The following is a 144,179-nucleotide window of genomic DNA, read 5'->3' on the forward strand; positions in this document are numbered from 1 at the left end:
TAAAGCGGAAATACCCGTGTGAGACAGGCGGCTACTTTCAGTTACTGCTTCGTACTGCGTCGTCTCCGCGCCGTCTCCAACTGCTCGGGCCTGGTCACAATTAGTAGCAGCCGAGAAAAATACTTATCTCAGCTCTTGCAAGCGCGGGAAGTGACCTTCGCTTTCAATTACTGCGGTGGCCCATCTTACGGTGGTTATCTGCGGTGGCCCCCCTTTGGCAACGCCCGTCCCTGGGACTCTGAAGTTGAAGGCTGCATTCGATGAAACTAGTATACTTGCTTGTTTAGCTCAGCGCTCGAAATTAGCCTTCACCGGGTGAGGTGAAGGACACGCGAGAAACGTGGGCCCCTCGTCGCTCGAAACCACACGACGGCCACCGATGCCCGGGAAGGGCATTCGTCCGGTATCGAAAATCTCCTCCCTGTTCCTCAACTCTTGTAAGCACGGGAAGTGACCGTCGCTTTCAATTACTGCGGTGGGCGAAGGACAACTAAGCACACGCGAGAAACGCGGGCCCCTAGCCGCGCGAATTCCACACGAGCAGTGGTGTAGCCAGAAATTTTTTTCGAGGGGGGCACATGTTTTATTTATTTATTGGAAACGAAAATAATGGAAACGAAAATAAATGTGGAAACGAAATGTGGAAACGAAAATAAGAGTGCCCATTTATTCTTCACCGTCGCACGGCGTATGCACTCCTTTTAATTCTAGGCACAGTTCACCCCATTATTAACAGACCTTTTTACGTCAGTTTACTTTTTAATCCTTTGCATTCTCCTCAAATGAAGGTATCGCGAAAATAAAAAGTACTTTTTTTTTAAAGCACCTGCAGCCGAGCGCAGGTTTGCGTATGGGGTTGAAGTTTTGACAAATGTCATTTGTTTGCAGTTGATGACTTTGTTATAGAGCAGAAGCTTTTGTGTTGTTGTATATGATGTGAAGATATTGTAAATAGCCACGCTTTTTCGTGCGAGTTGTTTGTTTGTGAGAAAATAAATGTTTTTTACAAATGAAGTTCTCGGCATCCTGTGTGCATTCGTATCTTTATGTAGATATTGCAGTGAACAAAACTAACCCTTCGCCTTTATTAAAGAAAAAAAATCTCTAAGGTATTGTTTAAGCGCAGGGTCTCTTTCTTTTCATTTTTACCGGCGGCGTATAACAGGGGCGTGCGAGCATGCAAAGCGAGCGCAGCGGCTTCCTTTAAAATATCGCCCTCCACCGATGTCATGGGCCCCGCTGCTCACACAAGCGCAATCGCTAAAAACAAAAATAGTTACACTAACACCAGTGACGATCACTAGAGCGTTGCAAGAGCACGCCTAATAGCAACGAGGTTTCACTGCCGATGGGAACGGGAGCGCGAATGGCACACGCACACTGCACGCACAGGACGCGAAACGTCCGCGCAATACGCCGACGACCTCTCTAGCGCACGGCGTATTGAATCACTGGTAAACGAACAGCGCGAGTGCTCCTCAGTAAGCAGCGGCGGTCTCCCGACGGCTCCGAGCAGTTACGCAGTTGACGAAATGCCCGTGCGATCGTGGTCGAGCACGTTGAAATCAATGCACGCAACAACGAGAGTTTTGCAGCGAATTCCGCCTGAAATATGAGTGAACGGCGCCAACGTAAGCTTGTGAGCAAGATCAAAAACAAACTCGAGCAGTTGAGAAAAGTACGCCGCACCGCAACTGCTACGCCGCGGTCGTCTGCTACCGCCCGGCTTGCAAGCAGCAACTACGACGCCGTTGCTAAGCTGCCCGGACTAGGTGGCCTCCCGATCGCGAAAAAAACCACGTGATTTCCTCCACATTTTTCTCCCATGGTGTTGTGTGGAAAGGGCCTCTCCTCTCTTTTTCCTTCCTCCATGGCGCAGACTAAAAGGCAAAAGGATGCCTGACAAAGAGTCCACACCCTTCTTGCTCCCATTCGAGAGCACAAGACATTCAGCGAGTAAAACAGACACAAAAGCGAAATGGAAATACAGAAAAGGATTGGTTAACAGTGAACTGCAGTAATTTCATCTTAAACATTTATCTAGAGTTGGAGAAGTACTATGAGAGACAACAGAATAAAAAAAAAAGAAAAAAAAGTGGTTATGCCTGGAGTGACAACAGATACATGGTGATGCAATTTTTGAAAGCTTTCAATGATTTGCTTTCTTGAATAATGTTTACAGCAGGATGGTGATCGTTTAAAAAACTGGAAATTCTGTAGCTAAGTTTCTGGGCGCCGTAGTTAGTACGTATTTTTTCCTTATTATAACTTATGTGCCGTATGTTGTAGCTGTGTGGTTTCGTGAGATACTTATGACAAAAGGCGGCAGGATCAGAATGCATTTGTTGGTAAGTGGCTAACGCTATCTTTTTGTTTATAACATTCCATAGTGTAAGCAATTGGTGTTTCCTAAACAATGGGGCAGTGTGGCTAAGGTATGGTGCATTATCCATTAGTCGCAGAAATTTCTTTTGTAATAAGTATATGTTTTCTATGCTTGTTTTAGGTGCTGTGCCCCAAACAAGAAGACAATAGTGGAAACGCGAATGTACCAGTGTGTAGTATAGTTGTTTCTTTAGCCACATAGGCAAAAGCTCCTTTAATTTATACATGATACCAATGGACCTAGAGATACCTGTGCGAACTTTTTCAATGTGAGGGGACCAGTCGAGATGTTCGTGAAATATGACGCCAAGAAATTTATGAGATATTGCACGTTCAATAGATTCATCACAAAATTGAATCAGTATTTCTTGTTTAATGCACTTGTTACGTGCGCGGAATATAATGTACTTAGTTTTTTTAGTGTTTAACTGCAGTTCGTTAGTGCGGAGCCATGTGGATAAGTTTTGCAGCCATATATTGGTTTCTACTTAGAGGGCTTCCAGATCTTGTCCGCAGAAGAATACATTGGTATCGTCAGCGTACAGTACTATTTCTGGTGTAGAGGGCACGTTAATTACATAATTTATATAAAGAAGAAATAACAGCGGCCCAAGGATTGATCCTTGCGGAACTCCATAATGTATCAGACCTAAGCTGGACTTTGCATTCGGAATGTTCGTGTACTGTTGACGATTTGAGAGGTAATTCTTTATTAATGTGAGAGCCGTTCCTCTAATGCCATATTTATATAACTTGTATAACAATATCGGGTGCTTGATAGAATCGAATGCTTTCCTAAAGTCAAGAAAAACACCTATTGTATATATTTTCTGCTCAAAATTGTCTATTATCTTATCCTTAATTTTTATTAGCGCCATTTCAGTAGATTTCTCTTTCTGAAATCCATATTGCTGTTCTGCGATGATATCGTTTCGCTTGCAGAAGTTTAGTAGTCTGATGTTTATAACCTGTTCAACTACTTTCGAGAGGACTGGTAGTACCGAAATTGGCCTATAGTTATTTATATCATTTCTATCGCCTCCCTTGTGTATGACGGAGACTTTTGCAATTTTTAGTTTGTCTGGAAATATTCTGCTACTCAAAATAAGGTTGCATATATGCGTAAGTGGCTCACTAATCATGTGACTAACGGATTTTATAGGTTGAACTTTAATATCATCAGCACCACATGCACTGCTACTTTTTAAGTTTTTGATTACTGTGCAGATTTCCAATTCTGTAGTTGGAAACATGAACATTGAGCTTTCGATGTTGGATGTGAGATACGATGTAAAATCACAGTTACTTGCCTGAGATTTACTTGAAGCCCCTGATATGAGAAAATGCTCATTAAGTTTGTCAGCAAGCGACGCCCCTGTGTAAGGCACACCATTTATAACAAGTTCAGAGATGCCGTCCCTTTCATTTTTGGACATTAGCTTGTTTACGGTATTCCATACCTGTTTAGGGTTGTTGCAGATATCAGTAAACTTATGTTCGTAATAACTGGTCCTGGCTTTTTTAATATCAGAGCTTAACTTGTTACGAATTCGTTTATACTCAATCAAACTGTCTATATTTTTCATTCTGATAAAAGAGGCAAATAGTCTGTCACGATTTCTAATTCTTTTCAGAAGTTCAGCATTTATCCATGGTTTTCTGGCTTTTTTGCACTTTTTGAATTGCACTGTAGGAAAGGCTTGATTATAGAGCTCGGTAACTGTTTTAATAAAGACGTCATATGCTGTAACGGGGTCAGATAGTTGAAAAACCTCTGCCCAACTTGTTTCTGCTACTAAGTTTCTAAATATTGTGGTCTTTGCTTCATTAATGATTCTATATGTAATCGGTGCACTGATTTTGGAATGACTCTGTGTTGTAAAGTATGGTTTAAATGACAGGAAAATCGGCAAATGGTCACTAACATCAGCTATCAGTACACCTGCTTGCACATCATCCTTTTTGTAGCTTGTGAAGCACACATCTAGTAAAGTACGGCACATATCAGTCACTCTAGTTGGCATATGTATCAGATTTTCACAACCAAACGAGAAAAAAATATCAAGCATCATTTGCTGATTAGATTCAGGCAATAAGAGATCGATATTGAAATCACCACAAATAACTACAGGCGACTTAAACTGCATGCACTGTTCTAACATATTTTCAAGAAATACTAAAAACATTGCCTGTGATCCAGAAGGCGGCCTGTATATAACGGCAAATATGGTACCAACACATTTTAACATGACACACTCAAAGTGCTGATCTATGACACAGAAATCTTCAATGGTGACATAGTTTAGGTGGTTCATTACATAAATGGCCACACCTCCCCCTCTCTTATTACTCCGTGAAACTGATGCGCATTTGTATCCTGGAAATTGTATGACATCATAATCATTGGTAAACCAAGTTTCAGTGAAAGCTAAAAATTCAAATTTATGGTCTAGTGCATTTAGGAGGGTTTCTACAGAATCCTGTTTATTCCGAAGGCTTTGCGCATTGAGATGGAATAAGGAAAGTTGATTTTTTTCTCGTAGACGCTTGGAATGTTTAAACGAATCAGCATCATGATAAGAATATGCGAACGAGGCTGTCATTTTCAAGGGTGCTGCTATCAGTAACCGTGGTGTGCATACGGCCTGTTACTCAACGTATCTTATCCAGATCGTTAGTCGTCCTAATCCTGATAACTCGGCTGCGGGGGCCACGACGAACAAACATTTTTCCATTCTTCAACCAGGCAAACTCATACTCTTTTTCCTTGGCCGTTTTTTTTTCATTTTCCAAAAGAGCGCCTTGTTCTGTGCTGTCAGGTTTTCATTGAAGAAGATTTTAGATTTCGCTTCCTTTAGCTGTCCCTTTTTTGCAAGCCATGCGTCTCTGGTTGAACGGGATAGGAAGCGTACAAGAACAGGTGTAACCTTCTTAAAACTCTCCCCGACCTCACTGTCACTACTAGCACTCGCGTTGTTAGTGCTCTCCTTGATAGACCGTGAGGGCAATCGATGAACAGCCTCAACATCTGCCTCGGAAAGCAGCGGAAGTTCGAGATCAATGGCCAAGACATTAAGCTTTTCCAGTAGGTTTTCATTTTCATGATGGGGCAGCCCAAGTATTTCTAAATTTTGGCGTCTGCTGTACTGCTCTAGTTCGTTAACTTGTTGCCTTAATTCCTGGTTTTCTTGTTCTGCTACCAGAACCTCGAGTTTTTCCACTCGCTTTCCGAGGGCAGATATATCTGCATCCTGTTGCTTCATTTTCGACAAAACTTCGTCGTATTTTGTGGACATTTCCTGCATAAACTGCTCAATACCATCCACAGTGGCCTTTATCTCTCCTAGTGCGTCGATTTTCGATTTGATCTCAAGTACTTCTGTGAGCACGAGACGAACATCTGTAATTTCACTTCCAAGATTCATTTCCGGTTCCTCGCTTGTTTTCTTGCCACTATGGTTGCTTCGAGCCTTAGCTGTTTTGCATGTTGGGCATTTCCATGCTTTTTTTGCAGTTTCTGCCTTTTTATTGTATGTGGCTTCACTTACCCCAGAACATGTGCCAAGATGATACACATAACAACACTCTGAGCATGTCAGAAACGCTTCATCCTCAGAAAACTGTTCGTTGCATGCAAGACATGTGTCAGCCATTTTTCACTTGTCACGACAGACCGAGCAGTCAGCAGCAGCGGCTGTAAATTAAGGTGATGTTTTTAGGGCACGGATAGTAGGTCCTGCGGTGCCACTGCTGCTGAATGCTTGTGAAGCAGATCCCCGGTGGCAAGCTGCTTTTATAGCTGTTGGGCGGTGACGTCACGAGCTACGTCGATGTTAGCAGCCAGTTTCCCAGCCACGTTTCCGATCGCCAGTCATTCTGCGGTAGCTCATCCGGGGCAGATGTACGCAATCGGCTCCTATAAATTAAGGTGATGTTTTTAGGGCACGGATAGTAGGTCCTGCGGTGCCACTGCTGCTGAATGCTTGTGAAGCAGATCCCCGGTGGCAAGCTGCTTTTATAGCTGTTGGGCGGTGACGTCACGACCTACGTCGATGTTAGCAGCCAGTTTCCCAGCCACGTTTCCGATCGCCAGTCATTCTGCGGTAGCTCATCCGGGGCAGATGTACGCAATCGGCTCCTGTAAATTAAGGTGATGTTTTTAGGGCACGGATAGTAGGTCCTGCGGTGCCACTGCTGCTGAATGCTTGTCATGATCTATGATCTCATCATGTTCTATGATCTCATCACGCTTGTACTTGCGAGTTTGGCCTGTGGCGGCGATACCTGTATTTTGGTTCTTGCTCTTTTCTACGTTACAAGAGCTTTGTTGTCAGTATGAGTGGCGTTTTTGTAATCAGGAGCTGGTATTCTGTCGATACAAGCGAACTTAAATTTCTCCTCAGTGTCCCTTTAATACCCCTGCCACACGGCAAATTTAATGTCATTCTCATCGAATGACATTTGTTCGACTTAATGTCATCTTTTCTGCGCGCTGCTACACGGCAAAAACTAATGTCATTTGCAAATGATGGCGATTGCGATGGAAAGAGAGTACAGAATACAAAAATTTCGATCTATGCTTCAATACGTTGCAAAAAGTATTGCTTTGCTAATGGAAACCGATTTTAAAATCTTCATCCTCATTCAATAACGTGTTGATCACTGCTATCCACCACGAGTCAAAGCCAAACCTCAGCCAGCGGCGGCAGGCAAATTGCGGACGTCATTTTGTGGAATGCTCTCCATGGTGAAGTTAGACAGTATTAGCTGTGCGTCCGCAAAAGCTTTGCACATGCTACGGGCGCACCTTGCGCGCACTGCCGCCCGTCCTCACAACAGTTTTAGTTCGGAGCACGGTGGTTGGGAGTGACTCGCGTAGCGCGCGAGAAACATAACATACTGTGGCGCCATCTAGATGACAGCAAGTCAAACCTCCTGAACTGCGTGCCGAAGAAACGTTTCTCTCTTTTATTAACGGCAGTAATGAATACATTCGAAGGCTTTGTTTTTTTTTTAATGTAAATCAATTGGATGAAATGAAAAAGTAGATTCTAGCGCAAAGTTGGAGAAATACTTCGCTCAGGGTCGTTGCTATGACGACAGTGTAAGCCGTACGTAGTTAAGCCTAGCATCAAGAAATTCTGAAATTTATCTCAAAAACGACTAATATTTCAAACCTATATTGCTACGGAGGGATGAGAATGCACAAAATAAAAGCGAATACAACCGTTTAGAGCAAGCTATCGCGTCAAAAAATGCAGCGGCGACGCAGTATTCGGTCCGAAGCGGGCGAGCTGGGCGTCGCCATGTTGTGAATGTTAACCACGCAAGGCTGGTAGCGAGAGTGAGTTTCATTTTTTTTTTCAATTCTATTTGTCATTTTTATGTATATAAATCAACGACCGCACAATCATACGGACGCGAATATATTACAGTGCTTGTGACGTTTTTGTAATCGTGTTCTTCGGTGTATATTCTCACAGAGTCTCTGGTGTCGAGGGAACACATTAGCTCGGAGATCGCTGGCTAATGAGTTCTGTAAACTCATTCGGTACCTAATGTCGTTTCCATCGAATTACATTACATTTTCTCGTGTGGCAGCAAACTAATGTCATTTTGAACGAACGTCATTCGATGGGAATGACATTAAATTTGCCGTGTGGCAGGGGTATAAGACTGATGGGCCGACGCTTGTCGTAGCAACAGCCGCAGGCGGAGGGCGAGACCCCTCTCGCCTACACCCTCTGTACCCTCCTCTTCTGCTTTCCTGCTCACGCTTTCATCATGCGGCCTCTTCCGCTTTCCTCCTCCTGCCATACCCTCCTCTTTTACTGTCTCCTCCTCGCTCCTCGCCAGAGCCGTATATTCCTCTGCTCCTCGCGTTCTCATCTGATCGCCGCACTTTCATCTTCCGCTGTGCTCCTCGATTGTTCTGCCGGTTTCCAGGATGACGCCAGTGCTACTCAATGATCAGGCACTTAAGAGCCGAGCTGCTACGATTATGGTTAGGCGATGGCGAACTTAAGCTCTGACACGTTTAATACGCTTAAGAAAAGCACTTGAACGCGATCGCGTTAGGGCCCCGTGTCGCAGAAAAGCCACTGTCGTCGTCAGCAGTGCGGGCAGGGCACTTTTTTCTTATTTATTTTTAAGCCCGTTGTGCTCTAAGCGGTGCGGGCCGTGCGCTATTATTTTCCTTTCCTTTTTGACACGCCCACCCTAATTTTTGTCGTCGTCGGCATCGGCGGCGTTGGCCTTGAGGGAAAATCCCAGCAACATTATTAAATAAAACCGAGTAGGAATCGGTCGAGTTTGGGGAATCGAACCAAGGCCTCCAGAGTGTGAAACGAGCACGCTAAGCACTCAGCCACACCAGCTCGATGGTTTGGAATGAACGAAGGCGCGTCTAGAGAATCCGGTGTTTTCTTTGAAGGGTGGTTTAGAGTCATGTACTGTGGTGTATATTAGTGATTGTGAGCACGAGAATGACAGAAGTCGCAGTTAGGCGAGTAAGAAAGTACGTTTCCGCCAGTTTTCCTCTTCGCTTGGCGCGCACGTAGCGCCATCAGACGGCGCGCACTAAAACCTCCTCCTCGCGATGTTCGCCACTGCCTATAGTGAACTAGAATACTCATCGGATAGTATTCTAGTTCACTATACCACTGCCCCACAAGATAGCGCGCGACGGCAGCGCCTTCCGCTCATGGAGGAAAGAAAATTTAGAGTTTTCCTTGGAGGAAGGACATGGAGTTTTCCCTTCCTCCAAGCTTGCGCTCGTCTCGTTCGGGCGCAGTGGGGCCGTGCGGGGACGCAGGAATCACGCGGTGAGCGGCGAACAACGCAGCGCACATCCAAGGCGGGTTCACCACGAAGCTTGCGGCTTGCTGCCCGTTCGTTCGGCGCGGAAGCCATGGTGGCTGTTCGTGACATCGGGTTTGTTGAAAGGCCTCCTAGAGACTCCGAGCGATTTGTCCAACGGGCAAGGCGTCGCGACGAACGGGAGATGGCGTTCCGTGGACTCCCTGGCAGGCTGCGACACGCTGTCGCGTTCTACTCTTAAAGGCGAAGCATAAGCGTCCACCAACTTTTATTAGTCAAGGTATACTGAAATATGTGCGCTCTGTCAATCATGCTATTTGTGGCTTAAAAGCGTACGCTTAAATATATTCAGGCTCTAGGATTGCAATTACATCAACGAAATATATGAGTTCTCGCTCCCCTGTTGCTCTGGGCTTCTTCTGTATGTGCATGTCACTAAACTTCTATTAAATGCAAAGCGCCAACAATTAGTTCTGCGGAGTAAGCCTGAATCAAGGGTGCTTTCTATTTCGAATGAATGCATGCCTTTTGTTGAGAATTTTTGTTGAGCGAGGGTAATGTTCTCGCTGTCCACTAACACTGTTTTCGAAACAAAGTACCGCTCATGGCTATGACAAGTTTTACCGGCATTTTAGTCAACCTCAATTTCATAGCAATCATAGAAATTTAAATTATGACAGCGATATGCAACGTTTAATTAAATGTATCTGGTGATACGCTCTTGTTAAAAGTGCTGTTCTTCTAAGATTTCTGCTGTAATCTCAATTTCTATCTCCACTATCTCATCATACACATCTCTGCAATATTCACCACATCATCGAAACTCACAACCTTTAAAAACGTGGCATATAAAATGAATTTTCGCATGTAAATAAAATGATCTGAAGTTGTTCGTGAAAACGCCTGGGACAGCAGACGAACAGACTGAGGTGCCACTGGTCCGAGCTCATTCTTCGGCTGAGTTATGGCCGCAACGAAATGAACAAGTAGGCGTCGGTGAGAGTAGCAAACGTGCTCGGTGGTCGTCGAATGCCAGAAACACTGCGGCTCTGGTCCGCGCTAAAAAACAACTTTCGAGTTAAAGAATGGAATGCAACCACCGCAGCCTTGAATGACGGAGAAGTAGCTGCTCATGGCTGCGATCATTCTATATAAATTTGGGATCATGTTGCATTTCAAACAGAACGATAAAGTCGCGTGCCACCAGCTTCCAGCAGTAACAAACATTACACGCCTTCGCGGCAATATGTGAATAAAAGGAACCAGGAATAACAAGAACTAGCCTGCACATTCATACGCACCTTGCCTAGCTTTGCAGGCGGGGTGTGTTTGGCGGCGGCAAGGTATTCCTTGTGGCATGTTCGGATCGATTCGCCGAAAAGGGCTTTCGCATTCAGAAGACGAGGTCCGAAAGCTGCACGTACAAAATGAGTCACACACAAAAGAGAGAGTACAAGAGAAATACTTGAGGGACACTTAAGGTTACCATAAGAGTATGACGGGACAGCGGTAAAGGGTCCATCAATGGTCCGCAGCCATCATCCAAGCCAACAACCTTACGTAGGCCGAGAGTTCTACCGTACCGTGATTACCAGCAACCATTATCACACTAACCACATTCTTGAATCAGGACAAACGCTTGCCCAAGAAATAACACTCACGCGAGTTCCTGGGCATGCCTCTATCCCCGGTAATCAGCGCGTTCATGCGCTGGCTCGAGAACTATCCCACATTACAAAAGCAGCCGCTTCTCTCTCCCGCCACCTACCTGACGCTATAGATGCAAAATACAGTGCGGTCTGCCGGCAACTACCGACAAACTACTACATCTCACCTAGCCTCCTTCAGCGCTACTACCCCACCTTGACCCTCCCACTCTGCTTAAGCTGTGGGGCGGCCAAAGCCACTCTCATACGCTACTTGTGGTAATGTACCCAACCCATGGCAGTTCCCCATATACCCAAACCTAACCCTCCTCATGGGAGGCCACTCTGCGAGCTTCTCAACCAGCTGGCCAGATGTGGTCAGTGTGCAGAGGTCTCCGTGAAGCCCAGGCCCGTGGTCTTTTGCACTGGTAGAAGCCCGCTCTTGAGCATCTTTTGATTTTTTCGTAAAATAAAGTGGTTCCTCCTCCTTGTTGGGGGCCCCATGGTGCAGCCTTTCGCAGACATCGATACGCCTGTTGCCATTACACACTGCTTATTTACACATCCTAGCCCGTATTAGTCTATAAGGCTAATTTTTCACCACAATTAACTAAGTGCACATGTAGTGTAATTCGCCTACTGTGCGTTGTTAGGTGCAGAGGTTGCGTGTCCACTGTTCGATTGCTTTTGACCACCTTTTTTTTGTTTCAGTAAACTGCTTTTCTACTCCCTCGACCAGTCAGGGTTTTCACGTCATGCCCACGCGAATCCGTTCATATCGCGGCATCACGTTCTTGTTAGTGCTATAGCCTTAGGAAGGCGATGAGGGAGAAAACTGTCCGTCGGCGGCATCAGCGTCGACGTCTGTGTGAATGCCTCCACCTGATAGGTGGTGTTTAAGGGGGATTTGCCTCGGTCCATATGTCAATCGCCCACCTCCCCCTTCTTCACCTGTTGGGGAGAGGAGGAAACAGGCGGTCTAAGAGTTACTCAGCAAAAATGAAAAGACTGCTAAATAATGACTCGTAGAACCCCACGCCTACGTGCTAAGGATAGTCCCTAGACGAACAGTGAATGCAGAAATGAGGCGGGCGGTAGGTATTCCTTTTCGCATAGCTCCGAAAGAGCAATCTGGGTCTCACAACGCCCACCGGGGGCTGTGTTTGAAGCAGCCGCCTGCCAGTACAGTGGGGTATCGCTTAAGCGCTCTGCCACTCCGCTGAGATCTATCAATGTGACATTATTGCGTAGTAGCGCAATCGCAGTTGCAATACTTTACTATTTGACTTTCCTCCTAGGTACCGGGTATGGAGCAGTACATGAGGGATGGGCATGGCAGTTACAAGATGAAGGCCTCGATCTTTTCCTTCAATTGAATAGGATTGATAAGATGTACAGCATGTGGCAGTTCGCAATTTGTAGCGAGGTTGTAAAAGTGATAAGGGAATATGCCTACTTAGGGCAGGTAGTGACAGCTGATCCGGATCGTGAAAGGGAAATAACTAGAAGAATAAGAATGAGGTGGAGCGCATATGGCAGGTTCTCTCAGGTCATGAATGGCAGTTTACTAATATCCCTCAGGAGAAAAGTACACAAAAGCTGCACCTTACCGGTACTCACCTATGGGGCAGAAACGTGGAGGCTAACAAAGAGGGTTCAGCTTCAGTTAAAGACAACGCAGCGAGCTATGGAAAGGAAAATTTAAGAGATCGGAAGAGAGCGTAGTGGGTGAGGGAACAAACGCAGGTTAATGACATCCTAGTTGAAATCAAGAAGAGGAAATGGGCTTGGGCAGGGCCTATAATGCGAAGGCAAGATAACCGCTGGTCCTTAAGGGTAACGGAGTGGATTCCAAGAGAAAGCAAACGTAGCAGGGGGCGGCAGAAAGTTAGGTGGGCGGATGAGATTAAGAAGTTTGCAGAGATACAGCGGCCGCAACTGGCAAAGGACAGGGTTAATGGAGAGACATGGGAGAGGCCTTTGCCCTGCAGTAGGTGTAGTCAGGCTGATGATGACGATGATGATGATGATGTGGAGGCAGATTATTCCGGTCCGAAGATGATTTCAAAAAATAAGAACATCAGAAATGAGCCATATTTCTTGCAGGGTAAGACGGTCTTCTGGAGAGACGATTTTCTCGTGATATGATTGATGCTCCTAAAGAAAGGTGAAAATGAGGGAAAGGCATAATCGAAATATTCTTTTTCACGTTTCAAGATTATTTAACGGGATCTTATTTCAAAAAAGACATGGTAGTTCATTTAGTAATTGCAATAAATGAAGCGGATAGCGATTTAATTTTTTTTCTGCGGCTTAAGAGAGGTTAGACTGATGATGGTATCATACTGCTGAAGCGTGTGTTGATTCAGGTCGGACGAAAGCAAGGAATCGTAAGAATTTGATTGAACGGGAACAATAATTTCGAACTATAAAGCCAAGGGTGCCGTTAGCGTCATTAGGGATGCTCGTGATATGTAAAGACAATGTTAGCGTTTGCGTTAAAGTAATACTTACTCGCAGGAAGGAACGGAAGATAGTTCGAAACCCAAAAGGACATATTGAGAGGGATAGTGGGATTGTCTGAGATGAAAAGAAATTATACGTGTTTCAGTAGGATGAACCACGCCGGAAAATTGGAGAGCTCTATATTCATGGTTGCGTAGCTTCCTTTCCCCAGGTGGTCGAAATTTCCGGAGCCCTTCACTCCGGCGTCCCTCATAACCTGAGTCGCTTTGGGACGTTAAACCCCAACAAACCAATAAACTAACCAACCTTTGTTGTATAGGGCCAGCGGCAAAGGTCTCTCGCAGCTTGAGAGAACGGAAGCTTTACACTTTTAGTGGAGGCCACCACGAGCGCTATGAGCGAGTGCAACGTCATTGTTCGTCCTTGAGTAAGAGGAACGTAATGTTTCTATTGCTCTCGGGGGGCCTCTAGGAGGAGTGCGGAGTGATGCCGGGATCTGGATGGTGTAAAGAGCGGGCGCCATCGCGGGCCACTCTTAAGACTGAGCTAAATTGTCTCGTAAGTTGTTTTTTTTTCCCAGGCATGGCAGTTGGCAAGAAAGTGTGGTTTTGTATTATAGAGTGGGCGCTTAACCAAGGTAAATGAAGTGTACTGCTGTGGCACCACGAAGACAAGGTAAGAGACGGAGTGACGACGACACAAGTGCTCACTAAAAACTGACACAATTTGATTAACGCGGAAAATTGGGCGTGTTGGTACATGACTTGAATAAATAAATAGCAGCGCAAGGAGACAAGGACAAGAAGAGACAACAAGGACGGCGCTGATCAGCGCCGTCCTTGTTGTCTCTTCTTGTCCTTGTCTCCTTGCGCTGCTATTTATTTATTCATGACACAATTTATTAAAAGCACAAAATGTATAGAAAAAACAACGGTTTCATGCGCAGTCCAGAACAAGGTTGCAAAGGCGCCAGCCAATAAAACGTGTTGCAGCACCACGAATCTACCTGTTATCGCAGTTTAATGCTCTGTCAAGATAATCAACCTCAGCGTCAAGTAGCAGCAATGATGGCAAACTCACGCATTCATCGGGCGACTTCCTTATAAGGAAGGCCTCCGTAATCTCCCGGGGAGTCCTATCTTTATGTTTCCAGAGAACGCGTGTTTCTTTGAACAATGGGGCACATTTGTGGCTGCTACTTGACGCTGAGCACTTGTTGCGGTGGAACGTTATCCGTGTGTGAAGTTCGAACGAGATCGAAAATATTGGAAGAATGGTCACTTCGCATGGCAAGGTTTAACACTAGCTTATAGAAACCAAATCCCTTTCGGTGCTATTTTTGGGTGTAAATGAAATGAGATTGGGTCATATTACATTAGGAAAGTTAAAATCACCTTAAATAACAATAAAATTACGCTCATGTCAACTACTTAAAACGCGGACAGCTTCGCAGAAGTGGGCAACAAAATCAGAATGGGATTAGTCGGGCACTAAATGACGATGGACTCAGTAGCAGAAGATAAGCAGAAGTGGAACAGAGTTAGAATTGAAATAGACTGACGAGTAAACGAAGAATCATATCCCACTTCCTCCACTTCCGTCTATGTGATCGCGCATATTTTTGTTCTTTTTTTCTGTGTGAGGGCTCAATAAAAGCTCCGTCTGAATCAAATTTCGTTGGCCTGCCTATCAGTTATCGCATATTATGGCGCTGTTTACGTTTTACGGAAAAAAGTGCCGGCGCACTTTCAAGGCTATGCTAACGGTTGCGTCGACCGCACACTTCGGCAAGGTTAGTGCGCTAGCTTCTTCTTTTCAAAAAGCGTTAGGTTACTGCTGCAATTAGGCTGCGTAAGAGCGCAATCTCGTGTTCTTTTTTTATGCTTGGTGGGCTTTGTTTAAACGGTCGAAAAAGAAGCAAGACGAAGGAGACGCAGTGCCAAAGTTCCATATGCACCATTGTAAAGCAAATACAGACGCCAGCGCCAATATATCCCAAAGCGGCCGGAGGGAAGGCAACTAGAGCGTCGTATCGTCGTCACGACAACGATATCCAGCAGAAAAAAAACTTCATTCCCAAGCCGGGTTCTATCCACTGCCGTCGAAAAAAGAGAAGTTTCGTATCCCGGTCACTCAGATCACTCGGCCACGGCCGCAGCCCTATCGCGTGACGTGCATCGGCAAGGATTATTTAGCTTTTTAGTATGAGTTCACGTCCAGTCACCAGGTGCGCTGAAGTAGTGGCATCAAAACTAACCGCAGTTCTATACCCCTCACATTCCTACAAAAAAACTGAATCGGTTGGTCCTTAATTCATCAGCAATTAAACAAAACGCTCTCTGATCTAAAAAGAACCATACAGTTATACATAAATAATCTTACTTACTTAACTAAACAAGCGAATTTTAAAACTATTATCAGGAGCGACACATGCCGAAAAAAAACGTTGTTGGTTCAGCCGAGTGCAGAGCTGGATGAGTTGGTACGTATTTTGAACAATTGAAACAAGTGGAAGAACGCAAACACAGAGAGGCACAGAGGACGACGCTAGACTATCAACTGAATTTATATCAGTTTATATCACAGCTTATATCAGTATATACCCTTCAGCAATGAAACCAATCATGCGCACATGACCCATGAAAAAGGAAGAAAACATAACAGAGGAGAAGGTTCCCGTCTCACACCGCTGTCTATAGTTACGTATGGGTGCTTTAAGAGTTCAAGAACCTAATTTCCATATGGAACAAGGTCCCTCACATATCCCTGACACGTGTGCCTTCATTCTTGATGTTTTGATATGCCTCCATACTTTCACGCTGGCTTGGGTGGAATAAAACAAGGAGGCAACGTGAACTTTTTGTGGCATATCACATTATGAGCAATGAAGATACATCTGTCAGTGATATGAGAGCTTCCACAGCTTTTACACCCGGGAGGCTTTTCCACAAACACATTTCACGTTCATCTTCAGCCTAAAGAGAGCTTCGTAAACAATTTGCAGATTCTGCCTACGCAACCTAGCTGACTCGGGTAAAGAGGCAAAAACAGGCGGCAGTTGATTGTTCATGGTGCAGGAAACTCTGCTGTAGTGATTACGACGAGACAACAACGCACACAAGAGAACATATCAGAGAGATTAAGCTGCTACTTATAACTAATTTCACTGCGCATAAGAGAGATTGTTTTATTCAGCAACGTGGATACTATAATGAAACTTAATCTTCCAAAATTAAGCAAAAGCGTAGAAGCAAAAAAACATAAGAGCACCCTTCTCCTGCGACGAACACGATACTCTCACAACCATTTCTTTTTTTTCACTATTCAAAATATCCACGGATTCAGTGCTCACGCAATTCTTATTTTTGGGAGTCCTAATCTCGGAAGCTTTAACAAGTTCCTTATCAGTCCACGCCTTCGCACGAGCTTTGATGTTGCGAAGCCATCAGGAAACGAGCTGCAAAGCGTGATCAACTTTCACAGCAGAAAACAGGTCTAACATTAATATGCAGACAATCTAGTAAAGTTCAACCGTCTCGGAAGGAAACCGCAGTTTAGAATTCGTAGCGCGGGGCATGAAGTGGTAAAGGAATACGCCTTACTGCAGGTAGTGGCTGCAGACCCGCATGACGAGAGCAAAATAACCAGAAGAATAAGAATAGCACGGAACGCATTTGGCACGTTCTCTCAGATCATGAATGGAAGTTAACCAATATCCCTCAAGCAAAAGTACATAGCCGCTGTATCTTACCGCAGAGGCAGAAACGTGGACGATAGCGAAAAGGGTAAAGGGTTCAACTGAACTTATAAGCAACGCATCCAGCTATGGAAAGAAAAATGATAAGTGTAACGTTAAGAGACAGGAGGAGAGAAGAGTGGATCAGGGATCAAACGCGTGTTAATGACATCCTAGTCGAAATCAATTCGAAGAAATAAACTTGGGTAGGGCATGCAAAGCGAAGACAAGATAACCGCTGGTCCTTAAGGGTAACGGAGTGGATTCCAAGAGAAGGCAAGCGTAGCAGGGGGCGGAGAGACATTATATGGGCGTATAAGATAAGGAAGTCTGCGGCGATATGATGACTAGAACGGACAGGATAAGGTTATTTGGGGAGGTACGGGAGAGGCCTTTGTCCTGCAGCGGACGTAGCCAGACTGATGATGATGATGCTACCGCCACCATCCTAGCTAATGAAAAGGCTAAATTTGAAATCACGCTATTTGGATTATCCCTAGATTGATTGATTGATTGAAAACATCTTTATTTATTCAGTATTTTCAGAACATGTGGGTGGGCCGCCTAGTCCGGTAGTCCATTGGCTGCTGCTGCTGCGGTGGCCCTCCCCACCAGCCAGTGCTGACGGTCAGGATCATCGCTGAGCAGAATAGCCTCCCACTGCTCCTCCGAGGGGTTGGGAATGGGGTCAAGTAAGGGATTAAATTGGCATGCCCACACCATATGGTAGAGGTTAGCTACCTCTCCACAGTGTGGGCACTGTGGAGAGTATAGTGTAGGGTACCACAGGTGTAATTTAGCTGGTGTTGGGTGTGTGTTGGTTTGTAGTCTCCTAAGGGTGTTCTCTTCTAACTTATTGAGGGATTTGTGTGGTGTTGGGTACTCCTTTCTGGCTGTTCTGTATGGCGCGAGATTGTCAGCATACACTACTAGGTCACACTACTACTAGATTGTCAGCATACTAGGGAGGATTATCCCTAGAACTAGAACTACAAATATATAACAACAGCTAAAAAATAGCAGACGGTTTAACGGGGCTAAGCGCTATAACATTATTCACGGTGGGCACTTAAGGCTCTTACGTGGTAAAGGCATTTGACGTAAAGGTCTTTACCGTAAAAGATTTTGGGCAAAATTTTGCAGAAGGCATTTATCATTAAGGCCTTAACCCTAAAGGCATTTACCATATGGCCTTTACCCTATTAGTCTTTGGGTAAAGGCTTAAAGACGTGCAGCCAGGTGAAGGCGCGACAGGTGTACACACTTGGCAGGTTGCCCAGAACCCGGTGATCAGGTCGGCCGCCTGCCACAGAGCTGGCTTCAGGTGCGTAGGTACGCACGCACTAAATCGGCAAATAAGCTTAGTAGTGCTAACGCTCAAAAACAAAGGGGAATTTCCTTCTCTCCATTTTTCCACCTGTCAACCGTGGCAGGTAGCGCGTGTTTCGACAATCTACCACCCATGGCAGGGGAGAAGTGTTTGGTTTATTGGTTTATTCGGGTTTAACATCCCAAAGCGACTCAGGCTATGAGGGACGCCGTAGTGAAGGGCTCCGGAAATTTCGACCACCTGGGGCTCTCCAACGTGCACTGAATTGCACAGTACACGGGCCACTAGAATTTCGCCTCCATCGAAATTTGGCCGCCGCGGCCGGGATCGGGCCCGCGTCTTTCGGGCCAGGAGATGAGCGCCCTAACCACTAGGCCACCGCGGCGGGGCAGGGGCAAGTTTATAGAACAACACACCGCCGGACGAGACGCCGCACAATTTTCGTGAGCCAGCTCCCCACTCGCCGATTTCCGACGTTTCTCTGGCACCTTTGCGAGCTTCAAGAGCTTGGTGGCTGGGCGCCACCCGCCGGGGTAGCAGGTGAGGGCACCAAATTCATTGCTGACATTCACCTTAAAGGTGCACTAAACAGGATTCCAAGCTCGTGTTTTTAGCGCGGGAACTCATTCTGCACGCTGCGAACATTCTTAGAAACTTCGAATTACTGCTCTGTGCGGCTGATTTCCTTATCCAATCGAATTAAAAGTGGTGGAACAACTAGCCCAAATGTCTGCTCTGCTACAGTGAATTAAACGTCCCGGCTACCGCCATTTTTTTTTCTAACTCACTTTCGAAAACAGGAAGAGGTGTCGGGAGCCGGGAGCTTTACATCGATTTGTTAATGGAAATCGGCCGTACAGGACAACGATTCGAAGTTTCTCAGAATGCTCAGGGAGTGTATATCGAGTTCCCTCGTTAAAAACACGATTTCAGGGTCCTGTTTAGTGCACCCCTAAACTAAGTACAACAAATAATGATAGCGAATCTCTATATGCTGTATTTGGCCTAGCCAGGCTAAATAGGCGGTCATTGTCTTCTTTACAGCCGCCGCGGTGACTAAGTGGTTATACGCCACAGCTGCTGACCCAAAGGACGCGGGTTCGATCCCGGCCGCGGCGGCCGCATTTTGTTGGAGGCGAAGTGCTAGACGTCCGTGCACTGTGCACCTTAACGAACCCCAGGTCATCATCATCATCAGCCTGACTACGCCCAATGCACTGCAAAGGCCTCTTCCATATCTCTCCAATTAACCCGGTCCTTTGCCAGTTGCGGCCACCGTATCCCCGCAAACTTCTTAATCTCATCCACCCACCTAACTTTCCGGCGACCCCCGCTATGTTTGCCTTCTCTTGGAATCCACTCCGTTACCCATTTCTTCCTCTTGATTTCCACTAGGATGTCATTAAGCCAAGTTTGTTCCCTCATCCATTCCGCCCGCTTCCGATCTCTTAACATTACACCTATTAATTTTCTTTCTATAGCTCGCTATGTTGTCCTTAAGTTAAGCTGAACCTCTTTGTTAGCCTCCACGTTTCTGCCACAAAGGTGAGTACCGGTAATCTTACCGGTACTCACAGCTGTCGTATACTTTCCTCTTGAGGAACTGCTATTCATGATCTGAGAAAACATGCCACATGCGCTCCACCCCATTTCTATTTATTCTAATTATTCTCATTTCCTTCTCATCATCCCGATCAGCGGTCACTATCTGCCCTAAATAGACATATTCTCTTACTACTTCCAGCCCCTCGCTACCAATTGCGAACTGCTGTTTCCTTGCTAGACTGTTGAACATTGGTTTGTTTTCTGCATGTTAATTCTCAGCCCCACCGTTCTGCTCTGCCTGTCAAAGTCATTGATCCTGCGTTCCTGCTCATGTCCTGAGTGACTTAGCAAGGCAATGTCATCAGCGAATAGCAGTTCACTTAGGTATTCTCCATTATTTCTCACCCGCTACTGTATCCATTTCAAGCCCCGGAATATCGCCTGCAAACAGACAGCGGATAGCTTTGGCGAGATCGTGTCTCCGTGCCTGACATCATTTCTTATTTGAATTTTATTGCTGACTTTATGGAGGACTGTGGTAGCTGTGCAATCGCTATAGATATCTTCCAATATTTTCACATAACACTCCTCTGAACCCTGATTCCGCAATGCCCGCATCACAGCTGAGGTTTCCACTGAGTCAAATGCTTCCTCGTAATCAATGAAGGCTAGGTATAGGGGCTGGTTATATTCTGCAGGTTTTTCTATCACCTGATTGATAGCGTGAATATGGTCTATTGTCCGTTTAATCGCTAAAGCGATATTTAATCGCTAATAGAGTCAGTACAAACTTAGCCTTCGATCAATCCTATGATCAGAGGCTTTCGTAAAGGACACTCGGTGGTAGAAATGAGTCACTTTGTGACGTTAAGCCCCATAAAGCAAACTACTTTTTTCTTCATGGTGGGGCTTCTATCGCTATTGAATAAACAAATCCTCTGACGGCTTTGTCTGACCTCAGGCTGTCATCCTGGATAAAGTTTGGGAAGGTAAAGTCCCTTGTTCACAGAATGCATGCAGTCGTCAGAAAATGAAGTCAGCGTTTCTTCCGTTGATTTCATAATATTCCGTCATACTCTGTGCTGCTGATAGCAGAAGCTATAAGCCACCAACTATGAACCCGTGCCGACAGCGATCTTTCATTCTTTCTTGCCCTCTTTCCCTCTGGCTATATAATACCCCTTGATCCTAGAATAAAGCGTCATTCTCCGGCCTGGCTAAGCTGTCTGATGCATCGACCGGGAGCGGCTTGTCCACCGACAACGCCGTCCCAACACTCTGTATGCGGAGTATATTTCAGCCAACGACATCCTTCCTTAGAAAGAGATGATTAGGTGTGCACGAAACAGATTCGAGATCGTTAATACGCTCGTCAGTTCAATACAATGTGATCATTCTTTGCCTAAGGCGAATACTTCTCAGTTTCTGGAGCGCTTCTCTTTCATATACACTAAATACGCCGAGAGGAACACTTCGCCCAACCTTACCGAGTCACAAAGGTGGGACACTGTGGCCCAAAACATGTCTGGAGTAAGCATGTGGAGCAGTCCGTAGAACTCACCAGTTTTACTCCAAGACCTGACTAAGGACCCGTTTCTTATACGCGATGGCAGCGACAACTAGACATGTATTCGGGCCACCGTGTAATCGGTGTCACACGCACGGACTGGGTAGAACATTGCATGCTTTCTTATCTCTATGCGTACCTTTGCGAAGAAACGGGAAAGTCGCGGTCTCGAGTTTGCAGGCAATCAATGATACTGCAGTTATATCTATTCTGGTTTTTACATCCTCGTTATGGTGCTGGTAACCAAAGTAATGGTTTTCCAAAGGAATCCTAACCTTTAGAGGCTGAGGCATTGCAACATTACGTTTTTTGTTCAGAAGTGCAGCCAGCGAAGAAAATGAACTTCGGACTAGCCCTTGTACCTTCATTAATAAAGCATTCTGGATTTTTGTTTTTTTGCGTGTCAAAGCAACAAACTTGGTTTATAGATTGCTATAGGTTTATAGTAGACGTGAAATTTCTTAGGCGCTAAGGTTACATAGAAAAACATCTTCTCAGAATCATCTTCTCATTCTCAGCCTGGGCTGTTAATCAGCCCCGTAAATCTTCTGCGAGGCAAATATTCTAATTGAAAGACAAAGCTCCTTACGGGGTGGTTGCATATTGCACGAAGATCCTGGGTCCACCAGTACTGTCGTGAATACAAGCACGTTAGCCAGAAGAATGACCAGCAGTCGCCATTCGTATATTCCCATCTGAAACATACGGGGCATAAAAAGATCACAGGCCGAAATCACAAGCTATCCTTGAGTGTTTGATCATGACGCCACGTTCGGTGAGTATGTAGACAAATCTTTTTGTGTATTTAGTGAGGAAGCGGGTACAGTGGGTGAGGGAACAAACGCGGGTTAATGACATCCTAGCCGAAATCAACAAGAAGAAATGGGCTCAGGAAGAGCATGTAATGTGAAGGCAAGATAACCGCTGGTCCTTGAGGGTAACGGAGTGGATTCCAAGAGAAGGCAAGAGCAGCAGGGAGCGGGAGACAGTTGGGTGGGCGAATGAGATTAAGAAGTTTGTGGGGATACAGTGGCCGCAACTGGCAAAAGACAGGGCTAATAGAGAGACATGGGAGAGGCCTTTGCTCTGCAGTGGGCGCAGTCAGGGGAATGATGATGATAATGACTGAGCAAGAAAGTGAAAGAACGCTTACTGTTCTGGCCGGACGCCCAAAAGGAAACAACAACTTAGTGGTGGGCCACTGCTTTTCTCTACCTACAATCGAGAATTTTCTGCGGCCGAAAACGATATCTGCTATCCGAATATCAGCGAAATATACTGCTTACATGACATTACTTCTAAATTCGCTTCATTATGCGTCGACGCAAGAGTGCGTTCCCGCAGATGAGTGTCAGTACGCCAGATTATAGCATTCGATAGAATATGAGGACGGTCCTAATGAGCGGAAAAGAATGCTTACCCCTGGTCTTGTTGCAAGAGCTGCTGCAGAGAATTTTGTGCACGGGAAGTATGGCACTTACAGCGCTTCTTGGCTGGCAATTTATGCTAACACTGAGTAGACTCTGTCTAATAATAGCCGATGCTCAGTTTTACTCTGGGGAGCTTAAGGGGCGTAGTAGAAACAGACTTTGGTTCCTCGTCACTACGTTCGCACTTCGCCTGCTGCATAAACAAATGCGTTAATGATAAATGTTCTGTGCCTTCCATTCCGAGCGCTGACAAGCATTCGCTTGCGGAGCAGCATTCTGCGCTCTGCATGTGACACAATTAATCTTGATTCTTTAGGTTTTTGTTCTGGGACTGACCTTATTCAACAATATGGAGCGACCTTCGCGCCGCAGACCACGTTCTGGCTTCCAAAAGTAAACAGTCCTGCAGAAGTAGCTGCTTCTTTGTTTTCATATCCGCTTCAGTTCTCCTCTTCATAGTGCCATGACTGATGCTTTATTCGAGCGCGATGTTGATTTCAAGGATGTTTGGAGGTCAGCTTGCAGAAGTGAGGTGAGAGGGGGGAGGCATCCAGACATCTCTTTGATGGTTTGTCAGCACCTCCTGACTGAACGCTGAGACTTGGTGGTTCTTAAGCACCCCGTCTTTATCTTCGGTTAATACATCATCTACCCTTTAGAGCAGCCCTGAGGGTAACTGCATACAGTTTCGGTTTTAGTCAACACGAATTGTTCTGTCTCTCTTTGTCCGTATTGATATTTCTCAGGAAACAAAAAAAAATATTGAATACTAAAGTATTAGATTTTTAAATGAACAAAATGACAAATAGCGGTATTTTGTTTCCTCCGTTATTTCAGTATTCGTTTTCGAAGCATGCAGGTACCTTTGGTCGATACATATCAGTTGTAAAGCGCTAGGATTCCATTCAGAGATTAAAGATATTGTCACGTGGTGATATGACAGATGTTCTCTTAGACGAACAGAGACTGACGTGGCACTGAAAGTAACTCTTTATTGGCCCGACAGCCGACCACAAACAAGTGAACAACTTCACGACGGCTATAGCAACAAGCGTCCTCTGCGATCTTCGAATAACAGCATTACAGCCGCTGTTGATGACACGCCGTATCATGTTCACAAAGAACATTCGAGGGAAGGTGTAAAAGGCAACAAAAGCAGTTCCGAACAGTGGAGAAGCAGTGGTACGTGTCTCCGATAATAAATCTGATCGCATGTCCAGCCTCACAGTGATGAAGCCGTACGCCGGCTGCTAGGAGCATAAGCAAACAAACATTACAGAAAATCACGGCATTACTCCCTATAAAGAAGCATTGGTTCCATTGTCTACAGCGCAAAGAGGATAGGCAGAAATAAATCGAATGAAAACGACGTGTCCATTAGCCGACATAAAGGGTGAGCCAGCTACCTTTAAAGAGGGTTCAAAAATATCCCGCCGCACTCGCAGGCGACGCGACCAAATGCGTGTTAGCATATCGTATGAAACGAGTCGCACTAATTTCGTATTCTTATTCATTCCAAAATTAGTCGATATTATTTATCCAACTTCTCATGCAACCAATATGAGCGAGAAATTGCACGCAGAGAGCTGTAGAACGGCCCGCAAAACTTCCGATTGAACGGTTTCTAAATTCCCAGCTATTGCTGATTCGCTTTTTTTCGCTCCCTGCATATGCACGCGAAAAACAAACAAAAAATTATAACGCTCTCAGACGTTCCGCGTAAGAACAAAGCGATTAGTTAGCCTGATCTGCTGCCGCGTCCAAGGCGACAGGGCAGCGATGCAGCTGATGGCTGTGCGATTTACGGAAGCGGTCTGCATCCCTCGCGGCGGTTCATGATAGCGATAAGCTTTGCTCCGGCGGATGTCGCACAGCCAGCGCCTCCGCGGCAACCGTGTCACTTTTCCAGCGGCTGCACATCCGCTGGAATGAGCTGTTCGTTTGTAGGCAGAATGTTTCAGAGCACTGCAATCGGGGCGCACAAGTTGACGTGTCACCTGGTATTTTTTGTATTCCGCGGGCATCTGTAGTGTCATTATTGTTTGCACTATAAACCCTTCTTCTACTTTGCAATTTGCAGCATTTATATCAGCTTACTTTTGATTTACTTTGCTTGCAGATTAACATCGAACAAGAAGTTACCCTGGGCAAAAAGTTGTTTTAGCGACTGTGATGAACACGTAATGCCTGTTCTGGAAAGATTGCAAGGGATTTTCAAACTAGCAGCCAGTGACGTTGTGTTGAGGGGAAGTTCTCCTTTGAAACCAAAAAGCCTGTGCTGAAGATCATTCAGCAGTAGGCACCTTAAATAGTGTGTTTTCTTTTCCTCTATAGAATATTGATTATGCAGCAGCGTATTTGCATACAAAAATGGTATGGTGAATACATGGAAAACATGAATAAAACGCAACATAGGCATTGCAAGATCTCTTAAATCACTGAAAGCTGTACATATATTACATATATCAGCAGAGGTCCGCGGTGGCCGCTTCAGAGTCCTTACATTCGGTGAAGAAGGGATTCCATTCCCTTACGTAACGAGTAATGGCTAATGCAGTTCTCATGTATATATGTGGAAAGTCAATGGTATTTAGTTCACGGCGGTAAAATGGCTCTTCCCTTACCTGAAATAGTGGTCTGGTGGGTGATCTCTGCCATTGTGGTCTGCGCAGCATTGTCACGTATTCGTCACAGCATCCCGGAAAGCAGGAAGACAGCGAAAATGGCTTTAAAACAAAACTCTTTATTTGGGCTGCCTTGCGTCCACAATGGACTGAAACCACTCGGCGGCGGCGCAGCAACAAGCGGGCTCGGCGTCTTCGAACAAAATCCCCGCCGCTCTTGGCCGTGCTCAATTTAAAGATGATGGCGAACTTACCGAGATACCGCGTGCAAAGTTACGTGCAGCCCCACTTCATTACTCGCTGAAACGTAGTTGGTGCGGAACAAATTCCAAATCGCATCACCTTGAACTCGAAGACGCCATCCGGAGCGATGAATGAGGTCTTCTCACGATCTCATCATCGACGTCATTTTGCCAGTAGCCGCTCTTAGGGTCCATCCATGAGAAATACTTGGCGTTGCAGAGCCGGTTCAGTGCGTCGTCGATGTTGGGGAGGGGGTAGACGTCCTTTTTTGTTATGTTTTCACGCGGCGGTAATCAAAGCAGAACCGAAGTGCGCCTTCTTTCTTCCTCAACTGAACAACCGGTGCCGCTCAGGGGCTCTTTGAAGGATGGATGACGTCGTGGCGAATCATTTCTTCCACTTGGTCCCGTATGGCTTGTTGTTCTCGTGGCGACACACGGTAGCAGCTTTGGCGGAGAGGTCGGACATGGTGGTCGGTTATAACGCGATGCTTGGTGATCGGCGTTTGTTAGACCTTCGGCAGTGATGAGAAGCACTCGCTGTGGGTTCAAAGCAGATTGCGTATCTGGTCTTGCCTGTTTGGCGGTAGGGTGGGTTAATGCCAAAAGTGAGTGTGTTCTCTTGGTCAGGCGAATCTTTTGCGGATCGGTCGGAGAGGGTGGGGGATTGGGACGCTCATTTGTTCCTCCAGGGCACTCAGGGCAACGATGTTCTAGAGTTTTTATCGGAGGGATGGCCCAGTTCATCAAAAGCGTGATCAGCTTGGATCGCAGGTCGACGATTGCCTCATGCTTATTAAGAAAATCTATGCCGACGATCATTTCACTCGATCATTGCCTTAGCACAACGAAAGTTGCAGTATGGGTATGTCCCTTGACAGTCAGCCGCGCTATGCATCGTTCTGATGGCGTAATTAGGTGGCCCCTACGGTACGAATTTTCGGGCCGTCACAAGCGGTCATTACTTTCCTCAGCTGCGCAGCGAATGTTCCATTCATCACCAAGTAATGGGCTCCTGTGTTGACTAGAGCGGTACCTTCCCGGCCGTTGATAACCACTTATAAGTCAGATGTCCTGGCTCTTGCGTTGCACGTCGTATCCGGTGTCGACTCACGGCTTGTTCCATTATGTGAATCGTGGGTAAGGGGGCTGTGGCAGCTTTTCTTGGCGGCGTTGTTTTGAAGGCGCTGCGCGTCTTGGACGAGGTTGTCATTTTATGCGACGTCGGCGTCTCGGGGGCGGCGTCTTCAAGCGTCATGGTCGTTGGAGGATCTGTCTTAAGCTGTCTACAATAAATGTGGGGCTGCGCCTAGCGCTAACATTGCGGCGACTCTGGACCGCAGCTTCGACGCACATGACCCCGCACCCACCGGCTCTACGCTCCTGCCCGCGTTCCCCTTCGCTTTGTCTTGCCACTGCAAGCCCGCTATTCGTTCCCGGTTTTCGGCAGCTTCTTGTCGCCGGCAGACTATCCCTTCTTCCCTATCGGGGTTCCAGGATGGCGGGCTGGCAGGGCACGGACATCGACCGGCCGCTTCCAGCGTTCCGGTCACAGGGCGTTGGTGGGCGTGATAACTGACTGAATTATTTCAGCTGAAGGGCTAGGCATCACCGACTCCAAATAGGTGCTCGCTGAAATGGCATATCTAAACTATAGGAGAAAGTATGCGCGTGATGCTAAGTAGGTATTTCGCGCAGCCGTGGGGTCTTCTTTGCTGAACTATGTGACCTCAGTAACTTTGTATGGCTTATTCGTTACGCTTATACCTGTTACGTTCCTTTGGCAAAAATACGTGGCGCATTATAGTATCGTGTTACTGTGCGAGCTGGTTTACTGAAGGTTAACCTCCTTCAGCGAGCTCTTTTTTTATTTTTTGAAAATATTCAAAGAAATCACAGCGCGAACATCATGCAGACATCACAAACGTGACTGCACAGCAAAGAGGTGCAGAAACTACGCGAAACACGCATCTTTGTATTACAATTATAGTTGGGGATGCGGTAACTGTAGCGCAAGCTTATGCAGGTCGGTGGCAGTTTTACTGCGAAAGCAATACTGCTAGCACTTTTCTGCCGTCGGTGGAGGTCGTTCCTTCGCTCCGGCGCAGCTGCGGCGCACGACCACGTGAAAGCATGACGTCACGACCAGAGGAGAGCAGGGGCCCCAACTCGCCTCTTCGGCAGTAGTTGTTCCTTCGCTCGGCGCGGCGGCTACCACGTGACGGCCTCCTCGGCCCGCCGCGTGAGGGCGCCGCAGGCGCGCTCCGCTAGCTCCGCTTGGAATTACTGTATATGCTACCAAAGGTAGCAGAGTTGCGCGTCTGTTTGATAAACGCCGCTCACGACTCCATTGGTAGAGCGCCATCACGTGGTGTTCAAGCAACCGTGTACTGCGGAGAAGACGACGCTCGATGGGCAAAATCGTTCACTTTCGGTTCTGAACCGGTTTTACCGGTGTCGAGTGCTCCCCCGCTGCCTCTGTCCCCGATTCAAAACGCCCTGCAGCCTTTCTTCTCCCTGTGAGAGCCTCCTCGGTACGGTGCATGTTTTGCCCATCCGGCCAGAAACACGTGCGCTGATGACGTAGGCCGGCCGCCGCTGCAGCGAACTGGGTTGATAGCCGGCCAAGTTCGAAGCGGATCCACTATCCAACGGCTGTTTACGTTCGCTGCTGTGGGGTGTCTAGCGTGCGTAGCTCACGCCTTTTGTTTTCGTTTTTTTTTTGCTAAAAGTTGCATTGAGGTTTCTTTACCGAAAACAGGCTGGACTTGCGGCTCTGCGCTTTTTCGTGTACACTGTTGAAACGCTAAAATAGAGCTCTGCGTTGCGTATTTATCCCTGTTGGCATAAAACCTGAATGGCAAACCATTTTCAATCGAGCAAAACATGTTTAGGCATCTGATTGTTTACTTCAGATGGTAACGTTCATCCAGTTCCGAGTAAACTGTATTTTGGATTTTTATACTCTCCTTTCTACAGTTCCGGCTCATAACTTTTTGCAGGGTTTCGTATTTAGTAAAGGAGACTATAAACAGGTTTTTTTAACGCAGGTCCGGTGAATAAATGTTGCCGCAAAGATGAATGAATGCTGCATTTGCACGGCGTATTTCGAATACTGAGTCTGCCCTTAGGTTATCAGGTAATAGTTCGGGGAAGGTGACTGTGGGAATCGCCTGCTGCCGCAGCTCACGGCGCGCTAGAGCACCGTTTTTTCTTGGCTACATTTGTTTACTGGGTTACGCAGTCAGCTTTTTAGAGGCTTTTTGTTTGCGATCAGTCGAAAAAGTGCTTTAAAAACCTCGGAAAAGCGCCCACGGTCGATCGGTGATGCGCTAGGCATGTCGCCTGCAGAAACGGAGTGCGGCTTCGCCGCATAACTTCGGTTGCTTGGTAGGCAAGATGACGGACCTACGCGCAACTCTGCTACCTTTGGTAGCTTATACAGTAACTCTAGCTCCGCTTAGTCATGTCTGAGGAGTTGTACAAGGCGTCGCTGGAGCGACGTGCTGCGCGCAAACGCCGGCGCCGTGCCGAGGAAACAGATGAAGAAAGGCAAGAGCGGTTGGCTAAGCAACACGCCTATGCCGCAGAATGGCGAGCCCGGCGGCGTTCTACAAGTTCAGTGAGCGAGGGTAGTTTCAATGTAATTACCAGTGTTCAGACCAAGAGTCACTACTTTACGGACCACCAAAGCGTGTTCATTGGAATAAACAAACAGTAGAAACCATGTTGTGTCCAGAGTAAATCCTTTAGTTGCACAAAAGGCGAAGCCATGCCAAACCACCAGCAGAGCCAAGCGCAGCCAGGGAGCTATTGCTTTCGCAATCACTCAGGCTTAACCGGAGCTAAGCCACAGCTAATTTTTTTTTCGTAGGGAATGTTTAGCTTTCCTCCAAGATACCCCCCCCCCCCCCCACCACCACCACCACCACCAAAACAAAATAATGAACAGCGTCTTTTAAAGCCATCAAAGCCTATGAAACTCTTCTGTAAATCAGTTGAAAAATTCAGGGGGCACTTTGTTGACCTAAAGTGCGGTGAGGCGAAAGCCTTTAGCACGGTGTTGCTGCTTGTGTCACTGATGTGTGGTTAAGGTGTTTAGCTTCGGCTGAGAGTGGAACGCGACAGCATCTTACAACGCTGCCAGGGAGTCCACAGAACACCGTCGCCCGTTCGGCTCTACGCCTTGCTCGACGGTAAATTGGTTTTTGAGGAAAGGAAATGTATCTCGCCCTCGCATATTTCGCTGGACACCTGAACCTCGCCGTAAGGGAAGGGAGGAAGATGGGAGTGAACGAAGACACCGTGTTCACTAAACGCGCCTTTGTTCATTCCAAACCATCGAGCTGGCATAGCGCAGTGGTTAGCGTGCTAGTCTCGCACACCGGAGACCCTGGTTCGATTCCCCAACTCGATCAATTTCCTGCTCGGTGTTATTTATTTATTTGCTTTATTTCTTTGCTTGTAGCATCCCTATACCATCCCTTTAATTGGTTGCATGGTTACTAGCAAAAGTGCAATTGGCCCCGTTTTAAATTCGCGCACTGTGACGTCGCGACCATTTCGACCAATTGAAAAGCGTGAAACCTCTGTCGAAAACTCCTGCTTATACCGATGAGGCACCGCCTTCCGCCTTAAGGAGGGGGGAGGGGCGCTCATGGCGGTTCAAGCAAGCGGACGCGCGTCGCATCGGTTCCGCACATTTTGACCAAATTCGACCGGACCGAATCATTCTCGCCACCGGATTTTCTTCGGAACGGAAAGATATCAAGTGCTGGATCCCCAGGATAGAAATTTCAAGCGGTAGGACCAGTTTTCGGCTTTCTACCGGACTTGAAAGTTATAAAGCGGGCGCCGGCCCGCTAACCCTAACGGGCCACCCAGCTCGACATCGTGAGAGCATGGGCCGCTAACCTTCTCGACGACGCCGACGCCTAGCATCGACGCCGTTTCAACGACGGACCACACGGCGGGGCCCAGCCAAGAGAACGAGGTGCCACTACAATCACCAAACGTCCTTCTCAACGAATTCCAAGAGATGGATGAAGACGACTTCGGAGACGCCGACTTGGGAAGTGAGGACGAGATCCCGTCCTACTCCTCGTCGAAGCCAGCCGGGTACAACAACGATGCCAGCTGGGAGCTTGCACAATCCAAGCGCCAGAGAAAACTTCAAAGGCGAAAAGAACGCAAAGGCACGGGAACCGGCCGGGCCGCCAAACCTCACGATGGAAAATTACCAGGTGATGCGACCGGCTGCAACAACAATGGATCAAGGGAGCAGAGCAGCTAGGCCTAGGCGAAGAATGCCGCCACTCCCCAGAAGCGACTACAAGATTATTATTCGACCTAAGAAAGGACTCATGGTGAAGTCCCTCACCACCCACCAAGTAGCGCGCGCCATTGTCATGGCGTGCGGCCAGCAATGCAAGGACGAGGACCTACTTGTAAAGCTTCGCACCGGATCCAATATCATTATCGTTAGCACCCCGCACGAGCAAGCGGCTCAGCTAGTGCGGCACATTAGCCGTCTCAAATTCGACGGAAAGACTTATGATGTAAACGCTTACGTGGCAGCACCGGAAGACGTCCTGCGCGGCGTGATCCACGGTGTAGACCCAGGTACCCCTCCTGAAGAACTCAAAGCACACTTACGAGTCAGAACTCAAGGAGTGACCATACTTCAGGCAAGGATGCTCGGAAAATCCAAGACGGCAGTGCTCACGTTCGACGGTGCGGTCTTGCCGAAATTCGTCATATATTAAGGAGGAGAAGTACCATGCTACCAGTACCGCCCCACTAGGCAAGTGTGTTACGTCTGCTTCCAGCAAGGACACCGCTCCGACGTCTGCCCCACACCGAACATTATTGTGTGCGGACTGTGCGGAGTTTCAAACCCGCCCCACGACCACGAGTGCGCGCCCAAGTGCATAATCTGTGGCGAGGCACACCGGACCGGATCCAAGGAGTGCCGAGAGAGATTGAAAAAAGCGAGGCCAAAACCCACAGGAGGAAGAGGACGGAGCGACCAACGCGGGCGACCACCCAAGCAATGGCTCAGCTCAGAGGGAGAGACATCGAGGAGCCGATCGAGGTGCAACTCCTTCCCGCCTCTACCACCAGCCGGCCCACAGGAGGGGGAGAAGCAAGAGAAAAAGAAAAAGAAGAAGCTTTCCCAGACAAGCGGCGGCAAGGTGAGCTGGGCTTCTATCACTGCTTCGCACTCGGTAGGAAAGGGTAGTGACATAAACAGCACAAAGAACAAAGACAGTCGCGTCACAGAACCGAAGGACGCGAACAGCGATGCGCTCAGACGCGAGCTAGAACTCGCTCGAATCAAACAAAACGAGCTCGAACGCCAAGTTGAGGAACTCACAAAAACACTAAAGGAACAGCAGCGGGAACTCGACACGACTAGAGCCCTTCCAAAACGACAACCACAGGCATCGAACGAAGGAGACCTTGAAACACGAATGCAACAGATGATGCAGCAAATCCAATCGCAAATGCAACAGATGCAAGTACAATTCCAAGGGCAGATCTCAGAGATCAGAAGCGCTTTTCGAAAACAAAAACATACCGAAAACATTAGGGAAAGGGCGTACAACCGTCCAGCGCTAACAGCTTTCGCAAGCGAACAAGGCAACAGCACTAACGCGTAAACATGATCAGTACGTATCGGCAAGAACAAGAATACTTAGATATTTGGCAATGGAGCTGCAGAGGCTACCGCAAAAAGCAGGCCCTCTTAAAACAATATATAAACACACAACTCACACCTCCTGATGTAATTGCTCTCCAAGAGACTGGAATCAAGCCGACCTTACAAGGGTACGAGGTTTACGAGAGTCAAAACGAAGGTAAAGCGGCCGTCCTAGTCAGCAAAACCATTACCGCCATCAGGCATGATACCATCGCCGACACCGACATTGAACACGCGCTTGTTGAACTTATTCCGAAAAAGCGAAAGGGACGCAGCACGTTCTTACTGAACGTGTACAGCCCGCCGAGACAGAGAAAAGCCAAACTCTTCGAACTGTTTTATGGAGCGCACAAGCTGGCCAAAAAAAATGCACTCATCATCGTAGGAGATTTCAACGCCATGGACAGGAGTTGGGGATACCAGAAACAAGACAACAAGGGAAGAACTTTAGTGGAAGTAGCGGAATACTTTGGCTGCAGTCTAATCACAGATACTGCGACCCCCACGAGAATCGGGAATAGCGTGAGCACGGACACATGCCCGGACCTCACCTTCGTAAGGAAGAGCAGGGAATCACAGTGGGAAAACATGATGGAAAATCTAGGCAGCGATCACTTTATCCTCCGGACACGAATAGCATCCGACACCATAAGACGCCAGATTGGACCGGCGAAAATCACTGACTGGAACGCGTTTCGCGGGGCTTGCAACAAATCTGAAGGCGGTATCCAATCACTGGAGGAATGGAGCGGCATGCTGAGAGAAACGCGACAACGATACACAAAAAGTCTAAGGAGAACGACAGCAACGCCTGAAGTAGACGCCCACCTCCTCAGACTATGAGAAGCGAGACGCAGTCTCACCAAAAGATGGCGGAAGCAAAAACACAACAGGAAAAAGCATAGCGCTTGTCTGCGTCGTTTACTTTCCGTCCCGTGTGTTCCCTGTGCGCTATTTTTTACATCATGAACGTTATCCAACTTGCCCAACTTTCCGCTTTGCGGAAACTAAAACTAAAGATAGCAGAAATTACGGCAATGGCGGAAGAATACGCGACGCAACTCGCGAAACAAAATTGGGACCAACTCAGCGACTCACTTAGGGGAACGCTAGGCACGGCCAGAACCTGGAATCTCTTAAGAGCACTAATCGATCCGACCAAAATAAAATCAGAAAACAATAAAGCCATCCACAGGTTCATCCACTCCTTCGAGGGATCAGACATCGCCCTACTGGAGAAGGCACGAGAAAAATATTTGGGCGATTACAACCCCCCGCGATACCAAGGAACGTATCGAGGAGCCGAAAACGAGAAACTCGACCGCCCCATAACTGTGGAAGAGGTTTACGCGGCCATAAGAAACACCACCAGAAACACGGCAGCCGGAGCGGACAGAATCGACAACGCCCTAATCCGCAACCTGAGCGACGACCTCATGCAAGAGCTCGTCACCTTTATTAACAAACATTGGGAGGCGGAGACGGTTCCCGAAGATTGGAAACACGCCGAAGTAATAATGATACCTAAACCTGGTAAAAAGCTACAAATTGAAAACCTCAGGCCCATATCACTCACGCGTGCCTTGGCAAGCTTTAAGAACGGGAAATAAATAGCGCACAAGAGAAGACGGGACAAGCGAGGAGACACAGACAAGCGCTAACTTTCAACAGACGGTTTATTGCAAAATCGGGAGCATATATACACATGTCCAGATAGGCAACAAAGAACAGGATCGAAGATAACATCAACAAGACACACACCCCCTCGACAGCCATCTGCTTATCGTGCCAGATATGCAAGCTCTTTTTTCGACAAATTAACGGAAGGTTCGCTGACACAATCCGGTCCAAAGCGCACGATGTTCGACGCTTCAACAATCTCCCTGGTGAGTTGGTCGCGGTGATGATACAAGATCACAGTATCTTCAAAAATTGGACGGCAAGGAGGGTCGCAGTCACATGTCTTACAATGCAAAGCCAAATGCCCGTCAACACCACCTCTGACTTTCTTCGCGTGCTCTTTTAGGCGTACGTTGAGGCATCTGCCCGTTTGCCCGATGTAGAATCTACCGCAGGACAAGGGGATCTTGTAGACTACCCCCAGCCGACAATGGACGTAGGACTGCCTATGTCTGATATTACAGTCGGGTCTACGCATTTTGATCGGGCAACTCATTCTGCACAATCTCCCCAGCCTCTCAGGAGCCGTGAACACGACCTTCACATGAGACCGTTGACCCACCTTCTTGAGGTTGTGTGATACCTTATGCATGTAAGGTATCACCGCCAACTTTTCTTTCTCTCTTCTATCCTTTTTCGTTTTCCTGTCCTCTGCTCTTTGTTCATGACTCAGGCGAGAAGCTTCCTTCCTTTTGCGATGCAAGCTATCACGTGATAGCTTCGGTAGCTGAATGCTTGCATCGCAAAAGGAAGGAAGCTTCTCGCCTGAGTCATGAACAAAGAGCAGAGGACAGGAAAACGAAAAAGGATAGAAGAGAGAAAGAAAAGTTGGCGGTGATACCTTACATGCATAAGGTATCACACAACCTCAAGAAGGTGGGTCAACGGTCTCATGTGAAGGTCGTGTTCACGGCTCCTGAGAGGCTGGGGAGATTGTGCAGAATGAGTTGCCCGATCAAAATGCGTAGACCCGACTGTAATATCAGACATAGGCAGTCCTACGTCCATTGTCGGCTGGGGGTAGTCTACAAGATCCCCTTGTCCTGCGGTAGATTCTACATCGGGCAAACGGGCAGAAGCCTCAACGTACGCCTAAAAGAGCACGCGAAGAAAGTCAGAGGTGGTGTTGACGGGCATTTGGCTTTGCATTGTAAGACATGTGACTGCGACCCTCCTTGCCGTCCAATTTTTGAAGATACTGTGATCTTGTATCATCACCGCGACCAACTCACCAGGGAGATTGTTGAAGCGTCGAACATCGTGCGCTTTGGACCGGATTGTGTCAGCGAACCTTCCGTTAATTTGTCGAAAAAAGAGCTTGCATATCTGGCACGATAAGCAGATGGCTGTCGAGGGGGTGTGTGTCTTGTTGATGTTATCTTCGATCCTGTTCTTTGTTGCCTATCTGGACATGTGTATATATGCTCCCGATTTTGCAATAAACCGTCTGTTGAAAGTTAGCGCTTGTCTGTGTCTCCTCGCTTGTCCCGTCTTCTCTTGTGCGCTATTTATTTCCCTTAAGTATGTCATACCAACATGCCCAAGCCTCGTCTCTTCTTTAAGAACGGGTTGTAACTTTCAGACTGCAAAATTACATGGAAGACAACGACTGTGTACCACATGCCATGTTCCGCTTCAGAGCGAAGCTCTCGACGCAGGACGTTCTCCTCCAAATACAAGAAGATGTCCTACGAAACGTACCTCGGACGGGAGAAAATGTCATAATGGCCCTGGACATCAAGGGGGCATTCGATAACATCAGCCACGAAGCGATCCTTACGGGCCTAGACAACCTGGATTGCGGACGCAGAATCCACGGCTTCGTCAAAGCCTTCCTGTCCGATAGAACTGCCACCATCGGCATAGGAGACCTTCGATCGGACAAAATTCGCACTCCAAACAAGGGAACACCCCAAGGGTCAGTTATCTCACCCCTACTCTTCAACATAGCTATGATAGGCCTAGCTCGAAAACTAGAGAACATCGAAGGCATCAGGCATGCAATGTATGCTGACGATATAACAGTCTGGACAAACACGGGCTGTCTCGGAAAGAAGGAAGAAAGGCTACAGCAAGCGGCCTCTTGTGTAGAGCAATACCTCGCAGAAAGAGGTCTCGCATGCTCGACCGAGAAATCGGAACTTCTGAGAGTCTGGAGAGGCAAGCAAAACCGGACCGTCCCAACCAACGACGACCTAAAACTCAACGTCTACCTAGAAGGGACGCCCATACCCGAAAAGACAACAATAAGAATTTTGGGCATGTGGGTTCAATCCAACCAGCGCAGTACTCACACTTTTACCCTACTGAAAGCAACAACGCTACAAGTCGCACGCATGATCACCCGCATCACCAACAGGCGACATGGTATGCGTGAAGAGGACACACTAAAGCTAGTCAGAAGCCTAGTAGTTAGTCGAATCACGTACAGCCTACCCTACCAGTGCCTCAACAAAAATGAAATACAACAAGCGGATGCCCTGCTACGCAAAGCGTATAAGACAGCGCTCCGACTACCACGCTACACGTCTACAGAAAGACTCATGGCCCTGGGATTACATAACACCTTTGAGGAGCTACGAGAGGCGCAGCTTGAGTCGCAAAAACTCAGGCTGTTGCAAACAACGACAGGAAGAGCGCTCCTGCAGAGGCTCGGATACCGCGAGCAGATGCGAGAAATGTCGAGGACGGCAACGATCCCCGACGAGCTTCGCAAGACCCTCAAGGTAGCGCCAATACCAAAAAACATGGATCCCAACCTCCATCGAGGCAGAAGAGAAGCGAGGGCCGAATTCATCGAGAAAACATACGCTCCTCAAGCCGCGACCGTGTATACAGACCCGTCTTGGAGAGGAGGAGATACCAAAATCGCTGTAGCGGCGGTGGTCGATTCGTCTTTACGCGAAATGACCAGCGCGTCTCTCCGAGGCTGCACAGCTGCAGAGTCCGAGGAAGTAGCCGTTGCTCTAGCGGTGGCGGAGGGCTATAGAACCGGGCGGTCACTAACAATACTCACGGACTCTCAAACAGCCTGCCGAAATTACATGAATGGCAGGATAGGTCGTCACGCGCTCCGTATACTCCTCGCAGCGAGCGACAGAATTAAAAACCAGGAAGAACAAAACGACAAGATCCGACACAAAATTGTGTGGGTACCGGGGCACACGAGGGTGGCAGGGAACCGAGAGGCCGACAGGATAGCTCGAGGATACATTACTTTCCGAGCTTCCGACGAGACCGCGGAACTCGCGCCAGCGCCCAGGGAATACTCGGCCATACTACAAAACTATAGAGGCAGAAGAATGCGATATCCCCCACCGCACATATCTCTCAGCAGAGAGGAAGCTGTCACTTGGAGACAATTACAAACAGGCTCTTTCCCAAACCTACATATACTAAACAAAATGCACCCTACGATATACACGAACAAATGTCCCTGGTGCGACGAAAAACCTACTCTATACCACATCACATGGGCCTGCCAAAACATAGACGTGGTCCCCAAAATACAAAACCCGAGTGCGGAGCAGTGGGAGACTCTGCTGTCCAGCGACCGCTGTGACGACCAACAAGGTCTGGTACAGCGAGCTCAACGGGCGGCAGTGGCCAGCGGAGCCCTGGACTGAGGGCAACCGACCACTGATTAGAGGCGGACGACTTCGACAGAGAAGGCTCCTGGGGGTAGAACCAAGACGTCTCTGAAGATGCCCCCAAACCGCAGGAAAAACCATTAGTGTAAATAAAGTTTTCCCTTCCTTCCTTCCTTAAGGAGGGGTACAACTGCAACGGTCCAGCACTTACCATGGGTGTGACAAGCATACTTCCCACCCTTTTCGGAGGGTGAATTATGGACAAAATTTGCACCCTTAAGGGTGCAAATTTTCTTAGTGTAAGCGGCGCTCGGACGCGCCGAACGGCATAGGCAGAGGGACGGTATCTTCACACATGAGCGGCGTCTCGGGTCGGTGCGGTCGGTAGGTATGGCGACTACAATCGGTTCCAGTTCGTTGTGTCGGCCGGTCGGAATGGGGGATGGGGCGGGCAAGCAGCGGTGAGGTCAGCTCGGTCTTGCACGCTGGGCCACAGCTGAACGAAGCGGACCAGGAACCCGCAGCTGATGGACAGGGATTCGAAGCCCGATGACCAGGGCGATGAGAGTTTGTTTTAATCCAGCAGCTCCACCCAGTGTTATCTGGCATCCAGCCGAAGAATCGCGCGTAATTATCGATGGCAATTAGATGATTTTTAATGGCCGCCGGCATCGCATTATCCCGCGCCACTGCCAGCTTCGTCTCCTTCCTGACAAAATATTCATAGTGGTGTAGCCATGGGGTTCGAGTGTTGCCTGTACTGACCTCATTCATCGTTTTTTTCCTCGTTTGCACAGGCATACCAAAACTTACTGCTTAGCATGCTCTGGCAGGTCTGCAACTTCGGAGATAAACCCCGATCTTGTCTCGAACATAAAGCTGATCCATCAACTACTGGGCCACTGGTGTGATGGAGTGTCGGTTAGATAAAGAGTCTAATATAACTAAAATGTTTCCATTTCTAAGCAGTATTATGCCAGTCTTGGTTGGATTATCGGTATGAAGAATTCGTAGGCAGCACGCGATTCTCCTTTAACAAAGATGCATGAGTTCGTTGCACATGCGGCCCAGATTTAAGAAGTGAGGAAATATAGCATCCAGTAGCATTTCAGGCTGATACAAATAGTTGGTAGCACATGTTGACAGTACAGGGTGGATTTAAGCCATCATGTTCCACTGTGCAACAAAACACGATCATCAAGCGTGGACTTGTCGGGGACTAGCAAACCGCAGTGTGGACAGGACAGTGTTCATGGTGACGAAGCAGAGGCGAAGCACTGGGGAAGCATTCGCCACACGGCCGGCACGAGTGTACAGGACTGAATGCAGCTTTATTTGTGGCTGTGTCTTTCGCAGGCTGAGTGGCGCAGATCTTGCTGCAGAAACTGCCGCCTGCTTTGTGAGATTGTAGGTGCATCTTTAGTTCGGACCTGGAAAAGCGCAATAACAAAGTGGAAAAAAATGCCAGTGCCGGTTTTCGAACCGAAGCATTCATAACGGTGTCATTCACGGAAGTGGCAAGCTGCACTGTTTCTTTGTGATAACTCTGATAATTGTGTGGGGCTACACAAGAAAAAATTACGCCTCTCGAAAAATAAATTGGTTTATTTCAATTTGCCCTTTATCAAAAAACTGATATACTTTTAGCTGGCAATGACAGTTTGCAGCCGAGGGATTACATAGTACTTCCTTCCATCTGCTGTTCTTACTTCCTCTTGAACGCGTACCCTTCGCTATAATTTGTAAAGGCTAAGACCCCGGAATGCGCGCTGTTGTGTCGGGGTGAGAAGTTGTAAATGAGTATGAAATCGTTATATGAAAGCCCCAGCCCAACATTGTTCATACGATTAGTTACCATATTCTTTGAACGCTCAGATATCGGTTCAAATTTCAGCGAGGTTTTTTTATGACCCTCTTTACACATGCAGAACGCGCATTATTTCGTTCACAGCAACGTAGCGGAAAAATGACGCTAAAATTGTAGACGCAGAGGTTATCAAACAAAAATGGCGGAGTAAATGCTTCCTTCTGAATGGAAGCATTCAGAAGGCAGCATTCAGCAGCGCAGGAAGTGTATGAAAGTTAAAACATGGGAGATATACGCGCACAGTTAAACAGAGCTATTACGATTACGAAATGGAGCTATCACAAAAAAAAAATAGACTATTACGATTGGCGGCTTTCAGAGTAGGGGCAGGGAGCTTAACGCTTGCGGTACACACCACACGCAGGACATTTTCTTTAAAGAACACAATGGTACAGGTAACGCCGCAAACTTGGTGGTTCAGGTTAGGTTTTTATTTATTTATTTATTTATTTATTTATTTATTTATTTATTTATTTATTTATTTATTTATACTGCAGGCCAATAAACTGGCCCTAGCAGGAGGGGCAATACAGTAAAAAGTGTGACAATGCAAAACAACAATAAACACTAACGAAAAATAATGCTGGGTGTAGCAGTGTTACTCAATGAATACATTCTGGCACCAGCACAATAACTGGGTGTAGAAAGCTGTATAGCTTTCCTTTCTAGCCGTATGGCTGCGCTCGGGTGGATGCCAATGAGTAATTATTCCCTTATTACAATAACTAACAAAACATGAAAAGTGGCACATGTGAAATAACAAACAGGCGGGCAATTTTTACTCAAAACAACAGAACTGTTTCTGGGGGGAAAAAAGGCATCACAGAGTGAAGGAGTTAGGAAAACATAACAGATTGTGAACACTGGTTTTGTTTCAGTTAGTTTATGGAAGAAAGATGTTTTTCCAGCTCTTCTGCAAAGTTTTGTGACTGCAATACCTCGACAGGTATAGAATTCCATTCATGTATAGTACGCGGAAAGAAACTATTCATATGGGATTTTGTTTTAGAAAATATTGGCGTTAGTGAAAGGTTATGTCTGTGTCTTGTCAGGCGTGAACTTAGAAGTTTTACGCAATGAGGCCGCTGAAGTGCGCTTTCTCCATTTATAATGTTATGTAAAAATTGGAGACGTGTAAGACAGGCCTTCGGCTCCCGAACCTTGGGTGGCTAGCGTAAGAACGAAGAGGACGAAGACAGCGGCGCCGATGCTCGTGCGTGTGCGCTGATCGCTGCCGCTGAGACTGATCGCTGCCTTCGAACTGAACCGAGACGTACCGCTAGCCGTTCGCGACGCAGCGCCTTCGTAGACGTCCTACACTACACTTGGTGGAGGTGCTGTCTGCTCTCACTATCGAGATACGGCACCATGCCCAGACTTCCAGGCTCTACCACGGTGTCCGACCCCCCGGCCCAACCTGCCCAGCCTGCTGGCCCTGCTGTCATCTTTTCTGGTGCCGTCCGTCAGCGGGACCCCGCGATCTTCAGCGGCACGGATGACACCGACGTGGAGGATTGGTTGGCCACCTATGAACGCGTAAGCGCGTATAACAAGTGGGACGACAGCGTCAAGCTTACCAACATTATATTTTATTTAAGCGACGTTGCCAATCTATGGTTCCGCAACCACGAAGCGGACATCTCCAGCTGGGCGGATCTGAAAACCAATCTCACGGAGGTCTTCGGCCGTCCCGCTGTGCGTAAGCTTCGTGCCGAGCAACGCTTGCGCAGTCGGGCACAACAGAGCGGCGAAAACTTTACCAGCTACATCGAAGATGTAGTCGATCTCTGCAAACGCATCAACGCTTCCATGAGCGAGGCAGACAAGATCCGAAATATTCTGAAAGGCATTGATGATGACGCCTTTCAGATGCTCGTCGCGAAGAATCCCCAGTCTGTCTCCGACGTGATAAGCCACTGCCAAAGCTTCGATGAGCTGCGCAAACAGCGCCTTTCGACCCGCCGAGCCGGCTTTCAAGAGGCAAATATTTCCAGCTTGGCTCTTTCCCGGGACGGTGCTCTGGACCATCAGTCGCTCCTTCAGCACATTCAGAAGTTCGTCCGTGAGGAAGTCGCCCGCCAGCTGTGCTTGTCGACCAGCCCACCTACTCCTGCGCCGCCGCTCACTCCCAACATCCAGCGTGTCATACAGGAGCAGGTCGCCGAGGTACTGCCCTCTCCTCCTCCACCTCCTCAGCAGCCGCTGATCACGGCTCCGTTAACGTACGCGGATGCTGTGGCGCGACCGCGGCCTTCGCCTGCTGCTCCTGCCTACGGGCCGCCCCATCACCTGTTAGAGCCCCAGCGACCTGCACCAACCGCTTATCGTCCGGTTGCCCGCCCAAGACCACAGCCGCAGCCTCTCAACCCCTGGCGTACGCAAGACAACCGCCCAATTTGCTACGCCTGCGGAGTCCCTGGCCACGTGGCTCGCTTGTGCCGCAGTCGCGACTATCGTCGGTATACTTATAGGCGTGAGCCGATTTACGATCTATCCCCCGCCTCCTCGCCTGTGTCACATGAGCCGCCTCCCGATCCGTCTTCGTCTAGCTACCGTTTCCGCTCTCACCGCTCGCCGTCCCCTGGCCGACGTTCCCGCTCTCCGATGCTCCGCCGCCCACCCGCTCCGCAAGCGGAAAACTAACGGCCGCAGTTCCGGAGGCAAGAACTGCGCCGCCAGCGACTCGCTCAAGCCCTGTATCCGTGCCAGCCAACATTATCACCGTGTTCGTTGAGGGAGTCGCCGTCGAAGCACTTGTTGACACGGGCGCAGCCGTTTCTGTTCTTAGCCACACACTCTGTCGCAGGCTCAAAAAAGTGACGACGCCTCTTCCCGCCGTTTCTCTCCGAACCGCCAGCGCTCAGGACATTCGACCATTAGCCGCCTGCACCGCCCGCCTGCTTATCGAGAACGTCCCCTACACAATAGAGTTCATCGTCCTCGCCCGCTCATCTCACGACGTCATCCTTGGTTGGGACTTCCTTTCCACTCATCACGCTGTTATTGACTGCGCCCGTGCTCAGCTTGAGTTATCGCCCTTCAGTGCCGCTCCCTTGGACGTGCCCGACGCTGCTGCCGCTGCTGTGATCGTCTCACAGGACACTGACGTTCCGCCCTTTTCTTCAGTGCTCGTGCCTCTTTCTTGTGCTGCTCTCTCCGACGCAACTGTCGCATATACGCCCTCTTTACGATGCGCTGACCAGAAATCTGTTTTGCTGCCTCATGCCGTGCTGACAATTATTCGTGGCTCCAGCGCTATTTATGTGTCTAACCCGTTCTCCTGCCCTACCACTTTGCTCCGTGGCCAATCGCTTGGTAGTGTTGCCGTGCTAGATCCCTCCTCAGCATACCCCCTCGTCGACAGCTCGGCCGACCTTCACGTCAGCGCCATTACGCCTGTTTCCATCGCCAATCCGTCTCCTCTCGATGTTTTTCACCGCTCCATCGACGCCGCCCTGACGCATACCCCAAGGGCCCAACTTGCCGCCGTCCTGCACCGTTTTGCAGCTTCGTTTGATTACCAGCAAACATCATTGGGCCGCGCAACCACCGTCACCCACTGTATTGACACTGGCACACATGCCCCTTTGCACCAACGTCCGTACCGTGTGTCAGCCGCTGAGCGCCGCATCATTGACGAACAGGTTACCGACATGCTCAAGCGCCACGTGATACAGCCGTCGCAAAGCCCGTGGGCATCGCCGGTGGTCCTTGTCAAGAAAAAAGACGGTTCCATCCGGTTCTGCGTTGATTACCGTCGTCTGAACAAGATTACACGCAAGGACGTTTACCCTCTCCCTCGTATCGACGACGCCCTCGACTGCCTGCAGGGCGCTGAGTTCTTCTCTTCATTGGACTTGCGCTCTGGTTACTGGCAGGTGCCGATGGCAGAGGCCGATCGCCCAAAAACTGCATTCGTCACACCCGACGGGCTTTATGAATTTAATGTCATGCCCTTCGGCCTCTGCAATGCCCCTGCCACATTCGAGCGCATGATGGACAACCTACTCCGCGGGCTTAAGTGGCACATATGCCTTTGTTACTTAGATGACGTTGTGATATTTTCGCCAGATTTTTCGTCTCACCTCCAGCGCCTTGAGACTGTTCTTCGCTGCCTGGCCGACGCTGGCCTCCAACTCAATTTAAAAAAGTGCCGCTTCGGAGCTCGGCAGCTTACCATTCTCGGACATGTCGTGTCCAAGGATGGCGTTCTCCCTGACCCGGCAAAGTTACGAGCTGTAGCAGAATTTCCGAAACCGACTTCTGTAAAAGACCTCCGCAACTTCGTAGGCCTCTGCTCCTATTTTCGCCGCTTTGTCCGCAACTTCGCCACTATCATCGACCCTCTGACCAAGCTCCTTTCCGGCCACGACCTTTCAGCCTGGTCGCCAGCCTGTGATGAAGCCTTTACGACACTCCGTCGCCTCTTGACCACACCGCCAATTCTGCGCCATTTCGACCCTCGTTCTCCGACGGAACTCCACACCGATGCCAGCGGCGTCGGCCTCGGTGCAGTCCTCGCGCAGCGCAAGCCTGGCTTTGACGAATATGTTGTCGCTTACGCCAGCCGGACACTCACAAAAGCTGAGGCGAACTATTCTGTCACTGAGAAGGAGTGTTTAGCCATCCTGTGGGCGATAGTCAAATTCCGCCCTTACTTGTACGGGCGCCCTTTTGACGTTGTCACCGATCACCACGCCCTCTGCTGGTTGTCGTCTTTGAAAGATCCCTCTGGTCGACTGGCACGCTGGGCTCTGCGGCTTCAAGAGTACGACATCCGCGTGGTCTATCGTTCCGGCCGTAAACATGCGGATGCTGATGCCCTCTCACGTTCCCCTCTGCCGTCTGAGGCAGCGTCTTCTATCTGCGCCCTGTATTCTTTGACGTTTGAGCCCGCTGATATGGCTTCCGAGCAACGCAAAGACCCATGGATCGCTTGCCTCTTGGATTTCTTATCTGGCCAATCACCTCGACCTCCTTCCCGTGCTCTGCGCCGTCAGTCCCACCATTTCGCCATCAGAGACGAGCTGCTTTACCGTCGGAACTACCTTCCGGATGGTCGTAAGTGGCTGCTTGTCATTCCGACCCATCTGCGCTCCTTCATTTGCTCTTCCTACCACGATGATCCGCAGTGTGCTCATGCCGGCTTCTTGAAGACCTTCACCCGCCTTCGACATCGGTACTACTGGCGTGGGATGTACCGTTATGTGCGCAAGTTCGTTCAGTCGTGCCCCGCATGCCAGCGCCGAAAAAACCCACCTCGCCAACCCGCCGCTCCTTTGCAACCGCTGCCTTGCCCAGCGCAGCCCTTCGAACGTGTTGGCATCGACCTCTACGGCCCTCTTCCCAGCACATCAGCCGGCAACCGCTGGATCATCGTCGCCATCGATCATCTTACCCGGTACGCCGAAACATCACCTTTGCCATCTGGTACAGCCCACGACATTGCATCCTTCGTCCTCCATCGCCTCGTTCTTCGCCATGGTGCTCCCAAAGAGTTGCTGAGTGATAGAGGTCCAGCCTTTCTGTCTGAAGTTGTCGAAGCTCTCCTCCGGGAATGCAACATCGTTCACCGCACCACCTCTGCCTACCATCCGCAGACAAATGGCCTGGTTGAGCGTTTTAACCGCACTCTTGGCGACATGCTGGCCATGTATGTGGCTTCCGATCACTGCAACTGGGACCGCGTTCTACCTTTCGTCACCTATGCTTATAACTCCGCTACTCAAGCCACCACCGGATTCTCTCCATACTTTCTCCTCTACGGCCGTGAGCCTTCTTGCACAATGGACACCATTCTCCCTTACCGCCCTGATGCTTCTGAATTTAAGCCTCTTTCTCAAGCCGCCACTTATGCCGAAGAATGCCGCCAGCTTGCCCGGTCTTTCACTTCACACTCCCAGCAGCAGCAGAAAAGCACCCGTGATCCCTCTGCACTACTTCCCACCTATCTTCCTGACTCATTGGTCTGGCTCTGGGTTCCTTCCTCAAGTCCCGGCCTTTCCTCCAAACTTCTCAGCAAGTACCAGGGCCCCTACCGCATTCTTAAACAGACATCCCCCGTCAATTACCTCATCGAACCCCTTACACCGTCTACTGATCATCGTCGCCGAGGCCGTGAAATTGTCCACGCCGACCGCCTCAAACCATATTACGACCCCGCCGTCGTCACATCTCCCTAGACCGCCAGGATGGCGCCTTTTCGCCCGGGGGAAGTTGTAAGACAGGCCTTCGGCTCCCGAACCTTGGGTGGCTACCGTAAGAACGAAGAGGCCGAAGACAGCGGCGCCGATGCTCGTGCGTGTGCGCTGATCGCTGCCGCTGAGACTGATCGCTGCCTTCGAACTGAACCGAGACGTACCGCTAGCCGTTCGCGACGCAGCGCCTTCGTAGACGTCCTACACTACAGACGACTTATCTTTCGCCTGTTTTCCAGCGTACTGATTTTATTTGCAAGCATTGTTAAAGACGGAGAATCCTCTCTTTTATATTTACTAAAGATGAATCTGATAGCCTTCCTTTGAACACGCTCTAAATTCGTTATATTCTTTTTAGTATGAGGATCCGATACAACTGCTGCATACTCCAGTTTGGAACATACAAATGTGTTGTATGCTAACATTTTGGTATGTGCAGGTGCGTTTCTAAGTTTTCTTTTCAAGAACCACAACTTGCGCAATGCTGCTGAACATGTAATGGAAATATGGTTTGACCAAGAGAGTTTACTATTGAATGTGACACCCAAATACTTGTATTTTTCAACCTCAGACATTATTGTGTTGTTAAGTACATAAGAAAATACACTAGGTTCTTTTTTCCGTGTGACTCGCAGCAAAACTGTTTCGTTTACATTGATTTCCATGCACCAAAGTTCACACCAATCACGGATAGCATTAACTGATTCCTGTAATTGCTGTCGTTCCTGGAAACAATTTTTCTAAAAATGACACAGTCATTCGCAAATAAATTAACATGGACATCATCAGGAATTACGTCGACCATATCATTAATATAGATCAAAAATAAAAGTGGTCCTAATACGCTGCCTTGCGGTACACCAGAAGTTACCTGACGGATATTGGAAGTACATTTGTTTATTTCAACAAATTGCTGTCTATGACGGAGGTTTATCGGATTTAACGTCCCAAAGCAACTCAGGCTATGGGGGGCGCCGTAGTGGGGGCGCCGTAGAACCGCCACCTGGGGTTCTTTAACGTGCAAAGTTGGTGGGTATTCCAGTCACCTTTTATAGGCTCCCAAAAGTGCAAAAGTTTCGGATAGGTATTTCTGTTCAAAAATCAATTTTCTACTTACTTCTTTTTCGCACCCCAGTCATGTAAACTCTCACATAAAACTCGAGTCGGAGCCCGTGAGGTATTTGAATAAATAAATGTGCGTGCGTGCGTGCGTGTGTGTGTGTGTGTGTGTGTGTGTGTGTGTGTGTGTGTGTGTGTGTGTGTGTGTGTGTGTGTGTGTGTGTGTGTGTGTGTGTGTGTGTGTGTGTGTGTGTGTGTGTGTGTGTGTGTGTGTGTGTGTGTGTGTGTGTGTGTGTGTGTGTGTGTGTGTGTGTGTGTGTGTGTGTGTGTGTGTGTGTGTGTGTGTGTGTGTGTGTGTGTGTGTGTGTGTGTGTGTGTGTGTGTGTGTGTGTGTGTGTGTGTGTGTGTGTGTGTGTGTGTGTGTGTGTGTGTGTGTGTGTGTGTGTGTGTGTGTGTGTGTGTGTGTGTGTGTGTGTGTGTGTGTGTGTGTGTGTGTGTGTGTGTGTGTGTGTGTGTGTGTGTGTGTGTGTGTGTGTGTGTGTGTGTGTGTGTGTGTGTGTGTGTGTGTGTGTGTGTGTGTGTGTGTGTGTGTGTGTGTGTGTGTGTGTGTGTGTGTGTGTGTGTGTGTGTGTGTGTGTGTGTGTGTGTGTGTGTGTGTGTGTGTGTGTGTGTGTGTGTGTGTGTGTGTGTGTGTGTGTGTGTGTGTGTGTGTGTGTGTGTGTGTGTGTGTGTGTGTGTGTGTGTGTGTGTGTGTGTGTGTGTGTGTGTGTGTGTGTGTGTGTGTGTGTGTGTGTGTGTGTGTGTGTGTGTGTGTGTGTGTGTGTGTGTGTGTGTGTGTGTGTGTGTGTGTGTGTGTGTGTGTGTGTGTGTGTGTGTGTGTGTGTGTGTGTGTGTGTGTGTGTGTGTGTGTGTGTGTGTGTGTGTGTGTGTGTGTGTGTGTGTGTGTGTGTGTGTGTGTGTGTGTGTGTGTGTGTGTGTGTGTGTGTGTGTGTGTGTGTGTGTGTGTGTGTGTGTGTGTGTGTGTGTGTGTGTGTGTGTGTGTGTGTGTGTGTGTGTGTGTGTGTGTGTGTGTGTGTGTGTGTGTGTGTGTGTGTGTGTGTGTGTGTGTGTGTGTGTGTGTGTGTGTGTGTGTGTGTGTGTGTGTGTGTGTGTGTGTGTGTGTGTGTGTGTGTGTGTGTGTGTGTGTGTGTGTGTGTGTGTGTGTGTGTGTGTGTGTGTGTGTGTGTGTGTGTGTGTGTGTGTGTGTGTGTGTGTGTGTGTGTGTGTGTGTGTGTGTGTGTGTGTGTGTGTGTGTGTGTGTGTGTGTGTGTGTGTGTGTGTGTGTGTGTGTGTGTGTGTGTGTGTGTGTGTGTGTGTGTGTGTGTGTGTGTGTGTGTGTGTGTGTGTGTGTGTGTGTGTGTGTGTGTGTGTGTGTTTTGGGTCGCCATCTTCTTCGACATGGGAACTGGCAGATGCGCTTTCTTCATCGCCCTAGGAGGAAGCGTGGTTTTATCGAATTCGGACGCTAGTTTATGCGCCTCTTGGTTTGTTGCAACCGTGTCGTGCTGCCATGGTTCACTTTATCTGAGATGCAATGCCATAGCCCTAATACATATTTTGACGGTAGCTCCTCTCATTTGTAATGCGCAAGCGTTCGTTATAATTGAGGCCTTTATAAGTGGGCTCGACTGTATCTGTATTGCTTCCGTACGCCCATACCATGTGATACCATACGCTTAGCGCTGGTCAAGATGGCACTGCTGACGCGGCTTATGAAGACGAAGAAGATGACAACAAAATTTATTATTTATCTTGCAAGGTCACTGCCAACTGCTACTGAACAATCGTATTTAAAGAAAATAGCAGTCTTATAAAGGTTATCGTAGTTAAGTGCGTTTTAAATCTGGCGCAAGATATGTTAGTTATCAGATTTAGAGGCGATAATACATATTGCACATTAGCTTACGTCAGGGCTGTGAGAGCAACGCAATTCATGGACAGAGATAAGAGAAAATTGAACACTTTTTGCAACGTGTCACTATGGCCATAGGCAGCAAGTTGGCGGGAAAAGGTAAATGCCATAAAAGGGGCAAACGACTAAGACAATCAAGTATATTTCGTGATGAAAAAGAAGAGAACCGGCCGATTTCACGCGCGCATCTTCGTCTTCGGAATACTAACCGGAATACTAACAACAACAACAACAAAGCCTCGCGCTCGTGGATGGCGTTCTAAAAGAAGCTGTCGGTTTTCTCGTAGCCCTGTTTTTTAAATTCACTGATTTGGCACCATTCTTTGCTAGCGGAAAGCCTCAGACTTTCGGGATTCCATTCGTAAGCTTCGCAGTTTTTCCCGCTTCGAAGTTTCAAGACCTGAGCAAGAAAAGCTCGAAGATGTGGTTCCTGTTCAGGCGAGTGAGTCGCATTCATGATATTGCATTTTTTTTATATTTTTGATATTGCAGAGTGTCATTGCCTTGTTACGAGCTCACCATGGCTTGGCAAACTATACGCGTCCTGTAGAAGCATTAGTACTACGCAGGATTTTAGCATTGCTTTATTTCGTGACGGTTCACTATCGTAAGTTGATCGAAAACAGGCATTTCCACTTCAATCGTGAAAACGGCGAATATTTCTGAATACTCTTTTCTAACTCAATTTCCACCGAAATAGTAAAGCATTCATATTTTTTGTTGCGGAAGCAACTCTACGCTAGGTGTGAGCGATTTCGCGGAGCCCCCGAGAGCCCCAACTGCGCATGCGCGAGGAGCGAGTATGAGAGCGTAATTTCCTTTCTTCAAATACAATTTTAATCTTCTTCATTACGCCCCCGCTTTCTCTTCTTTCACTCCCACTTCCTCTCTTCCTCAGCAAACGGATGGCGGGTGTCCACAGAGATATGTGAGCGGGACACTGCGTAATTTCCTTTCCCCAAATACAATTTTCATTTTCTTCATTACGACCCCTCTTTCTTCTTTCACTCCCACTTCCTCCCTTCCTGTACGGTGCGGTTCGGGTGTCCTCCGAGATTACAGAGAATTACTGCGGCATTTCCTTTCCTCAAAAAGCGTTGCGTTCAAAGGGCAAGGCATCGCGACGAGCGGGTGGTGGCGATCCGTGGACTCCCTGGCAACGCTACAACACGCTGTCGCGTTCCACTCGAAAAGTCGAAGCTTAAGCGTCATTTATTATCAGTTAATTAGTATTTAGTCGCGAATCAGTAACTGAAAATTAATTAGTATTTTTTCATTACTTAGTAATTAGTACTTGATTATGCGTGACGTCATCCAGTGGTGACGTCACCAGTGCTACACAGGCAGTCAAAGTCGTGCGGAAACTGCTTTCGCCTCTACTTACTTTAGACAGACAAATTGCCCCCTGAGATGCCGCCGCCGCTGCGATTGCCGCGCCGTTGCTTCCGCAGTTCTACTCGGGATGGCCATTGGTAAAACCACAGCCAATTTTTAGAGCGCAGCTCTTTGGCGTCCGTTCCTGGGTTTCGCGTCGTCGTCGGCGTCGGCGTCGGCGTCGGCCTCGTAACCAGCTCCGCCCCCAATGTCACGCTTTTCAATTGGTCGAAATGCTCGTGACGTCACAGTGCGCGAATTTCAAATGGGGCCAATTGTACTTTGGCTAGTAACCATGCAACCAATCAAAGGGATCGTATAGTGATGCTGCAACTAAGTTGGACTGAGTTTAGTTAATTGATTAATTAATCAATTAGCCTAATTAATATAGAGGAGAATGAAGAGGTCAGAAGAAAAGAAAAGAAAGACGCGCGCCGCAGCGACAACAGCGTCCGCGGAAGGAGACGCTGCTGAAAAAAAGAGATAAGTACGAATCCGCGTTCCCTCCACCACCACGCACTTCCCCACTCAGTAAGACGTTGCTCGTTTCATATACGTTGTGTCGAACATCCTAGACAGTTCCAACAATTGACAGGTTAATGACAGAACACGATGGATAGAAATAGCCTAATTAACCTTTCTAGTTAGACCGCATAAATCAATAAAACCGAGGACGAAATTGGTCGAGTTGGGGAATCGAACCAGGGTCTCCGGAGTGCGATACGAGCACGCTAGCCACTCCGTAATGCCAGCTGAATGGTTTGGAATGAACAAAGGCGCGTCTAGCTAATACGGCGTCTTCGTTCACTCCCATCTTCCCCCTTTCCCTTACGGCGAGGTGCAGGTGTCCACCCAGATATGCGAGAGAGATACATTTCCTTTCCTCAAAAAATAAATTTACCGTCCAGCAAGGCGTACAGCCGAATTGGCGATGGCGTTCTGTGGACTCCCTGGCAGTGTTGCAAGACGCTGTCGCGTTCCACTTTTACAGGCGAAGCTTAACATGTTAACCACACATCAGTAACACACGCAGACAGCCAATGGACGCGTCATTCGCTGGCAGCACTTGATTCATCATTCACAACCACATTCTTAACGTACGCTCCCTTGCCGCACATGCCAAGGACGTACACCACGATCACATTCTGCGCCATTCCTCTGTACTTTGCTTTGCTGAAACCTGGATGGATCCCGAAGAGCCTCTCGAAATCATAGATTTCCTATACTGCTGTGGTGCTCGCAGAGACCACAACAGAGCGGCGGGAGTCGCTATCTACTTGCGCACAGGTCTCTCTGCAATACCAGTCGAATTGTTTGGCACGTCACATGAAGTTGGCGAACTGTGCGCCGCAAAGTTGCCCAACGGCTTGCTGGTAGTAGCTGCCTACTTCGCCCCTACCGCACTCACGAAAGACGTCGTGCACTTCCTGCAACTCGCATTAACCGTCCATCGATCCACACCGATGTTAGTAGTGGGGGACTTTAATGTTGACATAAAGACAAACAGCAATTTCCTAACACTTATGCGGGAGAACATCCCGTTCCGCTCGCTCGTAACGCGTCCCACGGCTGTGACAACCTCGCGAGGCACTTGTATAGATCTCGTCTTTGAGAATCAAGCATTGGTGTACCAAGTCGAACATATATCAGTCTATTTCTCCGACCACAAAGCTTCCTTCATGACTGTCAGGAACTGTTAGTGGAGTCTTTGTTAAAGGAATACGTGTGAAAAATTAAAAAAAAATTCTGTGATAGCGCATACATGTGTTGCTCGATTTCTTTGTCTCAATCTATCGAAAATGTGAAACAGCTTATTTGCTGCGCTCAAATTTCGCATTAGGAAGTAACGTAATCGTCGGTAATTTTTTAGTTCGCAATCATGACGGCAGCGATTGTTTCAGACCACCCACTTTTCAAGCATTTCTTCCCGAGCGGATAGCATCGCGTACATGCTTAAATTCAGAAAATATGTGTCTGCTGCTGCAGGCTGTAACTGATGTGAGGGGGCTAAGGCCTCGTCAGGCTTCCAAGCCTTTAGCCTTGCGCCACCCGCAGGGATTCATCTGTATTGTCTCCTGCAAATAAAAAGCCAATTCAATTCAATTCAATACTAGGTTTAGGGCATTTTTCTACGCTGTACTTTCGATCGCTGCTATTTTTTCAAACCACCTGCTTTTCTAAAGACTGTATCCAGCACAACATTCGCATTGCGCGTTGTTCCCACTGCGTCCGCTCTACTACGCAACCTGCATTCATCTGACTTCACTTTATGAACTTCAGGGTTCAACTCTTTTTTTTTCTGCGCCATTTCCAGTCTTCAATATCTTTATTTGCATTCTATAGGACTAATTTTAACACTTGCTATACTTATGGCTCTTATTACTTTGGATTCAGTTTATAATATCTAAACCGATGGTTCCGATATTAACATTTAACATTTATTAAAAGTCATTACATTTCGCACATTGTCTTCAGTCACCGCTTAGCTATCAAGGCCTAAGTACTGCTATTCTTCCGAACTTAGATTCCCTGAACTTCATCAGCTTGATGGCCTAGCAGACTACAGAGTAAACCTATCCGGCCTGCAGAGTAGTTGTGCTGAGAAATACCCATCCAAAAGTTTTGTACCTTTGGGAACCTATAAAAGGTGACTGGTATATAGAATACCCACCAAGTTTTCAAGTTTAAAAAACAGTAAGTGGCCGAAATTTCCGGAGCCCCTCACTACGGCGTCTCTCATAGCCTGAGTTGCTCTGGCACGTTAAACCCGATAAACCTAACCTAAGCCACCAAGTTTGCGGGGTTACCTGTAGCATTGTGTTCTTTAAAGAAAACATTAGCTGGGGTTTAGCTTTGGTTAAACCTGGTAGGTTGCGTAAGCCCGTCTAGCAGCTTCTTGAGCGCGCCACTTAGCAAGGCGCTGTTCGCGTTCTTCATCTGTCTCGGAAGCCCGTTGTCGTTTCGTGGCTTCGTCGAGCCGACGTAGCCTCTCTTTCTGTTTATCAGGTGGCATAACGACTGAGCCGGCAGGTTGGGTTGGTTGCGACTGAGAGATGGATGAAAAGGAAAGTGCACGGGCCTGCCGAGTGGCTCAAGCCGAGCCACCACCGCTGCCACGTGCAGACAGAATTGTGTTGAAAGATGAGGAAAGAGAAAAAGGGAGAGTAAAGATGCGCGTCGCAACAATCGCATCCGCCGGAGCGGACGCTGGCTGAAAAAACAGATACACGGTTGTTGTGTGTTTGTTGCGACTGAGAGAAGAATGAAAAGGAAATTGCACGGGCCTGCCTACTGGCTCGAGCCAAGCCACCACCGCTGCCACGTGCAGATAGAGCAGAGTTAAAAGATTAGAGGAAAGAGAAAAACGAAAGAAAAGACGCGCGTCGCAATAACAACCGCGACCGCCGAAGCGGATGCTGCTGAAAAAACAGAAGCGGCCAAAGCCGCGCTCGCTCCCCTAGATAAACGGCAAGCGAGCGAAGGCATTTTATACCTCTCCCTCCGTTCTCCAGCCACCTCTCCACACTCCACATCTGGTGAGAGCGCGGCGACGGCAGCGCCTCCACTCGGCAGCGGCGCGGCTGTAGCTGTAGTGTGCCGTGCCTCGCGCTGCCCTTACCCGACGGCTTGAAATGGGGGCCCATCTGCGGTCGCTCTAAAGGTCAACCGTGCCTCGCGCCGCTCCTACGCGAAAGGCTGAAACATGGCGTAGTATTGCTTACGCAGTACAAATGTCCTACGTGGGGTGTATCTATTTTACGGTGGGGTCTCGACTTGTGCGTGAGGCATCAAATGGCCCCGTGTCTGACCCGTCACTCGTTCCTCCACGCAAGCCTACGCAGGCGGCTTCCTCTCCGCCCAAGGCACCAGTTGGCAGCCCAGCTCGTGTGTCTCGCCTGAGGCGGATGTCACGTGCCCTGAGCAAGAGTGGACGCTCTCCCATGTTTATGCGCACCCTCCAAGTCACCGTGCTTTTGCTGGGGCTGACCAACCTCTACCTCTACATCGACTGGTATGAGAAGCGTTACCCCAAGCCTCCTCTGGGCATCCTGACGGGGGAGCTGTTGAAAGGATTCGAGCGCTACTCACCCGATGACAACCACAGCGAGGAAGTTTTGGTGAGCGCTCCGATACGATTGTTTTCTAACATAACTGGCTCATATTTCTAAGTATGGCTTTTCCAGTCCAACTCGCTTTGTGCCATAGTTATTCCTTTGCGTCTGAATGATCACAGACTGAAGGGTTATATATAAGCAAGTAGAAATTTATCTTTTCAACCTCTCTCTAGGCAAAATACAGGGTGATGACGATGCGATCCCCTCCCACCTTGCCCAACCCCCCCCCCCCCCCCAACCCTCTGCCCTTTCCCGAGATCACCCGTTTAGAACTGCACGTTCCCACTCGACCACACATGGCGTACTGAGAAGATATGCAACACTTTGTTTGATTTCAGTAATACTTGTCCTCTGACTAATTGATCTTCTACTTATCCGTTGTACTTTTTCGCTGGTTCATCAAAGATCACAGATCACTGGGTGATAAGTTCATGCACTCCGGCAGGAGGAGGAGAAGAAAAATATTGACCTAAATGTTGACCAGCATAGAGGCAGAGACTCCTCTGTCCAGGAGTCCAGTCGCCGTAGCTACTGCACAGGCCCGTTTAATCAGCTGGAGCTGGTCTTCCATTAGACAGAGTTTATTGCCGCTGCGCCAGAGTGGTATATGGGAAGTTAGGAACCACCAAGTTGTATAGGCAGCCCCAGGTTAGATGCTAAGGGAGGGGGGGGGGGGGGGGGGGTCGTTGCACCACGGGCAAGTGGAGGGATATAGAGTGGCACCTATTTTGTGGTATCGGGCCTACCTTGGCGACATTTTAATCATGCAGGGGCGCTGATTATGGATTTTATTGGTTTTCGATATGTTGTACTCTAAAACCTACAGAGTGCTACTAAAGAAACTCAGCCATAGAGATTTTTTTGCAATCTTGATCTCCCGGGCTTCTCAAGTCCCATTGACGAAATGAAGTTCCGATGGCTCAATTTATAATATATATTTAATATAGTATGTGTTACATGAACATTAGATTACTATATTTATATAATAATATGTTTATTTCATCTATTCAAAAAACTTTTACCAAATCGCCCAAACCAAGCTCCTGTTTCACCTCATCACACAATAAAAGAGATATAAAAACATACATGGGACTGATGTAGGTCTCTCATCTATGAAGGCTGTGGGCGCACCTTCGTCCTATATGCGTGTCAATAGTCTCACCCAATCAGAGCTTAAATAGTACACAGGCGGCGTGATCTGAAGAACATCGGCTGCCTTCCGCATGATGCATCACGAGCTTTATGGTTCAGGCCAGCCTTTTCCTATGGCAGTCGTTGATTATGCGTGTCTTCGCCTCCGACACGCTGCGACGCCGAAGAAAGCTATACATATACCATTACGCTGCAGAAAAGGCTGCTTGTCAAAAATTACAAAAGTAACGGCCAAATAAAATTCTAAAAGCTTTAAACAGTTGTCGAGAGATAGACCTGTTGAAGACTGAAACGAAAGCTCTCCCGAAACCTCGACAGATTCTTCCACGGCAGCTAGAAGTTCAGTTTTTGGGAATGGAATAAAATAAATCCTCAACATCGACAGAGAAGGCATATCCCACGTTGTGGCGATCCCGGAGGAACTCTAAAACATATTCAGACTTCTTTGGTTAAGAACGGATCAAACACATTTTCACACCTAAGCTTGTTCAACAGAAACCGGCTGACACATTGCTGCCACTAGTCATTCTCACTGACAGTCGTTCTGAAAGGAATGCTGGAAGGAATGCCGAAGGAAGCTTCAGTTATCGTGGAGAAATTGCCTCATATTATTACTGTCGTAAAAGTGCACCTGCTCCGTAGGCTAAGTCATTGGCTGTATGTCGGAAACCGCTCGCAGGCCGAAGTCTTTGGCCCTGAAGTCAAACCAGACGTACCGTGCGCCACAACCACCTGCGAATGGCTCAAAAAGCAGACGCACGGAGCTGCTGCTGCTGGGCCCAGAGCCGACGCCTGCGACGACTTCTACAGCCACGTGTGCGGTGGGCGCACAGGAGGCCGAGCCCTCCATCGACGCGCCGCCGAGGACCTGATGGTGGCTGTGGTGGACCACCTACTGTCGGCAGCCGTGCCTCTGGATGGCACGGCCCCCCAGCACCTGCGCATGCTGCAGAAATGCATCGACGGAGGAGCCATGGATTTGGCAGTCGCCTGGTCGGTAGAGCGGGTTTCACTACGTTCGTAAATCTTAATATGGTACTCAATTCAATTCAATTCACCTTTATTTTCAACATTTTTACAATGTTGTCGCTCTCCCAGGCAAAAAGCTGTAGTAACAGCTTGACGAGGCCTGGAAGCCGGCGGCAGACAGCAGTGACAGCGGTACAAAAAAAAATTATACACAAGATATCAATTGCTATTACACACGGTGACGCACATTTTATCATGGTCACATTTTATCACAGATTTACAAAAATAAGAGGTGAAGTAAATTAATCAAAAAAAGATACTGAGATGTTATATAAAAGCCAGGGTTAACATGCACATAAAACTGCAAAAAAGCGATAATTGCACATATGAGAGGTTAAACTACCATGTGTACGTTTTTATTGAGCACGTTACCATTTTAGGCCAGAAACAGCAAACACGGGTAACTCCAGAAACATTGAACGCAAAATCTTACGAGTTATTAAAGCTAGATAGACTGATCTGATTTAGTAACACTGGCACTGTATAGCTTAATGACTGGAGAAGGTAATTAGTTCGGTGGTGTGGAATCAACCATTTTTCAGGGGCGCGTGTTTTCGAAATATTACAGCGCAACGTTGCACCTGAGAGTGAGAGAAGGAATTCTTTATACATTTCGTTAGCAAAATAAAAGTGGTAGAGGAGGCGGTAACTATACAGAGACTCAATGTTAATGACATGATGCTGACGAAATAGCGCGGCTGAAGGATGTAAATATGGCACATTGTTTATGCAACGCATGGCTTTTTTTTCTAGACGAAGAAGTGTACCGATGTTTCTTTTTTTGTAGTCGTTCCCCATACTAGTGTGCAATAGTTAAGGTGTGAACGGAACAGTGCGTGGTAAACTTGTAGTCTAATGGATATCGGAAGGAGGTCACGGGTTCGAAATAAGGCACCTACAGCAGATGAGAGTTTTTTAGCCATTTGCTCAACATGACTGTCCCATGTCATCTGACTAGAGAATGTGACACCAAGTATTTGATGCTCTTTCACGATATCTATTGCATTAGGTCCCAATTTTAGCTCACGACTAGAGGTCAAGCGTTTGTTTTTAGGCGCAAATAAAATTCCTTTTGTTTTTTTTAATATCATCATCACCATCATATCATCATCATCACTAATATCATCATCATCATCAGCCTGACTACGCCCACTGCAGGGCAAAGGCCTCTCCCTTGTCTCTCCAATTAAGCCTGTCCTTTGCCAGTTGCGACCACCGTATCCCCGCAAACTTCTTAATCTCATCCGCCCATCTAACTTTCTGCCGCCCCCTGCTACGCGTGCCTTCTCTTGGAATCCACTCCGGAATCCCCTTCCTTTAGGACCAGAGGTTATCTTGCCTTCGCATTACTTGCCCTGCCCAAGCCCACTTCTTCCTCCTGATTTCAACTACGATGTCATTAACCCGCGTTTGTTCTCTCACCCACTCCGCCCTCTTCCGATCTCTTAACGTTACGCCTATCATTTTTCTTTCCATAGCTCGCTGCGCTGTCCTTAACTTTAGCTGAACCTTCTTTGTTAGCCTCTGCGTTTCTGCCCCATAGGTGAGTACCGGTAGGATACAGCTGTTGTATACTTTTCTCTTCAGGGATATTGGTAAGCAGCCATTCATGATCTGAGAGAATCTGTCGTATGCGCTCCACCCCATTCTTATTCCTCTAGTTATTTCCTTCTCATGATCCGGATCAGCGGTCACTACCTGCCCTAAGTTGACATATTCTCTTATACTTCCAGCACCTCCATACCAATTGCGAGCTGCTGTTCTCTTGCTAGGCTGTTGAACATTGCTTTGGTTTTCTGCATGTTATTTTTTAATATAATATAATACAACTTAATGCCTTCAGCATCACGCTTAAGATCAGCTGCAGTTTAGTACCTAAATTTAAATATTTCATAGAGACCGTACGACCATGTAACGCTTTCCTTGACATTGAATTTGTTTTTACCAAGTGCTCTCTTATAGTTTCACCTCGCTGCTGGTGTCTTTATGATCGGCTACGCGAGTCATATATTTTTTGTGCTGCCAACGTTACTTGGAGTACACCATGACATCAATACTACCACTAAATTTTACACTGTACCCCGCCGCGGTGGCTCAGTGGTTATGGCGTTAAATCCCAATAAACAAACAAACAAATTTCACAGTGTCTGCTGTGCAAGGCTTGTAAGATGATTGAATTAAGTGATGACGAATTACGTGCTGCGCGATGATACAATCACATTACCAGGGCTGCGACTCTTGTAGCCAGGGGTGCTTTTCGACACAGATATTGTTATATTTATATGGCGGGGAGTGCTGGAAGGAAGTCTGTTAAACCTACTCCTTTGTTGTTTCGCAGTGATCACAGCACATGGAGCAACGACCCAGATCTCCCCTGCCCAGACCACTATCCGGTCTTTCCTCGTACAGTGGCCGAGAATATGTTCAACAACGCAGACGATATCGAAAGGCAAGCACTACCGTGTTCTACTCTTCTAGAAGCGAGAGCTCATATTCTTCTGGCTGTGCTACATAACTAGGGGGTATGGTGAACTACGAGGAAATGTGCCTCGAGTTTCAGTGCCAAACCAAATCCGCAGCACATCCTTTTATAGGAATTAAAACATCAGCAGGGTACTCTGCAGCAGTAGCCCGCAGGTACTGCTGCAGGCGAAGCAGGCTGCCTGCGTTAACTGATTACGCGGGCATTGGGCGCAAGATGGTGACTTTTGCCCATTTTTTTATTGCTTAAGCAATACTGCGCAAGGTTTTGAGCCTTCAGCGTCGTCCTGGTGGACCACGTTAGACCTTTAGCTTGACCTCTGTTGTGACGTCACGCCAGACGGAGAGAAAACTGGGGCCCAACTCAGCTCGTCGCTGCTGTCCCAGCGGTTCCACGCCGCGCCGCGCAGCAGCTGCGCGCCGCTGCCGCGGATAACAAAAAATAAAAATAGAAAAACAAAAAGTAAAACAAAGATATTTTAAAAATAGAAAAAATAAACAATGGAAAATATAAAAAATATAAAAAATAAAAAATAACAAAAAGTAAAGAAATGAAAAAGAATGGAAATATATAAACAAAATAAAAAATAAAGAAAACGTGAGCATATTACCTTCCCGTTTCAAAGCGGGCGCTCCTATCCATCCATCCATCCATACATCCATGCAGCGGTTATCCGCAACCTCGGCCGCCGCCTTGGGCGCGTATCTCGGAGCTTCTAGACAATCATCCGCTAGCGTCAACCGCTCGTTTTGGCGACGAGGCACGCATAAATCTCCCAGCACGTGGGGGCCCTCGCGTGGTGAGTATAATGCCATGTGTAAAACAAATGGGCAAAACTTTGATCAACATAAGCTTTACTAAGAGCACTACCAAGACACCAACAGCCAAACCAGGCGCAGCCAGGGCTATTGCTTTCGCAACTTACCGGGCTTAACCAAGCTAAGCCTCTGCCAATTTTTTTGTGCTACGCATAACTAAAGAAAGTCGATTCTCTCCCCCCCCTCCCCTTTCGTTTCCGCTGTACGCTCTCATTTGTATGGTAGAGTCGAAAGATGTGGACATTGGACTCCTACAGATGTGCAGGCAACGGCCATACACAAGCGGAGACGGCCGTACCGGCGAGTATGCCGGCGTGCGGGCAGCCATGCATGCTAGTTTCTAAAGATTCATCGTGGGGGGTACAGCGCGGACAAGACGAAGGACGAAGCAAGAAGGCTGCACAGACGAGCGCTGACTTCTTGCTTCGTCCTTCGTCTTGTTCGCGCTGTACCCCCCACGATGAATTATTATAAACTCGCCCAGCTATCCATCCTTCTTTAGTTTCTATAGCTTCGCAACATGCATGCACCGCATCAGGGACCACTGCGCTTTCTCTGGCGTTTGAAGCCTTCCAGTCAAAGTGAGTCAGTAGCAGGCGTACACAGTTCTTTCATGGACTGCTGTACGTAAATTGACTGCGCTCATTTGTCGAGACAGTCAGCGCCGTTTTACATTCTCCACATCCGACTCTGTGTTGGTCTGAAAAAAGGGGTATCAGAAGCGCTCCACCTTCTAAGTGATCAGACCAACATGTACGCTCAGACCGCCCACATGCATATATATGGGCGATATACCGCACTGGTTGAGAGATGACAGCTTGGAATTCTTTACAGCTCATTCTGGACCAAGGAGCAGGATTAGAAAGTCTGTCCGCTGACAAACGTTTCGCGAAGATTTGCCTTGGCACTAGTTACTACTGGAAGTGAAGTGCTTTTCTGCAAACCTTGTTCAAAAGGTTCAAACTGGCCTCCTGTCCCAGAGTGAACTGACGCACCCTTCTCAGAAGGCAGCCTGTGCTTCTGTGCTTCTATTTAGCTCGAGTCTGCGAAAAACTTGCAGATTTTGTTTTTCAGCAGCTCTAAAACAGTACAACAGGCGCGATACATGTGTCGCCGTATAAGCAGGCACCTACAGACTTGCGCCGCTGGCTCTCTGGTGGTGGTGAAAACTTTTATTGCCAAAGATGTAAATCGTGGGGGCGAAGCCCCCTACATGGCACTTTGATGCCTCCTCAGTGTGGTGCCTCCTTACAACGCGAAGGATAGCGCCTGGAGCGCAATCCTTTTGTGAGCGCTGGAGATGATCCGGCGCTGGTCTTGAGCGGACGAGCTGGTCAGAAGAGACTCCCAGTAAGACTCCGCCGCGGTTGGTGATGGGGGATGAGGGAAGGTGGGGCATATGAGGAGTGTGTGTAAGAAGTCTCCTGGTTTGCCGCAAAGTTTGCAAGATGACGGGTATTGGTCTGGGTATCGGGCATGCAGCAGTACTGGGTATGGAGCAGTTCGGGTTTGTAGTTGTCGCCAATGTGCAGCCTGCGCTATGGTGAGGGATGGAGCTGGGGGTGCGTATTCCCTTCGTTTGTCTCGGTAGTACGAGAGAATATCACAGAAGGAGAGCAGGCGCTCCGAGGCTCGTAGAGGGGGCTCGACGCCTGCCCGGAATGTGAGACCTCGGGCTAGGGAATGAGCCTCCTCGTTGCCAGGCAGGCCAGCATGTGCTGGCGTCCAGATGAGGCTGATGAGGCGCCGGGGCTGCCAGAAACGTAGTAAACGAGCAGCGGTGCTGGATATATAGCCCTTGGCATAATTTAAAACTGGAGATTTGGAATCGGAAATAATTTTTGTGGCAGGTGTAGAAATGAGAGCAAGCGCGATGGCTGCCTCTTCTGCCTCTGTGGTCGAATTGGTAATGATTGAGCTGGAGGTTAGAAGCTTTGCATTATTGTCGGCTACCGCCAGGGCCATACGGGAGCCTGTCGTATATTCCGCTGCGTCCACGTAGACCACCTCATGGTCCTCGCTATACTGTTTGTGAAGGGCCCGAGCCCTTGCTACTGTGCGTTCCCTGTCTCGCTCAGGGTACATGTTCTTGGGGATGGGGGTTACGTTGAGGTTAGAGCGGAGGGTAGCATAAAGGGGGACCCCTTCGGTAGGCTCTATAATTGGGGTCAGGCTCAATTGGGACAATAAAGTACGACCAGCCTCTGAGCTGGATAGACGGGATAGTTGTGCCATAAAGGTAGCTTCTTTGAGCTCCTCAAAGGTGTTGTGCACACCGAGTTTGAGGAGTCGGTCGTTGGATGTGCTGGGGGAAGACGTAGAGCCGTTCTCGTGCAACTACGTAGGAGCGCATTAACCCGGTCTTTCTCCTTCTTTTTGAGGGGTAGGTATGGAAGGGCATATTGTCACGTTTTAGTGACGACAGTCCAGCGGTCAGGAAGACACCAGAAATAATTGCAAACGAAGCTCTTTATTAGGGCTGACTTGCGCCCGCAAAAGAACTGAATCACTCGGTGGCGGCGTAAGCAACAAGCGTGCTCGTCAATCGTCGATCTACGAATGTCCGTCGCTCGCGGCATCGCTCAATTTAAAGCCGGTAAGTAAACTTCCAGATAACAAGAGAAGATCATCTACAGTAATCTGGAAAAACCTAGATGCAGCCTTTCATGGCTGCGATCAATCGAGATTAGTGTGGTCGCTTCTCGCGTCACGAACAAAAGTGATAAAACCCTTTCCTGCAGCCTTGAGCGTGAACGAACAAACACTACAATGATACGTGGCAATATGTTGTGCGGCTTATGATGTAAGCCTGGATGAGGCGAGTCGTGTTTCGCTCGCGTAGGCCAGCCCTGCGGTTCGCTATGCGGCGAATCAGTCGAGTTGTGTGTTGAGCGTGTGTTTGAAGTGTCTTTATGATTTCTCCGTGCGCACCGTGGGAGTGGAGAACCAGTCCTAGCACGCGGATTTTGTGTACTAGTGGGATGGGATGGGTACTTAGGGCGAGGGAGATGGGTGCATTGACTGAATCGTGTTGCTGCGGCCGGTAGAGGAAAAGCTCCGATTTTGAAGGAGAGCAGGTCAGGCCACGCTCCCGTACATATGCGTCGATGGTGGTTAGTGCCAATTGTAGATGTTCTTCTATTTCGGCATCGCTGCCATGGTTTGCCCACACAGTGATGTCGTCGGTGTAGAGGCTGAAATGGATGTCGGGAATTTGAGCTAGCTGTTGTGGTAGGTGAAGAAGTGCTATGTTGAATAAAATAGGGGAGAGGACGGCTCCCTGGGGCGTACCTCGAGCTTCCAGCGTGATCCCTGGTAGGCTGTGATCGCCGAAGGTAAGCGTGGCTGTGCGGTGGCTGAGGAAGTCTCGGATGTAGTTGTACATCCTGGCGCCGACTCCCAGGGTCGTAAGGTTTTCCAGGATAGCTGAGTGTGTAACGTTATCAAATGCCTTAGTGAGATCCACCCCTAGGATAGCTTTAGGGTCGGAGGTCTGTGAGTCGAGAATGTGATGTTTTAGCTGCAAGAAGACGTCCTGTGTGGAAAGCCCTGGTCGAAATCCAAACATGCTAGTGGGCATGAGATTGTTGCTTTCTAGGTATTGGCAAAGACTGCGCTGGAGTACATGCTCTATGAGTTTGCCAACAGAAGATGTGAGGGAGATGGGTCTGAGGTTAGAAGTGAGCAGAGGTTTGCCAGGTATGGGTATGAAAATGACTCTCTCCTCTTTCCATTGTGGTGGGAGGGTGCCCAGTCGCCAGCACTCATTACAGTATTTTGTAAGTGCAGCAATGGATTGTGCGTCGAGATTCCTGAGAGCCTTGTTATGTACCCCGTCTGGTCCGGGAGCTCAGGACGTGTTAAGTGTGTGGATTTCAGCCTGGACCTCTGCTTCTGTAATGGGTTGGTCAAGCTGGTCGCTAGGGGGGCCTGCATAATCAGGGTGGTGTGCAGGAGGGTATGTGGGGAAGTACTGATTTCGAAGTTCTTGGAGGAGGTCTGGTGGAGGTATATCGGAAGTATGTGTAAGTTTGGTGAGGGCGTGTCTCTGGGTAGTCTTAGAGTGAGTGGAGTCTATTAAGTGCCGAAAAAGGTTCCAGGTCTGAGGCAGACTCATATTGCCATCGAGCTTGTTGCAGATAGATTCCCAGTTTTGACGTGAAAGATTCGCTGCGTGCGTTTCTATCTCTTTGTTAAGGCGGGCGAGGCGACGCTTAAGTGTCCGGTTCCATCGCTGCCTTTGCCAGCGGCGCTCTAGGCCTGTTTTAGCCTCCCATAAATGTAGGAGGCGGGAGTCAATTGTGTCGTTTGGGCAGTCTTCGGGTAGAGTACAAGTTACGGATCGGACATCGCTTTTTAGCTGCTCGGTCCATCATGAGCAAGAAAGTTTTTTAACACATAGTTCAGACGAATGGTTTGTAGAAACGACCTACATAGGCCGGAGAGGCACACAACTTAATTCGTTGAAATTCTTTCCGAAAACAGGTGAGCTATTCCCTCCTTCAGAGCTCCAGTCCGTGCTCAAAGCTCAATAATCTGCTTAAGGCCATCAGATCGTGTTCTAAAGGATTTATAAAGTGGTCATTTCGAGAAAATTCACAATGACACTGCAGCGAAGAACAGGAGCGAATTTGGGTGAGAAAATGTTTTTTTATGGTTTGCAATGCAGCTCTCTCCAGGGCCTGGACGCTCTCACTAACCTGGAGCAGGAAGATCGCAAGATTCCGCTCACGACAAGCAGGGTGCAATCCTTCTGCCGCTGGCTGGCGGATTCCGCACGCTGCCACTTGCGCCAACTGGCCGGGAACGTGTCCATCAACGACGAAGTTACCAGGCGTTACCAGAAATTCTGGAACGAACTATTTTTTTCATCAATCTACTTATCGCAGGTGACGAAGGCATCATCTCTGTGTTCTCCATTCATGTTCCATTATACCGTTAATCTTGGTGTTAGCAGGCTGCTGAATGCATTACATGGAATGCGCTGCTATCGAAATCGCATACATCTCCAAGCAGTTCTTGCACTGTTTCGTTGCGGCTGGGCAGAGATCGTTTGTGGAGGAGGTTCGCATGCGGCGACTTCCACTTGGGACGACCGGTGCAGGAAAGTTGTCCATGGGCACATAAGTCAGTACGTCCCCAGACCTCCAAGGCAAGGGGTCGACGGAGGCGCTGAGGCCGTCGGGTGGCGCCATACGTCGCGTATGGGAAGCAGCCGCGAAAAGTGCATGATCTCCTGGAATGTGACAATTACTGCCTTGGTTAGCTAAGAAATAGAAGCTTTAGCTTCGCACTGGGCGGATACCTTTAGTCGGGAGGAGCACAACAAAATATTCGGCGATATCAGTACATATACTATCGGGGACAAAAGTGGTACACCCCACGCGGGGGGACAATAGTGTTGCAACGCCACATACAGGCGACATCTGGGATCGAGACAGCCAAGGCGTGGCATTTGTTATCAGCAGGCATGACGCTTGGTCGTTTAAACGTTTCTTGCTTTAGCTCGCCAAAATACCGCAGTTTTTCGCTGCTTCGGGTACCCGCCCCGTGGAGTATACCACTTCTGTCCCCAACATTCGTGAGTGTCATCGTTTGTGCCAGCGCGAACATTTTGAACGTTCGGCGCAATGCTGCCCGTGTTGGACTTCTCGTGTACTAGAAATGCCATAATGTACGCTCCTTCCTGTTCGACGAAAACATAAACGACTGTGTCTCTTTTATAACATTATGAACGAAACTGTTGGGATTGATCAACAATGTTATATAAAGGAGTGCACATCTCGCATAACTTGTAATAAACACGCTCGATATGTCGAGGAAGTCCATGCTGTTAAAGATTGCTTTAAATATTCCTTCTTTCCGCTGACCGCACATGACTGGAATCGGCTACCTGATGACGTGGTGTCTGTGGAATCTCGTGATGAGTTTTCGTCTCTGCTTTATCATTTGTGTAGGACTTAGTAAGCATACTTTGTTCCGGGTTTGTTTGTTTGTTTGTTTGTTTGTTTGTTTGTTTGTCTGTTTGATTGTTTGTTTGTACCAGTTTCTCTTAGTATTTCTGTCACTATGCATGTATCGTTTCCACTCCTACCTTAGTCCTGGAAAGGACTGGTAGTATGTAATAAATAAATAAAACTGCTGCACATGTGTACGTGCCTTTAAGACATGACAAACCTTCTACAGGAAGACAACCCTTTGTATGAACTGGCGGGAGGCAGAGAGGCAGCTCGGAAGCGTGGCTGCGCCCAAATACACGAGGCCCTGTTCAGGGAGGAGAGCGCCAAGGCAGCCACGGCGGTGCTGGACCGGCTGACCGGCGGCGGCGTTCGGGAGACCATCTCGGAGCTCATGGAAAATGCGCAGTACATGCTGAGTCAGCGGGTGCCTTACTGGCTCTCCAGGTGAGCAGCCTCTCTGTGAAACGCGATATACTGCTATCCTGTCAAGACTGCTGTAGTTTCTGTTTACTTAAAAGCTGCAGAGATGAAGAACCGAAATTCGCTTTTTCTCTTCGTTTCAAATCAAATCAAATCAAATTTATTTCAACATCACAACGTACATTGCAATGCTGCGGGTGCAGGCAAAAAGCCCTCAGGAGGCTTGAGGAGGCCTACACCCCACTAACAAACACTTGGCAGAAACAGCTATGATGATCACTATGTTCGGAATGAGCATAAAACAATAGGAAAAATTCAGAAGAACACAAAAGAAACGAAAGACAAAACGAATTACATGCAATCTTCTTTCAGAGTGAGAAGATACATTCCAAGTTAAGAGTAGTTGGCAAACAGTATTTAAACATTTGACGCCCGTAATTTGTTCGGCTGCGAGGAACTACCCAGCGGTCAGTGCTACGTGTGTTGTACACATTGGTTCGCAATGCTAATGAAGCCAGATCTTTGAGGTATGTGTCATTTTCGGATATGCCGCGGTGGTAGTGTGAACTAAGCACCGAATTTTGCAATGTGGTGACGGGTAAAAGCTGCAATACATCAAAGATTGGTTTTGTGTGGGTGTTGAAGTTGGCATTTTTAATGATACGTGTTGCTTTTTTCTGTAACCTAAAAAGAATGTTAATATTAGTTTGTGTGGTAGTGCCCCAGATCAGAAAACAGATGCTCAGCGTGGAAAAAAACAATGAATTTTTTTTTCCCTTTCAAGCCTCTTTTGTCAATTCCGTAGTTCACATTCACTTTTTTTTACTGCTACCAGGCAACTATGAATTTTTTTTCACCCTATCGTGTGCTCAAAACGTATTTGCATGTATATTTTTGGGTTTTAACACAAAGTGAACGATGAATGAATGCCAGAAGGTGTTTTATTTGTGGTCTTCCCTACCTTCATACTTCTCGCACCGCGCCCTTGTACTACGCAGCATGTTTTTTTTTTTTTATATACTGGCATTATGTGACCCTTCCCGCATTTCTTCATCGCATCTGCACCCGACCTGCCTCCGTTCCCCATTTCCACCACTCCCTGTGATGGCCATATTAATCAGACGGTCACAAGATTACTTATTCCCGACTTCACACTCGCATTACCCACACATACAAATACCTTGGATCACACCTGTCACACCATCTTACGTTATGTAGCTAACGCACACTAACCACATCACTGCAGCATCCAGCCAATCCTTTGATTATCTCCAATGGACAACGAAGTTTGCCTCAGCGCATGCAAAATTACTAGCCTGCACCACATTAATACGCCCAAAATTAGAATATGCAGCCGCCATTTGGAACCCACATCAGGAATAGCTCTCTGAGAGCATAGACACTATTCAAAATCGCGCATTAGATTGTTCATTTGGATTATTCAACCTACACAAGTGTAACAGATCTGAAGAACCGATCCTGCTTGCCATTATCGAACACAGTCGAAAAGTAGCCAGTGCCTGCTCTCATTACATATTCCATTCGTCATGCCAGGTGATTTCAACATAAACATGCTTCCTTTAGACAATTCTTGCAATGATATCCTCGCGACGATGCATTCGATAGGACTTGTTAATGTGATTGGTATCCCAACACGCGTAACACCAGACAGCGAGACGTTAATTGATCTATGCCCTACAAACTGTTTAGAGGACACCGTGTGCTGTGGAGTGTTTTCAGTGAACATTAGTGACCACATGCCATTTTTTTTTGTTTTTTACCTATCATCCAAAGACATAGCGGACCCCAAACTGAAACATCGCGCAGATTTATCAGCGATAATAGCATTGCGCAATTCCGTAACCTTCTATCAGGAGCAACATGGTATGACGTCTTGAGCACCGACGACCCGAACGATGCGTATAACTCATTCATTCGTACAGTAAAAGAATTATATAATATTGCTTTCCCTCTCAAGCAAATAAAAAAAAATAAGAAAGGGAGAAAACCATGGATTACAGATGAATACATCAATAGACTGAACTATAGAAATAACCTGTTCCACTCATTTATTGCGACTAAAGATAGCTCTAAATTCCTAGAGTTCAAAAAGGTTAGGAATAAGTTAAACGCAGACTTAAAGAAAGCCCGTACATCGTACTACATGAACAAGTTTACAGCAGCTTATACCTGTCCGGAAGAAACATGGGCACTTATGCGCTCTCTTGTCTGTAAAAATCAAGATTTTGTTCCCCAGCAAATAGTCATTGATGGGAAAACCTATTGAGGTCCTTCACTGGCAGATAAATTTAATGGTCATTTTCTAGCATCTGGTGCGTCACAGAGCACGCAGAGCTGTTCATCTAGGAGTTACATAACTAAGATAGAAACTAGTTCCATATTCTTGTCTCCAACCACGCCAAGTGAAATCGAAACAGTCATCAAAAGCCTCAAAGATACTTGCGCATGTGGTCATGACGATATTGCAGTCCGTCCGGTGAAAGGATCATGCGAAATTTTGAGCGTACCACTTTGTCATATCTGCAACTGCATAATGCGTCATGCGTCATGCGTCATTCCCTGATGAAATGAAGATCGCCCGAGTGTGCACAATACATAAGAGCGGGGCAAAGAACAATTTTGGTGACTATCGCCCTATATGCGTGCTTCCAGTTTTCGCGAAGGTGGCGGAAAAAATAATCAGCGCTAGAGTCAGCAGTTTTTTGTCCTCTAAGGGTATAATTTCAAACCAACAGTATGGTTTCCAAAATGGAAAATCCGTTGAATCAGCACTACTGGATATTAAGGAAAAAATAATAACAAACATAGAGAGATAGCTATATACTCTTGGTGTATTCCTAGATTTCACGAAGGCATTTGACTCCAATAAACACGATATATTGTTTAGTAAACTTTACGACTATGGAATCCGCGGCAAAGCTCTCGATTTGATAAAAAGTTACTTATACAACCGCCTCCAGTTCGTTAGTATTCATAACAGCAGATCAACAGCACAGGTAATTAAATATGGCGTACCCCAAGGCTCCATCTTAGGTCCTCTCCTATTTCTCTTATATATTAATGACATTGTATCAATACCCCAAACCCCCGAAATAGTGTTGTATGCTGATGATACTAATGTGTTTTTCCATGGCAATTGTCTAATCACCTTAATGAAGAATGCCAATACATGGCTCGAATAATTATCGACGTGGTTGCAGCATAGCCAGCTAAGACTCAATACAGACAAAACGAACTACATTATCTTTCGGGCTAAAAATAAGACGATTGACACTAAACTTAAACTAGTCTTCGAGCGGCAAACATTAAACCGTGTTAGCGCTCAGAAATTTCTGGGTGTACTTTTCCACGAGAACTTGAACTGGACACACCACATAAACTATTTGACTATGGACCTCGCGAAAACTATTGGAATGCAAAATAGATTTAAGTTTATGCTACCAGCGTGGTTCAAACGCCAGCTTTATTATACCATGATTAATTCAAGATTGCAATACTGCATACTAGTTTGGGGCACCACTACCACTGGTAATTTGGAACGTCTTCATATTCTTCAAAAGAAATGCATCCGATTCATAGAAAATGCAGCGTCGCGAGAACAAACAGCTCCGCTGTTCTTAAAAAATGAAATACTTGCAATTACAAGTATATTTCGACAGCGCTTGGCACTGAACATATTCACTCACATAAAAAGTAACCTAAATTCATTTCTTGGGAAGGACCGACGTCAAGAATGCGGCTATAACTTTAGGGCAAATTCATTTGCTAAGAAAAAAGTCAGAACTTTCTATGGTACACAATCGTTAGACTACCAGATTCCTGTCCTTTTAAATTTGTTTCCAGAACTTATTGACATCGCAGTGAATGTACAGTCACCGTATACTTATAAAGCACGGATAAAAAAAGTACTCCTGGTAGAAAAAAAAAATGACCTGTCTCTGTTATCTCATTTAGGTTTGTGTTTCGTTTGTATTACTCTGTTCCTTGTTAGATTATTGAAATATGTCGATACAAATGTTGGTTTTTCATGCTTTTGACACTTTTCTGGTTAGGAGCTAATCTTTTGCTGAGATAAATATTTATGCAACTGTGGTTCTCGCCTTTTCACGCAATAATAACTAACAGATTGTGATGTAAGCTTTTTTTTTGGGGGGGGGGGGAATTCTTTAGTTTTCTGTAGTACTTACGGTTTTAATTTTATATAATGCTTGTTCACAATGGTTCTGTTTTCTGCACGTAATGAAAGGTGCAATATATATTTTTTAACGGCTCTTGTAGCTTAGAGAGTGCAATGTATCTCGCCAGGAGGCGAGGCCTTGTCAGGCGTAGATGAAACGCCTTTTGCCTCGTCTTCCTTGGTAGAATATTCCTCTTTTAAACTCTCTTGCTCATGATGTATACTTGCTTTCTACCAGAAATAAAGTGAATTTGAATTTGAAAATTTCATCGTTTATCTATTCATTTCCGTTAAGCATCTACGTCACAAAACACTCCCTGTTTTCAGCTCATCACAAAAACAGTCAACAGGTGTCATACCCTTGCCCAAAAACACAAACATTTGAGCAGTCTTTCTTCATCCGAACAGCCAAAGGTTGGAACGGCCTTCCCAATGCCGCTGTAATAATAGAAGACACGCTTGCATTCAAAGATAAGCTTAAATCTTTAGACATATTTCAGGTTTTCGGGTACCTTTCCCCTCTAACGTTGATTCATTGCACTTTGTTTTACTATGCGGCTTTTGTTGTTCTCTAATCCGTTATTGTATTCTTACCCACCGCTACTTGTTTTGTTTTTTTCTTTTCTATTCGAAATAATTTGAGCGTCTGCATTTTGATTTTGTGAGCTGTTTGCCTGTTTCATTTGTATTTTGAACCTTGATGTTTATATTGTACAGAATATGTTCCTTTTTTCCTGATATTTCTGTGCAACCCACCCCTCATGTAATGCCCTTTTTAGGGATCTTTGAGGCCCTAAAATAAAAAAAAATAAATAAACATCCCGCGTTCCTTAGACTGACCTGAGGAACACCGGCACTGACACCTGACAAGCGCAGAAAAAAAGACGGAAACGGCGCATTTTAAAGAAGTCACATTTCCCTATGCAGTCAGTATGGCAGCTACAGTGTCTAGCACATGGTGGTTTCTCTTTCCAGAAGCGCTATAACACATCTTTACCACGGACAGTTAAATACTACCACTATCACGTTGACTGCCTACCTTGTGTACCTGCCCTGCCTCTGAACACAGCGGAGGGAAGCCAATACACCGAAGTCAAGCAGCATAGGAGATCTTGTATTTCATTACATAATTTGTGGCGTTCATTAATGAGAGATTAAAGAATAATTATCCCTGACGATATTTGATTAGAGAGCAGAAAAAACACCCACATGCCCCCAGTGGGATCTGAACCCCCGACCTCCGAATTTCGAGTCCGGTGCTCTACCAACTGATCCACGGCGACGTCTGTGCAATCTTCTGCTTTCGGGGTACTTGTGTGTAATCTAACCGAATCTTGACAGTGTTCACCAGCGCCATCCTCGTCCACAGCGGCGGACGTAGCCTCTGAACAGTGCGAACAAAACTGTCTGCATCCAGGCACGAGGAAGGAGAGAGTCCCCGCCTCCAAGAAAAGCGGAGGCCGGCATACCTCGCGGAGTTGAACGCCGTCCAAGTTGAACTTGCTGGAGAGACTGAGCCATCGGAAGGCGACTACGGAACGTCCATATACTCCTCGAAGGCAAGTCGCCAATCTGTAACCGGGTGCACGAACACGTAGCCCACCGAACAACAACTGTGTCATCATTTGCCGCCACCGAAATAATTTTGTTGTATAAAATGCACAGCGACCCGAATATGCAAGAAAAAGAAGTTTGACACAGCGCTCACATGCAATGGCGAGCACTTCCTTCCGTCTGCCCGTTTCTTTGAGCGCTGTGAAAAACATAGGCACCCGAAACCATCTAGACTTGGAAAGTACGAAATATTGCAGATGTTAATTCTTATCACTATAGAATAGATGGCCCAGTGTCGGCGATACTGAAAACGAGGCTGCTTTGGAAATGATTTGGAATGTTTAAAGTAAACAGCGTTCGTTAGAAGTCCATCAGCACTCTTTTATTACCCGGACAATATTCATCCAAAAAATTTATCGTTTGTATTCATTCGGTTTCATAATCTGATAACATTTTGATTTTAGGACCATTCTTTGTCCTACTGAAAATTGCAGCCAATGTGTTCAGTGGAAATTCCAATCCATTATTTTTGACGATCTTCATACTACTTTGCCCATCATATTATGTAACTAGGCAGCCTAAATGCACTCTTTTGGCACTAGCCAGAATAGTGCCAATCCATAAAACCGGCAACACTTAAGACTTTAGCAATTACAGACCAATTTCTCTCACAAGTACGTGTTCTAAGCTACTAGAACATATCATGACCAAACACTTATCGAACTATTTAGAAACGTATAACTTGTTATCACCACTGCAGCATGGTTTCCGTAAAGGTTTGTCTACGATTACACAGTTAGTTGAGCTAGTTCATGATATTTCGCAAACGATTAATTCCCGCGGACAGATGGACTTAATTTACCTAGATTTCGCCAAAGCTTTTGATAAAGTTTCCCACCCTAAACTTCTACTTAAAATCAATATTATGTTTAAAAATCCCAAGCTAACGACATGGTTTACTTCGTATTTAGAGTGCCGCTACCAGTGCGTTGAAATAGACGGACATACATCCAGCTTATTACCGGTCTTATCTGGTGTACCACAGGGCAGTGTCCTTGGACCGCTTTTATTTCTTATTTTTATTAATGACTTGCCAAGCCTTGTTTCTGTCCCTATAAGATTATTCGCCGACGATTGTGTCATTTACAATAGAATAAATTCTCCCAGTGATCAAATGAACATACAACATAGCCTAGACAATATTACTAAATGGTGCGATGACTGGCAAATGACCATTAATCCCTCGAAATCTGTTTGTATGTCTACCACTAGGAAAAAAACTACCTTAGAATTTCCTTACCATATTCGTGATAATGTGCTCGGAAGGGTAGATGAACACAAGTATTTGGGACTAATATTTACTAGCGACTTTAGATGGAATAGGCACGTAGAGGAAACATGCAATAAGGCTAATAAAGTGCTGTGGAGTCTGAGGCGCAACTTACATAGTACAACTCCTGAAATTAAAAACTTGGCTTATAGAACACTGGTCAGACCTATAATTGAATACGCTAAAATTGTCTGGGATCCTCACACGCAAAAAAACTGTAACAAACTAGAAAGGATTCAGAGGTTAGCCTCTCGATTCATATTTAATAAATATCGCCGAGTTCACTCCCCCTCAGAGCTGTGTCACCTTGCAGACCTTCCCAAGTTAGAATTAAGGACCAAATTCGACAGGCTCAAGTTTCTATTCCTTATTATCAGTAACGCAATTAAAATCAATAGGACCGATTATTTCGACATTCGTTCTAATGAATCATCTAGACATCGACATAGCATGTATATTCCGCCTCCAGTAACTCGTAACGATGCATTTAAATATAGTTTCTTCCCAAGAGCAATAAAAGAATGGAACATGCTTCCCGATTCCGTAGTTCAATCTTCTTCGCTCAGTGCATTTTTGGTTAATTTAGACTTTTATTTATTCCGGGAGCGCGGTGTGCTAACATGACTGAGTTAAGTCCGTGTATTGTGTTTCTTGTCTTTATATAGTGTTTTACTGTGTAGATGCTCTTGAGTGTGCGTGATTATGTTTTTTGTTGCTCTCTTCTACAATGTAATAGGGCATTGTTTATACTTCTCTCGTCCTCTTTAATGACTTGTTACGTGTACAATGCGCTTGATGATAGATTTGTTGGTATTTTTGCTGTCTTTTTTTTTCCTACCACTCCTGTAATGACCCTTCAATAGGGTTAACAGTATCAATAAACAAACAAACCCGCCGCGGTGGCTCAGACGTTAAGGCGCTCGTCTAGTGATCCGGAGTACCCGGATTCGAGCCCGACCGCGGCGGCCGCGTTTCGATGGAGGCGGTACGCCAAAGGCGCCCGTGTGCTGTGTGATGTCAGCGCCCGTTAAAGATCCCCATGTGGACGAAGCGCGGTATTAAGATCGACGCCAGCGGGTCTCGTTTGGAACCAGCCAGCACACCTGTTTCCACTGTATATGGCTGCGAGCGACTTCAGCGTGATTACTTTCGGGCCTGCCGCCATGGACCGCACGCACTGAGAGGACCCAGGTGACAGCTGGCTTCAATTACGGAGTTTGCCCGGTTGGAGTACAGGATCAAAACCAGACCCCCTTCACAGAGTACCTGCACGTGTAGAACGCCGCCGCCGCCTCGGGGAGACGAACGTTATCTTCCCCATTTGCCGTGGCCATGCCGGGGAACAAAGGGCCTCGTTCCGGTTGCTCTTTGGTGTGCCAAGCACCGCGACAAGCTGGCGGGCATCGTCTCCGACCCAAGCACGAGGAACCACTTTCGGCGTTTTCGTGACCTTGCGTCCGGCCTCGAGCGGCGGGTGTCTTTGATTATCAGCAGATGTCGGTGACCCGCAGAAACCTTCGACTGGCCGGAGGCCATCACCTATCAGTCAACGCTACCTCGACGACAACCTTCTCTCCCTCAGACTCAACATGTGACGTGGGCGTGGCCCTAAGTGCAGTGGTGTGTTTGTGCGCACAAGTTTGTGTTGTTTGTGATCTGGGCCCCTCCCACCCCGGCGTGGGCGTCCTCAACCTAGGGACTTTGGGGAACGAGAAGGCTATAAATGTCGAGAACGAATGCGGCAGATCAGCTCACTTCGCCTCATTTTGAGCTCACTTCAAGCCTCTTTTGGAGCCTCACTTCAGTTTCTTATGCTTGTAAAAAGATGTAAATAAACACTCTTGTAATCTTCCTCCCATCACTTAACTCTTCGACTTGACGGCACTCATGTCCTGGTGGTTGTGGGAACGGGCTCGAAGCTTGACCGCGGTTCCGTCAAGCGAGCAGCAGCAGCAGCAGCGAGCTAGCCACGACCCCGAACCGACCCATCTTCGCCAACAACTGGTGGCAGCGTCAACAACGGTTGGCAGCGGTGTGATGAACCTGGTGACATGGTGCTGCATCTGCGGGTGAGTGTTTGGCTTTTGCTTTGGATCCTCCAGGCTTCAAATTCTGGGTTAATAATTTGAACTGCTGGTTGATCGGTGTTTGTATGTCTGTAGCACAGGGGTAGTTGCTCAGAATCACCATGAGCGAGCAAAGTCAATATTTAAAAGCAGCGACCGTGGACCTGACGAGGTTGTCGAGGACAGAACTGTTGTTCTTGTGCGATGAGTTGAGTGTGGATGTGGAGGAAAGAGCGAAAGATTCGGATATTATCCAGGCAATCAAAAGTTTTGAAACGGAAGAAGAAGATGATTTTGAAATTGCTTGGGATAATACGCACAGGTGGGCAAAAGAACAGGAGCGTAAAAGAGCTGAGGAAGCGGAAAGAGAGGAACGAGAGGCACAGCACCAGGAGCGTATGGAGAAGCTAGCAGCGGAGCTAGAAGAGCTTAAACTCGAGGCTGAGAAAAGGCGGCTCGCAATGCTCAGTGGTCTTAATGGGAACGAAGTAGCAATGAGTGACGCTATCTCCGTCCAGACATGGCCTTCAATGTTCCAGTCCATCGCCGAGTTACAGAGACATGACGCCATAATACAGGATTGCGAAATGGCGCAAAACCGGCATGGATGGCACACGACAGAGCACGGCCAAAATAGAGAGGCTACAGACACCGTCTCCGAGTTAGCTAAGTGTAACTCCGCTAGATCTCGTTCAGAAAACGTGTGGAGAGGGCATGGATGGCGTCGGACAAAGCCGAGCCAAGAGAGACCTCCGAGGCTAGCTAGCGAGACCGTTGCCCAGTCAGGTAGTCGCAAACCTGCGAATAAGGGCCGAGAAACGGAGTCTAACCGGCACCCGCGGTTTAGAATAGAGAGAGCTCCGAAGAGAGGCTGTGCAGTGAGAGTAGGAACCGTGGCCGATTTGGTTAAGCGTGAGGACGCTAGAAAGGGGCCTGTACAGGCGACTGACCGGCACGGATGTGAAAGTGATAACTTCCCCAAAGGCAGAGGTTTCAAAAGGGAAACAAAGGGGAGCCCTTTAGGAATTGTGAATCGTGGCAACTCCGATTTGAGGCGTCACTGCGGTGCCAGTGACCAAGCCAGGGTTGTGGTTACCTCGGCGAAGCTGGCGTATAAAGAGTGTGGAGCTGCTGTTGAGTTAAAACGCAGCATTGAAAGCCAGGCTGAGACAGAGGAAGAGAGCCCGATTCGAGAAGAGCAGTGCGTTTCGGAGGAAAGCACTGAGAGCGATAAGCCAGCTGCAGGGGACTATCTTCAGGGGAGCGAACTGCTCATTTCCGGGGCAGCTGAAGGTCCGTCTGTCAGCTCTGTGGAGATGACCATCTGTTGCGAAGGCAAAGAGGTCAGTTTTGTGCCTAATGAAGGATCACGCGATGCATGTCAAGGGCTGGAGGAGACAGACTTGGTTCAGGCGGTGCACGCGGAAAGATCAAAGCGAAAAAGGAAAAGGGCAAGAACCAAAAGGAAACGGTTGAAATGTGAGGCCCTAAATTCACGTGTGCGGACAGGTGCTAGTGTTAGCACAGAAGTAAATGCGGCAGAAGGGAAAGGAAAACCTTCCCGCATTGGAGCTCGTAAGTTTGCGCTTAAAGTTACCGGTCAGGCGGCACGCGTGTATCGTTCTAAACCTGACCGCAGAAACAGAAAGGCAAGACCACATCTTCCAAGCAGAGCAGGAGGGGGGTTTTTCAAAGGGCATCGGCATGCGGGAAAACCCAGACAACCCATACCTGACGGGAAGGCGGAAAGGGAAAAGGCAAAGCGGCCCGAGAGACCGGAAGGCGCTAGGTTGCGCGACCGTCAGCGCATGCGAGCACAGGGATTGAGAAACAGAAACCCCTCACGCAGGCATGTTCACCGCGCGCAATTGAAAAGAAGGATGCGTCCTTCACTTTCGGCACTAGATTCCGGGAAGCGCGCAGGGCGAAATGGTAGCCGAGCTTCGTGCTGGGGGCGAGAACAAAGAACAGCTTCTCGCGCTGGTCGCTGTGCGTCGCCAAGAGCCGGTTCTCCACTTTGCATGCCCTACCAAGGCTTTCTGAGCGTGTCGAGGGGGAGCCGAGACGACAGGGGGAGTCGTAGATGGCTTTTTTCGGAAGCCTTTTGTAGCGAAATGACCACAGTGTCATCAGTCAAAGCGCGACCCCAGCGGGCGCGTCTGAAGGGTTAATCCTTTAAGCATGGCGGAGGTGAGTCAGCTTTCACCCCCCGCGGAGCCATTCGAAGTAGCTGGTTTTTTGTTCCTTTTTTTTTTGTGGGCTAAATCGAAAAGGGAAAGGCTACTTTGTTTTGAGCTAAATATTTAGAGTGATTGGACGTCACTGTGTTTTCTCTTAAAATTGAGAAAGATTAAAGTCTGAATTAGAAATTAGTGGCAGTTTGCCGTGCTACCGAGAAATAAGGGCACCTAAAGGAGTGTAGCGAAGATTCCTGAGTAGACCATGTGCTGTTTGGATAGTTGGAACCGTTCAGAGCATTCAAGTTTTGCTGTGTTTGAAGGTTGGCACAGGTTTCAGTAGACTCGGACGTGTTAGACTTGAGGTACCTGGCGGTTGTTGCTACATTAACGGCAGTGTAGCTAATGCCTTGCGAAGGCAAAGAAAGTGAGTGTATTTGGGCTCATTTGCGTACTCGTGTTTCCTGGCGCGTGGTTAGTTATCCGATTGCGGTATTGGGAGATTAACCGAATGAAGTGAAGGTGCAGAATTTTGTGGAGAACAGCTGTAGCAGCTTGTGTATAGGTTATGGTGCCTGACACAATGAGTATAAGAGAAGTATTGCGCCAGTACTGGAAGGAGTACCGATTTTGATGAGCAGTCGCATTTTTGTGAGTTTAACTGGAGCAGTTGATTCTCAGTCTCGAGCGATCAAGGTTCTTTGAGAAGAGCCAGAGGATTAAACTGAGCGTGGGCCAAATTTTAAGCAGACTTTCGATATTCGGGTGGTATTGGGGATCAGAGCTTGATTGATAAGGAATGGAGTTTCTATTCAAAATTTGTAGGCTTTGACACACCACCGCTTATCGTACAACGTGGCAGTCTGTCTTTGGCGACCTCGGATGTGACGCGGACGCTCGCTTTGACCCTAAATTCGTGCAAAATTGAGGGGTCAGCATTCTGGAGCAGGATTTTGTTTGGAACTAAAAGGAAGCCTGGTGGGTCTTGAGTGAATTCCAAGCGCTTGCGCGTGGAGCGGTGCTTTGTTGTTTGGAACGTCCCATCTGTGCTTTCCTTTGTTGGTGGTTTGGTGTTTTGTGTTTGCCTTGGGAGTTGATGTTGCAAGCCAAGATATCAACGTGGACGCGAGCCCATCTCTTCCTGCCCAGCGGTGGGGAACGCTGGCCATTCGAGATTTTCCGGGCCGCGGAGGAGCTATTAAGATCGACGCCAGCGGGTCTCGTTTGGAACCAGCCAGCACACCTGTTTCCACTGTATATGGCTGCGAGCGACTTCAGCGTGATTACTTTCGGGCCTGCCGCCATGGACCGCACGCACTGAGAGGACCCAGGTGACAGCTGGCTTCAATTACGGAGTTTGCCCGGTTGGAGTACAGGATCAAAACCAGACCCCCTTCACAGAGTACCTGCACGTGTAGAACGCCGCCGCCGCCTCGGGGAGACGAACGTTATCTTCCCCATTTGCCGTGGCCATGCCGGGGAACAAAGGGCCTCGTTCCGGTTGCTCTTTGGTGTGCCAAGCACCGCGACAAGCTGGCGGGCATCGTCTCCGACCCAAGCACGAGGAACCACTTTCGGCGTTTTCGTGACCTTGCGTCCGGCCTCGAGCGGCGGGTGTCTTTGATTATCAGCAGATGTCGGTGACCCGCAGAAACCTTCGACTGGCCGGAGGCCATCACCTACCAGTCAACGCTACCTCGACGACAACCTTCTCTCCCTCAGACTCAACATGTGACGTGGGCGTGGCCCTAAGTGCAGTGGTGTGTTTGTGCGCACAAGTTTGTGTCGTTTGTGATCTGGGCCCCTCCCACCCCGGCGTGGGCGTCCTCAACCTAGGGACTTTGGGGAACGAGAAGGCTATAAATGTCGAGAACGAATGCGGCAGATCAGCTCACTTCGCCTCATTTTGAGCTCACTTCAAGCCTCTTTTGGAGCCTCACTTCAGTTTCTTATGCTTGTAAAAAGATGTAAATAAACACTCTTGTAATCTTCCTCCCATCACTTAACTCTTCGACTTGACGGCACTCATGTCCTGGTGGTGGTGGGAACGGGCTCGAAGCTTGACCGCGGTTCCGTCAAGCGAGCAGCAGCAGCAGCAGCGAGCTAGCCACGACCCCGAACCGACCCATCTTCGCCAACAACTGGTGGCAGCGTCAACAGCGGCTACGGCCGCTTATCTGTTTTTTCAGCCAGCGTCCGCTTCGGCGGACGCGGTTGTTGCTGCAACGCGCGTCTTCTCTGTCCTTTTGCTCTTTCCGCTCATCTTTCAACTCTCCTCTATCTGCACGTGGCAGCGGTGGTTGGAGCCAGTTGGCAGGCCCGTGCACTTTCCTTTTCATTCTTCTCTCAGTCGTAACGCAACAACAGCAAATTATGCCGGAGAACTCCTCTATGGCACCTCTTTCTCTCTTTCTTCTTTCACTCCCACCTTCCTCCCTTCCCTTACAGCGCGGTTCAGGTGTCCACCGAGATATGTGAGGCAGGTGCTCCGCCGTTTCCTTTTCTGAAAAAACAATTTTTTACTCTTTCATTACCCGGCCAATATCGACCCCAAGAAATTAAGCGCTTGTATTCATTCGGTTTGGTAATCTAACATTTTCATTTTGTTGCGAAAGCAACACTACGCCCACCGTTTCGCCTCTTCAGCGCGGCCGCACTTTCGCCGTGGCGGCGACTCCACGAATGACCTTGAGCCGTCGCCTAGCAACCGCATCAGCTGCCGCCGCCGCACTTCGCCAGATGGCGCCACCGCCGCCGGCGCTCGCTTCGCCAGTTGTGCGTAGTAGAGGGGGAGGAGGTGTACGGTTTGCCTCAGTGTGTCTTCTTCGTGTATAAACAATACAGCTTAGCGAAAACGCCTAATTAGCCAGGGGTGACCCCAGTAGATAGCCATTAATTAGTAATTTTTCATTACATAGTAATTAGTCATTAATTATGTGTGACGTCATCCAGAGGTGACGTCACCAGAGCCACAGAGGCAGTCAAAGGGGTGCGGAAAACGCCTTCGCCTTTACGCGCATTAGGCAGTCAAAGTGCACCTAAAATTTTTTTTTCGTGCAGTTCCTACATTAGTCTGAACATTTTAAAAATTCTCAAGCCTTGTGGTGTCCCTTTCTTGTTAGCGTCCTTGTTACGCTTGCGTTCATCTCATTTCCTCAAGCTACACATTCCAAAATTATTTTTGCGCAAGCAACGGTTGTTATAAGCGGAAATGCAGCTACCAGTGCCGGTAAAGTTCACGCTTTCCTTGGCTTAGTGAGTGCCTATAGTCATCAACAAATGTTCGCGGCAAGCTGTTTCACGGAAACAATTTCTACCCGGTCAGGCAAAAGAGGTCAATGAAAAGCATACATACATGAAGTGAAACGTGGGCTCTATGCCCTGAACAATTAACTATCTAGGCAGGCCCCTAGTTTAGCGATTAAGCGAGTTGCTTGGGACATGCGGCATTTATTACTGCGATGCCCAGTGCAGCCATAACTTGAAGTAAAAAGCGCTTTGCAGAGCATAATGACTACACCGATGTCACGGCATTCATCTAATCCCAATTGTAAACGCCTTCATACGGCAGCCAGTTATACAAATGTATACATGTTCTGTCTTACAACTGCCGAAAGATGGTCATTAGCACAACAGCCACCATCGACAGAAGAGCTCTATTTTTACAGCTTTAACTGTGAATGCTAGACCTGCGGAAAATTTGCTTGCTGCCAGCAAGAAATGACACCATGACAAAGCGCAGTCACTTGGCCGTTTCAAGGCAAGGATGTATCATACAACACACTAGTTTCTAATGGGTTACTGCTGCTGAAGTGTTATGGTGAGCCAGTGCACGTACTACGTGATCCCTGTCACCGCCTTACACAGCACACGTGCCCACCGGCTCAGTGTGTTCCTTTCTTCTTCTACTATCTGTTAAATATCTTCTATCTGATAAATTTTTGCGCTACAAATTTTCACTTTAACTACAAAAAAAGACATCCTCCCGTGCTTTCCATCTGTTCAACGAATGTTTTCTTTCTTATGTAAGGTGTAACGAGCCCCTCGCATTTTCGCATAGCTTGTATTACCAACTCACTCAAACCTTTCATCATCATCATCATCAGCTTGACTACACCCCCTGCAGGGCAAAGGCCTCCCCCATGTCTCTCCAATTGACCCTGTCCTCCTTTGCCAGCTGTGGCCACCGCATCCCCACAAACTTCTTAATCTCATCCGCCCACCTAACTTTCTAACGCCCCCTGCTACGCTTGCCTTCTCTTGGAATCCGCTCTGTTACCCTTAAGGACCAGCGGTTATCTTGCCTTCGCATTACATGCCCTGTCCAAGCCCACTTCTTCCTATTGATTTCAACTAGGATGTCATAAACGCGCGTTTGTTCTCTCTTAAACCTTTCTACTTATTAATCCTCAAGGCTACTGTGTATATGAGCTCCGGCTGTGTCGCGCTTGGGCGGCAGTCTTTATCTCTCTTAGAGGTCATTTTGTTTACACTGGTGTCAATTCTTAGCTTGAATGATGTTCGATGTGTATTACGTAGCCCAGATTTAACTTTTGTATCAGTGGTTTTGAGCCGTAACTTCAGCGTTTGCTCCCATTTTTATTTTTTTCATTTTTGTACAATGACCGGGGCCTGCGTAGCGAATCATGAATCCCACTCCTCACTTCTGAGTCGAGAAAGAGGACTGGTGCCAGCGCACTGCACGAGAGAGACGACCCGGCTGATTGTGGCTGGCCAGACTGTGGGATCTTTCCGCTGTCCTCCGCATGGACCTGCGTGAAATAACATCCTCGTTTTCTTTTGTGCGGGCCTCTTTCGAGCAGGTAAAAATTTCACCGCAGTGCTTCCAGGACACCGGAGCACTGTCGAAATCGGGTTGCACCAGATACGATGAATATATGAATGGGCATTTTTAATGCCCTGAGACGTACTACTGAAATGAAAGTACTTGGTGCTGGTTTCGCAATTTTAAATGCTATACCTCTCTCGCAGCCGAACCAAGGTTACAGCCCGTGTTGTACCATCGCGCAGGAGTGCATCGAGGAGAGATGCCCTCAAAACGATAATGTGGTCCTTTCTTTTTGGCCTTCATTTTTGCATGACAGTTACTAAGCGTGTGTCGCAAGAAGAAAACTGTTATGATTGAGGGGGAGGTGCGCCGTTATCAGTTCGCACTGTTCTATGTCCTGTTGCGTACAGTTCCTACACTGCAGCCGTGTTGAAAACCGGTCGTGTAAGTCATAATTGAATAATGGAATTGAGTGGGCGAGTTGGTTTTCCATCTTGACAGTGAAAGCGCTCAAAAGGACAAGGACGACAGAAAAGGAAAGACATACAAAGCGCTTACTTTCAACTGATTTTATTTCATGCGAAAAACAACTTTATACTCATGGTAATCACTTGCGCATGCTTACAAGAACATTACCAACGAGTGATAGCTGGCACGTTCTCTAAGACAACCGGCATGCCCGATGTAAGAAAGGACATCTCTTTATCCGACAACAAAATTGACGGAGCGCTTACGCAATCATCGCCCGCTCGTGCTATCTCAAGAGCCTCCACAATCTCTCTCGTTATTTGACAACTACTTTTAAAAAGTACCTTACAACTGTGAAAATCGGGACGGCAGCCTTCCTTGCTTTTCTTGCTTTTCCACTTGCACTTCAGACAATGGATACTCAAGTGCCCACCTCTTTTGTTTTCCACGTTGTAACTATGCTCTCCTAACCTCTCATTTATGCATCTTCCCGTCTGTCCTATATAACATTTGCCACATGTCAAGGGCACCCTATACACGACGCCTTCTACGCATCTGACGAATGGCTTTTGGTGCCTGATTGTGCAAGCAGCCTTTCCCTGGTTTCCAGAAGTGCTTTTCTTGCATAGGGCGCTCAACTTATTCGGGGCTGAAAACAAAACGTTTACATTTACCCTTTTGCCAATTTTTCTCAGGTTATGTGATAGCCTATGCTTATATGGAATAACAGCCAATTTTCTTTTTTCAGTTGTCTTATCCTGCTCTTGCTGGGTCGTAGTTTTCCTTTTTTTCCTCCTGACCAGTCCTTCGGCCACTGATACCAGCAAATGAAGCGGATAACCCGCGTCTTGCAATCTTTTTGATTGCAGAAACAGGGTCTCCTCAGTCACATGAGGGCATGACTTTTTTATACAGTTTAGAAACCCTAAACGAGCTATGTTTCGTTTTATGAGCTTAGAATGCGCAGAAGTGAAAGGCAAAGGCATTTTTCCTTCCCTAGGATGATAACTCCAGCAAGTGTGATTTTCTAAAAACTTTAACCTGATGTCAAGAAATCGTATGCTATTGTTTTCAGGCAGCTCATGTGTGACGACCAGTGCAGATAAACAATCTGAAAAATGATCTAAAATACGTCCCACGGCCTCATCGAGGGGGATACAAGTGGTGTCTAAAAATATTAAAAAATCGTCAACAAAACGAAAGACCTTAAGCACTCCTAGTGCTTCAAACCGGGCAAAAAGCCTTTGGTCACATTCAGATAAAAAGATGTCACTTAAAATAGGAGCAACACTGGATCCTATACATATTCCTTGCTTTTGTAAAAACAGGTCATCGTCCCTCTTAACAAATGTAGATTTAAGATATGTGCTTAACAGCTCCAAAAAACCCCCAACGCTCACACCCACAGAATTCTGGAAGGCAACGACACCAGCTTTCTCTATACATCCTTCTACACACTGTAGCAAACCATTTTGGGGGAGCGAATAATACATATCTTTTATGTCGACTGAGAAAGCAACCAGATTCTTTCTTTCAGTTTTTTGAAGAAAGGAAATCATACTTTCTGAATTTTTTATCAAGAAGGGATCATCAACAACAATTTTCTTTAGACTTTTTTGCAGAAAATCAGAGACTGACTTTTGCCAAGTACCCGCTTCCGAAACAATAATTCTTAAAGGACAGTCGATTTTATGTGTCTTGGCGGAAAAAAACATTTCAAGATTCACACCTTTGGCTTTTTCTACAGACTGAGCTAGACGGATTAGATTCAAAGAGACACACAGCTTCTTCGCTTTTGATCTTATTTTTGAAAGATTTACACCTTCTTGCCTGTCAAAAACGTTCTCGACAGCAGAATACACTTTTTCTTGAAAAATGTTCCGTGGCATCACAGCAAAACCACATTCCTTATCGCAAGGAAGAAGACATAAATCGTCGCGCTTTAGGAAATTCGAAACGTTTCTAGGGAAAGCTAGACGCCTGGTTTGCGAACACTTCTTTAAAACGTCAACACCCTGAGACACACAACTCCCTTGCTCACACATAGGTGCAAGTTTCGATACCTTTCGGACCATGGCCAACAGTTCCGGTTTTGAATTCTCTTGCTCAACGGCGAACTTGGGCCCGAGCTGAAGCGTCCGACGCACATCTTCGATTGACGATTTTTTAATATTTTTAGACACCACTTGTATCCCCCTCGATGAGGCCGTGGGACGTATTTTAGATCATTTTTCAGATTGTTTATCTCCACTGGTCGTCACACATGAGCTGCCTGAAAACAATAGCATACGATTTCTTGACATCAGGTTAAAGTTTTTAGAAAATCACACGTGCTGGAGTTATCATCCTAGGGAAGGAAAAATGCCTTTGCCTTTCACTTCTGCGCATTCTAAGCTCATAAAACGAAACATAGCTCGTTTAGGGTTTCTAAACTGTATAAAAAAGTCATGCCCTCATGTGACTGAGGAGACCCTGTTTCTGCAATCAAAAAGATTGCAAGACGCGGGTTATCCGCTTCATTTGCTGGTATCAGTGGCCGAAGGACTGGTCAGGAGGAAAAAAAGGAAAACTACGACCCAGCAAGAGCAGGATAAGACAACTGAAAAAAGAAAATTGGCTGTTATTCCATATAAGCATAGGCTATCACATAACCTGAGAAAAATTGGCAAAAGGGTAAATGTAAACGTTTTGTTTTCAGCCCCGAATAACTTGAGCGCCCTATGCAAGAAAAGCACTTCTGGAAACCAGGGAAAGGCTGCTTGCACAATCAGGCACCAAAAGCCATTCGTCAGATGCGTAGAAGGCGTCGTGTATAGGGTGCCCTTGACATGTGGCAAATGTTATATAGGACAGACGGGAAGATGCATAAATGAGAGGTTAGGAGAGCATAGTTACAACGTGGAAAACAAAAGAGGTGGGCACTTGAGTATCCATTGTCTGAAGTGCAAATGGAAAAGCAAGAAAAGCAAGGAAGGCTGCCGTCCCGATTTTCACAGGTGTAAGGTACTTTTTAAAAGTAGTTGTCAAATAACGAGAGAGATTGTGGAGGCTCTTGAGATAGCACGAGCGGGCGATGATTGCGTAAGCGCTCCGTCAATTTTGTTGTCGGATAAAGAGATGTCCTTTCTTACATCGGGCATGCCGGTTATCTGAAAGAACGTGCCAGCTATCACTCGTTGGTAATGTTCTTGTAAGCATGCGCAAGTGATTACCATGAGTATAAAGTTGTTTTTCGCATGAAATAAAATCAGTTGAAAGTAAGCGCTTTGTATGTCTTTCCTTTTCTGTCGTCCTTGTCCTTTTGAGCGCTTTCACTGTCAAGAAAAAAAAACGTGTAAGTCAGCCTACTGTTGTTATTAAGGCGAGAGCCTTAATGCCTCATCGTTGTCAACAGAAGGTTGTCAGCAGAGGTGTCAGGCTTTTGGAATCGTGCCAGCTGTGGCCTCTCCTCCGCGTAGCGGCGCAACCTCCTCCCCTCCTTAGCAACCGGAGCGCCGGTGGAGGGCGCAGCTGTGCATAGCAACCATGACGTCACGCAGTAGCGGTAGAACGAGCGCACGCGCGTCGGCGGTGGCAGCTGCACGGCCGCTCCTTCGCCAGACGTCTGGTTGCAGCAGTGATGCCAACCCTAGGGATTTATCCCTAGATCTAGGGGTTTTTTCTTTGTTTTAGGGATCTAGCGTCTTTCTTGTGAAGTCTAGGGATTTTGTGAGGCCGTAGAATTTCTACTCTAAGCGGCTTAATGGCAGGTGTATCTGAATATTTTGCGCTTGGAACAGGAAAAAACCTATGAAAATTGCTAATTACTACTCCTTTACTTTTAATGTTCTGCCGAGCCGAGAGAGGGCGAAAGCAGTTCTGCAACGCGAAATTATCGACTGCTGCACAGGGAGGAAAAACGAAACCATGTGGCTTTCAAACTTTGTAAGGAATCAATTTCTGATTTTGTAATTACCAATCCTACGCCTGTATCATTGCTGTAAAACTATAACAAGATTACATTTTTGGTTATGCCAGTTTCTCGGGATGTCAATCCTTAGTAGCTCCAAAACTATTCGACGATCTTTGATTGCGACTGTGATTAATAACTAACTGTGAGGTGAGATAAGCCATTTCGCTGCTTCTGAATGCTCTTTAGGAGGCGAGAAGCGGTCTTTCATGAATTCAAACATTTTCGTCTTTCTGTGTGCCTCTTAAAACAATCTTTAGCACAACCCTTAATGGTGTCTGAATAAAATACTTTCATGTGTTGACGGGGCTTAGCGGAAAATGCCAGCTCTGTCAAATTGGGATCAACTGCATTTGTTTTTCAAAGGGCTACATGGGTTCTTTGCGCGTAATGATAAGCCGGCTGAAGGAGCAGCTCAAAAGCCGGTGCGGTGAAACGGGAGTCGTCTGCTGGAAGTTCATTTTAGATAGGAGAGTCGGCAGAGCGTCGTTGCTCACTATCTTTCTCTCCAGTGACCACACGTCTCTGTAAAAGCTGGCGCCATCTGTGGGGCCTCTATGTAAGGTAAAACTACAAAAAAAAGAAAAAAAAAGCTGCAATTGCGGCTAACACGCTATTTATCTCTGACAAAATGTATAACCAATGGACGAAACAATGAACTGTGTTGAGACTTTGTTAAAGCTGAAATGGTCGCATTAACAATTAAACAATTATAGGCTAGGGATTTTTCTTCAATCTAGGGATTTTTTGGGGTTGAATCTAGGGAGAAAACGTTCACCTGAGTTGGCATCACTGGGTTGCATTCGAGTAGTGAGATGCATGGCTCCGAAGCGGCCCAGTGATTCCGCGCCAGGCGGTTCGGGGAAGCGGCAGTGGGTTGACCACAAGGCTTTCGCCAAGCACGCTTTAGAATTTCCAGTGTATTCGGTATTTTTTAGGAAAGGAAATGCGCAATATCTGTCTCCCAGAGCAGCGAAGCCAATAGAGCGGGGGGCTTGGAAAGCGAGGGTAAAATTTGTAAATTGGTTTTTGAGGAAAGGAAATGCGCAGTATCTGTCTCACACATCTCAGTGGACATCTGAACCAGGGTGAAGGAGCATAACTGCCCTCTTGGAACAGCAGACACCTCAATCATGCTTTAAGATACGTAGCGGTAGTGACAGGTGAGCGCTGCATGCTTTGGCATTGACAACTTTGTCCCAGAAACGGTGCCACCTGCCAGGGTGGCAGGGTGGGTGGGTACTTTAATGTAGATATAAAGACAAGCGGGAATTTCTTACCACTTATGCGGGAGAACATCAAGTTCCTCTCGCTCGTAACGGCTCCCACAGCTGTGACAACCTCGCGAAATACATGCATAGACCTCTTGTTTAAGAACCAGGCATCGGTGCAGCAAATCGGTCATATATCCATCTATTTCTCCGTCCACAAAGCTTATTTTTTGACAATCAAGGACTGTTAGTGGAGTGTTTCTTGAAGGAATATGGGTGAAAATTAACAAGTTGTCAGTAATTGTACATACGTGTCTTGCTCGAATTCTTTGCCTCAGTCTATCGAAAAGCTGAAACAGCTGGTGAGCTGCGCTCAAATTTCGCATTAGGAAGTAACGTAATCGTCGGCAATTATTTTTTTCGCTACTCTTTTGTGAGGCCGCCCGTTTGATTACTTTTCGATGAACGCTTCGAGTTCCAGTGTGTTACAACACAGCGCTTTCGCCACATAGCCGCGTAAATGTGCAAAAGCCGTTGTCAACGTAAATATGTAGCAGAGCCGAAAGTATCGTGTACTCTTTACGCTGAACGGCGTCTGATATTACATTCCAGCAAAGGCGTATGCCTCAATAACGGTGCGTTTGGCGACACCTCAACAGGTCCGCTACGACCGCACCCGGAACGTCCTGGTTGTCCCGCATGGTCTGATGGCGCTGCTGACCGCCGACATGCGGGTGGTGGAGTCCGCCATGTCGGTCCTCCTGTCTGCGCCACTCGTACACGCTCTTCTGCCGCGGCCTAATGGGCCCTACACCTGGAAGGTAATCCGCTTGATAAAAATTCTTCATACATGATCAGGACATCTACATTGCAAATTAAAACCTCCTCCGTAGTATCGCAGTACTAGCTATCACTGTGAGATTTGCTCAAGTTTCACTCGCAGGATACTGGCTGCGCTATTACCGTTGTCAACCACGCTGGAATTCACTTTATTGCACTGCAAAAGCCAGTGGTATCACTGAAAAGCATTGGAACCAGCATTGCATCCTCTGTGCCTCACCGGGTTCAGTGTCATGCTGCCAACCACAGGCAGTTCAGAAGTGGAAAGCCGATGCTTCTTGCAAACTGAAACTTTTTGTGAAAAGAAGCACTTTTTTTTTACTTATTGCCAGTGTATATTATTTTCAGTTTTGAGGTGAACGAGGTTCTGTTATTTAGCCTTCATGATCGACTGCGCAGTGACTCTCATATCAGTGTTTGGCCAATAAGTTGCTGCCAAAATCTGAACGCTATAGCCTAGTCCTTCGTCAGCAAAATAATAGGTCTCCTTGCAGATATTAAGACACAGCAGGGCTTTTCAAAATATGTGCGCCTCGTTTCATCGTACCCTACGTAATGCTCGAAGCACCAAGCGTACGCGGGCTTTCTATCAGCACTGCCCCAGCAAAACGAGCAGTCCAGAATGAATGAAACGCATGAAGGAAGTGATAACTAAGCCAAGAGAGTCTCAGCAAAAAAAAATAAAAAATGGAGAACGTTTTAGTAATTCCGAACCGAAATTAATGCTACAGCGTCCGAGTACATCGTGTGTCGTCTCTCGGTACTGCGGTGCAGTCCGTCCAAGCTCCTAATCCTGTGTAACAGGAAAAGACTGGCGTGCTGGTGGTTCGAACTAGAACCCATAAGCATCATCATCATCCTCCTGAAGCAGCCGCGGTGGCTTAGTGGTTAGAGTGCTCGGCCGCTGACCCGAAAGACGCGGGTTAGATCCCGGCCGCGGCGGTCGTATTTCGTTGGAGGCGAACTGCTAGAGGCCCGTGTACCGTGCGATGTCAGCGCACACTAAAGAACCTCACGGGGTCAAAAGTATCCGACGCTCTCCACTACGGCGTTCCTCACACCCAGAGTCGCTTTGCGACATTAAACAGCATAACATCAAACCAAACCTTCATCCGGACTACGGTCACTGCAGAGCAAACGCTTCTCCCATACATCTCCAATTAACTTCGTCCTGTGCCAATAGCGGCCCTCCATCTCCGCGAACTTCTTAACCTCATCCGCCCATCTAACTTTCTGCCGCCGCCGCCTGCTACGCTTGCCTTCTCTCGGAATTTAGTCCGTTACTGAGCAAACGGAAAGAACTAGGAAGAAAAAAGAAACAGGACAGAGCGCCCTTTGTCGTGGTTGTTTCCTTCCTACGCACCTTTTTGGGTTTGAACGGTTCCAGAATGCCTACACGTAGTTCCGGCAGCTGCCGCATGCCGGCGCCACTGCGTCGCATCAGTGAAACATACAGCATTATGGGGGTACAAAAAACGAGAAATGCTTTGAGGTATTTAAAAAGGAATAATGGTTCCAGGGCTTACTCTCAGGAGTGCGGTTTCGTGCTTAAGGCAGGCCTTCAATCGAGATTAGAAGTACATCAGAGACCTGTCAGAATATCTGCACTAGGTACCCACGGCAAGACCACAAACAAGGCAGTACAGGAGCATATAGGCCGGGAATCATTCGAGCACGGAAAACTCAGAGTAAAATACTATATGAATAAAGCCTTAGGAAACTGGATGATAACAGGTTGGCAGCTAAGGTATTTAAATACTTATACAGAGAGCGTTGTCTCACAATGGCGTAAAACAACTATAGGAAACTAACAAGTAAGTATGCCTGACGCGATGACGGAGAAAGAAAGGATTAAACAGGTAAAATATGCGGATGGTAAAAAATTGGATTAATTCAATGGAAAAGAAGCATAGTGTAGAACTATATCGGGATTGGGAACGGCAGACCAGGAAGCAATCATTCTATGATAACTCAAGAGGCAGCGCCCTACTCTTTGAAGCTAGATGAGGGTGTTTTAGAGCGGGTAGTTTAAGGAAGAAATTTAACAAAGATGACACATGTGCTATGTGTGGCAAATCTTCAGAAGGATTTGAACATCTCATGCTGGAATGTGATGGTGTGCATTAGGATATCGATGCGGGCGCAGTCACTCTCCTTGAGGCCCTAGGGTTTAGAGAATACAGTGGTCATGTGAATCTGCGGTGTAAGTTAGCGAAAAGCGATTGGAAGATTGGCGGCTCAAAAGCAGAAAGGTGATATAAGGCTAGAAGTGTAGGACGAAAAATGTGTTTAAAGAAAATGGCTAATACTTAGTCCAATTTATTCCGTGTGTTAGTCGTTATTCCGTGTGTGGTGATATGTCATAGAAGAGGGCCTGGCTGCAGGCATTTTTTCCTGCAGCGGTGTGCTGCGCACCTCTTGGTCTTCCTAATTTGCCGCAGTGGAAGCCGAGAAGTGGAGTAATTCGTAATTCTGCGTTGCACTGTAGGCCTCCTTCATTGGCTGGCCTGATAGCAACTATTGTAATCTGGTTCAGAGGTCGTTTCGTGATTACTAGAAACCATAAAGTGTAGGTAACTTCCGTGCTCATCTTCTACGTTTTGTTACCCACAGCGAGTAGCGTCCACCAAGCGTTTGGTTAGGAATGTTAATATAGTATTCATTTTGCTCTGTCAACCCCACAGGATGCACACGACCAGCATCTTACCTACGTCACGGAGTGCTTCCGGTCCGTGCACAATGCAACCCTGGACGTGGACGGCGACGCCGCGCTGCTGGAAGAGCTGGTCTACGAGTCGGCGCTCCTCGGCCCGCTGTTCGATGTGTACCGCAGGGCGTTCATGGAAGACTTCGACTCCAACGTCTACCTCAGCGACAGCTACGACAACTGGCAACTCTTCTACGTCATCTGGACCATGAGCCACTGCGACGACCCGCGGGGCGGAGACGTCGTGAATGCCGCGTTGAGAAACTCAGTGCGCTTCACGCACAGTTTTGACTGCGCAATGATGGACGCAATGTTCTCAAGAAGGAAGTGCAACTTCTGGGTGTACTGGTGACGAAATAAGAGAGCTGGGTTGCTTGGACAGGTCGCAGTTTCCTTCGAGGTTCAGCTTTTCTTTATTTTCATTTGTACTGGCTTGGGCCCGACTTCTCCTTTCTATTCGGTTTTATCTTGTTGACGAGTGCCATAGCTTGGCCGCGAACACCCATTTACTTAGGATATATTTACGTTTGGAGTCAGGGCATGCTTAGCGGTATAAAACAGAGACCGCCATAGTCATTACAATGTGTAAGAGAATCCAAAAAGCGATCTTCGGTTCCAGCTGGGCTATCGTTATCAAACATTACGTCATGATCGCGTTATTAATTTGCTATCTGACGATACAGTATATATTATATTGTATGAGTGGAGCGGATGAAGGCGTGGATGCCGGATAGACAGCCTAATTTAGCAAGAGAGAAAAAGTTTTGTGTTCAGGAAAGAAAACACAGCGCTAAATTGTACACAAACCACACAGAAAGACGGACAGGACGGGCGCTGACTCCAACTAAGTTTATTGAAAGCCACATGTAGCATATATATAGCCCGAAGAAGGTGAACGCATGCGCATTTCCCACATGGCAAACACACACACACACACATTGACGATAACTTCTCATAATCTCGTATTTTTTAACAATCTGTGCTCACTTCCTCGCAGGGAGATAGAAGTGGTGCTGACGCACATGCCACTCCTCTCTTTGATAAAAAAAGGCTTCTGCCAGTTCGCGAGCTAATCTATCCTTACTTCTGGTTAGAATTTTAATCTCCTCAAGTCGTGGTGCACACTGCTTTTTATTTTCATCAATGCAAGAGCGGCAATGGGCGGGTGGGTTTTCGAACGAATCTGATGCGTTCCCTAAAGACCTTCTATGTTCCCCGACACGCTCGTTGACGCAGAGTGCCGGATCCAAATACAGCTTTGAACCTTCCATACCGGCACACGAGCTGTTGGCTTTCAATCGGCGTGTCGCAAGGAAAACAGAAAAAGAAAATGAAGAAAGGTGCGTTCTCGACGGTGTCGACAGTTTGGCAAGAACCACACTTCTGAAGAAACCCGCTCCGAGAGGGAAAGCCTTGACTGACAAGGTGATCGCATATTGCAAGGAGAACGGCCTGTCCCTGCTGCAGGGGGACAAAGAAGGGAACTTTGTTCTCATGCCTTCGGGCCTCTACAATGAGAAAGCCTGTCAAGCAATATCGAAGAACTTTGTGGAAATCAAGCCGTCCGCCACCAGGATCAAGGGCAAGGCTGTTGACCTGTGCAAATCCATGGAGCTGCAGAGCCTGGCAAGAGGTGTTTTGAACTCTTCCGTGAATTATCTGTCAATCTTCTTTGCTGTTAAGACCCATAAACCAGATGCACCGTTTAGGGCCATAGTTAGTGAGAAAGGTACTTGGCAGCAACATATCAGCCGCTTTTTGCTTAAGAACCTGAGGGATTTGCATTTTCCTGACCCTTTTTCCACGAAAAATTCTTTAGATGTAGTCGGCGTGTTGGAGAGGGAAAAGGAGGCTGGCTACACCTTCTGTGTAGATGTTGTAGATCTTTTTTACTCTGTGCCCCATAGCGACCTGTTCATTGCTGTTCGACAATGTATTGAAGCAAGCGGCACTATTTATTTATTTATTTATTTATTTATTTATTTATTTATTTATTTATTTATTTATTTATTTATTTATTTATTTATTTATTTATTTATTTATTTATTTATTTATTTATTTATTTATTTATTTATTTATTTATTTATTAGAGATACTATCAGTCCGGTCAGGACCAAGATAGAAGTGACACAAGGTACAGATTACAAAGGCGGAACACGACAAACAAAACACCAGCACCATCCAGTCGGTGCCAAGTTTTAACATATCAAAAAATGGAACTGACCTCTAAGCAACAAATAAAAATGCGCAAAAATATCGCTGCAACGAAACAGAAAACAATGTGAAAACACCATGCCCAACACAAATGCAAGGCGCATTATATCAGGCACTATACCAACCAATCACGAACTCCAGCAGAGAACACATCCACACCCGATGCGAGCACCACATTCTCTGGCAGTCTGTTCCATTCTCTCGCTGTGGACAGAAAGAAGGAATGCTTGTAGCAGTGCTTAGAAAACTTTTGTTCTTTCACGTGTCTGCAATGTTTACCCCGAGTGATACGTCAAGTAGTTTCGCTTATGTATTGCTGCTTATCGATATGTACCATGTTGTTCATAATCTTATAGAAAAGAATGAGTCTCTTGTTTCCGGCGACATTGAAGAGGGCGCAAGTTTGCTAAAGTGTAAAGTGGGGTTACCTGATCTTGTCTTCGGAAGCGAGAATAGATAAAGCGAAGTGCACGTCGCTGCACTCGCTCCAGTTCAGCTGCAAGTGTTTGAGTGTAGGGATCCCACACCTCACACGCATATTCCATTATCGGGCGTACGAGCATCTTATAAGCCGTAAGTTTAGTATCCTGTGTAGCATGCTTAAGTGACCGCCTAATGAATCCTAATCTTTTATTTGCTTTAGCAACAATGTTATGTACGTGAGTGTTCCAACGCAGGTCTGAAGTAATTGTCACTCCCAGGTATGTATATTCTGTTACTCGATTAAGTTTGTTTTCTTGTAATGAGCAGTCGAATTCGAGTGGCTGATGTTTGTTTGTGATTGTCATACATACTGTTTTACTGGGGTTTAAAGACATTTGCCACTTTCTACACCATTCGCTAATGTTGAGCAGGTAACCATTAAGCTTAACTTGATCTTCAACTGAATTAACATTAGTATAAATAATGCAATCGTCTGCAAATAATCTGGCCTTGATTTCTGAATCTTCAATGAGGTCGTTTATGTAAACAAGAAACAATAACGGTCCGAGTACCGAGCCTTGCGGTACTCCCGATGTCACGTCACACACTTGGGATGCGCTCCCGTCAATACTTACAAATTGCCTGCGGCCCACAAGAAAACTTTCCAGCCAACGAACTATATTTGAGTTTTTGAGTACTGATTGAAATTTGCTTAAAAGTTTTCTATGATTTACCTGATCGAAGGCTTTCCTAAAGTCTAGGAATATTATGTCAATTTGCCCTTTCTGGTCAATGATTTCGCTAAAATCGTGCAAAGTTTCTATCAATTGTGTAACCGTCGACATGCCCTGTCGAAAACCATGCTGACACCTATTCAAGAATTCAATATCTGTTAAGTATTGCCGAATGTGCTTTGAGACTGTGCTCTAGAAGCTTACAACAGGTTGACGTTAGTGCGATGGGACGATAATTACTGACCGTTTTTGAATCTCCAGTCTTGAGAATAGGAACTATTTTGCTAGTTTTCCAATCATCGGGAACCGTGCTTGTTGATAGTGACTTCCTAAACACTAGTACGAGGTATCTAGCTGACCATTCTGCGTATCGCTTCAAAAACAGATTAGGAATGTCATCAGGGCCCATTGATTTTGATGTTTTTAGGCTCAACAATAAATTCAGTACGCCTTCTATCGATAAGCTTATGTCGTCAATTGCGCGTGTTTCAGCAGCGAACCTAGTATCCGCTGGCTTGTTATCGTCTTCACTGAAAACACTTGCGAAGTATCTATTGAAAAGATCGCACATTTCAGTCTTATCACTTATAGGTCCGCTCTCTGAGCTTATCTCCGCGACTTTTTTCTTTGGTACTGCCAAGTGTCTCCAAAACTTTTGAGGTTATTCTCGTAGAAATTTTTCCAATGTAACGTTATAAAACTTAAATTTAGGTTCTTTTATGTGTGACCTCATATTACTACTTAGAGCTAGCATGTCACTCAACGCAGCCGGATCGAGTGTGCGTCGGTACTTTTTCCTACGCCTGCTGATTTTTCTTTTTAGTCGAATAATGTTCCTTGTTATCCACGGACTGCACGCACGTTTCTTTTTTGTGACCAGTGGCACATAACGAGTTATGCACCTATGAACTAAAGATTTGAATTCTAACCATAGTTCATTAACAGTCACTGATTCGCTACAGCTTAGTTCTTCAAACGGGCCAAAGCAGTAATCTAGCTCGTCAAGTACGGCGGTGTCGTCTGCCCTGTTAAAATCTCTATAAGATGACACTTCAATCGTCTTCTTTCGAAAAGAAGCAAAGGACAATTTCATACTAACTAAACAATGATCGGAAAGACCAGGTAACACTTCTACCTCGACCGGCTGTGACAAAAGACCTTGAGTTAGAAAAAGAAGGTCTAAAACTGATTTGCTGTTACCCTGTACTCTTGTGTACTCTCGTACTACCTGCTGATAGCCGCCGCGGTGGCTCAGTGGCTATGGTGCTCGGCTGCTGGCCCGAAAGACGCGGGTTCGATCCCGGCCGCGGCGGCTGAATTTCTTTGGAGGAGAAATTCGAGACCCGTGTACTGTGCGATGTCAGTGCACGTTAAAGAACCCCAGGTGGTCGAAATTTCCGGAGCCCTCCACTACGGCGTCTCTCATAGCCTTAGTCGCTTTGGGACGTTAAACCCCATAAACCAACCAACCAACTACCTGCTGAAGCCCATGAGAAAAGCACAAATCTAGAAGACCGAGCGCTGCCTCTCGTTCACGTTGCCCCGGCATCATTTCATCCCATTTCACATCCTCAACGTTAAAATCCCCCGCGATTATCGCGTTTTTGAGTTGAATTCGCAAATGGTGTAGAAAGTCGTTCAATGCATCAATGACGTCTGAAGTTGCGCCCGGAGGACGATACACAGCGCCAATTAAAATTTCATGTGTTCCGCGATAGACTCGGCAAAAAGCGGATTCGATGTTATGAGGGCCTGAAATAACCGTGTGCTGTATCGTACTGTCAATGAAAATAGCTACGCCTCCCCCTCGGCTTCTGCGTTCAAATCTGATAACGCCATACCCAGGGGGGCATATCTCCGTATCCAAGATATCAGGGTGAAGCCAAGTTTCCGTGACAACTGCGACATCAGGTTGGTGTTCTCATAAAACGTGCTCCAGCTCCTCTACCTTATTAACAAGACTGCGTGCATTTATGTTTAGTATATGAAATTCATTTCCGCTTGTCTGTCAGTCTTAAACAGATGGGGAAGCACTCCCCCGGGTAGGCGTAGAAGCACTCTCTCGGGCAGACGAGGAAGCATTTGATAGCGGCTGATGAACCTGATAACGTTCGCTTGTAACGTCATTCCAGGCATACATGACACCATCTATTTTCATTCATGGTTAAACTGCGCGAAGAAAACAAGGACAGAGACAGAGACACACGTACACACTGAGCGCAGTGTGTACGTGCGCTCAGTGTGTACGTGTGTCTCTGTCTCTGTCCTTGTTTTCTTCGCGCAGTTTAACCATGAATGAAAAGAACCAACTATCCCGCCAGAAGACTATTCTTGAATCTATTTTCAGCTTGTCAAAAATTAAAGCCACTTTTTGTCCGTTCTTTCGGCTATCTGCAGCACTCTTCCAAAGGTTTTGCCTTCTGTTCCTGACGATACTTGAGAAATCTTCGTGAACAGAAAAATTTGTATCCTTCAACTTCTTGGTATTTTTTAGTGCTTCTACCTTTTCATTGTAGTTGGCAAAACGCTCAATTACAGGCCTGGAACGCTCTGTGCTTGGTCGTCCTATCCTATGAATACGTTCGGTGCTCGCCACGGAAACGCCCAGTTTTTCATGAAAAACACCGCTCACTACACTGGTTTTTAGCTGTTCGTACGTTTCATCTGGAACCTCACGAATACCGTGAATGACAACATTGTTTCGACGAGAACGATTCGCGAGGTCGTCGATCTTTCTCAACATGTTATCCATGCTTGCACGCAAACTAGAAAGTTCTTTCTCAAGACTCGTCAAGCGTTTTAGCCAATTCGGTCACATGAGATACCACCGTTTCCATGTTAGACAGCTTTTGCTTCATTTCTGATATATCTGCCTTTATTTCGTTTTGACCATCAAGAATAGTTTGCAACAAAGCCGCCGTGTCGGGCCCCGGGTTCGTTTCAATATCGCCACAACACAGCAGAATGCCAGAAATGACATCGCAACACTCAACAGCAATAGACAAGAAGGCATGTGGGCTAGGCAGCACTAGCAAACCAGGACAATCGTCCCTAATACTGCTGTAATAACGTTTTTCACTAACCTGGAGAAGGGTGAGAAGTGAATTGTTCATTCTGTTCGCGCCGGTGCCGCCAAGCCCACTTCAAAATTGCATTTCAAAATAAGGCAGGGGTGAGTGTTGATAATTGTATGTCTCTTTTAGAGTTTTATATTAAGTCCACCTTCATCCAGTTTGACAACCGGCGGTTCCTACAACGCCAGGGCATTTGCATCGGTTCAAGTGTCGCGCCAGTTTTATGTAACATTTTTCTCGCATCCATTGACAACATTTTGGCATCACTAGCTGACGACGGAACTGTCCTAAAGATTTTGAGACATGTTGATGATTTTTAGTGATTTTAAAGAGACATGACACAGGCCGCTATGAGGAGACTGCCATGAAAATTTTATAAATGTTCGCACAACATGGGAAGGGGCTCTCTTTCACATTCGAGCTTCCTAAACAGGACCGCCTCCAGTTTTTAGACCTTAATATTAAGCTGGGGGACAAAGTGTTTGCTGGTGCTACCTGCCCAGGGCCAAGAAAGATTTTTTACTGTATGATTCGGCTCAATCCAAAACTGTTAAGAGGGCTATCGCCACCCTTTCTATGGAATCAGCACTCCTCAAGTCGTGCTCTCACATGATGCGGGAGAGCTTCCAGGGTGAGGTGAACAGACTGCGTAAAGCAGGGTTCCCTGACCACCTCTTGGCTGCCGTAACAGAGGCATTGCTGCAGAAACTTAAGGGCAAGCCAAAGGGGCAACGCTGGTAAGAAACTTTCGGTGAAGCCAAACCAGTGGTGATACCATATATGCACAAGGTGTCCCACAATTTGAAACGAGTTGGCAACAAGTACGGAGTCCCCAAGGTCTTCTCCGCGCCCTGCAAATTGGCCAAGATGTGTCCCAAGATTAGCAGTGGTGCTAAAGCAACATCTGGGTGTGGGAAGAAGCACTCAAAGCCCTACGTAAGGTGTGCCACGGGAGTGGTCTACGAGATCCCCCTTACATGTGGCAAGGTGTACGTCGGTCAGACCGGACGCTGCGTCAACGAGCGTGCCGGGGAACATAGAAGGTCTTTAGGGAACGCATCAGATTCGTTCGAAAACCTACCCGCCCATTGCCGCTCTTGCATTGATGAAAATAAAAAGCACTGTGCACCACGACTTGAAGAGATTAAAATTCTGACCAGAAGTAAGGATAGATTAGCTCGCGAACTGGCGGAAGCCTTTTTTATTAAAGAGAGGGGTGGCATGTACGTCAGCACCACTTCTATCTTCCTACGAGGAAGTGAGCACAGATTGTTAAAAAATACGCGATTAGTTATCGTCCGTGTGCGTGTGCGTGCGTGCGTGCGTGTGCGTGCGCGTGTGTGTGTGTGTGTGTGTGTGCGTGTGCGTGTGCGTGTGCGCGCGTGTGCGCGTGTGCGCGTGTGTGTGTTCAACACTTTGTTCAAGCATTCAACACTTTTAGCATTTTTTAGCTACTTATCCAAAAGTGGTCAGGCTTGCTCACGTAGGGCAGTCTTGCGCCATCGCTGAATTTTATCTACAAGGCGCTGCAAGGAAAGAGCTAAGTCCAATTAGTGTGTTGTGTTTTATGGCACATCGGCAACTGAAGCCATCATGCGCCAAGCACAAGGTATATACAAAAAATTTCTGCGATGAATGATATAGACATGTGAAAAATCATCGGTGGTGTAGAGGGCATAACACGTTAGTACTACCTAGTGCTCACATAGAAAGAAACTTTATAAATGGCTACTAGGAAAAGCTTAAAAGAGGGTTGGGTAACCTCAGCAGCTATCCTTGTCTGCGCAAGGAAGTCTAGGCTTCCAACGAACCAAATAAAGAGCTCAGCCTTCTCAAGAACGAGGAAGTAGCTGTGGTCTTCCAAATTACGAGAAATTCAGCGCATGAGAATTTGGGCATTCTCGAGAAATCCTGCTTCTCTTAAAAAGCCAAAAACGCAATACATGTCAACGATTGCCTTATCTCCTAATAGTAGTGTTGGATAAAATGGAATATATTCGTTCTAAAATTCAATAAAGTACTTTTTTCTTAGTCTTTCCAGATTCACACAAGACAATAAGATGTGGAAAACCATTCATTCATTTCCACATTCTTCGCAAACAGGTTTGTCTTGTTTGTTTAGCAGGAAGTTGTGCGTAAGATGTACGTGGTCTGTTCGGAGACGGCAGAGAATCACTTCCTTGAAACGTTCCCGGTGCACACATGACTTCTACTCACCTAAAACCGGTTTTAACAAGTGTAGTTGGTTATTTATCTCGTTGTTCCAAGACGACTGCCATTTTTCTCTTAATTTATATTATACTAAGTTCTGGCAATCCTTAAAGGGCATATTTGCTTCTTTCATTTCCTTGCCACGAGCTTGAGCAGCGCACAAATCTGCTTTCTTGTTGCCTTTTATTCCGACATGACTGGGTACCCAGCAGAGTTTTCTTTCTCCTTGAGCTGTGGCTACTACTTTGTTGTGTATGGTGTCACCAAGCAGTGAGTGATTGCATGTCTAGAGTTAGGGGCTGTAAGGACACTTAGCGAGTCTGTGTAAATAATACTGTTTGTGAGGTTCTTGTTCACTATTTTTTCTATGGCTACAAAGACGGCGTAACATTCGGCAGTAAAGATGTATGCACACTGTGGAAGCCTTACTATTTTATTCAAATTCCCTTGTACCACTACGTCGCCACCGTAAGCCTCAGTTTTGGAACCATCTGTGTAAAAAGCTGTAAAAGTACTGTACTTTTGCTCGAGTGTAGAAATTCTTGTATTATATGTTGTTGTGGTATTTGTGTTTTACGGAATTGTGTAAGAGTAAAATCACAGATTGTTGGGAACTTGTACCAGGTGGCAGTCGACCTTGTCTTCGAGCAATGCTTGTCACTGTGTCTAATATGCACACAGTGCGACAATTTAACTTTCCTCAACAACGGCCGCGCAACTTTTTAAGGTGCAAGATCCAGTGCCATTTCTATGATCTCCGCGCATCCATCGTCTTTAACAACTTGGAATATCTCATAGCAGCGATCATCTGCCTACGTATGTACATTGAGGTCGGTGGTGTCCTTTTTTTAGTTCCCAGTGGCGTAAGGTACGCTACACGAATTGGGAATGTTTTGCCGACGCAGTACAAAAATTGGAGCTCTCCCACCTTGATTACGAAAACTTCCTTAATGCTGTAGCACGTGCTAAAATGTCCAGCACTGTACCAAATGTGTACTGAACTGCCGATGCTGAACATGAGCAACTTCGAGCAATTCGCCGCAGAGCAGGGAGATGAGCACGCCGGACAAATTACTGAGAAAAGATCAGTGTTACTAGGCGCGCACAGAAACATGTTAAGTGCAATTTGGACAAGCTGGCAAGACGGGAATGGCGATCCTTTTACCCGAAGTTTGATCCGAGAAAGCCACCTTCTAAGGTATGGAGCACTGTACGCAGCCTCAGTAGTCAGGCCGCTTATTAAATCATTTTCAATGCGTAGCTGTAAATGCGAATATTTCTCTTCTCGACGCAGCGCAGGCTTTCTGCTCTAATATCATCGCTCAGTTAACACCCATATCGGTGCCACCACCTCCTCAAAGCTTTATCCCCTCACCTAACACTGCCCTCCTTGACAAACCGTTCACTATGGATGAACTTAATGCGGCTCTGGCAGCTACCAATAAAAGATCCTACCCAGGACCGGATGGTGTAAGCTACACTACCTTTTCTCACCTGACATTTAGGGTCAAGGTTCAGCTGCTCGCAGTTTATAACACTTCCTGGGAGTCCGGCTGCCTTGGAACGTGCTGTAAGCGTGCGCGTGTCATACCTATTCTCAAGCCTGGAAAACCATCAACTGACTTAAACGCCTACCGTCCTTGAAACTTGGAAAAAACCACCTAGGCGCAAATAATTTCACAAAGACAAAAGAGACGAGGAGACAACGGGCAGGCGCCATGCAAGATGCAAAACCAACTAGCCCGTCAACATGCCTCACTGGCCTACCATCCCATTGCGCTTCTAAGCTGCGTCGGAAAACTGATGGAGAAAATGGTACACTGCCGGCTAACCTGGAATCTGACGAACAGCGGAATTTACCTTTCGACCATGCCTGGTTTCCGAAAAAGACGCAGAAGCATTGACAACGTTATTGCCCTTACCAGTTGTGTCAAACCAAAGCAGAGCAGTCTATGACCATTGCTGTGTTTCTTGACGTTAAGGGAGCCTTTGATAACACCACACAGGAGGCAATTCACTCATCCTTACAACCACCCAGACAACACAGCAACATCCTAAGGACGTCCTTGGGAAGTCCGCGGCAGGACTTTACGCACATCCCGCGGATGTCCCGAAAAAATCCTGAAAACATCCGAAGGGAAACGCCGAAAAAAGTCCTACGGATGTCTTACGAGTACATTTTCAGGACCTTTGCAGGACTGCAATAGGACTTTACTATTTTATTTTTTCCTTCGCCAGGACCCGATATAACCTCGTGTCCTTTTCAAAAGTGTCGCTACTGGCCACGCATGACTGACCAAAATACCAAAAGCAGAAGCAGTGCTTCATAGCTGCAACAGAACCTGCTTCCGCTTTTGGCATTTCGGCCAATTGCATATGGCCGAGACCGATGCTATGTAAAAACAACACAAAGTTAGAACACAGGCCTGGATTATGCTGCGCAGTGATTTAAAACACAAAGCTTTGGCTAAAATAGTTTTATTCAAATATATGGGGCATGCTGAGTATCAGGCCGAATGCTGATTCACTCCTGAATTTTATTTTTTAATAACAGCACATGAAACAGAACAACTCACACAAAAGAAGCATTAACACAGCTTTAACAGCTCCTCTCAGGCATTTCTCGTTATTGAGAGCAAGGTCATGGATGGTGTGCGCATAGACCTTCCTTCCCAATGTGTGTAATAGGCTTCATTAATTTTGTTTAGCTTGCCTGGTTAGCATGAGCCAAAATTATCACGTTTTCATACTTGAAACAGTAGGATTCTAATGCAATAAGTAGCCAAGCCAACCCCAGATGTAGAGTTGGCTGGCCCAACTCCAAATAACTATACAGCTAAAACAGCAGGTATATACATATAAGTCATGTGAGGTATAAACAGGCTTCGGGATGATTATCTTGGTCAGAACAAAAAATATTAATTGCACTGCAAAGGGCATGACATCAAAACAAAAAGTAGCGGCATACTGTAAGGCATAAATATTATATGACTGTGGTATAAATAATGAACGCAACAAAACACAACTATGCAACTCAGTGCCTCATTGGTCATATTCAATTCAAAACTTTATTTCCAACGACTCGTTGGGGGTCATGAGGCAAAAAAGCTGCCATTGGCAGCTTGAGGGTGCCTGATGCCCGTACAAGGCAGCAGCATATAGCCAACACAAAATCTGAACACTTTCACATAAATTGACTCATCGAAACACATTCCAAACGCATCAAAACACAGCACAAGAAAGTATACAGTACGAAAAACATAAGGGCAATGAAAATACATTGAATACGATTAGCTGCACAAAAACTGGGATGAGAAAAAAATTTCACGTGTCTGTTTTCTATTACATGCGCTTAAGTCAAAATTTGCTGACAGTAATTTGTTAAGCAAGCACGGCAAGTTGTGCGTGAGCGACTGTAGCATATAATTTGTACGTCTGCGTGGTATCAGCCATGTCTCGGATCCACGGGTGCGAGAATCACTTTTCTGTTTCTGCAAATGCGAAAGGAATTTTATGAGGCTCTTAAAGTTTTCATCGGAAAATAAGTGTGAGTACAGTAGACGGAACTCGTAAATTTTTTCGACGCTTATTATGTTATACCGTGTGAACAATGGTGCAGATGAATGTAAATAGGACACATTTGCAATGCAACGAAGTGCTTTCTTTTGAAGAAGGAGCAGTGTTTGAATATTTGTTTGTGTGGTTGTGGCCCAAACCAGTGTACAGTAATTTATGTGAGAGGAAAACAGTGCATGATAAATTTGAAGTTTTGCTCTATCTGGAAGAAAATGACGGCACCGTGCTAGTGCTCCGACTGACGTAGATAGTGTCCTTGATAATGATTGAATGTGATGATTCCACGACATGTCAGCAGCAAAGGTCACGCCAAGAATTTTATGTTTCTTAACAATTTCTATGGGTGCACCCCCAAGGACCAACCTTTCTTCTATCTGTGCTTGCTTCCCTCTAGCCATGAATAATATGGCCTTAGATTTATTGCCATTTATTTTTAAACAGTTCTTACTTGACCAATCCCAAATTATTGCAAGCTCTTTTTTGGCTTCTATTAATAGTTCGTCTACATTTTTACCGGTGAAAAAGATGCTCGTGTCATCTGCGTAGAGCACGTATATTGCATTGCTTTCCTTTTGCACGATATCGCTCACATAGATGTTGAAAAGAAACGGCCCTAAAATACTTCCTTGTGGCACGCCGGAAGTTAGTAATCTGTGTGATGAGTCACTTTCAGCGATAGAGACGCGCTGCTGACGATTCAAAAGAAAGGATTTAAGTAAAGCGAAACCAACTCCTCGGACACCATAACTGAACAGTTTGTCTAGTAATATTTCGTGGTTTAGGCGATCAAATGCTTTGCTGTAGTCAATGAAAATTCCGAGGGTAAGTCTGCCTTCATCAATATTAGAGATTATTAATTCCTTTTGAGTTAATAGTGCTGTTTCCGTTGACCTGCCTTTCCGAAAGCCATGTTGAGCATCTGAAAGCATGTTATGTTTAACGAAAAAGCTGTTCATGCGCAAAAGAATAATCTTCTCTAAACCCTTAGAAAATACAGGAAGCACTGAGACGGGTCTATAGTTGTTAACATCGTTTTTATCGCCCCCCTTAAAAAGAACTGAAACTTTAGCGATTTTCATCCTGTCCGGGAAACATCCAGATGTAAGAGCCAGATTGAATATGTATACTAGATGCGGCGCAATAATATCGATAACGTATTTCACTGCTTTTATTTGAAAGCCGTCAATATCGCTGGCATTGGTGTTTTTCAAATTTATAAATGTGCGATAGATTTCTGTTTCATCCGTTGGGTAAAGAAACAGTGTCTCCTTACACTGGTAGTGAAGCAAAGCGCTAGTCGAGTTGTCGACTGCTGGCTTTGCCACATTGACGAAGTGTTCATTGAAATACTCGGCTAGAGGGATTCCGGATAATTTTTTACCATCTATTGTCAATTCAGAAGTGTTTTCTCGTGTTGTTTGTCTATTTAGGGCTTCGTTGAATATTTTCCAAACTTTGTCCGGACGCTCTTTTCTTGCAGTACTGAAAAGGTGGTTGTAGTAGTATTTCTTTGCTCTTCGCAATTCCGCGTTTAGTTTGTTCCGATACTTCTTAAATATTTCAAGTTTAGCTAGGTCTTTTGTCCTGAGGAAGGCTTGAAAAAGAAGGTTTTTTTCAGTTATCATTTTTATGTGTTCTGGTCCTAGCCAAGGTTTCCTTATTTTTTTCTTAAGTTTAACATTCTGATATGGAAACGACAACTCATACACCTGACGGAATATTGACAAAAAGTCAGCGTAGGCGTCACTGCTGGAGACCTTGTAAAAAATGGATGACCAGTCCGCATGGATTATTCGTCTGCGAAATGTTTCAAGGTTCTCACTTGACAAGCATCTGTACTTTAGCTTGTTTGAGCACTGTTTTTGTCGGACTAAATTGGTGGAATAACTTATATAATGCCGCCAGGTGTCCCCGGGCGGCGCCGAAAGGACGAAGAAGTGAGGAACTCGCGTGCTCTCGGAGCTGGGACTCTGCTTCTCTGTTGGCGGCTTGCGCCTAGCCTGTGTGATTAAGGACCCATCCGTGACATTTCTGGTGGAGGTGCTGGGTACATCGCCCTGGAATATGTCGCACACCCCTCCTAACACCGAGGACCCCAGACCTCTCCCTATCGACACGCCAGTGCATCGGGTCAGTCGCGGCAATCTAGGACTGCCCCCTGAGCATAGGCTGTTGGAGACTTCCTCGGCACCTGGCCGGCTGCCTCCTGAGCTCAGGCCATTTGACACTACCTCGGCGCCTGCCCCTCAACCAGTCATGCAAGGCGCCGCGTACTACACCCTCCAAAACCCACGGCTACCAAAATCCTTTCACGGGACTCAGTTGGAGGACGTGGAAGATTGGCTCCTCCAGTTTGAACGGGTCTCCGCATTTAACCAGTGGGATGACGCCGCCAAACTGAGGAACGTTTTCTTCAGCTTGGAGGACGGTGCTCGGACGTGGTACGAAAACCGTGAGGACGCTCTTTTGTCATGGCATGAGTTTCGACGTCAATTGCTCGCCACGTATGTCAGCGCTGATCGTCGGGAGCGAGCTGAACGCGCCCTACAGTCCCGCATGCAGATGCCCAATGAAACGGTTACCATGTACGTCGAAGACATGACGCGTCTCTTCCGGCGGGCTGACCCAGCCATGTCGGAAGCCAAAAAGCTGCGCCACCTAATGCGTGGTGTGAAAGAACAGCTTTTCGCCGGCCTCGTGCGCAGCCCCCCAAGCACTGTTGCCGAGTTTCTAGCAGAGGCTGTCACGATGGAGCAGGTTCTCCGGCAGCGTTCCACCGCGTACGACCGGCCAGTCCTTGCTGCTTCTATAACGGAGCCTCTCCCGGCGTTCAACACCAATACCGACTTCCTCCGTGACATGATCCGCACTGTCGTCCGTGAGGAGCTGCAGAAGATCTGTGGTACGTCGCAGACCACGGCCAGCTCCTTTATGGGCGTTATCCGCGACGAGGTTCAGCAGGCTGTCAGGCCACAGTTACTACGCGGCGAACCACAGCCAGTACAGCCAGATTACTACCGCCCGACGTACGCTGAAGCTCTGCGAAGCCCTGCCCCGACTCCAGCGGCATTTACACAGCCTATCCAGACGGACTACTGCCGCCCGACGTATGCTGACGCTTTACGACGCCCTCCCCCAAATGCAACGGCGTTTGTTCAAGCCCATCACGACGTCCCGCTACCCTCCGTGCAGCCAGTGCAGCACATCCCGAGTGACCGACGATCCCTGCGCAGAGCGGACGTCTGGCGTGGCCCAGACCGACGACGTTTGTGTTTCCATTGTGGGGAGCCCGGTCACCTGTTCCGGCGGTGCCCATATCGTGAACTTGGCCTGCAGGGTTTTTCCCCCGATGCGCCAAGACCCCGATTTGGTCAACGGCCCCCTGCGATTGAAGAGTACGTAACGCAGCAACCCCTGTGGTCCACGGCGCGCCGTCAGTCCCGATCGCCGTCCCCTCGCCGGTCATCATTTTCACAGAATCCGCAGAACTTTTCGCGAGCGACAGCGGACCGCTCGCCCAGTCCTCGCCGGGAAAACTGAAGACAGCGACCTCCGGGGGCGTGGTCGCTGGATATCGATGCTGTAAGGACCCCCTGACGACGCCGACATTCGATGATAGAGCTTTGTCGACGTCGACGACAGCAGGTGACCTAAAGGAGCGATTCTCACTCGACATACCCGTGCTTCTCGACGGTCACAGCATTAGCGCGTTGGTGGACACAGGAGCAGAGTTTTCAATTATTAGTGGCAAATTGGCAGCGCTTCTGAAGAAAGTCACGACTCCCTGCTCTGGCATGCAGATCCGGACGGCGGGGGGCCATATCATTACTCCGCTTGGACAGTGCACGGCTAGGGTCCAGATCATCGATTCGACGTTCGTAGTGAGCTGCCTGGTGCTCCGCGACTGTTCTCGTGACCTGATTTTGGGCGTAGATTTTCTCCGTGAGAATGGTGCCGTTATCGACCTGCGGAACAGAACCGTTACGTTTTCTAGAGCGAAAGCCGACGACACCTCCGATGTTCGTCAACGCAGCTCCGCCCTTCGTATTTCCACTGAGAGTGTTTTGATCCCGCCGCGCGCCAGTGTTTTTGCAAGAGTTGAATGCGATGATAGGCTACGTGATGGACCTGCAGTCGCCGAGGGCAACCTTTCCTTGCTACTGACACACGGCATTTGCTCGGCCCGAAGCCTTGTCCACCTCCATAACGGTCGGTCGGAGCTCCTGATTACTAATTTTACCAACGAACCTCGTCGCCTTTTCCGAGCTACTGCCATAGCGTGGGCCGACCAATTGGCAGGTGTTACTGAGTGTTTTGCGTCCGAGGGCATGGTACAACCGGAGACGTCCCTGGATCGCATCGATATTAGCTCCGGGCTATCCGCGACTCAACAGCGCGACCTACGCGCCCTACTGCTTCAATACCAAACCTGCTTCGCATCCTCCTCGAAAGTACGGCAAACGGCGGTCACAAAGCATCGAATCATCACTTCCGATGATGCTCGCCCCATACGACAGCAGCCGTACCGCATTTCCCCGAAGGAACGCGACGCCATCCAAACGCAGGTGAAGGAGATGCTTACAGACGGCATAATTCAGCCTTCTAAGAGCCCGTGGTCGTCGCCTGTTGTTCTGGTAAAGAAGAAGGATGGGACTTTGCGCTTTTGCGTCGATTACCGTAAGCTGAACGCCATAACGAAAAAGGACGTCTACCCGCTGCCTCGCATCGACGACTCACTCGACAGACTTCGCCGCGCCAAGTATTTTTCATCGATCGACCTAAAGAGCGGATATTGGCAGATTGAGGTTGATGAACGTGACCGCGAAAAAACTGCCTTCATCACACCCGACGGCCTATATGAATTTAAGGTGTTGCCCTTCGGCCTTTGTTCAGCGCCTGCGACGTTTCAGCGCATGATGGACACTGTCCTGGCTGGCCTCAAATGGCAAACCTGTTTAGTTTATCTAGATGACGTGGTGGTGTTTTCAGAAACCTTCGACCAACACCTTGAACGACTGCGGACCGTGCTGGATGCCCTGCGGTTGGCCGACTTGACACTTAAACCCGAGAAGTGCCACTTTGGCTACAAAGAGCTCAAGTTTCTTGGCCATGTTGTGAGCGCCGACGGTGTAAAACCCGACCCCGAGAAAACTGCCGCCGTAGCCGAGTTTCCCCGTCCTACTACAAAGAAAGCGCTCAAGCGCTTCTTGGGTTTGTGCGCCTACTACCGCCGTTTTATCGCAGACTTCTCCAACATCGCTGAACCTTTGACCCGCTTAACGCGTGAAGATACACCGTTCGTCTGGACTGCCGCGCAAGAGGCTGCTTTCACAGAGCTGCGACAACGGCTGCACACTACCCCTGTGCTTGCTCACTTTGATGAGGAGGCTGCTACCGAGATACACACCGACGCTAGCAATATTGGGCTTGGTGCCGTCCTCGTTCAGCATCAAGAAGGCGTAGAACGTGTGATCGCGTATGCGAGTCGCACACTCTCGCGCACCGAAATCAACTATTCCACCTCAGAAAAGGAGTGCCTCGCCGTCATCTGGGCCACGATGAAATTTCGGCCCTATATCTACGGTCGCCCTTTCAAAGTCGTCACAGACCACCATTCCTTGTGCTGGCTGACCAATCTCCGGGACCCATCAGGCCGCCTGGCACGCTGGAGCCTTCGCCTTCAGGAATTTGATTATACAATTGTCTATAAGTCCGGACGTAAACACGAAGATGCCGACACGCTCTCGCGCGCACCCGTTGAGCAAGCTGATGACAGCGCAGAGGACGACCATCGTTTCCTAGGTGTGGTCAGCAGTTCGGACTTGGTGGCAAGGCAGCGTGCTGACGCTGACCTGCGGTCTGTCATGGATCACCTAGAGGGCCATGCTTCCAACGTACCTCGACCCTTTTCCCGCCACCTGTCCTCTTTTTGTATTCGCAATGGCGTACTCTACAAGAAAAACTCACGTAACGGTGACCGGACCTACCTCCTAGTCGTGCCATCAGACCTCCGCGACGACATCCTTTCAGCGTGTCATGATGAGCCCACATCTGGCCACTTGGGATTTGCACGCACGCTCGCCCGAGTGCGTCAGGCCTATTATTGGCCTAAACTTGCAGCGACCATCCATCGCTACGTCAGAGGTTGCCGTGAGTGCCAGCGTCGTAAGTCGCCACCGCTAAAGCCAGCAGGTTTGCTCCATCCAATTGAACCACCTCGCACACCTTTTGACCAAGTCGGCATTGATCTTCTGGGCCCATTTCCTGTATCAGCATCTGGCAATAAGTGGATTATAGTTGCGACTGATTATTTGACGCGCTATGCGGAAACCAAGGCGGTGCCGCGCAGTACATCCTCGGAAATCGCGCATTTCTTCATACACCACATCGTTTTACGACACGGCGCCCCGTCTTCCGTAATCACCGACAGAGGCACTGCGTTTACTGCACAGCTCTTGCACGAGGTGTTCCAGCTGAGTCACACGACCCACCGCAAGACTACTGCATACCACCCGCAGTCAAACGGGCTCACGGAGCGCCTCAACAAAACCTTAGCGGACATGCTCGCCATGTACGTCGATGTACAGCACAAGACCTGGGACGAGATCCTCCCATACGTGACGTTTGCCTATAACACGGCGCTTCAGGAAACGACTCGCTTTACGCCGTTTCGCCTCGTCTACGGGCGTGACGTACAGACAATGCTCGACGCCATGCTTCCGTGCGCCCCTGACGACCAGGAGCTCACGTCGGACGCTGAGGAGTTTACCCGGCACGCAGAGGAAGCCCGGCAACTGGCCCGTATGCACATCCGACGGCAGCAGGCCACGGATGCACAACGCTACAACCAACGACATCGACACGTAGAGTACCACCCCGACGACAAAGTGTGGGTATGGACCCCAGTACGTCGCCCAGGCCTGTCGGAGAAGCTCCTGAGCCGCTACTTTGGACCGTACACAGTGTTGCGCCGTATCACGGATGTGACGTATGAAGTCCTCCCCGATGGCACTCTGCCGAGTTCGCGCCGTCGACCTCAGCCTGAGGTCGTGCACGTACTGCGCATGAAGCCTTACTGTACACAGTAAGGGACGTAGCCTCTTCCGCGTGTTCTTTTTATTAGTGCCTGCAGCCGTTGAGTGGCATGTGACCGTTTGTTCACTTGCTTACTTCCTCCCGTTCACTCAATGAGCGCCCACGTTTTTGCTTTCTTTTTTGGGGAGGGGGAATAATGCCGCCAGGTGTCCCCGGGCGGCGCCGAAAGGACGAAGAAGTGAGGAACTCGCGTGCTCTCGGAGCTGGGACTCTGCTTCTCTGTTGGCGGCTTGCGCCTAGCCTGTGTGATTAAGGACCCATCCGTGACAATATATAGGACAATGGTCACTGATGTCAGTACTGATTGTACCAGCCGCTAGAACAGGTGTGTCTGTATTAATAACGAAAAGATCGAGAAGTGTCCGACTTGTCGACGTTACACGAGTTGGCGTCATTATGACGTTGTGGAACCCAGAAGCAAGAAACTTGTTTCCTAATTCACAAGAATGTTGACTATCAGTCAGCATGTCAATATTCATGTCACCGCCAAGTAGCAACCGATAATGGTGAACCGAGGCATATTCAAGTATTTCTTCTAGAAAATTTATGAACTCGTTGCGATTGCCAGATGGAGGGCGGTAGATGACAAGAAACATTTCAAGGCCGCATATCACACACAAGCTTTCGTAATCAGTTGTGGCACGTGTAAATTCCTTGAATACCTCTGTTGATATGCATCGTTTAACATGTAGTGCAACACCCCCTCCACGCATGCCTGTTCTGTTGAGGTTGTAATGGGTGTAGTCATCTAAGATCAGTACAGGGCTGCTATTTTGATACCAGGTTTCCGAGAACATGATGACGTCAAATTTGAAATGGAAGCTACTTAGGAACACAGTGACCTGATCTTCTTTACAAGCCAGAGACCGTGCATTAATATGAATAGCAGAGATGCTATTCTGTGTTTGACCGCAGTGAAGTGAAATGTCGCAGGGTAAGGCGTATTCTTTATACATGAACAGGTGAGTAAAGCCTTAGGGAAAAAAACAGATAAAAAAAACGCTCAGTCAATCTTACATAGGTCCCTATCAGAAGCAATCCGTATGGCATCGCTCCCCTCTTCTTTTCGCGCATAGACCTTGCCGTTCCGCACCCACACAAAACGCCATCCGCGTTCAGTCTTTTTTGTGCTAGCTAGGTGCAACAGGCGTTTCAGTGCAGGACACAGGTGTTCATTTACGAAGACCCGCATTTCATTTTGTGTTTCACTTTGGATTCCGAGCTGGCTATCCTTGATTACAGTTCGACGTGCCCTTTCAAGAAATGCATCTCTTTTTTGTTTGCCTTTGAACTGCACCAGTACATTGCTCTTGCCCTCTTCTCTAGTTGGTACACGGTGACACACTTCGATGTCGGCAGGACTTACAGGCTCGCCTATAATTTCCCCTATCGAAGTCACCATGTCAAGAACATTCTCATCCTGTTTCTCTTGGATGCCTCGGATTTCTACGTTGGTCCTACGAGAGTACTGCTCACACTGAACCATTCTGCTTTCAAGTCGTTTGAGTGCGCTGTCACTTTCCTGGCATTTAGCTTGTAAACTTTCATTTTCCTTCCTTAGAGCAACCGTTTCTGTCCGCGCCTCAGCCAGTTGCTTCTTCATGCTCTCAAACTCGTCGCTCATGAATTGCACGCTGTCTCTCAGCGTTTTAATCTCTACACGAAGCTCGCGCAGGTCGGAACGGTTGTCCCGGTCTGAGGACTGCGATGGGTTAGGCATTACCACTTGCTATGAGTTAGATGCACAAGCCGTACAAACAAAAAGCTCAATAAGCTCAATAGCACTGCAGAACACAGCACTGCATGGTGCTCGGCTGCTTACCCAAAAGACGCGGGTTCGATCCCAGCCATGGCAGTCCCATTTCGAAGGAGGCGAGAAGTTGAGAGGCCAGTATACTGTGTGATGTCACTGCATGCTAGAGAACCCCATGTGGTCGACAAAAGCATTTGTTGGGCGAGTTGGTGTTTTCGACGATCCATAACAACCGCGCAAACGACAGCACAGAGATGAAGAAGGGACACCACACAGCGCTGACTCACAACTAAAGTTTTATTGGATGCCAGCAGGTATAAATACCCCCCTGGCGGCCAGAAAAGAATGCAGTCCACACTTACATGCGTGACTGACATACCAGTAGTATACCAGTCACGTGCCACCAAGCAAATCACATGCGCGAGAATACAATATAATCAGTGAGCATGCACTTGTCAATATTCGCAATCAAGGTATCGTCTTTCTTTTTCTGACAACGCGACAGATGAAGCACTGATGCATTCTTGGGAGAGCCTACCTATTAAGTGAGCTTCTATGATCTCCCTTGCTAACGAGTCACGGTTCTTTCCTAACACTGCACTTTCCTGATAGTTTGGCGCACAGACGTAGGTATCATCGTCATCTTCATTGCCTTTGCAGTGCCTGCAATGTTTCGCCACGTGGCCAGAGACAGCGACACGGGAGACATTATACTCATGCTCTTTGAGTCTTTCGTTTATGTATCGCTTACCACAAGATAGTGGCAGCGAATATACCACCCCTTCCTGGCAAGGCACAAATTGTTTTGCGTGCTTTATCGGGCACTTGCGCGATTCTTTAATCTCTGAATTTACATTCTTAATCAGGCTGGACAGTCGTTTGGGCGCCGAAAAGACGACATCAACGCCTGCATTTTTCCGATTCTTTTTAGATTGTGCGACACTTTGTGAAGATATGGCAACACAACAATCTTCCTTTTCTTCGTCTCTATCGTACAATCACTTTTTCCCTTTGATTTTAACTTTTCCTGTAGTTTTCCTGCCACGGAAGCTAATAATTCAGACGGGTAGCCTGCCTTTGCCAGGCGGTCTACTTGGTTGCTGAAGCTATGCTCCAACCTGTGTTCACAGGATTTGTTCACTGTGTTGCTGAAAACGGTATGTATAATTGCTCTCTTCACCAGCTTGGAGTGAGCTGATGAAAACGGCAAGATGGGCTTAACAGCACGGGGTTCATAAGCCCAACAAACATGAGATGGAGTGAAATGAAGCGAAAGATCTAAAAACCTAATAAAATCATTCAATGGTACTTCGTGTGTTAAACCCAATGGTGTGAGGAATTCTGAGAACACCGAAAGGACGTCAGGGAATTGCTGCTCGAAACCAAGGTTGTCACAATCTAAAAACACAAAGTAGTCATCAACAAATCTAAAAATGCTACAAACTCTGGAACCTTGAAATCGCTCTTTCATCCTTCTGTCTCGTACTGCTAGGAACACGTCAGTAAGGAAAGGCGCTAGACATGAACCAATACAGATCCCCTCTTTCTGAATAAAAACTTCGCCATTCCATTCCGCAAAAGTTGAGCCAAGATAGAGTGACAACAATTCAAGGAACCCAGTAATGGAAATACCGCTCTCATTCTGAAATGCAACAGCACCATATTAATCAATCAGGTCGTTGACAGAAGACAAAATTTCTGCTTGAGGAATGGTGTAATAAAGATCCTTTACATCGACTGAAAATTCACAAAGCTTCTTATTGTAGTTACTTTCTAGGAACGCGATAACATCTTTCGAACTTTTTACTCTAAAATGGTCGTCAATTGATAAAAGATTCAGTTTTTTCTGCAGGAACTTAGCTACATGCTGCTGCCATGTTCCAATTTCGGAAACAATTACACGAAACGGCCACTCTAGTTTATGTGTTTTCGCAGTGAAACGTGTTTTCGCAGTGTTTTCACAGTGACAACCTTGGTTTCGAGCAGCAATTCCCTGACGTCATTTCGGTGTTCTCAGAATGCCTCGCACCATTGGTTTTAACACACGAAGTACCATTGAATGATTTTATTAGGTTTTTAGATCTTTCGCTTCATTTCACTCCATCTCATGTTTGTTGGGCTTATGAACCCCGTGCTGTTAAGCCCATCTTGCCGTTTTCATCAGCTCACTCCAAGCTGGTGAAGAGAGCAGTTATACATACCGTTTTCAGCAACACAGTGAACAAATCCTCTGAACACAGGTTGGAGCATAGCTTCAGCAACCAAGTAGACCGCCTGGCAAAGGCAGGCTACCCGTCTGAATTATTAGTTTCCGTGGCAGGAAAACTACAGGAAAAGTTAAAATCAATGGGAAAAAGTGATTGTACGAAAGAGACGAAGAAAAGGAAGATTGTTGTGTTGCCATATCTTCACAAAGTGTCGCACAATCTAAAAAGAATCGGAAAAACATGCAGGCGTTGATGTCGTCTTTTCGGCGCCCAAACGACTGTCCAGCCTGATTAAGAATGTAAATTCAGAGATTAAAGAATCGCGCAAGTGCCCGATAAAGCACGCAAAACAATTTGTGCCTTGCCAGGAAGGGGTGGTATATTCGCTGCCACTATCTTGTGGTAAGCGATACATAAACGAAAGACTCAAAGAGCATGAGTATAATGTCTCCCGTGTCGCTGTCTCTGGCCACGTGGCGAAACATTGCAGGCACTGCAAAGGCAATGAAGATGACGATGATACCTACGTCTGTGCGCCAAACTATCAGGAAAGTGCAGTGTTAGGAAAGAACCCTGACTCGTTAGCAAGGGAGATCATAGAAGCTCACTTCACATATTAATTACTGTATATCTGTTTGGGGATGTACATATTCATCTCACATCGCCCCCTTATATGTTTTTCAAAAAAGAGCTCTTCGAATTGTCGCGCAAAACATTCAGCATACTCATCTAGATGAATTATTTGCCGTTCTTGGTATCCTAAGTGTATACGACCTAGTAACTTATAATACCGCTTCCTTAATTTATCAGATATTTCACAACACACTCAATTTAACTACAGTACGTCTTCATCGCTCACTACGCACCAACACGTCTACTACAAGACATCGGCTCTTGCTTCCTACCATACACACAAATTATCACAGATTATAGATTAAAATAATAACATAAGCACTATCTGTCAGGATCAAATTTCAGCAAGCATGCAACTGAAGATAAAAGCAGGTATATAGCTGTGCATAAGTAGTAGGTGGCCTTCAAGGCAATTAGCATGGTGAGAAGATAAACATTTCAGTCAAGCTGCACGTGGACTGACTAAAATAAGACAGGTTGTCTGACTGCTACAAGGTACAGGAACTATGCTTGTCTCATTCAAAACAATCAAGACTATTAAATCACAAATGAGCCTTTTTTTGCTATAACAGCAATACATGCACACAGATCAGAGGTTAAAATATTGACACAAGCACTACCAGTCAGAATCAAATTTCAGCAAGCACAGGTCCAGAAATAAAAAGCACGTATAAGTGTGCATAAGCAGTAGATGGGCTTCAAGGCAAACAGTACGGCCAGAAGAAAAAAACCTAAAACATGCTGCATATAGTATGATATTAAAATCAACAAGTTATAAGACTGCTACAAGCCACAGGAACTATGATCATCTCTTACCTAGACAATAAAAGTAATTGAAATCCACATATTCTCCTTTTTTGCTAGAACAGCAATACAAACGCACTATTGGGGTGAAAAATAACTCTAGTACTAGCAGCCAGGAACAAATTTACACAAGCATAGCGGGACTAGAGACCAAAATAGGAAGTATAGCTCGATACAAGCAAATTTCAGATGGGCAACAAAATGCCCAACTTGGCCAGAGAAAAAAAATTATTCAAGCACAAAGCATCGCATCTCTAGACACTTCAGTATACTACAACTGCTAGGTATCAATAAAGTGACACGTTTTTAAGATACTGCTAGGCTTCTCATTCTAGGAAGTCTTCATTTTGGTAAATAAGAGTCATGTAATCATGTAAAACAGAAATCCTGCCACCTGGGCCAAAGCTGAAATAGGCTGCCTTGCTGGAAGGAAGACAAAAAAGGCCCATTACATACAGACACTTCTTTCAGTTCACTTTTTTTTTCAATAACTGACTGCATTTGAAAAAAAACTTGCAGCACACTACACAAATTGCAGCACCTACACATGGTGTTGGCACCAATTGGTACTTGTGGCAAGGAATTAATCCTTGTACAAGTAAATTTACATACATACTTCCAGGAGTAAAACCACCACAGACAGACAGCCAAGTAAAGGTGCGTGAGGACTTCGCAGGCTAAGAGTGCCCAAGTTAAAGGGCCACTGCCCAGGGTCCGGACATTTCTGAAAAACAAGCCCACTGCATAGATGAGGCATCGAAGATAACCTCTGCAAAATACTAGAGCCATGCGCGCCCCGAAAAGCTGCGAAAATTCAAATCAAAGCCCGCTCGTTCTTTCCTTCAACAAAAACGGGCCCGGCCCACTACTCTGAACCCCGTTGACGTCATGGGGGGTTACTTTCGCTGAAGGCACTCCATTGGTGCGTCGTTCTGACTGACGGGAGAAGATTGGGCGTAGCCTTGGCGTCGCGTCGTCTGCACAACGCTTTCCGCAGCGCCTTCTGTTCTGGCTCATGCCTACAAACCCGCATGAAGGAACAAAAAAAAATTACCGACGATTACGTTACTTCCTATTGCGAAATTTGAGCGCAGCAAATAAGCTGTTTCACCTTTTCGATAGATTGAGGCAAAGAAATCGAGCAACACATGTATGCGCTATCACAGAATTTTTTTTTTTTCACACGTATTCGCAATTTCGGCTCGGGCGGTGCACATATACAGATCCGCCGCCACCGATCTGGCTCTCTGATTGCCACCGCACAGGGGTTGCATTGGAGGAGGAGCGAAGAAAGGAATTAAAGGGCCACTGCCCAGGGTCCGGACATTTTTGAAAAACAAGCCCACTGCATAGATGAGGCATCGAAGATAACCTCTGCAAAATACTAGAGCCATGCGCGCCCCGAAAAGCTGCGAAAATTCAAATCAAAGCCCGTTCTTTCTTTCCTTCCTTCAAAAACGGGCCTGGCCCACTACTCTGCACCCCGCTGACGTCAAGGGGGGCTACTTTCGCTAAAGGCACTCCATTGGTCAAGGTATGTTGCTGGGCGAGTTGGTTGGGGAACATCTTGAGAACAAACAGCGCTTACAGACAAAGGACCTTCTTGTTCTGGTCCTTTGTCTGTAAGCGCTGTTTGTTCTCAAGATGACTCCATTGGTGCATCGTTCTGACTGACGGGAGAAGGTTGGGCGTAGCCTTGGCGTCGCGTCGTCTGCACAAGGCTTTCCGCAGCGCCTTCTGTTCTGGCTCATGCCTACAAACCCGCATGAAGGAACAAAAAAAAAACTGCGGAGGGAGCGTGCGGCGACAGCCTTGAACCCTAGCCATAAAAAGTAAAAAAATAGTAAAACTGAGGGAGTTGGTTCGCCCCCCCCCTCCCCCCCCCCCCCCGCCGTGATCACGTCACGAGACGCTCTGCGTGCGCACTCCCTTCTCAGTTTCTTTTCTTCTATGCGAGCCCCCCAAAACAAGGTTTTAATTAGTAGTGCAGCAGAGCCTTTCCCTCGCTCGCCCACTTCACCGCTCCGCACACACACCGCTTATCTTTCGTGCATCTTGCGTACGCCTTGACTCCAATGAATGACATATGCTTTGGAGCGGAGAAAAGACACACACACAGAACACAAACACGCATGGAGAAAAGCAAACGGGCGGTTGCCGGGTCCGCGCTTCGCCGTGTGTTTCGAACACAACCGACTTCCGCCCCTCCGCTCGTGAAACGGTGGGGAGCCCTAAAAGAAAATGAAAAGGTGGCTCGTTAACTGGGAATGACAAACAGATGTATGAAAGGATGCGCTCGCTAACAAGTCTAGGTGGTCGAGCCGATCGCGCCTCTCGATCGTTCAGTGTGCGGAGAAAATGCAAAAACCAAGAAAAGAATTCTATTGAAGGCGGGGCCATGACGTCGCCCTGTGACGCACTCCACAGACACCACGCCTCCGGCTTACACCGGAGAACGAAGGGGTGATTTTGCCTTGCCGAGCCTACTCGACGAGGAGCGGGAGAGAAGAATTTCGAGGAGGGAATGGAAGGAGAGGAGGCTCGCTCAAAGAGAGGTAGAGAGTGTCTGCTGCGCTGGGGTGGGCACGGGGCCTTTTGAGTTCGAGCCGGCGCTTTGACAACCGGAGACTCGCAGGAAGAGGGGGGAGGGGGGCGGCGTGTACACCCAGCGGCAAACGATGGGGGCAGAAGCGCGCGCAGCAAGCGGACAACACGATAAAGGGAGGAGGGAAGAGATAGCAGCGACTGACTGATGCCGCTGACGCCGATAGCGCTGGGGGGATGAAAGGGGGGCGGAGCTGGTTACGAGGCCGACGCCGACGACGACGCGAAACCCAGGAACGGACGCCAAAGAGCTGCGCTCTAAAACTGCGGAGGGAGCGTGCGGCGACAGCCTTGAACCCTTGCCATAAAAAGTAAAAAATAGTAAAACTGAGGGAGTTGGTTCGCCCCCCCCCCTCCCCCCGCCGTGATCACCTCACGAGACGCTCTGCGTACGCGCTCCCTACTCAGATTTTTTTCTTCCATGCAAGCCCCCCAAAACAAGGTTTTAATTACTAGTGCAGCAGAGCCTTTCCCTCGCTCGCCCACTTCACCGCTCCGCACACACACCGCTTATCTTTCGTGCATCTTGCGTACGCCTTGACTCCAATGAATGACATATGCTTTGGAGCGGAGAAAAGACACAAACACACAGAACACAAACACGCATGGAGAAAAGCAAACGGGCGGTTGCCGGGTCCGCGCTTCGCCGTGTGTTTCGAACACAACCGACTTCCGCCCCTCCGCTCGTGAAACGGCGGGGAGGCCTAAAAGAAAATGAAAAGGTGGCTCGTTAACTGGGAATGACAAACAGATGTATGAAAGGATGCGCTCGCTAACAAGTCTAGGTGGTCGAGCCGATCGCACCTCTCGATCGTTCAGTGTGCGGAGAAAATGCAAAAACCAAGAAAAGAATTCTATTGAAGGCGGGGCCATGACGTCGCCCTGTGACGCACTCCACAGACACCACGCCTCCGGCTTACACCGGAGAAGGAAGGGGTGATTTTGCCTTGCCGAGCCTACTCGACAGGAACGGGAGAGAAAAATTTCGAGGAGGGAATGGAAGGAGAGGAGGCTCGCTCAAAGTGAGGTAGAGAGTGTTTGGAACCATGGAGTGGGCAGGGGCCCTTTAACTAAAAGATACTGTTCGTTTTCCAATGACTTACGGGAGACTGAAATACGTTAACAACAACGAATGAGGATTTATTTACAACTACATCAAAGAAAGAACACTGGCCCGAGGGCGTCAAAAACGAGAGGCTCGCTTCTCCGGAGTCGCTGAGTGTCTGTCTTTCGCCGTCACCGACAAAGCAATCGTCCCTTCTGCCCGTCGGCCCTGACGCACAAATCACTGCCACACCCACGCACTCCGCTTTCCGGCGGGGGGAATCGGGGGAGCTTCCCAAGTGACCTTGGAGCGAGCCGAGGCCCCTTCCCTCGGGCGCAGTGGGTGGCCCCCCACCGTCGTGCCGTGCAGATGTCTTATTTATTTCTTTATTTCAGTATACTGCAAGCCAGAGTTGGCCCAAGCAGGAGGGGCATACAACTAAAAAAATTTCTAAAAGAGCATCAGCTACAACACCGCGAGTACCGATGCATTATTTTTAGATTTCGCGAAGGCTTTTGACAAGGTACCACACCAACGCCTATTACTTAAACTATCCTTTTTAAATTTGCACCCTAATATTCTAGAATGGATTAAAGAATTCCTAGCTAACCGTTCTCAGTTTGTTTCTATTAACAATCACAACTCAAGCACTCTCCCTATAACATCCGGCGTTCCGCAGGGATCTGTGCTCGGCCCGCTTTTATTCTTAATATATATTAACGATCTGGCGCCACAAGTATCGTGTAACATCCGCATATTCGCCGACGACTGTGTAATTTATCGTACCGTTACTAACATTTCTGATCAAGTGGATCTTCAAAATGACCTCAACCGCGTCCATGAATGGTGTGACCTCTGGCTAATGACACTAAACGCTAAAAAATGCAAACTCGTCTCATTTCACCGTCAACGCAACCCCCTTATTTTCCCCTATACAGCTGCCAACTCATCTATAGAAAGCGTCCAATCGTTCAAGTACCTCGGTGTAACACTCTGTAGCGATCTTTCTTGGCGAACACACATTACTACAATCATATCATCTGCCAACAGATCTCTAGGATTCCTAAAACGTCATCTTCGTCATGCACCACAACACGTGAAACTTCTAGCTTACAAAACTCTTATTAGACCTAAACTCGAGTACGCCAGTCCCATCTGGAATCCACACCAAATATACCTAACAAATGCCCTCGAATCTGTTCAAAACCGCGCCATTCGCTTCGTTCATTCTGCATATTCATATACAATCAGCGTTTCATCTCTAAAGAATAATTCCGGTCTCGAAAGCCTTGAAACTCGCCGTCGCGTCGCCTGCATGTGTTTGCTTCACAAATTTTTCCATAGCACTCTGAATCAAACACCTTACATTTCTCATCCGACCCGCATATCTCACCGCACTGCACACCCGTTTCAGATCGCCCGGCCTCTATCGCGCACTGCAACTTTTTCAGGTTCCTTTTTTCCCCGCACCATTGTGGACTGGAATGCCCTCCCCGCCGATGTTGCCGCCATCACGTGCCCATCTTCATTCTTATCCGCTGTAACCACTTGTATCATAGTGCAATGACATGTATTTATTATTGTTGAATATATTAACCCACCCCTTATGTAATACCCCCTGAAGGGGGTCTTTAAGGTGAATAAAGTGAAGTGAAGAAGTGAAGTCAGTAAACAGGACACAAATCCAGAGTCATCAAACAAGATACTAGGAGCCATACAATAAGTTCTTGAGCTCCTTCTCAAAATTCCTAGACTTACATAGACCTGAAGGAAGGCCATTCCACTCCGCGACAGTGTTCGGAAAAAACTGTTCTTAAACCCACTAGTTCGTGCGAAAATTGGTGCTAATGACTGTTCATGTACATGGCGTGTTCTCCTAGTGCTCGCCAGCTTCACACAATCAGGAAGATCTGCCTTTAAATTTCCAGACATGTAATTATGAAGCAGTACTAGACGGGTAACTTTTCTTCTTATTGCCAAGAACTGTAAATTACTCTTTCGAATTAATGCAGTTGGAGAGTCTATCCTTCTATATTTCCCATAAATAAAACGAACTGCTTTTCGCTGAACACGCTCCAGTTGAGCAATGTCTTTCTTGTTATGCGGGTCCCACACTGCTGCCGCATATTCAAGTCGGGACCTAACACAAGCCTTGTATGCAGTGATTCTGGTACTCACGGGAGAGTTTCTGAATTTTCTTTTAATAAACCATAATTTCTTTACTGCTGATGAGCAGACGTCAGCTATATGAGTGGACCAAGTAAGTTTGTTCGTGAGGGTTACTCCGAGGTACTTATAGCTTTCTACTTCTAAAATGGGATGATTGTGAAGTATATAACTGTAAAATCTGGGCGCTTTTTTTCTTGTGATTCTTAATAATACGGTTTTGTTTGGGTTAATATCCATGCCCCAGCGCTCACACCAGTCTGCAATTGCTAGTACAGTTTTTTGAAGTGACAAGTGGTCAGAATCACTTACTACCTCTTTAAAAATTATACAATCATCGGCAAACAGCCTCACTTCTACATCCTTTTCAACAATATCCACTAGGTCATTCACATAGATTAAAAATAGCAGGGGTCCCAAGACACTGCCTTGAGGAACCCCTGAAGTCACATGCAGCATGTCTGAACAAGAGTCCTGGATTGCTACAAATTGCTGCCTATCTGTAAGATAGGCATGCACCCACTGAATTATAAAAGAGGGAAGTCCAATCGATTAAAGTTTAAACAATAATTTTCCGTGAGGAACCTTGTCAAATGCTTTACTAAAGTCAAAAAATAAGACGTCTGTTTGTCCGGAAGCATCCAGGACTCTTGAAAACTCATGCACTACAGATAAAAGTTGGGTAACAGTAGACATACCTCTCCTAAAACCATGTTGGTAAGCTGTCAAAATATTACGGTCCTCTAAAAATTTTACAATATAACAAAAAATAGCATGCTCTAACAACTTACAGCAATTGTTCGTCAATGAAACAGGGCGATAATTTGTAACTAGTTGGCAGTCTCCTTTCTTAAGAATAGGGACAACTCGAGCCTTACGCCAATCAGACGGTATAACACCTGTTGTCAAAGACAAGTTAAACATATCAGTTAAGTATTGAGATATTTGTTCCGCGTAGCGTTTAAGAAATGAATTCGGAACACCATCGGGTCCGGAAGATTTTTTTGTGTTAAGTTTAAGTAACATTGCTAAAACTCCTTCGCGACTAATTATCAGTTCGTTACTGCAAACAGAAGAATAATCATTACTACAAACACACTGAGGTTTAAAATCATCTAGCTTCGTGAAGAAACTGGAAGTAATTGTTAAAATGCGTTGCAATCTCATTAGCGTCTGTTATAGTCACCTCGTCAATTTTTATCTTCGTGATTTCGTGCCTGGAAGGATTCAAATGGCGCCAGAACTTTGATGGGTCCGACCTCATGAACTCTTCAAGCCTGTTTTTGAAAAAGCTATTTCTGGCTTCTCTTACTTTGTCTGCCATCTTGCTTTTTAATGACTCAAACAGTGGAGTTCCTGTCCTGTGCTGTTTCCTAAGTCTTTTAAGTTTCCGTTTAACATGAATTATCTCTCGATTAATCCAAGGATTTTCACTGCGTTTAACGACTTTCTTGAGCGGAACAAATTTGTCAATACAAAACTTGACTGCATTGCACAATTGTGTCCAACAACCCTCAACATCACTGGTAACAGAGCTAAGGTGACATTCCAAATAATCAAGAATCGCGACAACATCAGCTCTGCTAAAATCTCTGAAGCTGATCACTTTAACGGTTTTTTCGGTCTTATCACCAGTGATTTTCCCGCAAAAGTATATTAATTTGTGGTCGGAGATGCCGCGCTCTACGTGAACAGTGCCATTACTGAACGACTCGCTCACAAACAACAGGTCCAAGATCGCTGATCCCCGTTTACAGTCATTCACAATCTGTTCAAGATTGAGCGAGAACATCATATCTAAAATGAAATCATTAGACGAAGAGAGAACATAGTTCAAATCATTCCAGTTAACAGACGGCAAATTAAAGTCACCGGTAATAATTATATTCTTACCACGAAATTTCAGCAAATAATCGTATAGCTTGCACAAAAACAAATCATCCGAGTCCGGCGCACGATAAACTGCACAAAGAACAAACGTGTTCCCCCAAATAGAAACCTTCAAACACAAACTTTCATGGTTTTCTAACTGGATTTCAAAGACATCGATACTGTTTTTTAGAATGATCGCTACTCCCCCACCACGGGAAGCTCTATCTCTTCTTTGCATTTTATATCCTGGTGGTATAATCTCATCATCTCTAATCATATCGTGCAACCAGATTTCAGTTAGCACGCAGATGTGCGGATCATACTGCAATAACACGTGTTCAAGTTCATTCACCTTATTAACTATACTTCTAGCATTCAGAGAAATCAGACGGAGCTGGTGTGACTTTCGTTGCTAGCTTTGGGAAAGCGCACTGCACAAATCAGGAACCAAACGGCGAGAGCCTGTCCTTTCATCCCACGTGTAAACTTTGCCATCAATTCGGAGCTTATCGTGTGTCAGTGACACCTTTTTCCCGGCTGCCTTATCTGCTCTAGCACTTTTCCACAGCTGCTTGCGTTTGCGCTGCGTGTCAGCGGTGTAATCATTCTGCAAACTTATTCCAGTTCCTTTCAGCTTCCTGGCATTTCGCAAAACTTCTTGTTTCTCTGCATAGTTGTGAAAACTTAAAATAACCGGCCTTGCCAACGAACCCTTTCCTAGTCTTTGAATTTTTGCAATAAAAGAACAGGTCACTCCCAATCTATGCTTGAAAACATCGTTGACTATTGCATTACGCAATTCAAGTTCAGATTCATTTTCGAGCTCTGAAATCCCAAAAACAACAAGGTTAGGTTTCCGATCACGGTCTTCAAAATTGGGAAATATTTCGTGCTGGTTCCTCAGGATATCTTTAACATTAGCTGTGAAAGCGTTTAGTTGCTCCGTCCCCGCCCCATTTGATTTCAACTCATTGATGCTTACTTCAAGGTTAATCAGACGCCTACCAAAACCAGACACGATTTCTTCCGTGCGTTCAAGGCATGCTTTGATGTCTGCAATGTCAATCCTAATGGCCTGTTGTCCATCAATAATTCTGAGATAAGTTTACTCCAGTGGGGGACCAGGGTTTACCTCGATAGCCCCGCACAACACCAGCATACAGGAACAGAAACAGTTGTAGGCAATATTGAAACACATGCGTGGGCACGGGAGGACTACAAGAAATCTATCGTCACTACGTAAGGAAGAGCAATAACTAACCTGCGCCACAAAGAAAAGACGCATGGTGAACGTTCGCCGCCGTGTGTCCTCTCCGCGCCCACTGACGATGTTTTCTGTCGATGCAGTTTTTATAGGCGTCGATCCTGATGACGTCTGCCATCCTGATGACGTATTCCAGCTTTGATTATGAATTGTAACTGTGTCGTCGCTGATAAGGGAATGGTTCCCAGCTTGCGTCCCGCTGAAGCCTGACAAGGGTGTGGTAGGTGTGATGTGAAGCCACGCTAATGCATTGCCCGAAAGCAGCAAAGCCTGCGCCACAAAGAAAAGACGCATGGTGAACGTCCGCTGCCGTGCGTCCTCTCCGCGCCCACTGACGTTGTTTGCTGTCGATGCAGTCTTTATAGGCGTCGATCCTGATGACGTCTGCCATCCTGATGACGTATTCCAGCTTTGATTATGAATTGTAACTGTGTCGTCGCTGATGAGGGAATGGTTCCCAGCTTGCGTCCCGCTGAAGCCTGACAAGGGTGTGGTAGGTGTGATGTGAAGCCACGGTAATGCATTGCCCGAAAGCAGCAAAGCCTGCGCCACAAAGAAAAGACGCATGGTGAACGTCCGCTGCCGTGCGTCCTCTCCGCGCCCACTGACGTTGTTTGCTGTCGATGCAGTCTTTATAGGCGTCGATCCTGATGACGTCTGCCATCCTGATGACGTATTCCAGCTTTGATTATGAATTGTAACTGTGTCGTCGCTGATAAGGGAATGGTTCCCAGCTTGCGTCCCGCTGAAGCCTGACAAGGGTGTGGTAGGTGTGATGTGAAGCCACGCTGATGCATTGCCCAAAAGCAGCAAAGCCTGCGCCACAAAGAAAAGACGCATGGTGAACGTCCGCTGCCGTGCGTCCTCTCCGCGCCCACTGAGGAGGCGCCTTACTGACGCAGAATCTTTAACAGATACATTTCATGATACTACCTAACTACGCACGCTGATATGCAGTTTTCACAGTATCTATTGAAATAATCTCTAAATTCTGTGCTCTCTCAAAAGCAGTCATCTCTCAGCAAAGTGTCACAGGAAAAATATCAAGTTTGGAATTGAAAATTCTCGACCCAAGATGTTAATAACAACAAAAAAATGTAGCACACTAGCAACACGCTCACCATTCAGTTTTTCTGAGGAGCACAGCTTTGTTCGCAGGTTTTCTTGCGCATTACCCATTCAGTTGCATGCCGAAACCATGACATGGCTGCCTTTTCGATTTCTTTCAGCGTAGTTTGCTGTGCCTGAGTTGAGGTCTGCTGGTCGGTTTATCAACCTATATACAAATGACAGGGTATATGTTATGTACTTTTTATAGAAAAATATATCTCACCTCTAAAAATTATTGTAAAATTACTGCATTTCCTTAATTTTGAACCAGCAGGCAAAGGGCATGGTCTTGAGTAACAAAGAATGGCATATTTCTACACATCTTATTACCAATTCCATTGCTGGGCCATGCCTTCTGTGCAAAGCACACTATGAAGGCTGTAATTCTAGCTTGTTCTAACCTGTGGTAACATTCATGGCACTGCAGCAATGAGCCAATGGACCAGATGACAGCAAAAATCCATGTGGCTAGTTGTGAAGTGCGTGCATGAGCAGATTGAAAATAAACGATGAAAGTTTGGCATCTTTTTTTTTTTCAAAGCAAATATCACTGGCCCTGACGCAATCCTACCAAGACCTACAAATTCAGTTATAAACACTTAATGTAGATACTGATCCTGTGATCTGATTTATATTCGAAGTCTTAAAGGAATACAGACAGTGTTTTTGGGTGTTCATTTTTCAGCTTTTAATGAGATGTAAAAGCCTATTAATCATGGAAATGAGCTTAAATATCTAGTGCACTGTGTGAACAGTTAAACTGTTTTATATGAGTACTTTTGGTCTCTGTCAGGTCAATGCCAGTGCTGGAGTCCATTACGACATCATGTGATGGCATGGTTAGGACTTACCCCATGTTTTGCTAGTGACTCTGCCAACCAGCCCATATATAGATGATCGATGTCAGCATTGGCCAACAGCTCCTCTGTCAATGATTTTTGGCATGTGGGATCAGTGAAAACAGAGCATTTGGAATAGTAAAACCCTTTGTGCCCAGGATACAAATCAGATCACTTATTTGAGTTTAATATTTTATATCTGTACTCCTTTAAGATTTGAAATAGCTTCCTCCAAATAATACTTACAGCACATGATCTTGCATATATTCAGCTCACAGAGCTTGTTCATTCATTCATTCTTTTTTATTTACACCAAAAAGATGTGGGTAGGCACCGGCAAAAAGCGAAAAAATTTTCGCTTGAATGCGCCGGCGCCCCCCTGTACATGGCACACAGCGAAACGGCACACAAAGCAATCACATATCAATTAATACTCTGTTAGTTTGTAGATGAAATACTATTAAGAAGACAAAAATATACACATGGTACAGATCACTCTTCCACCATTCATTTACATTGACAAGTTATGAGAGGAACCTGGTTTTGATGGAACGCAAGCTGCATTTTTCCAATTGTATGTTGCTGGTACAAAAGGTATTTAGAAGTCGTGGCATAGTGGAAAACAACATCTGGCAACCGAATTGAGTTATAGAACTTGGAACGTGCAAGAATTCTTGGTGCCGAAGTGTGTAAGTTGGTACATTGGCCTTAAGGTCAGCTAGCTGCAGAAACACGTACTGGTTATTATTGACACATTTCTTGTACTTAACACATAAACAGTTGTCATATAAATTATGTACAGGAATAATATTGTAACGTTTAAATAGTCCTTTAGTATCAGAATAATAATTCATGTTTGCAATATAACGGATTGACCTTTTTTGCAAAAGGTATACTCTGGTAACATTCTTCTGGGTAGAATTTCCCCACACCAAAAAACAGTAATTAAGATAAGAACGAAACAAGGCGTTATAGATCAAAATCTTAATAGAAATAGGAAGAAAATAGCGAAATCTAGCGAGTATCCCGGCACTTTTTGAAAGTTGTACTTCGACATGTTCAAAGTGGGCATCCCATCACGTTTGCGTTAAAGTAAACATCTAAAGTTTTTATTGTTTCAACAAATGTTATTCGGAAATTTCCAAGGTATAATTCATAGTTTGTTGGCATCACACGTTGCCGTGGATGAAAAAAAGACAGCTTTTGTTTTTGAGGTATTAATAAGTAGTGAGTTTAGTTCACTCCATTTATTTAATGCTAACAGGGTTTCATTAACTGTGTGCACCAGAGACTGCATGTCACTACCTTGAAATAATAACGTAGTATCGTCTGCATAGATAACATATTTCAGGTCATTGCTTATAGAAGTAATGTCATTAATATACAAAATGAAAAGCAGTGGCCCCAGAATACTTCCTTGTGGTACACCTGTAGAAATATCCTCCAAGGATGATGTAGCGTTTCCAATGCTAACGCATTGGACACGATGCTGCAGATAGGACTTAAGCAGAAGTAAGAGAGTCCCACGAATGCCGTACAGTTCCAGCTTTTTAAACAGAGTTTCGTGATTGAGGTAGTCAAAAGCGTTTGAAATATCAACGTAAATGCCTATGCAAAAAAGCTTAAGTTCAAAGGCTTTGAGAATAATTTCCTTCTGCGTCAGCAGAGCCGTTTCAGTGGACTTGCCGTAGAGGAATCCATGCTGTGACGGGCTGATAACATGAAACTTCTGACAAAAATTGGATACTCTTTTATAAATTATTTTTTCCAGACCTTTCGAAAAAATAGGCAAAATGGAAATTGGCCTGTAATTTCGTAAATCATTTCTGTCGCCACTTTTAAATAAAACTATAACTTTGGAAACTTGCATCAGCTTAGGGAAGCAACCCGTTGATAACGCAAGGTTATAGACATGAGCAAGCAGCGGGGCAATGGCATCGAGCCCATATTTTACCGGCTCTATTTGAATATCGTCGATATCCCGTGCTTTGGTAATGTTTAAAGATGTATATATATCACGCACTTCAAATTCATCGGTAGGTTCTAAATATATGGTGTGACTATTTCTCCTAATGTCGCATGCTGTGGTTAAGGCGTGCTGCGCCTGACTGGCAACGTCCTTAAAGAGTAGAACTTTTTGACGGGTTAGTTGGTACATTGTCTTGAAAGAATGTCGTACGCCAAAAAAGGACGAAACAGGAAGGAAAAACACAGAACAGGAAAGAGGCGCAACTTCCAACTTTAATAACAGGAAAGGAAACCAGGCGCTCTTTTATAGCCGCTGAGCTGCATGAGGGTGCGTGAACTAAAAAACAAATGCGGTGGTGGACGAGTGATAACAACACTGCAACACAGCACAACAAGTCATAGGGAGGTCGCTATTACAAAAGGCATGTTGAAATCTCATGCGAGCGTGAATGATAGCACAGGTTGAACGATTATGAAAAAGGATAAGAACTACCTCTAAGATATTAACAATCATGAAACCGATTGAAGGAAGCAGGCGGACTTTGCAAAGGGCATCTAAACGAAATCTTTCTTGGACGGTTTCGTTTAGATGCCCTTTGCAAAGTCCGCCTGCTTCCTTCAATCGGTTTCATGATTGTTAATATCTTAGAGGTAGTTCTTATCCTTTTTCATAATCGTTCAACCTGTGCTATCATTCACGCTCGCATGAGATTTCAACATGCCTTTTGTAATAGCGACCTCCCTATGACTTGTTGTGCTGTGTTGCAGTGTTGTTATCACTCGTCCACCACCGCATTTGTTTTTTAGTTCACGCACCCTCATGCAGCTCAGCGGCTATAAAAGAGCGCCTGGTTTCCTTTCCTGTTATTAAAGTTGGAAGTTGCGCCTCTTTCCTGTTCTGTGTTTTTCCTTCCTGTTTCGTCCTTTTTTGGCGTACGACATTCTTTCAAGTCCTTAAAGAATTTGTTGAATTTCTCAGCCAAGTCTCTACCATGTATATGACGCCCTTCCAGAATAGTTAGTTAGTTAGTTAGTTAGTTAGTTAGTTAGTTTGTTTGTTTGTTAGTTAGTTAGTTAGTTAGTTAGTTAGTTAGTTAGTTAGTTAGTTAGTTAGTTAGTTAGTTAGTTAGTTAGTTAGTTAGTTAGTTAGTTAGTTAGTTAGTTAGTTAGTTAGTTAGTTAGTTAGTTAGTTAGTTAGTTAGTTAGTTAGTTAGTTAGTTAGTTAGTTAGTTAGTTAGTTATATTGATTTTAATGGCGCAAAAGCAACTGAGGCTATGTGCGCCAAACACAAGGTTGGAGTTTTTGTTAAACGTGAAGCTTTTCATACTTAGAGTTTGTTTAAAACGCTGGCTTCCTTGAGAAACCTAAAAATACATGAGATGTCAACCAGTGCACGATCGCCTAAAAGTAACATGGGGTGTAATGGGAGTCTTTCCCTATAAAATGTTGTAAAATATTTCTTTCTTAGTTCTTCTAGTTTGACACATGAAATTAAAATGTGGTTCACTGTGAGTTCGAAACCACACATTTCACAGAGAGGTTTGTTTTGTTTGGTTAGTAGACAGCTGTGCGTGAGGTGGGTGTGTCCAATGCGGAGCCGACATAAAATAACTTCGGTAAAACGTTCTTGATGCCTACATGATTGCCATTCCCCTAAAATGGGCTTAACAGAATGTAATTTGTTGTTTACGTGCTCTTGCCATGCAGCCTGCCACTTATTTTTGAGTTTACTGTATATAAACTTTAAACAATCCCTGTGCGGTATGTTCACTTGCTTTATTTGGCCATTCCGGGCTTGTGCAGAGCGTACATCTGCTTTCTCATTACCTACAATTCCAACATGGCTAGGAACCCAGCAGAATTTAATGTTATGATTTTGTTTTGTGATTTCAACTATGTTATGTATGATGTTTCCTATTATAGGTTCAGCTGCATTTCTGGAGTGCAGTGCTTTAAGCATACTCAGGGAATCGGTGTAAATGATGCTATTTTTGATATTCTCTCTTATTATTTTATCTACAGCTACAAAGATGGCATAACACTCAGCAGTAGAAACCGATGCGCAGTCTGGTAGCCGCATTATCTGTTTATTTTTTCCTTGGATTACTGCACTTCCAACGTGACTTTCTGTTTTTGAGCCACCGGTATAAAATTCAATGTAGGTGTCATATTTTTCTTGTAGTGCACAGAATTCCTGTAATATGTACTCATTTGGCGTTTGCTTTTTATCTAAATGTGTCATTGTGAAGTCACATACTGAAGGCAGGCTGTACCATGGTGGCAAATATTCATTCCTTTGTGCAATATTCGGTAAGCAGTCTAGTACTGTTAGCTCTTCACATTTGTCTTCAAAGCGCAATAGTAATGGTCTGATAGAATGGGGTTTGTTGATGAATAATCTTTTAGATGGGCACTTGGTGACAACTGGATGGCAGAGATGTTTCGGAAGAGAACGGATTTTTAAGACGTATATGCATGTTAGTGCGATTCTTCGGTCCTCAAGAGCGGGCTCATTAGTTTCAACGTATAGGCTGGCTACTGGTGATGTTCTGTATGCTCCAGATGATAGGCGCAGACCAAGATTATGAATGGGGTCTAATCTTTTTAAGTAGGATGCTCTTGCCGAACCATATACTATGCACCCGTAGTCCAGCTTGGACCTTCCAGAATAAGATCATTAACGCCCAAAGACGCTTGTGAACGATTCAACAATCCGTTAAGTTTCCTCCAAACATCAGCCGTTACCTTGCAGCAATCACTACTAAACTGGTTATGTAGATACTTACTTTTCTCACTCCTCAAAAATGAGTTTAACTTATTGCGGTACTGCTTGTATTTAGTCAGGTCTGCAATCGACTTCGTTTTCAAAAATTTTTTGTATAGTTTGACTTTATGCTGTATTCGTTTCAGAGATTCGTGGCTGATCCATGGCTTACGGCCTTTAGTGCACTTTTTTTTTAAGCGTTTTTCAGGAAAATGCTCAAGGTAAATGCGCTTAAATAGACAAATAAACGCTTCGTAGGCAGCATCAGCAGAATCGCAGCGTTTAACTGTATTCCACTGTTCGTTCATGAGGCTGTTATGAAAGGCATCCAAGTTTCTCGGCGTGATGTTCTGATATGACGTTTCTATGCTCTGACGCTTTGGTTTGACGGCAGCTTTCGAAAGAAAAAATATGGGAAAATGATCACTTATGTCTGAGCACAGCGCGCCTGATAAAGCATCATCTGTATCTGTATTAGTGATAAAGATATCAATGAGCGTCGCTGTGCGCGCAGTAACCCGAGTGGGCGTGTTTGCGATAGCGGTATGGCCATTTGATACTACATTAGACAAGAGCAATGCTTTCTCGGAACTAGCTTTCAACAGATCAATGTTAATATCGCCTCCGAGTAGCAACTTGCATCTTCCCTCATTGACATGGTTCAAGAGACTGTCAAGGTGAGCAATAAAAGAGTTCAAACTGCCGTCAGGCGGACGATACATCACACAGAAAATGTAATTGCCAGATAATAAAGATAGACATTCAAAGTCCTGAGAAATAACAAGAATTTCACACTCTATTTCATTCTTTGCTAAAATTGCAACGCCTCCCCCATGTCGATTTGCTCTGTTTAAAAAGAAGCTGCGGTAGCCTTGACGCTTATAGATTTCCGTGCCAGACATGTACCATGTTTCTGTCAGCGTTATTAAATCAAATTCGAAGTCGAACTCGTCCAACAGTACTGACAGCATCATCTTTGTGTCTGGCAGAACGTATGTTTAAGTGAAAACAACTAAGACTAAAATTTCTAAAAGACTTGACTTTGTCATTGACGTCACTAGGAGAAACGGCCATTATTAGTGTGAGAGGAGTACCAGCAAATGAAAAGACGCTTTTTACGTCATCTTCTCAATATCGTGAACGGTACGAATGTAGAGTACAGATGATGTGTCTGTTTTCTTGGCCAGTATTTTTCCACCGCTCGTCCAGACATAACTCCAGTTTGCGGATTTCTTTTTTGGAACCGCAGCTCCGAGCAACTGTTTCACAGCAGGGCACAGGTGCCCATTCACGAACACAGGCTTCTTGAGCCTGAGACCAAAGTCTTCCGTTGATATACGCGTTTTCTTTGCTTTCTGGAGCACCTCGTCACGTCTTGAGCGGCTCTTAAATTGAACAACAATGTTAGATGGCTCGTTTTTGTTTTTCGTAGGAACCCGATGACATACTTCGATGTCGCCTTCAGTAATGGGCGTGCTCAGTAGTTCCCCAACTCGCTCGAGGGTTTTAGGAAGGTTTTCACTCTCCAGCTGAGGCATTCCCTTGATTTCTAGGTTGCACCTGCGTGAATACTGCTCTCCAGCTGTAATTCTTTGCTCAAGCTGGCAACCTTGTTGTTTCAGAAGATCACACTCAACAGTAAGCTTTTAATTGGCTTCCCTTAAAGCTTGGTTTTCACTTTCCAGCTGAGCTTCCCTTGACGCCATACCAGCTGTAGCTAGAAGCCAGTTCAGATGTTAGAATACTTCGCAGAATGCGAGATGTCTTTTCTCTTGCAGTGTCTCCACCTTGCACAGCCATGTGGTTTCTCTGGATCAAAATAGAACTAGATTTGAAATCAGACCAAGAAAAAAAATCAGGATTTCTAAAGTCAACAGTGGGGAACTATACTGCTATAGTCAGTTTTTATCATTTTGAAGGCAGCTGGCATATTGTTGTGAGGTGTCCCTAGGTGGTACAATTAAACATGCATATGCCCTCCATTATGAGCCCTCCATATGACACAGGGGCAGATTTGGCCCTCGCCAACAAAATATTCATATGTAAAAATATGCATGACCTCATTTTTTGGATGCAAAACGCCCAAACAACACATATAGTTCAAATGAAATTGCAATAGTACTCTTCAATAGTATATATATCTAGGTTACAAACCAATAAAAGAAAATATGTACGCATATATAACCAGAATACAAAATTAAAACAGCCCCGCCCCGGCTCAGTGGTTACTGCGCTCGGCTGCTGTCCCGAAAGATGCGGGTTCGATCCACGCCGCGGCCGCCGAATTTTGTTGGAGGTGAAATTCTAGAGGCCCGTATACTGTGCGATGTCAATGCCCGTTAAAGACCCCCAGGTGGTCGAAATTTCCGGAGCCCTTCACTACGGCGTCCCTCATAGCCTGAGTTGGTTCGGGACGTTAAACCCCAATAAACAAATAAACCAAACCAGTGCCGAATGGTGCAACTTTGATACTGAAGGAACGGCATTTTCCCGCAAGGTTTGTGTACTTCGAATTTATTGGAGGAAGTTGGATTTCAACTCTGATACGCATGAAAGTATATGTTCCGACAGTCCTTCAGATACAGAAGCAAAAATATATCAAAAACATTTCGCAGTAGCTACCTATAACCTGGCCGAGCGTTCCATAAGCACTCGGAAAAGCGAAGTTCATTGGAAAGAAGAAAGGATTCCGCGCATAACTCGAACTCAGGTGGGCAGTCTTATACTAAGAATTAACCGTAGAATACTGTGGTATGACGCGACGTAATGGCCAGTAGCATGTCGCACGGCACCTACAAACATCCTGCGCCCCCGTTTAGCTTTTATGTGAAAGCCGAAAATGTAAAGTAAGTTCAGAAAAGTATGTGCTGCTTATAAAAAGGCGAAAACAAAGTATTTGTTTTTCAGCATACGCACGGCAAAGGGTGCATACTGTGCTCGGCAGAAGCGCTTGAATATGATTTATCACCAAGAGCAGTAGACGATGTTTGTTTTTTTTTTTTAATTTTTCCGGGAACACAAAGTACTTTCCTGCCGACCCCAAAGTTTAGAAGACAAAGCATGATCTCTTATCTTCGCTAGATATTTCACAGGGCCAGCTGTGCGATACGGAATCGCAAAAGTAGAAGCTGGACTTAGGTTCTGGAATGAAAAGGGCGTGTCCGTGTCCCTTTTAGGTCGGGAAGCTGTGTATAAAACTTGGTCTCAGGGCGATTCCGGCTCGTGCAGTTGCAGCCAACAACAGAACAATTTCTTGTACTCTTTATAAACTTCATAGGTGCCAGAAATAACCTCATCGGCGTAGCGCAAAAAATTCAGGGGGCGCTTTGGCTCTCTAAAGTGCTGCAAGGCGAAAGCCTTTCCTGGCGCACCGTTTGGCATTGACTGCGATACTGTTTGTGCTGTACTAGTGCTTTATTTGACTACACATTTTCACTGCCGACTTTGACTGCTTCTTTAGCACGGCTCTCTCCCTCTGCTTCGATGAGTTCGGTTGTATCCATGGCTCTGTTCGCAGTAGGGAGGTATGTAATGTGGTCACCCACGGACGCCTTACGCCCCCCTGTCGGTACGGACCACAACTATTTTATTAGTTGTCGTGGGCTCCAGAAGGGGGCGTCAGGCATCCGTGGGTGACCTCATTACTGCGAATCCGCGCACTCTGACGTCATAGCCTTTTCGACCAACCGAAAAGCGTGACACCTCTGCTGACAGCCTTCTGTAGACAATGATGAGGCATTAAGTGCTTTCGCCTTAAAATTCTGCTTCTCCCACTGCCGCTCTCGCGAGTTCCCATCGCCGCCTGCTCCACGGCCAGTCTAGACGTGCGTCGAGACCGGCCATGCCAGGAAGCGCGCGCAACCGCTGGTGGCGCGCGCGTCTCTCCGAGAAGAGCACGGTGCCTCCACGTGAGAAGATGGAGGTGCTTCACACTGTCACATGCTGGTGACGGCACTCAGGACTACAGCGAAAAGTCTTCCAAAAGAAACAATTAACGGGGCTGACTTGTGCCCACAACACTACGCAACTCGGCGGCGGTGATAGCAACACGCGTGCTCGGCGGTCGTCCAACAAAATGCCCGCTGCTCTCGGCCGTGCTAGGCTTAAAGCTGGCAACGAACTTTCGAGATACTGGGTGCAAAATAACCAAACGCTCGAACAGCGTAGAATCGATTCCACATGGGTGCGATCACTCGAGAAAAATCTAGTCACGTCTCGCATGACAAACAAGGTGATAAATGCACGTGCCGATTGGTCTTGATCGTGAAAAAATATACATTGCAAACTTTAGCGCCATTATTAACAAAAACCGTATACTCTGTTCCACAAATCAGGTGTAACGCTGTCAAAGCTATATAGTGCTCTTGTTTTGCGCTGCCTACACACGCTGTCAAAAAGTAGTGTGCTCCTTGTGGGGACCGAAAAATAATGAACGCTTTGCCTGCAGGCTTATTACGCCATACATCTGTCATGAGCTTGATTAAATGCGCTCTTACAGCTGACAACACGTACGCTCTCGCTTTCTCGTGGCTTCCACAACTCGGCCACAAAACAAGCGCGCAGGAAAAGCCTCCGTTTATTTTTTCTCGAGCTTGGTTTATGATTTAATGGGGTTTAGCGTCCTAAAGCGACACAGGATATGAGGGACGCCGTAGTGAAGGGCTCCAGAAATTTCGACCACCTGGGGTTCCTTAACGTGCACTGACATCGCACAGCACACGGGCCTCTAGAATTTCGCCTCCATCGAAATTCGACCGCTGCGGCCGGGATCGAACCCGTGTCTTTCAGGTCACCAGCCGAGCGCCATAACCACTGAGCCACCGCGTCGGCTTTTGTTCACGAGGACTACTCCCGTAACTTTCACAGCGTTGCACCTTATGAATGAAACGTAGTATAGTACCTGAGCCTGCCGAAGCTCTGCGGGGAATCTAAGCTTAGTTGGTCTTTCCACAAAGCGTTTTTTTCCAGGACGAACTGACGGGCTAGTTGGTTACACATCTCAAAATTTCCGACCGCACGAGAACGAAACGAAGACTGACAGAAAGGACTTTGTGGTGTGTGTCCTTTCTGTCAGTCTTCGTTTCGTTCTCGTGCGCTCCGAAATTTTGAGCTTTTTCCAGGTTCCTATAGCTTTTTCTCGTGCCATAACCGAGATATCATCTTTATTCTTTCGTTCTGTAAAGCGCGGCTTTTCTGGAAGTAATTACATGGCTAAGAGTGGGCCCCTACAGTCGATTTTATTTATCAGTGTGACTGCTGCCCTTCTAGATAAAAGTGAATTCTTACCAGCATGCACTGCTTTTGGTGCACATTTCCTGCACCGACACGCACGGGTGACAACTTATTTGATAGCACGTGCAGGTAGCGTGACTCTGTAAGGGAACCCAGGATCGCGTGGCTTTCCGCGTGTGTCGAAGCTCTGCCGCAGATAGATGGAGAGAGCAGCCGTCCTTGCTTGCTTTATTACGCACCTTCGACGTCGATCCTTGCCGGGTAACGGCGGCAGCTCTCCGCTAAGCGTGCCCGCATTCAGATTGACGCTACTTGTACGCCCCAATTTGACTCAGAACGCCGGAAAACAAAGAAGTGGCGTCTCGTCAGGCAGCAGAGGGCATTTCACGCCCGGCATTCACGAAGTGTCAGCTTCTGGCACATTTGGCAAAGTATCCTCTCTTTCAAAACCTTTTAAATCAACAAGAAGCAGTATACTGGCGGAAACTGCAAACGGGAACCCTTCCCAACTTACATACACTAAGCAAAATGTACCCGGATCAATGCAGGAACATATGCCCATGGTGTGGGGCCAAACCCACTTTATATCATATCACGTGGGAATTCAAAAGAAACGAGGCTTTCCATAGAATACAAAATCCGAGTGCGGAATAGTGGGAGAGTTTGCCCTCCAGCGGCAACCCGGTACTCCAGAGAGAACTGGTCATCCATGCCCAGCGAGCAGCCAAGCTCAGCAGGGCCCTGGAATAGGGGCCCCGACCGCTGTCGACCGTAATAACTTGTAAAATAGAGCAAATAAAGTTTATCCTATCCTAACCCAATTCCCATCGCAAACGACCTTTGCACAGCCGGTGGTACAGCGATGGCCAAGTAGACTATTCGCAGTCCTTCCTGCGCCCTCATAGTTCTTCGCTGTAGATCATCGGTCACGAAATGTCAGACATGTCTGCTCGCTGAATTTAGTTTCGTTAGGCTGATTCGGCCTTACACGAATGCCCTGAAGGTTTGGAATGGCAGGACTCGTGTGAGTCTGAAGAATCAAAAAGGTTGGTAAGGGGAAAAAATGTGTTGCAAAAGGATTTGACGGGCTAGTTGGTTCATGTCTGAAGTAAAGAGTTAACTGCGCGAAAGGTTAGGACACCAGGGAGACACATTCACGACACTTAGAAGCGCAGTTTTCGGGGGGAAAAAGCAGTAAAAATAACGCTAATATGGGATGCAAGATGTGTACGATTCCTTGCCGACTGGGTTTGTAACGTGTGCGCCTTACAAACAATTCAAGACGAATCAATCAGAACTCGAGGAAGATTCGATTACAGGTGACGTTTATTCAGAAAACCTCAAAGATTGCAACATACGATATCAGCCATTTGACCAAAGTGAGCACGAAAGCGTGCGAAGAAATCCTTGCCGAAAGACGCTGCGATAAAAACGAAAGTAAGCAAGTATCACTGTGCGCTACAAGGTGTATACATTGTAAAGCGCTAAAATCTAGCACTTTGCACTGCGCGCGAATACAAGTGAAGTAAAAGCACTGGTGAAGGAGTGTGGCGTTAAGGTGAGGGAATTAATAGCACGTGAAACAATTTTGCAATGGGTGAAAATACGGGCTTCACATTGAGCCGAAGATCAAAGAACCCGCTAAAATAAGGGATGCAAGAAGTGTACAAACGCTCAGAACATCATTGTATGAACCCTAAAACCAACTATTCGGGAAGCGCGAAAAGCGCAGTGTCCCAAGTATCTCGTTCTTGCCTTGATTCGATGGTCGCAGCTGGAAACAAGTTGAAGATACAAAATGGCTCTCACTGCATCTCGTCCCCTTCGGTCGCGCTTTAACCGGCGTCATCGCGTACAGCTTTCCCCTCCTTGTCGTCTTTAGGATCCGTTTCCTTGTCAGCTTTCTTGTCGCCGTCAGCTTCCTCTCCCATGCCTTCAGCTTGCATGTCATCAGCTTCCTCTTCTTTGTCTTCAGCTTTCATGTCGTCGTCAGCTTCCTCTCCCTTCTTTTCTTCAGCTTTCATGTCGCCAGCTTCCTCTACCTTCTTTTCTTCAGCTTTCATGTCGCCAGCTTCCTCTACCTTCTTTTCTTCAGCTTTCATGTCGCCAGCTTCCTCTACCTTCTTGTCTTCAGCTTTCATGCCGTCACCTTCCTCTCCCTTGCTATCTTCAGCTTTCATGTCGTCGTCAGCTTCCTCTCCTTTGTCTTCAGCTTTCAGGCTGTCGTCATCTTCAGTTTCCGCTGCCTTGTTGTCTTCAGCTTCTGCTTCCTTGTCGTCCTTCGCTTCCACCTTTGATGGCCCAGGCTTATGTTCAGGAGAAGGTTCCTGCGGATGCACATCTACTTTGACGACGACAGTCTGTGGGCCTTTTTTGCGGGGCACTTTTTGTGGAACCGGGACCGCACGCACGGCGTAACCTTCGTCCGGGTCATCCACATGCCAGGGCGGCACTTCGAAGGCCACCTCTTTAAACGGCATTATGTCGGGTTCTGGACCCGTAAGCTTCTTCTTCAGCGATGACTTCAGTGGCTTTGGCGGTTCAGGCTTCTTGAGCGGCACTGGCGTTTCAGCGGACTTGGAGCGAGTGCGAGTGCTGCGGCGCCACGGAGACTTCTTTCCAGCTTCCTGCGGGGTCTTAGGTATTGCGCCCGAGGTCGACGGTTGAGGCTCGGGTGAAGTGGACTTCCCGGAAGCCTGCGACGATTTCGAGGACGTACCCGATGTCGATGGCTGGGGCTCGGGTGAAGGCGTTCCTGGTTGGTGCAGAGGAGACGTAGTCGGGGTTTCCGCTGCTTGGCATGACCCGCACAAGTTCCTGGAGGATGGGCCCTTTTTCAACACGGTCAGGACAGCGCGCCTGAGCGGAGACTTGGGCCGCGTTCTCTCGTAACTGACAGCCGGTGGCGCAGCAATGCCAAGAAGGCAATTAGGGCACCGCCGCGGTTTCAAAGGGAAAGCTGTTTCCTCAATGGGGAACACTGCCTCGCAGTGCGGACATGTCATCAATTCGGGACCAGTAGAAGGCGTGGATTCCGTACTGCGACCGCACCTGAAACACAGGACACCCAGCGAAGAAGTCGACGACAGGTCGTCATCGTCGCTGTTGTTGTCGTCAACGCCCCTTCGCTTTTTGCGGGGAAGTCCTTCCTCCGGTGACAGCGTCCGCCGATGCTCTTCAGCCATGTCTCGATCTGTTGCCGAAAACACGTGCGAGAGCAACTTTCGGAAGATCTTCGTCTCCTCGGTTCCAACACCGCGATCGGGCAGGACAGGGTTCACGCAGAGGGCGGTCGGCAAGTGAGCACTCGGTTCTGCTGGTTCTGATACTTATAGGCACAGGCACCCAGTGCACGGTATCAGGCTTTCTATTTTGCTCCGTGCTACAAACTTATCGAGCACATTACTGCAGCGTCAGTGACACTATCATGTTTCTTCTTACGTCACCCACGTAGCAGACCCTGCACGTGTTTTCGCAAAACTAACTGCGCACGTACAAACGAGGATGCGAAGGGAACAGAACAAAAGCAGCCTAGCGACTTATAATTTTTTTTTTCCGAAGCAAGATACATGCTTATGTCCTCCAAACTGGCCCATCACGGTCTAAGTACCGTCCAAAAACCTGCTTTCCCTTTTGTACAACTTAATAGATGGGACATTCACGTAATCATCCCTTCCTTTTTTTAACAAAAACGCCTCAGCTATAGTTCACGTGATACCTGGTCGTGGCTTTTTCTCAAAAGATTTATTTTTGAAAGAGCCGTGACCAAGGGGCAAGTGACCTGCGGCGTTTTCGATGAAATGGGGGGTGATTCTGTGAATGTCCCATCAATTGGCTTATACCAAATCGATCTGCCTATGGGGCAGAAACGTGGAGGCTAACAAAGAGGGTTCAGCTTAACAGAATGGAAAGCTGGGCTAGTTGTAGGTTGTTCATGATGAAAATTTCTGGGCGCGAACAAACAAAGGACAGCGAAGAAACCACAGGACAAGCGCCTTTTTCACAACAAAAAAAGGCGCTTGCCATGTGGTTTCTTCGCTGTCCTTTGTTTGTTCCCGCCCAGAAATTTTCATCAGGTTCAGCTTAAGTTAAGAACAACGCAGCGAGCTATGGAAAGGAAAATGATAGGTGTAACGTTAAGAGATCGAAAGAGGGCGGAGTGGGTGAGGGAACAAACGCGGGTTAATGACATCCTAGTTGAAATCAAGAGGAAGAAATGGGCTTGGGCAGGGCATGTAATGAGAAGGCAAGATAACCGCTGGTCCTTAAGGGTAACGGAGTGGATTCCAAGAGAAAGCAAACGTAGCAGGGGACGGCAGAAAGTTAGGTGGGCGGATGAGATTAAGAAGTTTGTGGGGATACAGTGGCGGCAACTGACAAAGGACAGGGTTAATTGGAGAGACATGGGAGAGGCCTTTGCCCTGCAGTGGGTGTAGTCAGGCTGATGATGATGATGATGAAATCGATAGCAGGTGTTTGGACTGTTCTAGTTTTGCGATAACGAACGACCGAGCAGCCCAGCAACCTGCTCTGTTAAAATCTGTTTGTATCTCTTTTGGAGAATTTTATCCCCTGTTTGCCGGTTCTACCAACTTTTATCCAAAACTACATAAAAACACGGTACGTAGGAGACATGAACTTCGCATAACTTGTCGGCTAAGCTAAAATTCAAGTTTATTCAGAGCATGCGCGAGGTTCCATGCCCAGAAAACGTTGGTAAACAAACTTCAAAACAACCATAATTATTCATCGTCGACAGCACCCATTCATTATCTGTGATGATACTCCAGCTCTTATGATCCGAGAAGTGATTAGACAAGTTGGTAACGGTCTTCACATTGCAAGAGCGCGTGACGACGACATCGATGCAGGTGCTTCTTGGCGTGATCTGTCGTTACGGGTTCGTGTCCACAAAGAAGTCTTCTGCCTTGTGATGCGGCAATGACTTACATCCGCTCACATTCTAATGTTCGGTGCTACCTGGGACCTGTGATACTGAGTGGCTTGCGTGCGAGGGTAAATGGCCCGGATAAAAGATCGGCATCTGGTCATTAATGCAAGAAAAACCACAAGATAAAGTATGTGCCATGCCAAGATAACGTCGTGTATTCAGTCCCGTTGACGTGTGGTGGTTCATACATCGGCCAAACTGGCCTTTGTCCAAATGAAAGACTTAGGGAGCATGGAAACAATGATCATCGTCACCTCCAAGTGTCATTTGCTATGTTTTGCAGTTGGTGTAGTACCTGGCAAATGAGAATTAATTTCGACAAAACCGTTCTCTTGTCTTTTTGTAACAAATCTTCCGTTTCCCATTTTAGTTACTCTTTCAATGTCCGTGTGGTAGATAGGGTCTCTCAGTACAAATATATTGGTGTCGTATTCACGCATAACATGTCTTGGTCTAAACACATTGATTACGTATGTAATAAAGCACTAAAAAAACTAGGTTACGACGCACGCTACCCGATTCACCAAAAGACACAAAGCTACTGTTGTCTAAATCTCTAATCCGCCCTGTTCTTGATTACGCAGCTGTAGTGTGGAACCCGTACAAGCAATTCGAAATTAACATGTTAAGCAGTCCAGAAGAAAGCTGTGCGTTTTATATGTCATCGTTATGATCGCGATTTTTCACCCTCTTCTACACTTCTCTCATTGAATTTAACCACGCTGTCTGCCCGTCGCCACACTGAATCATTAAAATTCTTACATTGTATCGTCAATTCCTCAGTAAGGCTCTCAGCTAACCACTACATTAACTTTGCACCATTATCATCTACAAGAAGTCATCACGAGCTTAATTTGATACCGTATTTTGCGCATGCTAATTTGTTCAAATTCAGTTTTTTTCCCCGTTCAATAGAAGCCTGGAATTCTCTACCTGGATCCATTCGTTCTTGTCCATTTCAAAACTTTGTAACTGCCGTTGGAGACGCATAATAGCTGTGTATTCTTACCCTGTTGTTAACAGTTCCTTTCTTGTTTGATATTTCGTTTATGATTTTAACTTTTTTGTAGTGCTCACTTTGTACATTTTGCTGCATTTTGTTACCTTGCATTTTGTGTTTTTCCCACTATTGCCATAGCGCATATAATTGCGCTGCAGTATGTATAAATAAATAAATAAATAAATAAATAAATAAATAAATAAATAAATAAATAAATAAGAACGCGGCCCGTCACATAGGTATTCCCTGTAGTGAGTGTTCATGTTTTCCAGTATTCAAAAACAGCCAAGTAGTTACCAAACACAAGGATAATCTTACACGTGAGATTATCGAAGCATCTGAAATCATGAAGCTGGGTGCGAATTGTATCAGCACCCCTTCCGTAGCCATTTCGTTGAAAGAGCACAACTATCTGATATCATATGATCGATGTATACGCGATACAGCTGCATGCGCATAGTGACAGGGTTTGAAACTTTCCGCTCCTCTCTGTTTCTTTTTGTTTTTTCTAAGGTGCTAATGTATATATATGCTGATAGCATCCAGAATAAACATTTGTTGTCATTTCAACGCTGTGTTTGTCCCTTTCTTCCTTTGGCCTCGTGCCGTTGCGCTGCTTCACTAGATAGGTCGGATTCGGATTATTGCTGGACGCTCTCCGGTGCCACCTGCCTCACATGCAAGCGAAAATGCTAGCGAATCCTGGCGCCGCGGCGGAAGAACCTGTTTTGAGTCGTCGCTGCGATGAGCGACGAGATTCCAACAATATGGAAATTTTAGCTGCGACGCGCCGCTCAGTCGCTTGCGTATGAACCACACTTTAGGCCCGTTTCACATGCTGCGAATTTCACCGCCCGACAGTGCGAATTTGTTCGGTATGCGCACAAATTCCAACCGGACGGAAATCGTTCGCAAGCCGTCTGCGGCTTGACCGGCTATGCGAGACAGTTACTGCGTCATTTCCTTTCCCCAAAACCAATTTTAATTTTTCCCCCTCCCGCCGCGCATCGAACGAATTCGCAGTGGCGGGCAGTAAAATTCGCAGCATGTGAAACGGGCATTAAAGAAGCGGCCTCCGACTGCCGCTCCTTCCTCGAACGCTTAGGTGATGGCACAGTGTAAGAACATATTCTTACATCCCGAGTGGCGGCGTTGTTGGTGCG

At 46.8% G+C, this 144,179-nt stretch overlaps 2 protein-coding genes and 1 pseudogene across 2 annotated transcripts; 2 read left to right on the forward strand and 1 right to left on the reverse strand.

The window, feature by feature from the left end:
• Positions 1-5,037: 5,037 nt before the first annotated feature.
• On the reverse strand, positions 5,038-6,038 carry LOC149326718 (uncharacterized; annotated as a pseudogene).
• Positions 6,039-40,998: 34,960 nt separating this feature from the next.
• On the forward strand, positions 40,999-53,842 carry LOC149326719 (uncharacterized). The gene is made up of 2 exons (XM_089564658.1): positions 40,999-42,004; positions 53,724-53,842. Exons 1-2 carry the CDS (start codon positions 40,999-41,001, stop codon positions 53,840-53,842), a joined length of 1,125 nt encoding a protein of 374 aa, XP_089420784.1.
• A 100-nt stretch (positions 53,843-53,942) lies between these two features.
• On the forward strand, positions 53,943-91,828 carry LOC149326720 (uncharacterized). Its single transcript, XM_089564659.1, has 7 exons — positions 53,943-54,329; positions 56,158-56,471; positions 64,477-64,696; positions 65,994-66,211; positions 71,803-71,944; positions 88,589-88,750; positions 91,454-91,828. Exons 1-7 carry the CDS (start codon positions 53,943-53,945, stop codon positions 91,826-91,828), a joined length of 1,818 nt encoding a protein of 605 aa, XP_089420785.1.
• The last annotated feature ends 52,351 nt before the right edge of the window (positions 91,829-144,179 follow it).

The sequence above is a fragment of the Amblyomma mixtum genome, chromosome 10 (genome assembly GCF_055824585.1).
Source record: "Amblyomma mixtum isolate Tamu chromosome 10, ASM5582458v1, whole genome shotgun sequence".
Lineage (NCBI taxonomy): Eukaryota > Metazoa > Arthropoda > Arachnida > Ixodida > Ixodidae > Amblyomma > Amblyomma mixtum.

Bases quoted from the DNA above. Each gene is read 5' to 3' on its own strand.
- LOC149326720 (XM_089564659.1), top strand. From the start codon at position 53,943: ATGTCCTACGTGGGGTGTATCTATTTTACGGTGGGGTCTCGACTTGTG. The intron at 66,212-71,802 runs GTGAGCAGCCTC...GTCTGCATCCAG, and splicing joins GTGCCTTACTGGCTCTCCAG to GCACGAGGAAGGAGAGAGTC. The intron at 71,945-88,588 runs GCAAGTCGCCAA...ACACCTCAACAG, and splicing joins CGTCCATATACTCCTCGAAG to GTCCGCTACGACCGCACCCG.
- LOC149326719 (XM_089564658.1), top strand. From the start codon at position 40,999: ATGCCCAGACTTCCAGGCTCTACCACGGTGTCCGACCCCCCGGCCCAA. The intron at 42,005-53,723 runs GTACGCAAGACA...TCCGTTCTCCAG, and splicing joins GCAGCCTCTCAACCCCTGGC to CCACCTCTCCACACTCCACA.